Raw genomic sequence first — 144,179 nt, 5'->3', positions numbered from 1 at the left:
AATCTTTTCTAAAACTCATTTTTCATTTTCTTTCCCCAGATAACTAGATGCTTCACTCTGTCAACTCATTCAGGTGTTAACTCAAATATCACCTACTCCTTCCTTCTTCATCCTGTTGAAATCCCAAACTCCACCCAGAATTACCTATTTCTTTTCCTGGCTTTGTTTTTCTCCTTAACGTTTATCATTAGTAATGAAGAAGATTGTTATTTTATACTATGTGCATTGCCTCTCTGTTCCCAGCATCAGAACAGTGCTAGAAAAATATAGTAAGAATTTAATAAGTATTGCTTTAATTGAATTCAATTAAATTATCCTAACTCTGCTGATCCTTTTCCTTCTAACAATGATTTTATGAGCCATTACCACTAAAAATTAGCCTTTGAAATCATAAAAGACCACAGTTCACTTTAAGCAGAATTTACATCAGTTGATTTCCACAGGGACTTTGCTTCCCCCTGAGATGTTCTGCAATATGCCGACTAACAGCCTGACTTGTTTTCCACAGGAATAGTGTCTGTCTGGCAGCTTTGGCTGCAGCTCTGTCTATTCTGAAATTCCCTTCCTATGTTAAGTGTGAGGGCAAGAGAAAGAGACTTCTCTCATGAGGGATTTGAACTGAAAATGGGCTCCTCTTCTTATATAGGGCCTTACATTTCCCAATAAATTATTCCCTGGAAGCAATTCTGTATCATCAGTTTGACATGTTCTCTGCAAAATAGACCCAGACACAGAGATGTGTGAGCGGTAACTGTATGGGGCCATGTTTTGAGGGACAGTATTTGTGAGGGAATACATGAGGCAGGGTTGGGAAGAGAAGAGGGAGCAACTGGATGTAGAAGGAACAGAAGCTTCAGACAACCCAACAGGGAACCTGAGATGGGGAAGGCCCTTGAGAGAAGTCCTGAACCAAGGCACAGGGGCTGGCCACCTGTAGCCCCACATTAGCCATCATTGGACTCTGGCCACTCCACGGGAGGGCTCGTCAAATCTTGGGTGGCTCAATTCTCTTCAAACAAAGGCATTTCTGAGGGAAGTGCTCAGCTGCCAGTAACCGTCATGCAACACTCCCTGTTTCTAATGGCGTGAGTCTCCTGGGGCACACCCAACATCTACCACAAACTTCATATGCATTTATGGGAGTAACAAGAAAAGACAAGATAGAAGAAACAAGAGGTAAAAGAAAGAACAGGATTCCTTTCTTGGAGGTATATAGAAAAATAAGTATAAAATGGAGCAGATGAATCTAGGAGTTATAATTTTAAGATATAATAATATCTTATTAGTAATTGGTTAATATTTGTGTCTATTTTTTCTGTTGAAATAAGCAATTATTAGTATAGTATGTATTAAATAGTTAATAACAATTTTTTACAATCATTAATGAATACTTCTCTTGCAATTATCACTGTCTTATTATAATGGTCATACACATTCATAATGAAAACTTTAAATATATTTTAAAAGCATGTGAAGGGAAATAAGAACGCATAACCCCACTACCCAGATGATGCTTGTTACCATTCAATTATCATTCTTTCAGGATGCTAACTAGCAGTCTTTCTCTCATTTTCTACATGCACTCTTCATGTACATGTACACACACATACTACATTTACCCATGCTATTTTTGCCATAAGGTACATATTGTTTTATACCAACTGCATTTTATTTAATACATCATGAATATTTTAATAACTTCAGGTATTCTTATACTATTCTACTGGTTACACATTATTCTTTTACACAGATGCATCTTAATTTCTATATTTCACAAAGTTACCATAATTCATTTAAGTGATGAGCTCCTGCTTTTGATGTAGACAGATAACACTTTAAACTCTTTTATTTTTTCCTTAAGCCTTGGGCAGGTTTTTCTGAAACCCACTTACTGCAGAATATGTGACAACATACTTTACACGACACCTTTATAATTCTTCAGTATGTTCCTCAGCATGTAAGGAGGCTTTGAGGCAGAATGTATCTTTGAAGGTAATTAACACACTAAAATGTTGAAACACTAAAATATATGATTATTTGTATTGTTTAAATTTTGTTGAATCCAATTTTTCATTATTAAAGAAATTCAGCAATTGCTATCAAGTTCCCTAAGAGAGAATATGAACTGCTTTAATCTTCATTCATATAAGTGAGGCTTATTAGATATAAAGTTACTTTTGCTTTATTTAAATACTTCCTTTAATAAAAAATGCACAATTTCATTTAAATATTTAATTCTGGTAGCTTGTCTGCACCATGTATTGCTATTGAAGGTACATTAACAGTGGGTAATTAAAGAAATTGGTGATGCACTAGATAGAAATTTTTAACATTCTTTTACAGTAAACTCATTTTGTAGAGTAATCAGCTTTGTCACTGCAAATGAAAGGCACCACCTGGCACAATTAGTGTTATGCCTCTTATTTTTTTAGTACATCTCAGAACTGTAGTACAGTGTTATAATTTGCATTGTTATAGCTCAAACAAAATGCTAGAACTTGATTCAAAATATGTCTTCCATACCAGGGTCTGAGGTCATTTAATATATCACTTACCAGTTAGGTGCCATGAAATTTTTACAGACAGCACAGTGTTGGTAAAATTATGGCAAAAATTTATATATAAGTAGCTAAATCTTTTAGGAAAGAGTACCTGACTCATGTAATCTAGTGAAAATGAGAATGTCATATTAAAATGTAACATAATACAACTAATCATGTAAGTATATTAAACAATCTAAAAGTAAAATTGTAATAATAATATGCAGCCAGAGCATACAGATTACCTTTCCAACATGCTGTGGGAAAATGGAAAGAAACCTAAAAGGAATGGTCTGTTTAGCAGACTGGACCTTATTAACTTGAGAACAGTTCTTAGTAGGATGAATATAGCAGTGTAACCATTAAATTTAAGACAATGATGATGCCAATAAGGCAACTATCAAAACTACATGTAGTAGGTCTTCCCTGGTGGCACAGTGGTTGAGAGTCCGCCTGCTGATGCAGGGAACACTGGTTCATGCCCCGGTCCAGGAAGATTCCACATGCCGCGGAGCGGCTGGGCCCGTGAGCCATGGCCGCTGAGCCTGTGCATCGGAGCCTCTGCTCTGCAACGGGAGAGGCCACAACAGTGAGAGGCCTGTGTACCACACACACACACACAAAAAATATATATATATATATAGTAAATCTCTCAATTATGAGGTAGGTTACTAAGAGTATTTCATTCTCTGTCTTCCAAATTCCATTTAAAAATCACTATGGAACATATATATATATATAAATGAGAATAAAAATCACAAGCCCTGACATCTAAAGATAGAAATAGGAAACAAAAGATCGATAGATAGAGATAGAGATGTATGCTAAATTAGAAACACAACTCTTATATAGTGCCTTCAAAGTATGCAGATGGACCCCTCTCAGGAAAAGACTGGGAGGTGGGTGATTTTATCTGTTCCCTCTACACTGAGCCCTGGGTGGAGCCGGGAAAGCACTGAAATGAGAGTGCCTTTGCCTTCATTAACAACTGCTCCCTTGTTTGCTATAGCCTTGTAGGTTTCATGGACACAAAGCTCAGTGAAGGTGGGAGTTGGGAGTTCCTTCCCAGTTGTATGGGGCTGTGCTGGAAGACCTCAGTCTTTCCTACCCATTTTGAAGTTATTTTTTCATTCATCCATGGGAAGAGGGAGTTTGAGAGCTTCCTACGTTGCCATCTTGATCAAAACCTGAAAATTGTTTTGATTGGATGACAGGCATTGTAAATTTTAAATTGTTGGTTGCTGAATTTTGTTGTCTGACTTTTAATAATGTTGGACTTTGTTCTGACAGGCTGTTGAGTTGCATGGAAATCATGAAAATTCTTTTTTTTTAATTTTATTAAAGTATAGTTGACTTACAATATTGTGTTTAATTTCTGCTGTACAGCAAAGTGACTCAGTTATACATAGATATATTCTTTTTCCATTTTTTTTGCATTATGGTTTATCATAGGATATTCAGTATAATTCCCTGTGCTATATAGTAGGACTTGTTTACCCATTCTATATATAATAGTTTGCATCTGTTAATCCCAAACTCCCAATCCATCCTTCCCCCAACCCCCTCCCCCATGGCAACCACAAGTCTGTTCTCTATGTCTGTGAGTCTGTTTCGGTTTTATAGATAAGTTCATTTGTATCATATTTTAGATTCCATATATAAGTGATAGCATATGGTATTTGTGTTTCTCTTTCTGACTTACTTCGCATAATATGATAATCTCTATGTCCATCCATATTGCTGCAAATGGCATTATTTCATTCTTTTTAATGGCTGAGTAATATTCCAAAGTGTGTGTGTGTGTGTGTGTGTGTGTGTGTGTGTGTGTGTATGACAACTTCTTTATCCATTCATCTTTCGACAGACATTTAGGTTGTTTCCATGTCTTTGCTATTGTAAATAGTGCTGCTATGAACATAGGGGTGCATGTATCTTTTTGAATTATAGTTTTGTCTGGGTATATGCCCAGGAGTGTGATTGCTGGATCATATGGCACCTCTATTTTTAGTTTTTTGAGGAAACTCCACACTGTTTTCCATAGTGGCTGTACCAATTTACATTCCCACTAACAGTGTAAAAGGGTTCCCTTTTCTCCACACCCTCTCTAGCATTTATTATTTGTAGACTTTTTAATGATGGCCATTCTGACTGGAGTGAGGTGGTACCTTGTGGTAGTTTTGATTAGCATTTCTCTAGTAATTAGCAAAGATGAGCATCTTTTGCATGAAAGTTCTTTTGATCAGGGTAATTCTAGAGGAGGAATCAGCAAACTTCCTGTAAAGAATGAGACAGCATCTATTTTAAGCTTTGCAAGGCCTACGTTCTCTACCTCAGCTAAACAAATCTGTTGTTGTAACACAAAACCCTCCATAGATAAAATATAAATGAATGAGAATATCTGTGTTCCAATAAAACTTTATTTAATAAACCAGGCAGTGGGTCAGATTTGGTTCTTTGTTTGCTGAACCTTGGTCTAGAATAATCTATTCTGTAGGAGTAGTTCAGCCCAATTACTAAAGCATGGCCTTTCTTGTATCTCTACTAAATGGCTCATGTATTTAATAAGGTTTCTTCCTTTGGTTTCTGGGTTTTGGAAGGATCCATGGACCTCTTTAATGTATCGCAATTGTTTGGCTTATGAGTACCTGGCAATTATTCTTTCCTCTGGATTTTTTCTGTGTCTGCTCTCATGGAGTTTCACTGTACACCTGCAGATTGGTATTCAGCCTAAGACTCCAAGAGATCCTTCTGTAGATCTCCAGAGCTCTTTCTCTATGTAATTCCCTCTTTCTTCCTTTTCCGTTTGCCATTGCTGTTTTTGAGATTTCAAATATTCAATAAACTGCTTTTATTGTCACTTTCTTGAGAGAGATAGCTGTTGTGCAGTCATAAACCTGCCCTGGCAATGCAATTAGCGATGTAATATCTCCATTAAGCAAGCTCTGCTATCCAAGCAGACAGTATTTAAGGGCCTAGATGTAACCATAGAGAGAAGCTAACAATGTAATCACAATTAAATTTCTGAAATATACTTTTACCTAAATTTGAATATCCAAGTTTCATATGATAGCTCTATTAGTCAAGGTTTTCCAGAAAAGCAAAACCAATAAGGTATATATGTTCAGAGAGAGAGAGAGGTTGATTCACTATAAGGAATTGGCTCACACAGTTATGGAGGCTGGTGAGTCCAAAATCTGCAGGGTGGACCAGCAGGCTCAAGGCATGGGTGAGCCAGTGGTGCAGATGAAGTCCAAAGGTAGTCTGCTAAATATTCCCCCCCTGCTCTGGCAGGCTATTCTTTTTACTCTATTCAGGTCTTCAGCTAATTTGATGAGGTCCACCCAGGTTATAGAGGGCCATCTGATTTACCCAAAGTCTACTAATTTAAATGTTAATTTCATCCACAACACCTTCCAAGTTGACATATAAAAGTAGCCATCACAGTAACATTTATATTAATCCCTTAGGCCTATTAAAATTCTAACAAGATAGACAACTTACAATGAAAATTTTTGATAAGCTAACAAAGACATGCTCATTTTATAGGATGAAATGGAGAAGAGGTGTTGCGAGGAGGTAAAGGTGTGGATTAAAGAAAATGCATTAGAATGGGAAATACTCAAGAGGTTGTGATAAAGGAAAAAGTGGTATATTTGTTGTATTCTATTATTGAATGTCTATCAAGTACCTAATGTCCCAAAGCCTTACATGCCAGTGGCATAGAAGGAGAGCTGTGAAGACTTGTGAGAACTAATGACAGCAGATACTTCAAAGAGTCATATGTGAAAACCCTACAATTAATTTATGTGACAATTAATTAGCAGTTTTAATCACACAAGGGCTAAGAGATTTTTTAACCTTAGCCTTTGGTGTAAACATTCCTAAACAGAAAGCAATATTATACACAGCAATAGTTAAATAATTAAACTTTGTTGGAAGAGTTCCTTTTCTGCCTCCCAATCCATAGCAACTGGATTGATTTTTTTTTCTTTTTTGGCTTTTTTGAACCTCTCTTATCAGTCCTAAGGCAAGAACCGAAAAATGAATGTGTTCCTGAATGATTTGTAAGGAGTTTTCCCTGGCTACCTTACTTTCTTTCTTCTTCTCCCAGGATGCTTAGAATGTGTAAAATTCCTATGCTCCCTTGATTGTTATCCTCCACCCTCAAAGATACCTGCTCCATCCAGTGATTAGGAATATTTTAGTTCAACTCTGCAGTCACACTGGGTGAAATGGGGAATAAAGAACAGAATCTTTTGCCTTTCGTGTCAAACACAGCACTCTCCCAAGTACTCAAAGGTAATTGAGCCACCTGCATTATCACAAGGTTCTAAACAAAATAACACTCTCTCTTTAATCTATGAAAATATCATAAAATGGCTCCTAATTCATTTGTCATTTTATTTCTTCATTCTTCAGAATAACCTGTAAACTATTCTTATAGCTCTTATACAACATTTTATTTTGATGTTTGGAAACAATACAAAGACATATGGAAACATTAGAGTGAGTAGGTGATGCTAGGATAATATCAATTAGATCTGTTTTCATTAATCATTCATTCAAATGTGACTTTCAGGCTTTATAGATGAATCTATCTCACACAATATGAAAACATTTAGGTAAGTGTAGCTGAACATTACGTGCAACCATGTGATAATTCATGAACATTTATATGAATCTTTCATTGCTCATCCAAATAAATGCCACATTGAGCATTCAATATGTTTGAACGTGCAATCTCGCACAAAAAAATCCTCTTTCTTCAAACCATAATGTTACATATTACTTTACCATGGGGCTTTTAATATATTAGAGTGTGATTCTGCACATATCATCTTTGGGATTTTGTGCTATGAGCCATGGGATGCTCCTATACACCACTGCCTGGATCAGCGGACCTGAGCTTCATTATCCCACTGCAAAGAGAAAGTAGAGCAGAGGTGTTTGTCACTTACATGACTGTCTCTTATTTTGATTGTTTCACTTAGACAGTAAATCTCAGTGTCATTAAGGGTGATCTGAAAGTTAAATATTGTAAAGCATTTCTAAAATTAACAATGGGCTGCTTCCCACAGCAAGATGAACAAAATCCACTTAAAACTGTAGGTGGTGTTTGTTTTTTCTTCACTTCTTTTTATTTTCCTTTAAGCCTCCAAGAATTAATTAAATAGCCAGTTTTTCTAAAGCCTACAGAGATACTGAGCTTGCTGAACTTAGCCTTTGTAAGAAGTGTCAGACATAATCTTCCTTTTTACTATAAAATCCCGGGTTTCTTGAAAGGAATATATTGTCATTCTCAGAGAAATATAAAGTAACAAAACTCCGACATGTGTAACTTAAAATAGCTGTCACATGAATCAACATTAATGACAGTACAGAATAAACCTAAAGAAACCTGAATCAATACTCCCAGAAACTACAGTAAAAATAGGAAAGAATAAAGGTCCTAAAATTCTTAGGAATGAAAAATCAAGAAGGAGTGACCAACAAACACAATGTCATTCTCAATCACTTTCAATAGTAGATAATACGATGGACCACCCAAACTCCCCCTGCAAGACTGAGACACTCATTCCTCCACCTTTTGGGAATGCCAACAGCTGTGTCCCTCTCCAGAAATTTCCTTTAGCTCAAGTGAGCATCTAAGCTCAAGTCAGGTCCCATCCCAAAGTGGTGTCAAGCCAAGGCCACTCTAAAGGACCAACCCAACTCCAGTGCTTCCCATGAAACTATATGAGTTCATCCTTTGTAACTCACTGAAGTTCAGCTTTCCTCTTTGCCTAGTTCTAGTGCCTTTATATCTAAATATTGGTATTGAGGGTGCTGCCCCAAACACTTCCGACTTGCAAATCTCAAAGTCTGTTTTCCAAAGTTCTGACTTAAGACAATCAGTGTCAGCAGTGGTCTAAGTAAATAGTTCTTATATGAGATACTGAAGCCAGATGCCCTGCCAGCAAGCTGGCAAGGAGGACTCCATCACTGGTAGTAGGCCCAGCCCTACAATTATAGCAGTGCATTTGTTAAAACTCTCACCTGTGGTGAATTGGTTGGGTATGCTGGTGCAAATGAATGCATTGACAGGTGCAGTAGCTCAGGCTTTTGCATGGCTAAGGGAAGTATTAGAAGGAAATCACATCAGGTGTCTCTTACTGAATGACTTTGATGCATCAGAGAAGACCAATAAAAGGCTGTGGGTGATTAATCACCAATTGACGGTGAAGTGTAAAATTTAGAGGGCCTCCTTTGCAGCTTGCAAAGGGGCTCTTATCTCCTGCAGCTGGAGACAGGAAAATAACTGAGTATTCGGCCCGGGAATTAATTACAATAATAGCCTAGAGCCTTCCAGAGGAGGTTGAATTGTCAGTCTTTCCAGCAAAGACTGTGCCGGTGATGGATTCCTGTTTGGAAAGAGTGAGATACTGAGGCTTGAGCTGGGGACATTTGGGTTGAAGAACTCATTATATTAACTCCAGATCCCTTGAATCCTTTGGACTTGAAGAAGAGGCCTTCTCCTTCCTAATAAGGGCCTGCATGCCTCCATTGCTTGAAAATGATTGAGTGATCACTGCTGCACAAGACAACATGAACACCCTTCAGCACCTGGCTGTCGCTCCCCGTTTAGATTCCAAGCTGGGGAAGTGCTGGGCAGGCTAAAGGAGATAAGGACCTGTGATCCCTGTGGGCACCTCCCAGTAGGCTTCTAGTGGGTCTGCAGGAGCTAGTCAGTATGCACTGGATGGAGTTGGGACAATCTTATTGAGATTGCATCCTGATGATCCTGTACCAAGAATAGTAGAACATGAGTTGGGATAAGGATTCCTTAGTTTATTGATAAGGGAGAACTATCTTGTGATAAAGGGTTTGGCAGCTTGACAAGACCTCAGAAAATAGTGCTGATACACTATTAAGATGGTTCTTGGAAACTTGGAGAAAGTGATAGCCCATAATAAGTACAGTAGAAAAGCCAAAACTGCCATGGCAGACATGGAAAAAAGGAATTTTAAAAATTCACAAAAGTTGCCAAGCTACTGGGTATATTATTTAAGGCCAGAAAACCCACCAGTTAACCATGTTCTGAGGGAGAGCTTGGAATACACCTCAATTACAAAAGCAATAGTAATACACTGGTGAAAGAAACACCATCATCCTTGAGAAGCTCAAGGGCAGCTGTGGTCTATTAGTAGGGCTCGTGGAAATAAGTGCTGTTACAGAACCGTGTTTGCTGAAGGTAAGAATGATGATGGAATCTTGAAAACATAGAGGTCAAAGGTAGCATCTAACCATCAGAAGCAAAGCGGGCTGCCATAATGAGTAGCAAAACTGGTGTGGCTGCCACAGGCGCTGCCTATCTGAGAGTTACCTTTCAGACAATGTGAAATAATGCAAATAGTACTGGTATTAACCCCCAAAAAACATGTGATAAGACCAAGGTTTGGAACCCAGCAAGCAGAGAAAATGCAATCCGGAATGCAAGGTGGGACATTGGTGCAAGGTGTGGCCCAACCCCTAATAATCACACCAGTGGTGATCTGCAAAAATGGCCTTGCAGAAGAGAATACGTTTGCAGGTGTGATGATACACCTGTTGCGGGCAGGGAGGAATAAATGTGGAATTCATGTGACCCACTTGGACACTTCTGTTGCTCCTTTCCTCTAATGTAATTGGGAAGAGACACATGCAGCAACCCTGTTCTAGGAAGATCATGACCACCAAGGGGTTGGAGCCCTCATGAATGGAGGTTTGAGTCAAACCACTAGTTAAGCCATCAAGACCTTCAAAGGTGCCTGCTGAGGGTGAGAGGAGGGAGACCATGAGTACAGGATATGGCCCTGTGACCAACAGCAGTGACGGACTATATTTGTTCTACCAACCACTGTCTTCTAAGGGTCCCCTCAGAAAGAGAGGCCCATGGTAATCATAGAAGGACTGCCTCTTGAACATGTGTGGAGAAGTAAATCTTGGGCCAGGGTGGGGGGCTAGGTGGGGATGGGTAGAGGTGAGTGGTCATGAAAATGTCCCCTCACAGCTAAAAAAGAGTGGATACACAACACTGTAAAGCAACTATACTCCAATAAAAAAATGAGATAAAAATAAAAAAGAGTGGATATACGTATATGTATAACTGATTCACTTTGCTGTACACCTGAAACTAACACAACATTGTAAATCAGCTATACTCCAAAAAAAAAAAGAAAAAGAAAATGTCCTCCTCGTATATCCTGCTACAGAAAGCATAAATGGTAGAAGACCCCAGGTGCTACACTCTGAATTCACTGCCGCAATCCTGTCAGGACCCCACTTCCTATGGGCTGCTCCCAGCTAATGAGTGATTATGGCAGAAATACTAGTGTCTTCCAGTGGGCAACTTCGTCTTAAGGATTCTTCATATCCTTGACTGAAACTCTTATAGAATTTTTCTAAAGCCTGACATTTATTTTCCTGCACAGCTCGCCTTCCTTCCCTCTTTCTTCACAGAGATAAGACTTGCATAACAGTCTGATGGACCCCCTGCCTCCTCTGGCTGCCTCCTGGCATTCCTCACAGTCCCTTCCTCCCGTACATCTTTTGCATGTCTAATCCTGTCTTGGCGTCTGCTTCTCAGAGGAAATGAACTAACGCATATGTGATCCCTAAGAGAAGGGAAATGCTTAAGGTGAGCCTCATGTTCACACTACTTTCTGAATGCATGCCACTTTCTGAATTAAAATGCAGGAAATTAGAAGCCAAACAGAATACAGTTTGCTGTAACACAACACTGAAAACTCTCAAAACCAAGTCAGGAAAGAGTATGTACTGCGTTAAGTCCATCCCTATGGAGCTCAAGAACAAGGTAACTAATGTATGGTGAGATAAATAATGAAGAATCATTGCATTTGGTAGACGGAGATTGACTGGAGAGAGGAACAAAGTGCATTTCCAGGAAGATGGAAATGTTCTGTGCTTTGATCAGAGTGTTGGTTATTGCTTATAGACTTTACCAAACTCATCAAATTTTACCCTTTATAATAGTACATTTCACCGAATGTCAGTTATTATGATATATTGATAATGAAATAAAAATGATGCTTGCTAAAGTCCACAGTGGACCATGAGAGAGAATAGCTAACTCATTTTTATGCCTCTATGAACACCTCAATTCTCATAGCTAATTGCTTCTTTGTTTAATTAAGTCTTTCTGCCTTGATCAGATAATTATTTAGGTTCGTTGGTTTGATATTGAAGAGTTTTGAAGTCTATCTTCAAAAGATATAAACATTAATTTATGTTAATACGTTTATATTACTCTATAAATGTTATTAATTTACTAAGGCAATATAGTCAAGGGAAAATTTTCTCCAGGTTTAAAATTCAGCAATATGTGTATATCATGTTGGTTCTCTGGAATTACAGGATAGCTACATAGCTGTGAATACATAAATGTAACCTGACTATATGCGATAAGAATGCTAAATAATAAACATGCCAATCAGAAAGGGTCAAGATTAAACCAGAAATACTACAGAAAAGAAAATTGAAGGTAAAAGTTTTGGCAGCCCAAGCATAGTCCTATGGAAAGAGGGCTTTGGCCATCAACCTTCAAACACATTTAGCCCACTGGCAAAACCAGCCCTATGCTGAGATGAATAAAACAAGCTGTTAGCTTCTAGGCTTTAATAATGTGGGTCTGTTCTTTGACACACAGAGCATTTGTGTAGTGACGACAAAATTCATATATCAGGATCAGTAAATTTGGTGGCTAAGTGTTGGATCATGAAAAATTTACCATGAAAGAGTTGCCAGTTTGTAAGGGTTTTAGGATATGGACTAGCTAACCTTTCTTTTCTAACAGTATTATTCCCATTGCTTCACCTGCTTTTATTTTCTGTGATTTTTTACAGAAAAAAAATATTGTTGACATTTATTCTGTCTTTAAATCTCCTATCCCTTTGGACCCTGCAGACTTTGTCAGCTTGGATTTCTATCCATGACAGACACAACTCTATCTGCCCAATGTGGATTTATCTCCTGAGTATTCGTCTCTTAATGATTTATTATTATATCTTTTAATCTTGTGTGAGGTATTAGATTTCCCAGTGGTAGATCTTATTTTTCTGCTGAATTTTCACTCTCTTCCTAGTACGGGATTTACCCTGCCTTATTATGGACACATGGCATGCAGGGCCCTACAGTACTGACTTATTGATTTGGGTCTTGGCTACAGTACAAGCTGTAGCTAAAGGAATGTGAGAGAACATAGCATACAGAAATATCTGAGAAGGAACTTTAGGAGGCATCAGGAATTCCTGCCAGCTGTCTTTCTGAATGTCCCAAATAAGGCCAGCTCCCTGAGGCTGGAATCTGGAATGAGAAGACATGTGGAGCAGAACCACAGAACCTGACCCAGGCCACTGACATCTATCATGAGCAAGAAATAAATATGTGTTGTTGTAAGTCACTGTGATTTTGGGGGGGGTCACTTGTTATTAATAAAGCTAACTAACAAAATTCATATGCTGGATTAGGATTATCAAAATGAAATACCGTAACAGCAAATGTGAATCCTTTTTAGATGATGTATCACATAAGAATGAAGAATATACTGTTTAAGCAAAAATATTAAAATGAATACAAATAAGAAAAAATCTTAAGTATGACAGCGTCTACCATCCAGAGTTACTAAAAAAAATGCTTTCTTTGTCTTTTGGTTATAATAATTTAAGGTTAAGTAACTTGTCTCTCATCACTTAATGATTACTTCAGAGCATTTGAGAGGGGGTCTCTCTTTCTCCAAGTCCTCACAAGTGAAGGCTGTTCTTCTTTGACATGTTATATAAATCATGGCCAGTAATAGGAAAGATATCCTTTTTGGTTCCGCATTACATATACAAAACATCTCTCCATCTCCTTTGACACATATGCCATCATTGGTATCCTCTTCTACCAACCCTCATGCTGTCATCTACAGAGCACCTACTCACTCCCAGTAATTAAAGGCCTGCTCAACTCATGCAATTTATACTTACTCCTGTTGTCATTCTTGGTGATTTTCAAATAATCGTGTAAATTATCCATCCAAAACTCTAGTCTTTCTCTGCATTTTTTCTCATGTCTAGCAAAATTTGGTTTTACTTCAATCTAGTCTCCCATTCCCATAGAAATTCTGTATCTTGCACTGCCATTAACTTATTTTCCCCTGAAATCCAAGTTGCAAGTACCTCACTCTTTGAGTACTACCTCCCACCTTTTCAGCTAACTTTCTCCTATAGCCCCTTAAAATTTTTTCATTGTATTGAAATTTCATCCCATTGGGTTGTAGACTTTATGCATCTGTGCCCTTCTGTTTTGACACCCTTTTTCCCATCTTAGATTTGGTAGCCCTTTCAACTCTTGTTAAATGCTGTCAACTCTCCCTCTGCCATCTTGTCTGGCAAAACCTCAACCCTGGTTGAACTCAAGTATATACATTCTGTGTCTGAAACCTGTATAACTCAACTCAACTGGAAATAGTCGTATAACCATACTCACAGGTCTCTGCTTAAATTCATGAGCTCAGGCCTCAAATAGAGAAGTAGCATTGCCTAAAAATAATACTACATGTCCTAAATAAGTTTGTTTTCACAGACTTTGGTATAAATATTTCAGAAATTTGTTTTCCTCAAATACCTTCTTATATGGTATCTTCTATTTCCCTTAATTTATTATGCATGATATAATGACTGCCATTGTATTCTTTATTTTCTAACATTTCTGCCTAGCCATTTTCTACTTCCTGGCCTTTTGACTTGCTATTCTCTTAGCCTATAATGCTCTTAAACCCAGTTCTGTGTATTGCTATATTCCTCTTATTCTGCAAGTCTCATGTCAAATGTCGTCTCCTCAGAGAGCCCTTGCCTGACCATCTTGTTCAAAGAACTCCTTTATTACCGTCTGTTACATTGCCCTGTTGACTCCTTCACACACTAATCACAGTATGTAATTATTCGATAAATATTTTGACTAGATTTCCAAAGATTCTACTCATCTCTTTAACCCCTTAACTGTAAGTTATGAGTAACTATCATGGGATTAGGTGGGTAGTTGAATACCAGTTGGAGTGGTAGTTTGACATGTCTTTTTGTGCTTGTTCTACCAGTTGTCATCAGAGAACTATAGAAGGCTAGTTTTAATGCTCTCTATACATGACTTCATCTTCAAAGGGATCTCAGCATCCATGGACAAGAATCATCAACTGCCCAAACATCTCTGCTCACCTCAACAGAGCTATGACAGATATCTCTAATACCAAAGACACACATTCAAAATCTTCATAGGTTCTAGGTGAGTCTCCACAGGAATTCCATACACCATAAATGTTATAGTCATAATCCACTCACTTCTGAGAATTCTCTGTAAATTTACTACTCCTCTGCCAAAAAGATGCTAAGTGGATAAATCCAATCTACTTCCTTCTTCCTATCTCCATCTAAGACATGTGGTCAAAAGGTAAATAGTTTTACATTTAGGTCACACAAGAGGGGTAAAATCCCCAGATATTTTTGATCTTCCCAGTAGAATTCTAAAACACATTTCTTTATTTTTCTAATGATAGGATCACAACTGTAACTAACATAAGCTATCACAGTTTGCATAAGCTGCCTATTTGTGAGCATGTGGTTAGCCACAATGCCTCCGGTATCCATAGCTATTTACATAAAGTTTTCTGGTGGAATGTAGGGAAATACTATAGTGCTAATGCAGAAGACAGATCATTTATTTATATTGTGAGGCACAGGTCATGCGTGAATTACACTCATTATTTTTCCTTTATTCCCACAGGTTTCCTCCAGTGAGTATCTTGATTCATTCTCCCAGAGCAACTTTCTCCTGCTGACAGGTTAGGCACTTCTAGACTTGGCATTCAAAATTTTAGTTAATAGGGGCTTTATTTAGTTACTTTACAAAAAAAGCTGAAATTATCTAAATTTCAATACATTAGACAGGTAAATCGCGAAGTGTATATCTTCTAATAGAATTACTTACTTGAAGGGCTGCAAACTCAAATACCTGCAGGGGCCAAGAAGCTAAAGTATAAATAAATTTTAAAATTCTGGAATAATCACAAATTACAGAGATGAAACAGCTGCTACTCAACTCCCCCTAATTGTTACCATCAGAGTAGATGAATCTGGTATTAACAAGTCTTCTTATATTTTTGAAAATAAATTTGAAGTACTGGCAACTAATTGTGTGTGTATGTGTGTGTGTGTGTGCATGTGTATGCATGTGTGTGTATTTTATTTCAATCCATTTTGCAGGAAAACAAAATGTCTTCTGCAGGCTATGTCGATCACCAGTTTACCAGTTAGTGATGACCTCAATATTATTTTTCTTTAAAATCTTCAAATGACAAACATTAAAAATCATTTAAAATGCTTCACAAAACTCAATTTACATAGGACTGTTCCACGTTATAACAGTATATGTATATCAAAGCAATATTTTCCAGAGATACTGTAACTATTGTAACTATAAAAAGTTACATAGATATAGATATCTAGAAAGAGATAGATTTACAGAAATAATTTTTAGCCATGAACAAGTTTTACTACTATTTCTCTTTTGCTTTTATTATGATGAATTGAAAATAATATAAAAGGAATGTAGGTTCCATTAAAGAAAACATTAAGTGGGTGATTAGATTGGGCAATTTAAGAAAATAAAGAGAGGAGAACAGAAACTGTTTAAATCAGATACAAGAGAGATTTTTATTGTTTTTTAAAATTTATTTTTGGCTGTGTTGGGTCTTCGTTGCTGTACACAGGCTTTCTCTAGTTGCGGCGAGCGGGGTTGACTCTTCATTGTGGCGCGTGGGCTTCTCATTGCAGTGGCTTCTCTTGTTGTGGAGCATGGGCTCTAGGCATGCGGGCTTCAGTAGTTGTGGCTCGTGGGCTCTAGAGCGCAGGCTCAGTAGTTGCGACGTGCCGGCTTAGTTGCTCCACGGCATGTGGGATCTTCCTGGACCAGGGCTTGAACCCGTGTCCCCTGCATCGGCAGTCGGATTCTTAACCACTGTGCCACCAGGGAAGCCCAAGAGAGACTTTTAGAAGGTACACAAAGATTGAAGAAATTACAAACCCCAAACAGTAAATTCCCTAGGTAGTGACACACACAATTGCCTATGAAGTGACCACTATTCAATAGCTGACCAGTTTGGAGTAATATTTAGCCTGATGGTTATTCTCTTCCTACGAGATAGTTTCTCCCATCACTGTTAAGCACAGAAAAACAGCAAAAGGAGAACACAAAAAAAATCAGTAGGTAATAAGGTAGGGTATCTAGGACTTGCCAAAACATGTATGGGATAGTGTGCCTGTTTATTTTAACGTTTCAGGGGTGTGTGCAGTAGGAAATAAAACACCAAGAACTAGGACTGTAGAACTGAAAGAGATAAGAGTTGATAAACAATTAAAATGTGGACTTGTGAGCAGCTGAAGTGCTTATTTCAGAATGAGGCATATTTAACTGGCAGGGGTTACAAGATGTCAGAGGACATTTCAAATGGATATTAAAAATTTTTTAATATTTGACTAACAGTATGTAAGAATTGTCTCTTCTAAGGACATTCATGTTTAAATAGAGATTAAGTATTAAATGCAAAGGATGATGTAAGTGACGTGGGTTAAATAACGGGGAAGAATTGAGAATGGCAATGATAGGATTTTTCCTGTTGTTCCAGAAATTATACTAGATTCATGATTATATCTTGTACCTAAAGTCAAAATCACCCTTCTGCTGTAAGCCTACGATATTTGGTTACTATGGATGAAAAACAGAGTAACAAAAGGACAATGAACATACATACAGAAAAATATGTGACGCTTTTATGAATATTTACATGGGCAAAATGAATTAATTCGGAATAAATTTTTAAAAACTAGATATTTTGTCCAGAAACAAATAAAGAGATTGAGTTGCCTGTTGGTGAACAGCTGAATTTTCGCATTAATATGCTTCTTGTTCTTCTTGATCATTGATTCATAGGTAAAAGGCTTTGTATGAATAATTCTCACTATATTGCTAGGTCATAAACAAGACCTTCAATCAGCTCATCTGTGATGGTTAATCTTATGTGCCAAGTTGATTAGGCCAGACACCCAGATATTTGATCAAACACCAGTCCAGATGTTGCTGTGAGGTGTTTTTTAGATGAGAGTAACATTTAAATCAATAAACTATGAGTAAAGCAAATTACCATCCATAACATGGGCCTTAGCCAGTAAGCTTAAGACCTTAAGGAAAAACAAACAAAGATTCCCCAAGAAAGAGGGATATCTACCCCCAGATGACCTCGGATGTGAGCTGCAACATCAACTCTTCCCTCTTCCCAAGTCTCCAGCCTGCTGGCTTATCCTGCAGAGTTAGAAATTGCCAGCCTCCACAATCGTGTGACTGATTCCTTAAAATAAATCTCTTTATATCTGTATATACACACATTCCATTGGTTCCTTTTCTCTCGAGATTCCTGACTACTACACCAACATTCCCATTATTAAAATATCATGGGTACTAGCAAGGAACATGTGGAATTTGAAATGGAAAAAAACCATTTATATCAGCATTCAAAAAATGAAACACTTTGGTATAAATCTAACTAAACATGTACAAGATGTACATGAGGAAAACTATCAAATTCTGATGAAAGGAATCACAGAAAAACTAAATAAATGAAGAAATGATCCAGGTTCATGGATAGGAAGACTCAATATTGTCAAGATGTCAATTCTTCCCAGCTTTTAACAGATCAACACAATTCAATCAAAATCACAGCAAGTTACTTTGAGGATATTGACAAACCGATTCTACAGTTTATATGGAAAGACAAAAAACCCAAAATAGCCAGCACAATATTGAAGAAGAACAAAGTTGGAGGAGTGACACTACCAGATTTCAAGACTTACTATAAAGCTATAATACTCAAGACAATGTGATACTGGTGAAAGAATAGACAGATAGATCGATGGAACAAATAAAGTACCCAGAAACAGACCCATACAAGTGTATTCAACTGACCTTTGATAAAGGAGTAAAGCAAAAAAATTAAGAAAAAATAGTCATTTCAACAAATGATGCTGAAACACTAGACATCCACATGCAAATATACCTTAGGTATGTTCTTCACAAAAATTAACTCAAAATAGATAATAGACCTAAATGTAATTTGGGAAACTACAAAACTCCTAGAAGATGACACACGAGAAAATCTAGATGACCTTGGATTTGTTGATGATTTTTTAGATAGAGCATCAAAGGCATGATCAGTGTGAGAAATAGTTGATAAGCTGGACTTAAACAAAATTTAAAACTTCTGCTCTGTGAAAGTCAAGAGAATGAACTGGAAGACAATATTGCAAAAGACATATATGATAAAGGATTGTTATCTAAAATATACAAGGAACTCTTAAACCCAGCAATTAAAAAATGAACAACCTAATTTAAAAATGAACAAACGATCTGGACATCTCACCAAAGACGATATACAGATGGCAAATAAACATATTGTATGTCATCGGAGAAATGCAAATTAAAACAACAGTGAGATACCACTAAATACTTGTTAGATGGACAAAATTCAAAACACCAAAAACACTAAATGCTGGTAAAGATGTGGAACAACACGAACTCTCATTCTTTGCTGATGAAATGAAAATAATACAGCCACCTGGAAATCACTTCAGGTTTCTTACAAAGCTAACCATAGCCTTACCATCAATCTTACCAGCAACAGCGCTCCTTGGTATTTACCCAAATGTTGAAAACATGCCCACACACAAACACAAAAGACTGTACGTTTATAGCAGCTTTATGATTGCCAAAACTTGGAAGCAACCAAGATGTCCTTCAGTAGGCATTTGGATAAATAAACTGTGGTACATGCAGATAATGGAATATTCAGTGTTAAAAAGAAATGAGCTTTCAAGCCATGAAAAAATACGGAGGAATCTTTAAAGCATATTACTAAGTAAAAGAAGCCAATATGAAAGGGCTACATACTTTATCATTCCAATTGTATGTCTTCTAGAAAAGGCAAACCTATAGGTACAGTAAAAAGATCAGTGGTTGCCTGGAACTGGCTGGGGAGGGGGGCATGAATAGCCAGAGCACAGAGGATTTTTAGGGCAGTGAAACTGCTCTGTATGATATTGTAATGGTGGATATTATACCATCATTATATTGGTGGATATCATTGTACATTTGTCAAAGCCCATAGAATATACAATTCCAAGAGTGAACTCTATTGTAAACTACGGACGGTGGGTGACAATGATGCCACTTTCACTGTACTTTCACTGACTTTGACAAACGTCAGCTCCATGTTAGGCCCATAGTCCTACCCATCCCCCTTTCCTCAGGGCTAAACTTTTGTCTACTCACAGGGAATGCACCCAAGCCAGATGAGCTCCCTGTCAACTTTTACTCTTGCCTTCACCTGACATGAAAGCTGAAAGAATGCCTTTTGCTGATGCAGTTGGTTAATGGTCGTGAGACCTTGAGGGGAAGGAAAAACCCCTGGTTCCAGTTCCAGTTCGTGTGGATGTGCTTCTCACTTGGTAGTCAGATTCTGTTTTTAGCTTTGGCCCCTTTCAATCCCCCTGTACCCCTTCTGGTGGTGCTGAATGCAGCTACAATTGTCTCTGGATCATCTGTGTGGGGGATCCTTCCTGCCTGTATGTAAATTACCCACAATAATCTTCGTAGTTGCACTTTATGGAGTTGCCTGCTTTGTTTTTTGGTCTCAAAGTTCCTTTTCAGTTTCGAGGATATTATTAGATATCTCCACCTCCCAACTGGGTAAGTGTGTAACTTGCTTCTCAATATCACTGTAAACCTAAAACTGCTCTAAAAAATATCCTATTAAAAAATGTCATGGGCTATTAAAAACCCCACTATGAGATTGCAAGTGTCTATTCATTTCTTTCCAGCTGAAGTTGAGGGCACAGCCAGCAATTAAAACATGATTTACATTAAGTTAAAGGATAAAGTAGCATTTTAAAACCATCTGCCATTACTTGCATTATTTATTCAAAGGGTACTACTGTGTAATTGCAGATTTGTGCTGAATAAAGACAAATGTGTTCTCTTTATTGAAGAACTTACAGTCCAAAGATAGCATGGAAATTTAGGAACAACTTTAATTTTTCAGGATCATCAAAACAGGCATTCTAATGGAGGGAGGTAAGTCCAAAGACACTGCTGTGGGTAAGACTTTTTACCCAACATATATATTTATAGTTCTTGTACCTAATAGCATATTGAACCAGACTGTCCTCAGTTTGGCCATAGTGTTGGTCTATACGTATTTTTAAACTTGGCAAATTGTTATGGATGCATATTTCATGAATCTAATAATATCAAATAAATGACATTAAATTACACTCTCAAAACTTAATTGTTCAACTCTATGACATAAATCACAGCAAGATCCTTTTTGACCCACCTTCTAGAGAAATGGAAATTAAAACAAAAATAAACAAATGGGTGGGACCTAATGAAACTTAAAAGCTTTTGTACAGCAAAGGAAACTATAAACAAGACGAAAAGACAACCCTCAGAATGGGAGAAAATCTTTGCAAATGAAGCAACTGACAACGGATTAATCTCCAAAATATACAAGCAGCTCATGCCGCTCAATATTAAAAAATCAAACAACCCAATCCAAAAATGGGCAGAAGAGCTAAATAGACATTTCTCCATAGAAGATATACAGATTGCCAACGAACACATGAAAGGATGCTCAACATCACTAATCAGAGAAATGCAAATGAAAACTACAATGAGATATCACCTCACACCAGTCAGAATGGCCATCATCAAAAAATCTAGAAACAATAAATGCTGGAGAGGGTGTGGAGAAAAGGGAACCCTCTTGCATTGTTGATGGGGATGTAAATTGATACAGCCACTATGGAGAACAGTATGGAGGTTCCTTAAAAAACAGAACTACCATATGACCCAGCAATCCCACTACTGGGCATATACCCTGAGAAAACCATAATTCAAAAAGAGTCATGTACCACAATGTTCACTGCAGCTCTATTTACAATAGCCAGGACATGGAAGCAACATAAGTGTCCATCAACAGATGAATGGATAAAGAAGATGTGGCACATATATACAATGGAATATTACTCAGCCATAAAAAGAAATGAAACTGAATCATTTGCAGTGAGGTGGATGGACCTCGAGACTGTCATACAGAGTGAAGGAAGTCAGAAAGAGAAAAACAAATACCGTATGCTAACTCATGTATATGAACTCTAAAAAAAAAAAAATGGTTCTGAAGAACCTAGGAGCAGGACAGGAATAAAAACACAGACGTAGAGAATGGACTTGAGGACACGGAGAGGGGGAATGGTAAGCTGGGACGAAGTGAGAGAGTGGCATGGACATATATACACTACCAAAGGTAAAATAGATAGCTAGTGGGAAGCAGCCGCATGGCACAGGGAGATCAGCTTGGTGCTTTGTGTCCACCTAGAGGGGTGGGATAGGGAGGGTGGGAGGGCGACGCAAGAGGGAGGAGAGATGGGGATAAATGTATATGTATAGCTGATTCGCTTTGTTATACAGCAGAAACTAACACACCATTGTAAAACAATTATATTCCAATAAAGATGTTAAAAAAAAACTTAATTGTTCAAATATGGGCAGGGGAATCTCTTGAGTTCCACTGAACCATTATCAGTCATTCAGAAGTGTTCACTTCTATGTATCAATAAAATGTGCTATGCTTAACAAATTCAGAAGCAGCAGCATTATACGACTGGAGAGTTCTTTTTTTTTTTTTCCCCTAGGCATTTAAATCTGCCATGTATTCCTATAACTAGTTCTTGGTTTGCTTTAGTTTTGCTGTTGGTGGATTTGTTTTGTTTCATTTGGGCCATGTGAACCGTTTCGCCAAACTTATAGCTTAATACATGAATTAAACCCACTTTGCTCTTGAAGATTTTCATGCTGCAACTTTCCCATTAGAGAAGACAATTTGACATTGTGTAGCTATAGATTATTATGATCACACTGAAGACTTATGTCCACTACTTTCCTTTCCCATTCCCTGTTCCAACAGTACTGATCTACCCCAAAGCTCCTGCATTTTATTCCTCTCTGTGTATATATACTCTTTCCTGTGCTTGCAGTGTTCTACCCTCCCTCTGCCTGGCTTACCCCTTAGCTTTGCAAACCCCAGTTTATGTGTGCCCTTTCCTAGGAAACTCACCTTCCTTGCTCCCCAAGACTTAAACACTCTATCTGCTTCCATCCAGTAGCTTACCCAGATACACGATATGTACTTCAAATGCTGCTGTTAGTTCATGGTGCCATATTGCAACTTATTTTTATTTATTTATTTTTCACAATCTGTCCCCCTCTGAGTGCGTGATCTTTCTGTCCGGTTAGATGCTGTATTTTATTCATCTCTATGTTCCCATGCCCACATGTATTTTCTGGCCCATAGTAATTGCTTAAGAAATGTTGGATGAATTTAATTAAGTGATACATATTACTCCATCAGCAGCAGCAGGTAATGTTTTATTTGAAATCCAGAATATATTTGTTTACTGCTTAAAAATCAAAAGTTAACCTAGAGAAGTTAGCATCCTAACCATGCATTGCCCACCCCCTCCGCACCCCAGTACCCTTTTCACTTAAATAAGAAGCTGTTTTATTCTTGCAGTTTCTGCTAATTGAGAAGGCAGTGTGATTGAGCTGCATTAATGCAAGTGGGATTTGCCTAGACATCAATAAACTCGAAACGCTCCCGGTAGGCCACTTGTAGTGTCAATAAATGTTCATAATTACTTGCTCCTTTGAGTATTTTAGACCCAACCTCCTATTCGCTCTGCTGTGAGCAGAGACCTGAGAGGTTCTTAACTTTCTACATCTTAGGGGAAGAATGTCAAACATTGCCAGGGCTCTCGGGTTTTCAAGCAAAGGTGTTGGCTGTTATCCTTGTTATTTTAAGCTGTCAAGGGACTGGAAATTGGAACAGCCACTCTTGCGCCCCTCCAGCAGAGGACTGGGGGTGAACCTCACCGTTTCTGGGTTTAGGAAGGTGTAAACCCCAGGGGCCAAGAGTGGATGACAGCTGGAGACACCGCTCAACCTGAAAGAACAAGAAAATGAATTGAGAGGCTCTGGGGGAAGGGGTGGAGGTGAAGAGCTTGGGACCTGCTCAAATAGATGGGGGAAATCCTGGCTTCCAGGCACTATGTCACCCGAGGAGTGGCTCCCGACCCACCTCCACCACCCCTCAGTAAAAGCCAAGCCAAGGCATGGTACAACCTGAGTTGCAAGCTTCTCCCTGGGTGAGGGCGGAGATTCAAGACTTGGAGAAGGTCTCTGAAAACTAGAACCTAGGACGGGAAAAGTGCCCCTGCCACACAGTACAATAGAAGTAAAAACAAAGAGTAAAGGGGAGGAGAGGGTGAAAATCAGGCTAAATGCACATTACTAAGACTTTCAGAGAAAAGCTGGCTCTTCCATTTTTTTCCTTCTTTTCTTCCTTCCTCTCTTCCTTCATTTCTTTTCTCCTTCCTTCCTTCGTGTGTGTGTGTGTGTGTGTGTGTGTGTGTGTGTGTGTTGTGTGTGTGTGTGTATAGGTGTACTTGCATTTGAAAAGGAGGTCCTACTTTTCTCAGAATCCTGTCTCTCAGCAGGGAAGTTCAAGTGGGATTGGAGTCTTGACTCCTGCGTGAGGAGTTTCCAAATGGCAATGAACGAGTCACATAAATATCCATGAAGTTCCTAATGACACCTCTGTCATCAGTTGTTTCCTGCAGAATCCTGAGTCGGGGTCGTCATCCACCACCCACGCTGAGTGGGCGATCGGCTGATCTGCTCGCGTGTGTATTTGTACTTTCCGGATTGAGCGGTGCACGGAATATAAACTCCTTCCCTATCCCTCCCCGCATTCACTCCACTTAAGAGGGCGTGCGTGTGTGTGTGTGCGTGCGCGCGCGCGCGTGTGTGTATATTTAGCAAAGACGCTTGGAAGAAAGTACCCCTCTTACTACCCACCACCAGCTCTATCCGATAGAGCAGGCGTCTCCGATCTGTCCCCAGCTGAGGTGTCCTCTCCACGCTGATACGGACTATCTCGGTGCTTCCTTGTCCACAGAGCTAACGCTTTGGTGTCCCGAGAGGGCGACCTGACTTCTTAGTGAGCTGCTCTCTTCCCACGGTGTGCGAGCACTGGTGCGTGCGTGTGTGTGTGCGTGTGTTTGTACACGACTGTGGGCTTGTGAGCTTCCTCTCTCTGCACAGTTCAGGCAAGGCCGGCGACGTTACTCTCCAAGCAGCCGCCAGCGACGAAAGGCAACAGCAGCCTCCGCCCCTGAGTCCCGTGATTGGCTGGTTTTGTTCATCATTTCCATGCTAGGAAAAGGGAAGGGCCAGTGACGCCCCCGAACCCGGCTGCAGAAGCGGCCGCCACCTCCAATGTACAAGGTGTCTCTTCGGAAAAAAATCTGAGCCCCAGGGAGGCGGCGAGGAGCGACCGGGTTAGGGCTGGCGGGAACCGCGAGAGAGTGCGCTGGGCAGCGCTCGAGGACCAGCGGGAGCTTGGCCGCAGAGGACCCTCGAGACCTGCTTCTGAGATCCCAGCTCCACGCTCTCCTCCCATTTTACAGATCCTCCCCCCCTCCCCGCGACTACATCTCCCCAAAACGGAGCCTTTATATGAAAAGAAGGTGAGGGAGCTGGGGCAACCAGGACTTTCCCGGGCACCCAAGATGCGCTCCATTAGGAAGAGGTGGACGATCTGCACGATAAGTCTGCTCCTGATCTTTTATAAAACAAAAGAAATAGCAAGAACTGAGGAGCACCAGGAGACGCAACTCATCGGGTAAATGCAAAGCTTCATTTTAGGATATGATAAAAAGTCAAGCCATAAATGAAATGTGAATATAGACGACAGAGTGAGGGTTGGGGTAGTATTTGTGTTGATGTCAGCTTGTGAGTGTTTAGTCTCGTGAATTAAATAACAAAGGCTGTTGTTGAGGTGTGTGTGATTCTCTACAGCGGGTTCTCAGTACGAGTTCAACTTGCCCTGTGCGGTGATAGTGACAGTTGTGTTGGTGCTGGGGCTCGCACGCCAAAGAAGTCACTGCAGAAGTGTCAACAAAGAATGGGTGCCCTTGTCCTTTTAGTCCCAGGGTAGAACTCAATCTAGATGTCTTTATTCACCATCTGGTTGCCCTTCCTTCTTTCTCTGCCCTATCACTCTAGGGAGGTACTAGAGAAAGCTGGCTTCCTGAAAGGCTGAAGTTAAAGCTCAGAAAGCAGGAAATGTGTCTCCTCTGTTTCTTTACAATTCTTTGTTGTCGGGTAGATCTGTGTATCATAATTTGATTAGAAACTCCAGGTCAAACAACTATACTTCCTTATTTGCTGTCCGTGGGTAAAACCCATGGGCGTCATGGTTACAGTTTTGGAAACTGGGTGCTGTAGCTTCACACAGACTATATTTCTGCTCTTTAGTTTGTCTAGATGAGTTCAGAATCTTCCTCCACCCCAGTAAGTTCTCTAAATATCACACTTCCTTCCTCCCTCCCCCCTGGCCTCTGTGTCTTTGAAGTTTACCCAGGAGGTGGTGGCAACTTTGTGTTGCTTACATAGCTTGGAAGCGTTTTCTGAGGATGTGAACCTGGTTGTCAACTCTGTTCAAAGTCCTGTTTCGGAAATCCTGCCTCATCCGGAGGCGTCTGCTATCGCTATCGGAAACTCCACACTGGCAGAGATGCCAGCCTGGTTTTTATTTTCCCTAAGATTTATGAAAACCAAGATAGAACCCTTGCCGTTGGGGCGGGTGGGGTCGGGGGTGGGCGGTGGACAGGACTGCTAAAACGTGTGCGCGCGTGCACACACACACAAACTTAATGCACTCCGTTACTTAATATTCCTGCTCCTCCCTAAGTAATGAGAATTTAAGTCAGCAAGACGCCGGCTTAAATTTACAGAAGAAATTGTTATTTTATAGAAAATTAACATAGAAGTACAGTCGAAAGCGACTGGAAGAGAATGAAAAAGCTAATGAGGGATGGGCTGGCTGATTGTTATTCATCAACAAATCTCTAAATGGTCTATGTTGGGGGGAAAAACGCCGAACTGTATGATGTTAACACAGGGAGTGGGTGGGTTGAAAATTCAGCCTAGCTCGATTGTCAGAAAAGAAGGACTCTGGGCGGGGGTGTGGGCACCCCCGGTAGAGACCTGTGCTTCCCAGGCAGACAAAGGGGTCTTCAGGAAGGTGGTGAACCGGCGCGTGGGGGAGAGGCGGAGGCTGGGGCGTGGGGGTCGAGGCTCTTTGTTCCCTTCCCGGCTGGTGGGCTCCGAAGATATGCCTGAGCCCAGACAAAGCGGCCAAGCCTCGCCAGGACTCTGAGGTTCGGGCCCTTGGCTGGCAACCCTGGAGAGCGAGAGTGGGAGGGACGAGGCAGGCGAGAGGAGGCGCCACACGCCACCCAGGCGTCCTCTCCGGGCCTCCCTTAGCCGCCGGCAGGAAGGAGGAGCGTATCCCGAGTACTCCGGGTCAAATAACCGACCTGGGATGCGCCTCATTTCCCGGGCGACGTTCCTCCCGTGGCCTTTCCTGGACGCCGCCGGCCGGTGGGCGCTGCCCAGGGCGCCGAGGAGGAGTAGGAGGCGGGCGCAGGCAGGGGCGCGGCGGTCGGGCCAGCTGGGGGTGAGGGGATTCTCTTGCACCTTTTTCGGGCTGAGCCTGCTTTCCCTGCTCCTTCGAGATTGCGCGGGGTGGGCGCGGGTTCATCAAACAGAAGAAGTGCGCGGCGGAGCAACTGCTGCTCTGCGAGAGCTGGCCGCGGGGGTGGAAGAATGAGTGAGGAGACGCGGAAGCCTTTACTGCAGGAATCAGGCCCCCTTTAAAAATAAAAATAATAATAATAACTGCTGCTCAGTCGGCAACCGGGCTCCTCCTTCCTAATTAAATCCCGCAATTACGGCCGTGCAGGCGAGACAGCGCGCGTCTCCCGGTGCCCCGCAGCGTCGAGGCGGCCGCCGCCAGCTCTTCCCTGAGCCCTTGGGGTTGGCGCTGCCGGGGGCAACGTGAGGACAGGTATTCCCCCTGAGCGCTGTTTCGCTTTTCCCTCACATGAAACGTTCAGAGGAAAAGCTTGTGATACCAGTTTATAATTTCGTTTCAACTCCAGAATAGTGCTTCTGGTGGAGGAGTTGACTCATCAAACGGCCTTCTTCTCCTTGACTCTCTTTCTACCCAAGCCACGTGGAGGGACTCGTTTTGAGATGAGTAAACTAGAGTGGCGGTTTGGCCTCAGAACCCAGGCCAGTCATCAGCAGTGAGGTAAACGGCAGTCCCTGACCTTTTGGGGGACACTGCGTGCCTTGCCAGTGGGCGGCGGATTCAATTCTTAGAACATCCTCCTAGATTCATATTTAGCTTCCCTGCTACCATTTTGCAATAGGCAGCAGTTTCTTTATCTATTCGACCTGCCTCTGTTTTAACACTGGAGGCCCCATCTAGAGTCAGTGTAACAAGGTTCTTGTATGCAGTATGGAGCAGTCATTCCACAGAGAAGGAAAAAGAACAGCAGCCCAGCTTTCCTACCAACCATCCACATTCTCGTTTCTCCAGAGGAATATTAGCAGCATATTTGTAATATGGAATTATTGGAGAATAGGTCAAGTAATAATTGGACATTTAAAACTGTTTCCTTCGAAGCTAACCTATCAATTGCCTGGTCTGTTGACTAGTGAAGTTTAACTGAAAGGGCATTAGGGGTATGAAGTGGTCTATTCTTAATTGATATTTTTTTCTTAATGGGAAAAATGGCACTTGTCTCACAACTGGCCTGTAATTTTACTGGCTCTGTGTGCTCTTTGGTATAATTAGAAATATGTTAACTTAAGGGTCCTACAGGTAAAAATATGTGGGTATACGCATTTAATGAAATAATGTATTTGAAAGTGTAACAAACTTTAATACCAAATAGACATTTGCTTTGATTATTATTCCTTAAAACTTGCTACATACTGTTTTCCTGGGTGACTTTAAATGACACTTTAACTTACTTTCCTTACTATCTACAGATTTCATTTTTAATTTGACTGTGTACTTTAGGTTGTCTCACTAGATGATCAGCAGTATTAGTTCTGAAACTTATGATAGAAGTGACAGTGGAGATAAGCATTCATACTTAGAGTATTATCACTGTTAGCAATGGTAGTTCCAGTTTGTTCTAGGGTGGAAACACACTCTTGTAACTCAGGAAACCAGAATCTGCATGTTACTTCATATGTTATATTTGGAATTCTACTAAAAGCCATAGGCTGTAAGTTAAGGTAGTACATCGCATCTTTATTTTTAGTTGTTTGGCACTTAGGGAATGAAAACACAGAATTGCCTGCTGTTTGTGTTCAGGCTTAATTTGATGCAAGTTCTTTTCATTTAAATGACTTAAATTTTTATATTAAAGAGAAAGTTTAACCTAAGGGAACACATTCATTCCAAAGCCAAGTCAAGAAGAGCTTACAGTGGGGTTCATTGCAGGGCTTTTGGGGACCTAATTTCATGAACGAAAATTAATCTTGTGCGTTATGTACTTCAGAATTAATAGAATAAATTGTAGTGATGCCTGGCAACTCATATTTCAAAGAAAAATATTTGTAAAGACTAGTAATATAACTGCTGATTAGCTTCTGTCACTGGTATCGCATAGATGACCATCTAACTGGGTTTTTCTTAGCTCGATATAAGCAGGGATACTTTATAATATATATTGCTTTATTTCTTTTATATGTTGTGTAATTATCCCTTTAGAAGTACGTGTTGAATCTTCCTGTATACAGCCCCATCAGAGAAATGTTTTCAGTGCAGCTGTTTAGCACTCGTCTCTGATCTGGGATGAGAAACTAGTAGGGGGTGGCAACATCCTTCATGCCTTGCATTCACAGGAAGGAAAAGCCTATTCCAGACGGAGTACTACCAAGGTCACAAGCAGAAAAACCCCTTGGGACTCATTTAACCTTATACAAAGAAATTTGCTCCAGAGCCTCAGGTTGCTGGCAGCCTGGCCTTCTCACACATGAATTCCATTGACTTCAAGAAGTGTGACTAGTTGTAAGCTATTTTCATTCAAAATTCTTTCCAGTGGTAAAAGTCTGAAATTTGACTTATCACCAGTTCAAAGAGCAGAGTAATGTGGTAGCATTTCATTAATATAAAACTGATTTAAACTTTTAAAGCACTTTTTTTTAAATCTTAGAGGTTCTGAAAAGCCTCCATACAATATCATAGCAATCATTCTGCCTTATAAAAATGTATCTTTATCTACCTGTCAGTAAAGCAATCTCCCACAGATATTTAAAATGCCAGCTTACTTCTTCTGTAAAAGTTTATTGGTGGTGAAAATAATTATTTTAATTGTAGCAATCTGTGGTTAGAAAAAGATGATATTGACAGGACAGTTAGTTATTAACAAGATGAAGATGGGGAAGGTCCCTACCCCTAGAAATGGTGAGAGTTTGTGTCCATACTCTTGAAGGCGTATCTCCAAAAGTGTGAAGGTTAACTCCGTATATCCACATTTTCATTCATATGTAATAGTTATTATCATTAGACGTGTAATATAAAAATTGACTCGGGGCTACTGAGTAGTAATTGCACCCTATGTTTCCTTGCATCCTAAATGACCTCTATAAAATGACTATGATTAGCCATGCATAGGCATGCAAGTGTATCATTTTCATCAGTAGGACAGTTTAAAATATTAATTTTTATAGAGTTCTAAATTTCACAGGGAGTAGTTGCATTTGATGCTTTGAGTTGCTTCAAATTGGAACTACATGTTTAAAAAAGAATGCAAACCAAAATACCAAACTATCAGCCTCCAATTACAGAATTCATCTAGCAGCTGTTGCACAGGCAATGTTTCCATTGATAGTAGGGGAGGATTGCCTACATAATAAACACAGATTTAGACTTTGTGACTGAGCAAATAGTCGTGTTACTTTTTTTTTTTTTTTTTTTTTAATTTTCGGTACGCGGGCCTCTCACTGTTGTGGCCTCTCCCGTTGCGGAGCACAGGCTCCGGACTCACAGGCTCAGTGGCCATGGCTCACGGGCCCAGCCGCTCCGCGGCATGTGGGATCTTCCCGGACCGGGACACGAACCCACGTCCCCTGCATCGGCAGGCGGACTCTCAACCACTGCGCCACCAGGGAAGCCCTAGTCATGTTACTTTTTAACTATGTTTTTGAGATTCTAAAAAATTGAGGTGACATGTAATGAAATACAGATATTGAAAGGGCTATGCCTAGAGAGGTGGCTTTTTTATTCTCTGAATCCGGGTTTACTTGTATAAAGTACCAAGGAATAGTCTACTGAACAATGAAGAGGTTCATCTATAAAGGTACTAATGGTATAAATGCGATCATAGGTGTCTGTCACCTACCACCAACACCCCTGCTAGTAGCATGCAGCATGATATACTTGCCTATTGCTATTAATTGGTGGGGATAGCATAGTTAATTATTTGATATAACAGAAAATACCAGTAATAATGGCTACTGAATGAGTTTTCCCCCCATTGCAATCTCTATCTCCCCACCACCAACTATCAGGGAAGCATCTCATTGTTGAGATGTTTTGAGACCAATGTAATTTTAGAATTAGCACTTCAATTGTGTTTTATAAATTACTTTCACGTGCAGAGCTCCACTTCTCACAAAGTCAAAGCATATTAGATAATGTTTTTGCAATTTTCAAGGTAAGGTAAAGTCACGGTGGCTTTACCACCGTGAAAGAGAATATTGTCAAAGGACATATGGGCTAGCAAGTGATAGAATCACAAACATGCCCAGATCACCTGACATTCAAAGACTTCTTACTCCAAAACAAAAGCTCTTTCCATTATGTCTGTATGTCTTCTGTGACAATCTTAGGAGTCACAGTTACCCAGATGCAGGAGAATTGGCCAAACATCCTGTCTCTATTGTTAAGCACAGCAGGGGAGGGAGGGGCTAAAGGGGAACAGAACTGCGATGAGAATTTTTTTCCTGAAATACTACAAAGGTCTTTTCTTTGGATAAAAATAGTTTTATTTCAAAAATAATAAGTAAAATAATAAGTGTAAATGATTCTCCTGATAAAGTCATATTCACCTAATCTTTATAATACCTTTCATCATGCTTACACCTCTTCTTCTAACAGGTAGAAAAAGTTGTATCTACAAGTTGTCACCAGTAATCTAAATCAAATTATGTATTATGCTGTTTATACAAAATGCTTCTTACTTTCACAAAGCTGCCATTGTGATTTGTTTCAGAGATGGTGAGCTGTGTTTGAGTCGATCACTTGTCAATAGTTCGGATAAAATCATTCGAAAGTCTGGCTCTTCAGTCTTCCAGCATTCTCTAGAAGGTTGGAAAATCAATTCCTCTTTGGTCCTAGAGATAAGGTGAGTTTCTTTAATAAGGCATAATAAATTTCATATCATGTTCTAGAATACATTGGGCTTGGCAAACTTATATTGAATGCTTGATTTATAGTTTAAGTATGAATACTTTAGTAAGAATGAACAGGCTGTTAATGTTTCTCACTGAAGGATGTGAAACTATAAAACTGAAATCATTATACAGCCAGAAATATAAGGATGAATATGTGAGTTTTTATTATACTGTCTTTATACTAATGAAATAAAATGTTCGACAGAATCCTAATGTTTAACACACTTTTCTTTATTACTCAGGATGGACGTATATTTTGAGAATTATCTTTAACTTCTCTAAAGTCTTCATACTGATCTTGTGTTTTCTCACACTGGATATAAGTAGAGCCTATTCAACTGCCATTTAGCCAACAATTATAAATAAATTTGACTTATTCTATGAAGGGGTATTTCTATGTGTGCTCCTATAATAAAAGTCTCAATAATTATACCCTAAATAGGTAACAATTAGCAAATAAGGCTTCTAGAGTACAGGTTTATTCTCTGTAAGATTCTGGTATTTTCGCTTAGATAAGCTCTTGAAATCAAACTCAGTGCCTACATATATCCATTATATCTTGTTTTCTTCAATTATAATTCTCTAATAAGAAAGTTAGGGCCAGACCTTCCTAATTATGGAGGAAGCAAGCAGATCATTTTCTCTATAGTTACGTTGCTCTATTGGTTGGTATGTTTAAATCAGCATTTCAGTAAATCAGAACTCTTTAAAAAAGTTCAAGAGAACAGCCGTCCTCTACATAATAAAATCATTGCATTTTTCTAGTATTGGCAAAATGCTAATTACTCCACGATTGGATACGAACACACAGATTTTGTAAGAGTAGGTTAGTGGTTACGAGGGTAAGCTGCTGATCTGCTGGGGTTTCTACCTCCTCACTTCTTGGATCACACGTATGTATAATGTAGATTATAAGCCCCTTTAAGGAAGAGTCTACTACCTTCATCTTTAGAGTATGCATCGCAATTCATAGAATGCATTGCAGCAAAGGCACTCACTACATGTTGAAATATAGTTGAAAGAATGTCTGGAAATTAAAAAGAAATGGGTGCCATGGAAATGCAGGAATGGTTAGACTACTTTGTTTTAAAGCTTTCAAAGTGACTGGAATGGAGACAGGAATCAAACCATGGCAATGTCAAGTGGTGTATGTTTGGCTGTTTTTAGTTTAGGGTGAACTTTGTGTATTTGTAGGCAGAGTGCAAGAACAGTGAGATGAGTAGCGTGTGATGTAGTGCAACTCTGACAGAGTTTATAAGTTGGTGTCTTCTGTGTAGAATATGTTCAGAAAGCAATATTTATTTCAACTGGATGAAAAGAAACTTAAAGCAGTACTAAAAATTAGCAGATTCCTTATAAAAGTACAGATTTTCATATACTCTTAAGAAATTTTAAAATGTGACAACTCTGGACCTGTGTTCCTCCTGAGAACTCTTTGGCCGAAGCCAACACTAACCACGAGCTCTCCAGTTTGACAGTTTTACACCTGGAGCTCCCTTTTCTCATGATACCTACCTAGTGTCTTCCTCACTAACTCATACTCCTATACCCACATTTGAATTTAGAAACCCTGTAAGGGAGGAGATAATTATGAGGAAAAAGCTACAGGATATGGAACTAGATGGGGCCATAAATACAGTGTGGTTGAGTTTAGCACAGAGTAAGGATTTATGTTTCTTAGAAGTAGATTGGAAAGAGAGAAATATGGGTGATTAAAAAAGAAAATATTTGATCTCTGAGGATGCCTAGAAAGAGAACCTTCAAGTTTGAATGATTTGGCAAGAAAGGTGTCAATTATGTAAGGCTCTGTAGATCAGGTAAAGGAAAGTAATGGAAGAAAGTAAAGTAAAGTAAGAAATTGTAACAGTTTAATATATCTAGCCATGCTAAATAATATATCAGATAAAGTCTAATAAATAAATTAAATACATAATTAACAATAGTTTAATCAATATATCTGGCCATGCCTTCCTAGTATGTATGAAAAAATGAATACTATAGATGTGCATGAGGCTATATCTATTGCTATTTTTAAGATATTCAAGCTAAGGGTATTTAACATAAATTGACCCAAGCAATTTATTCTTGCAGCTTTACAAATTAATGAGGGTTGCATTCATATCTTTGAGGGTGATTTATTTTCAATTATAACAGCTAATAATATGAATGAAATGTTAGTACTCTTCATATGGTTCTCCTTAACAGATAAGTAAACAATAAAACAGTGAGCAAATATTGAATAAGACATACAAAGTTGTCACTTCCTTACAAGGAAATAATAATTTGTAAAACCATTACTGTACAATGTACAAACAGTTCATAAAAATTATAATTGCCTATAGCTGTAGTGACTAGTAAGTATCAATCAATTTGACACCTATAATAAAAAATTTAGAATATAAAAATACCTGATTATTGGCTTAGCTTTCTTTCTAAGTCATACTTGAAACTAATCTTAAAGTATTTTGGTTATTTTCCTTTGTTTTTTCCCCACATCTATAGCATTTATGAAGAACCACATTATTTTGTGTCTATGAGTGGGTATGGGCATATTTTACAAGTGTTTTCAAAATTCTACTTTGAAGCTTTTGATTAAGATGTTACAACTAATCATTTTTGATCTTACATGATTGAACTCTGCTTACAAATCTTTCTCATTTAAAAAATCTCATTAAACTTAATAATGCACTTGTGATATTCCTAATAAATTATTTATCTATTTGCATTAAAATGTGAAACAGTCACTGAAGATAAATTGTTTTTCCCTATATTTGTAGACATGATTTTCTTTCTTATTACTGATTCTTCCAGCCCTATATGCACTCTGCCGCTTTCATAAGCACATCAAGAATTGATTCATATATATTCATCAAACAACTGTACCTCTGGGGAGTTGTCTGAGAGAGATGGTTTCATGTATTAGTTCATTGTACTTTGAAAATTCATCAAGATATAGGGAAGTTCATGAATTCCACAGCTAACTTCACAATTAAACTACTTAGCTTGGTTAAAGGCTTGATGTTATTGGTAGTAGTTCTTTATTATTGTAAGCTAAGAAATGATACACTTAAGATGTATCAGATGTTGTGAGTATATCTGTGAACATTGTACTGAGAAATTATCTAGTCATGTCCAACACTTGTGACTTGACTTTTTTCATCTTCGGGTTGTTTCTTTCTTTCCCCTTCATTTTTCATATGTTGGATAGAAACATAAAGAATTACATACAGTACCAGATATGGATGTATAGAAATGTATGAGCTCAGCTACTCATCAGGACCAGAATAAGCACATCATAATTAGTCAGCAAAAATATTTTCAACTCTTAGTGTCATCATATATTGAAGTTCTTAACCAGATAAGGTTTGCAGGTTGACTAAACATAATTGCAAATTTATATGTGCTTCACCTGTCAAAAAGAATTTGCTGTTGCATGCATTGATTTACTTTAGAAAAAGGTCCACATACAATTCAATAGCACACGTCGTGGGTCACACAGCTTGTTAGTCCCAGAGTCAAGCTTCAAAGCCAGGCCTGACTGTGGAGCCAGAGCTCTTATTATGAGATAAATCTTCTGGAAGACTATTGTTTAATACTAAAAATGAATACTATTAAAATGCATCTTTATGAAGTACAGAGAAGTTGACTTTTTTGCTCTAAAATAATATAAGATAGTATTCATCCAATATTACCAAATGCTGGGCCAAATATCAAATGTCTGTCTGAGGTGTAAACTAAAAAGTGCTTTCTTCAAGCTTTTTTGAGACAATTTTGCCTTTTCATTTGGTTGTGCTCAGGGTTTTTCTTTTAATACTAACTAGAATATTTTTCCTATAACAGCTAAGACCCTTAGCTCAGAAGCCCTAATAAGCTATAGGTTATGTTTTTTTCAGAGCTTCGAGGCATATTGCCTTGCAGAAATAATCTCTTGAGACAAAAAATTGTGTTCTGTCTGCTTTTTGTAGGCATAATGAAACACTTGGCATTTCTTAAACTTTTTTTTTTTCTTTTTAGTAAACTATGTCAGTAACAACTGAACTGATTCACTGATTTTTGTCTGGAGTCAAAAGTTTGCAAAAACTGATTCCTAATATATGTATCACTACCTAATTTGTTTCTCAACTTGAGATGCATTCCAGCTGTAAGATTTGCCTCACAATACTTGCTGATGGAGTCAACAATGTCATTTAGATTAAATTTTAGTTGCCACAGCACATGTGCTTGTTGTTGACAGGAAACCTACAGAGAAGAAAGAGTGGCACCTGGTGATAGGTTAGCTATATGTAACATTTCACAAGTGAAAACAATGTTTAGAAAATTAATTCCCCAGGACTCTGCAGCTGCTATTTCAAGTGGTGGGTGATGTTGAAAGGGAAGTTCTACTTGAAAATTCAGCTGAAAAGTTTCTGTATAGAATCTATTCCTGTCAGTTTCACAGTCTAAACCAGTCTTTCAGTTTAAGCCAGCATTGCCTAACAAAAAATATAATCTTTATGACTAATTTTTTAGTCTTACCAAAAGTGAAGCATATTTCCTGATTTCTATCAGTTATCTTTATCGTTAAAACAGTTGCTGAACTTAGGTGTTCGCTTTTCGAATAGGGTTTCAAAAGTTACATTATGCTTAACAGAATGACAGAGACCTGTAAGGAATCTTTTGTTGTTACTGTTCTTTTAAGTCACACACAAAAAACACAATCCTCTGCTTTAAAAATCTGGTAGTAACTCAACCACATATTACAAAAACTTATTCTGGTACAGCCTGCATATTAAACATCGGCTTTTGTTGATTCATGCTTCCTTAGAGCCCAGAAGTTAGAGTTTTCTTTCTATCTCTCTCATTCTAAAGTAATTTTGTTTAACTTGCTGTTTTCATTTATATCAAGTACCTTTTGAGCAAAGCGTATATATTCTCCTTGGTAGTACTTAACGTGTTGTTTCAGTTCAGCATAAGTACAAGAGTTTTTCAGGCTTCCAGTGATATTTAGTTAATTACATTTAAGCACTAGTTTTCTTCTTTGTTTTTTTTTTTAATAGATTTACAGTATGAACAACAGTTAGACTTAGCAAATCCATAGGAACTTTTACAGTCCATTAAATCTATAATCTAAAAATACCTACAGCCTACTAGGGAGAAAAAAAAAACTAACTTTACTGTTACCAGAAAATATTAAGCATTTTATCAATATATTCACTCATAGTAATTATTTTCAGTCTTTCTTGCATCCTACACCAGGAATCTTAGCTCAGATAGTTTTCCATGTATAGATTTAAGCCCTAAAATAGAAACAAAAGTTTGGTTCAATGCAGGATAAAGAACAAACTAGAGACATTCAAGGTCCCCCCACCCTTTTCAGTTTAAAAAAGCAAATTCAACACTAACAATTGTTCTGAGTTTTCTCTAAGAAACTTACATTTTTATATTTTGATTAGACTGGGTGAATTGGTATTTTGTATTCTGTCTTGGAAAATACTTTTACTATTTTTTACTGCTTCCATTTAAAAAGTAAACTGTTGAGCCTGTAAGACATCATTGGAGTAATACATACAGTAGTATCATCTGTACTTAATAATTATTTATCACATTAAGCATTATTTTCTTCCTGAACTCTTACAGTCCACTTTTTAAATATCAATTTTCCCTAAGAATGAATAAATTAAAGGTGTTCTCTTATACTCAGATTTAGAAGACATATGTTTGAAAATATTTTTGCTGCTAACTTTCTATAACACAGCAAAGGTTCTGTGATTGCAAAGTCCCTCTTGCTATCAGTTGACAAGCGTTTAAGTGTTAACTTTATGAGTAAGGGGATTTTCCGTTTTGGATTTCCAAGCTAAAGAGTCTTCTCTGAAATCTGGACCTCTATTCACTTCATGCTTGCAAACATGCCACTACTTGTGAGTGGCATCTTCAAATACTTACAGCAACCCCTTTAAATTATGTTCAAAGGAAAATAACACCATCTAGTTTGGCGATCTGACCACATCCGTGCAGTCTTCATTTTAGAGTCAAGCTTGTCATTTTCACAGGAAATGAAAAAAATTTTTTTGTTGAAATACAGGTGTCAGGCATTATTTAATTTTTTCACCAAACGAGTAAGTGGTAGTTAATTTGTACAAAAGTTGATTGCTGCTCTTGGTGCTAGCTGTTAACTTTTGTGAAGAATCACATGTGCTTAACATAATGAAAGAGTTCTCAATTTTCTGCAATTCATATGCTCTATGGCTGCTGATTTCACCAGCAATTCTCTTCTTATGTAGTCTGTACTTTGTTAAGATTATTATAATGCCTGATAATTTCTATTAATTTTAAAATTTCATTTGTAGGGCATTTATATAGATTTTGCTGTACAAATTTTACTCCTTGCAAACCTGAAATTCCAAACATTTGAGAAAAAAAATTGTTTTTTTTTTTCTTCTGCGGTGTGTGGGCCTCTCACTGTTGTGGCCTCTCTCATTGCGGAGCACAGGCTCCGGACATGCAGGCTCAGCGGCCATGGCTCACGGGCCCAGCTGCTTCATGGCATGTGGGATCTTCCCGGACTGGGGCACGAACCCGTGTCCCCTGAATCGGCAGGCGGACTCTCAACCACTGCACCACCAGGGAAGCCCGAGAAAAAAATTTTTTAAATGGTCTCTTTTTCAGAGAGTTGATGGGTGTATTCCTTGTGTATAAAATCTAGCCAAATAAAGTATTCAATCATCTGGTTTCCTAATTAGATCACACGTTAAAGTGGGACCTATTTAAAGCAAACCAAAATAAAGAAAACAAAAAGAAAGATGAGTTAGTTATTTTACATCCCTCCTTGCTAGTCATGCTTCTGGTTTATGAGTATGATTTGGGGAATTGCCCTTTTGATGGAGTGATAGGAAGAGATCATATTTTGTGCGTAATAATAAAATTTATAAATAGTGATGGAGCTTAAACAATAATAGCATTAGAGGAAAATGTCTATCTATCATGAATGTTATAATAATGACATTGTTTTGAGCATTCTGAAAATTCAAGCTTGCCGTTAAGAGCACTTCAGTAAGTATTATCCAACTTCCAACCGAGAAGACTGCTTTCTCAGATTACTTCTGGGTGGTATATGTTTGGTAGCATGAGGATCAAGCAATCCCAAACTTTTGTAAGCCAGATTCATAGATTTCTTTGTCAATATAATTCTCTCAAAAACTTACTAGGCTCCTGAGCTATTTCTTTGGAGTTTGTTCCTGGTATGAATAACCCCACCTAAAGATTGCTTCTGAACACAGTTCTTTAGCCTTCGGATTCTCCCCTAATTATTCTGACCTAACCCTCCTTTTCTACAGTTTATTGGCAGCTACTCTTAAAACGTTTGAATCTATAGACTTAGGGGAGAAGACAATATCCTTCTTGCTGCTGGCGTGGCTCTGATTTATAGTTGTATCTCTTGCTAATTGTATTATTGGAGTCATTTAGGAGGTCCCAGTTACTGGACTCTCACACAGTTTAGATTATAGGCCGTTGCCAGAGATATTCTCCTCCACTCAACTTTCAACTTGGGTATTTCATATCTGACTTTGCCTCTTAGTTCCTTGCTAAAATGGGTAACCAACATAAAACAACATACTAGCACCTTTTAACCAATTATCCAAGAGCAACAAGCTTATTACATATAGGGTATGACTCCTAAGTTATTGTAGACCACAGTTTTATAAGGTGCTATTCTGTATCATGCCAAGAGTCACCAGCTTTCCAGGCAGCCATATCTATTTTCTTATTTTCCATCATCTAACTTAATATGTGCATATATGTGTATGTAGTATCTCATATCTTTTATCAGATTCTTTATTAGTTATGGGATAGGCTAAGCTTCCATAAAAAAGGAGACTTTAAAATACAGTGAATCAAACAAATCAGAAGTTTATTTCTTTCTCCTATAGTGATGCACTTGATCCGCTCATATCCTGTTTAAGAAAACCAATTCATGTGACCACACCCAGCTTCACTTGGGTTTGGAAACTTGGAAATGTTCTAGCTGAGCATCAGTGTGGCCAAGTAAAACTTAGAAGATTCAAATAGGAAAAGAAAGAAGGGAAGAAAGAACACTGAGGAACAGTTAGCTATCTCTGCCCTTCAAGGTCCAATGTTCTATCTGTCCATCTTTTCCTCTAATATAGCCATCTTATTTCCTGGATCCTTGAGCTTGGAAGAAAACTTTCATATATATGTATATGTATATGTATATGTGTGTATATATATATATATATATATATATATACACACACATATACACATATATACACATATATATATAGTGCTGTAGTTTAACTTTACTTCAAATAATTATAATATACACATGATTTCGATAAATGTTAATAATTTTATTAGAAAATTCAATCCTTTTAATAGAGTTAACTAAATTATAATTCTAAACAATTTCAAGTTTTTCTATTCACCTTAACTAGACAACACTGAACAAAATAGATGATTATGGATAATTAAGGCTGGCAGAATACTGTCTAGCTAAGGAAAGTCAAGTCATGGCAATAGTATTTCATTTAATAAACTGTTCTATAAATTTTGATAGGGGGCCTTTTTCACTCCACAGATAGGTGTGTATACTATATATCTATTTACAAAATCATTGAAAAACTATGTACAAATGACGTTTTAAAAATATATTTTATTTCCTTTAGAATCTACTTAATTGGTTGGTTTAGTTACCACCTGAATATTAAAGTTTAGTGATTTACCAATTTATATCTTATCATATGTTACTTTGTAAATGATATTACCAGTCCTTGGACATGTTGTCATTAATGGAAAACTTTGCTTGTATCTCAAATATAGGAAGAACATTCTTCGTTTCCTAGATGCAGAACGAGATGTCTCAGTGGTCAAGAGCAGTTTTAAGCCTGGTGATGTCATACACTATGTGCTGGACAGACGCCGGACACTAAATATTTCTCAGGATCTGCATAGCCTCCTACCTGAAGTTTCACCAATGAAAAATCGAAGATTTAAGACCTGTGCAGTTGTTGGAAATTCTGGCATTCTACTAGATAGTGAATGTGGAAAAGAGATTGACAGTCACAATTTTGTAATAAGGTGAGCTTTCTTTTGTTCCTAAAGATTGTAATTTCTTCAAAGACCCTTTATTTAGGAGTAGAACACTGGCAGAAATGTTTAAATCTAATATTAATATTATGAATTATTGAAATCTCAAACAAATATTTATCTTTTATGTCTTTATTTGTGTAGTATCCAAATTTACACTTATCCTGGAATGTAAAATTAAAATTATTATATCATTGAAAGAAAAGATGATCTCATAGCAGTAAGATTCACACCAGCTTTCCTTTTTGGCCAAATGACAATTTTATTAAATATAATACACAGAAAAACTATTTTATTCACTAATAGAAATAATTATTTATTTCTATTAGTGAATGAATTAATTCACTTAATTAATTACATTCATAATCCTATTTCTATTCAATAAATTGTATTATTTTATTTATTCATAAAATTATGAACATTACTATACAATGATATAACAGATATAAGTTAATTTTAGTTTTTTAATGACAACTATTTAGCATAGTCTAAGAACATAATTTAACAAGTTTATATTTGATACCTTGGACCAAATTGCTTTCATCACTCTTTATACATGGTACTTGTGTATGGTAGTATATTTTAGTTTTTTAGTTTTCTCACAAAATTAAACATAGCTATTTGTTTTTCATTGATGGTCAGCAGATATTTGATGAGTCACGTGTTTAGTTCTAGCTTTTGATTAACTGAAAAAAAGACAACAGTAGACTTAAGGTTGTAATGACAACAGATATTAATTAGCACTTTTTAATTCTCAGTATATCTAAATAGAGTTTTTTGGCTAGTTTTAGTTCTTCAGAAATATTTGCTGAATAAATGAAATGTGTATTTTGAAATATGAAATACTGCAATATAAAGATAGATTGGAAAGTATGCTGATTTGCCATGTTGACAAATAACTTGAAGTCTTGAAGCTATGCTGGAATCCAGCCTTTGAAAGTATAGATCTTGAAAAAAATCTTTTTGAACTATAGTATTAAAAATAAATACAATTATATAAGTATTAATCATAAATAGGCAACAGTTTTTTATAAAAGAATAAATAACCATGAAAAATCATAAGAGAATACTCTCAGGGAATACAATTCATAACAATGAATATAACTACAAACATTTTGCCATACTATCGTTTCTCAGTTGGATGCAGGGTCAGAGATTGATTTGACATCAGTTGAGCCTTTAAAAACCTGAACTTTTAAATTGATTGAACTGAAAGAAAACCTTGTCAATATGTAGATATACCAAGAAAATTGTGTCCAAAGAGGAGACAAAAATATTTGACGAGGGAATGACAGTGGAAGTGGAAGTAATGAGCTTCAAACTTTGAAGTCTGTGTGAAGTATGGCTCTGAAGGAAGAGTAAGGCTTCTAGAATTTCTGAAGAGATTAAAATCAGGGGGCAGATTAAGTGAAGAGGAAAAGATTTTAGAGCACAGTAGAAATTGTTGCAAGGTGAAGAAGAGAATTTGTAAGGTTGATTAATCCTGGAGGGCTACAGGATCCGAATGTGACTGACTCCTTGTTCCTACACCCCTTTAAGCTTTAGCATTGGGATCTACATAACCCACTAGATTCAGCCTCACCTTTAACTCTGAAATTAAGACTGTAGTGTCAGCTAACACCTCAATCAGATCACATAATTATCTCCTCTCTTTTTTTGTGATGAGAACAGTTAAGATTTAGTATTCTAGCAACTTTAAAGTTGATAATACAGTATTGTTGGCTATAATCATTAGGCAGTGCATTAGATCTCCAGAAGTTATGTTTGTTGTAAGTCACTCACTGGTGTTTGAGCATAATCAAACTTCAAGAGGTTCTTTATACTTTTCTAAGCTATGATTATTTTAAAAACTTATTTAACAAGAGCACAATAGTGACCAATCCTGAGTCTATAATTGTTATGCTCTTACCAAGAAGTATAAAAAAATGAGGATAAGCATCTTAATGAAGGCATGAAAATTATTGCCATAATTGTTTTTTATTCTTTTCCTCCTATTTTTACTGCTTTCCAAAATTAGAAGTTGGAATGTTGTAGATTAAAGTATATGCTAGGGAAGTGTAGCCCATGATTGGGATTCTGATTTTCCAGGTAAACTTTGGCAGGAATACATTTTGCATTAGAAACAAATAATCCCTGGAGAAAAACCTTTTTCTTTTGTAATAATACCTAGTTTGGAAAGTCATCCCTTTGAGTCTCATGGACACAAGGGACTTCAATGACATATCACTACCAGACCTCCATCCTTCCTAAAATTCTAATCTTTCTCATGGCATCTGACTCATCATCTGTGTGCCAAATATCTTTTCCTTCCCCAAGAGTATATGACCTTTTGTTTCTGTACATGTGTCCATTCTACTCTAGAACATCAAAGAGGACTTTTGCATTAAACCTCAATCAAAGCCCTATTCCTTGAAATAGTTTGCCATCCATGTCAAACTGGTTAATATTGTTACAAATTTTAGTAACAATCTTTAAAAATCTTTCAAATTTCCCACCTTCCCAGAGCTCTATTGTGTGTATGCATATCAGCATAGGTATAGATAGTTTTGGTTGGTTGGTTGCATGTGTAACCTGTTGTTCCCAGTTTGTTTGTTTCCCATTTTTCTTGTTAGATAGTAAGTTTGTTATGAGAGAGATAACTGACACCTGATCTGCTTGCAGAGGGCACTGTTAATTCAGTGACCCCCTCAAGGATCAGATTCACCCAGGTATTATGTTCAAGTTGACCTCTAACTTTATAAAGCAAAGCATTATCTTTAGATAATATCTTCATTCAGCATTAGTTAGATTTTAAACTTTATTTTTTCTGAAAGTACTTTAAAGAAATAAAATGCTATCTTCTTTGTTTAATGATGTACAGAATGCATTATCATATGCACACAGGAATCTCTTGCTCCAAACAGTTGTGCTATTGAGGAGGAGGGCAAGGTGCAGATACATGGCATTATTGTCCTGTGAAGTGTAGTTCTGGAGAAAGTTATTTTTAATATCCCACAATATTTTTAAATAAGCCAGTGAAAAGTGCTCACGTTGTATATTTTTGCCCATGTAATGGTAACTATACATAAATGCAGACACACACACAATGTCATGCATTTCCTCTCCTAGAAGAGATATTCCCTCAGTGGCTGTTTGTATCATAAGTTAATCAATTAAATTAAATGCTGGGTTTTGTGGGATATCATACAAAATAGGAGCTTAAAGGAAAAAAATGAGGATAAGAAAATCAATTAAAGCCTTACTTTGATTCTCTAATTACTGATTAAATATTGAACTGATTTGTAAAATCTAGGTTTCATATGTACCTAAATAACAGAAAACTGGACATAAGAGAAATAACTTTATTTCTTAATAAAAATGCCTAAAATCATAATTCAAATAATAGTGTTATGTCCACTTGATCAGTGATTTTTATATGTGCAATCCTCAAGACAGTTAGTCTATTGTTCCTCAATCAGCGAGTGCCATGTTGTAAGGAAGAGGCCAGGATCGAGAAACATGGGTGGTCAGTCACTCACTCAGGTTGAAAATATCATGCTTTTCTTGACTTGCAATTCTGTCTGATAGGGAAAATTCATAAAGGATAGTAAAGTTCTTGTGATGTTAAAGATCTTGTCATACAGCTCCAGATAAGCAAAAATTTAGTTTAATCTGGCATTGATGTGTCAGTTATAAACCTTCTCTCACCTGGTAAGCATTAGAGACACTGTCCTATTGATATTAAATTCTATATTTTATATTTGGATGGCCTGACATATGCTAAATATTGGAAAGAGATGGAGTCAGTGCTGCAGAGGAAAACCGTCACCCAATATATGTTCCAGGGGTCCGAGGAGAGTTCATTGTAGGTGATATTGGATGAAGTTGTACACCTTGCTGTACTTTAGTTTTCTAATTTAGAAACTGAGATTATTGTATGAACTATTCCTTTCTTCCTTAGAGTGTTACAACTTACCTACTCACAGAAACCACAGAATTGTCTCTACGAAATCTCAGCCCTAAGTTTACCCCATGTATAATTACTTATCTAAAGGTTTGCTATAATATTTCAAGAATCTAGAGTTTTGAAGACATAATATGTCCTTTATATATCACTGTAGGTAAAGGAAAACAGGGTTAAAAAGCTCCCTTTGTGCAATCTGTTTAAAAGTATCTTTGACTCCTTTCTTGGGTCCTTTTTTTTTTTTTTTTTTTTTACTTGGTGTTAGGTGTAAAATTATTGTAACAGTGCATATCTTACATTAAAGAATACAACTATTTAGTGGAGAAAATTGTTTTGGATTTTGCAAAATGATATATAAAGTGCTTTTCAATTTTCCTGCCTTTATTTTTCACATTTTTTGGATATTTTAGTCCCATATATATTTACAAAAACGTACATTCTAATATCTGTATTGTCTATACTCAAGAATTTCATAAACTTAACAATTGTGGTTTTCTAATGAGAACCAAAAAAATCAGATATTTCCTAATTTTAATGCTGAAAGGTGGTGGAGAACAAATTCTCATTCCACCTTCCCTGCTCTTCTCTTCCCCCCCAGGTAAGAATGATGGGGCATTCTTTCCATTCTCTGGGCTGTCTGTGGATAGTAGGAAATGTCAGGCAGCCTGTCAGTACTGGTTTTCCATAGAAGAGGGATCTTGTCCAGCCTCATCTAAAGTAAACCTGGTCCCACAGTGTACTAGCTTTGATGTTATATAGAGAACCCTGGGGGAGGGGTTACTTAACAGTTGCAATTGGCAACTGATATTTTTTGACCATCAAATGCCACTCCTCACTGTGCTTAAACAGAGATACTAGAAATAATGAGTATGACTTGAATGATTCAGAAATGGTTAACTAAGAGCTGCAAAACACTTTGTTGTTGTTGTTCTGGCTGGCTGGAATTCCAAATTTAATTTTGTTTGTTTATTTCTCTCTTTCTACCTTCCTTTTCTGCATTCTTTCTTGTCCCCATCTTCTTCTAGCCTAGACAACTTTGCTCGTTTTTCCTTTGTTAATCAACATCTTCAGTTCCTGCAGTGCTTGACCAATTTCCTTCTAATTTCCTCTTGGTTCATAGTTTTTTTCTTAAAATATAGGAACAGCAATGAAAGATCACTTAAAATAGCCATTTAAATATATACATATTTATATAAGTAAATCCTTGCTATTCAGATTGTGGTTCTGAACTACCAGCATTAACATCACTTGGAAGCTTGTTAGAAATACAGAATGTCAGAACTTGCACCAGACCTGCTGAGTCAGAATGTGCATTTGATCACAGTGCCCAGGTGATTCTTATGTGCATTAAGGTTTTCAATGTTCTGGAATTCTCAATATGCCTAAACAGTATGGTCTAGGGAAGCTGGGACTCCCCACCATGTCTGATTTAGTTAGCCTGTATCTTTAGGACCTAGTACCAAATTTGATACATTAAGGTATGTGCTATTTATTTATTGAATGAAAGAATTAATGTAGGAATTGAGAAAATTTTGGTTTGTGTTCATGTATTCTTGCCTTAGACACTGAATACAACACTGGATTCCAAAATTAATATGTAAGAGGAGTCATATATAAGGTCATTTATGGTCATTTAAACCCTTAAAATTAAAAAGAAAATACAGAAATATGATGAGTAGTATAGTGAAATGTCCTAGATATTGGGAATCAGAAAAGCTGGGTTCCTGACAATTACTAGAATCACTATGTTGTACACCTGAAACTAATATAACATTGTAAATCAACTATACTTCAATAAAAAATAAAATGAAAAAAAAAATAAAGCCAGGAAATGTAGTATTGGACAAATACCTTAGGTTCTAAACATGATTATTTCCAACATCCAATGATATTAATAATAATAATAATAGGCCTATTATTTCAAAGTGATTTTCTAAGTATCAGTTGGGAAATATAAATAGTAAAGAAATGCATAAACTGTAAATCTAAACTAATGTCGACTGATATTAAAGCACACCTAGCTTGAGTCAAATGTTGTAGTTGAAAGTTAAATTTATTACCACTTTTTCTAATAGCCATGACCATTGGCTAGAAATGCAAATTCTCTTTGTCTTATATAAACAAGAAGTCAAACCTTCCTCAAATTTATCAAATATATCAAACGTGTATATATTTGACACTGAATAACATATTAGATAATATGAAATGTGAAGACACAGGAACACTATTCAGATAGGAGTGTCTATAAAATCTGAGTGTATAAAATTAGAAAGAATTGTAGTGAAGGGATATATTTCTTCAGGAAACCAAAGGAATAAGATAAAAATGTTTTACTTTATGATGATCTAGCTTCCTAAGAGAAGGGATGAGATGTTTCACAAAAGAAAAAGATGGAAGAATTTACTTACCTTGACTGATAGAATACATTTTTATAACTCAATGTTTGATTCTTCACTGGTGGATAATTTATGGCAAACTTTAAATCATCTTTTTTGACCTTCTATGAATGCTAACTCTTTTATAGAAAAATAGACTCTTCTCTGGGAGAGAAAAAATATGCCTACTTTTCTACATGTTCACAAAAATGGCCTTATTTTTTTCCCTTGCACTCTCACTGAGAATGTTTGTGCTTAAATAAAATGTTTTAACTGCAAACAACTAAGTTTCTGGTAGGGAGACTGGTGCAGGCATTAGAAAGATATTTTAAAATTCTTATTAATTAAAATAACCGCTTTATATTTTAGAAATACCAACATTGCTTATGTGATATTTGCTACATATATTTTCTACCTTATTTTTACTTAATGGTTTATTCATATTTTTAATCTGAAATTTTATAGTTTTAAAAAAACTGTTTATCTTTGTTATTTCTATTGATTTTAACCATCAAATTCATATTCTGGGTAGAAATGAGAATTTCTATTTTATTCTAATGATTTATGGTTTTTAAAATTTTACTGAAAACTAAATATGGAATTGTTATGGATTGTGATGTGAGGTAAGGCTCTAACTTTTTCTTCCTATCATGTCACTCCTTGGAAAAAAAAGATTTTATCTACAAGAGATACTTTTTTTTTAAATGGAAATGACAATGACTTGACAAACTATTTTAAAACGTTGTTTTAAAATGACTATCCCATTTTCTAATTTTATTCATTTGAATCCTCTTCCCTTTTTTCTTGATGAGTCTGGCTAAAAGTTTATCAACTTTGTTTATCTTTTTGAAGAACCAGCTTTTAGTTTCATTGATCTTTGCTATTGTTTTCTTTGTCTCTGTTTATTTCTGCACTGATTTTTATGATTTCTTTCCTTCTACTAACTTTAGGTTTTGTTTGTTCTTCTTTCTCTAGTTGTTTTAGGTGTAAGGTTAGGTTGTTTATTTGAGATATTTCTTGTTTCCTGAAGTAAGATTGTATTGTTATTAACTTCCCTCTCAGAACTGCTGTTGCTGCATCCCATAGGTTTTGGATTGTTGTGGTTTCATTTTCATTTGTCTCTAGGTATTTTCTGATTTCCTCCTTGATTTCTTCGGTGATCTGTTGGTTGTTTGGTAGCATATTGTTTAGTCTCCACATGTTTGTGGGTTTTTTTAGTTTTTTTCTTGTAGTTTATTTCTAATCTCATAGTGTTGTGGTCAGAAAAAATGCTTGATATGATTTCAATTTTCTTAAATTTACGTAGGCTTGCTTTGTTGCCCAGCATGTGGTCAGTCCTGGAGAATGTTCCATGTGCACTTGAGAAGAATGTGTATTCTGCTGCTTTTGGATGGAATGCTCTTTAAATCTCAATTAAGTCCATCTGATCTAATGTGTCATTTAAGGCCTATGTTTCCTTATTGATTTTCTGTCTGGATGGTCTGTCCATTGATGAAAGTGGGGTGTTAAATTCCCCCACTATTATTGTGTTACTGTCGATTTCACCTTTTATGGCTGTTAGTATTTGCCTCATATATTGAGATGCTCCTGTGTTGAGTGCATATATATTTACAATTGTTATATCTTCTTCTTTGACTGATCCTTTGATCATTATGTAGTGACCTTCTTTGTGTCTTATAACAGTCTTTATTTTTCAAATCTATTTTGTCTGATATGAGTATTGGTACTCCAGCTTTGTTTTGATTTCCATTTGCATGGAATACCTTCATCTGTCCCCTCACTTTCAGTCTGTATGTGTCCCTAGGTCTGAGGTGGGTCTCTTGTAGACAGCATGTATACAGGTCTTGTTTTTGTATTCATTCATCCAGTCTATGTCTTTTGGTTGGAGCTTTTAATCCATTTACATTTAAGGTTATTATCAGTATATGTGTTCCAATTGCCATTTTCTTAATTGTGTTGGGTTTCTTTTTGTATATCTTTTTTCTTCCCTTCCTCTTTTATTCTCTTCTCCTGTGGTTTGATGACCATCTTTAGTGTTGTGTTTGGGTGCTTTTTCTTTTTTGTGTGTGTATCTATTGTAGTTTTTGGGTTTGCTGTTCCTGTGAGGTTTTGATATAGCAGTCTATGTATGTACCAGGTTGTTCTAAGTTGCTAGTCTCTTTCCCACCTAGAGGAGTTCCTTTAGCATTTGTTTCAAAGCTGGTCTGGTGGTGCTGAATTCTCTTAGCTTTTGCTTGTCTGTAAAGCTTTTGATTTCTCCATCAAATCTGAATGAGAGCCTCGCTGGGTAGAGTATTCTTGGTTGTAGGTTCTTCCCTTTCATCACTTTAAATATATCATGCCACTCCCTTCTGGCTTGCAGAGTTTCTGCTGCAAAATCAGCTAATAATCTTATGGGAGTTCCCTTGTGTGTTATTTGTCATTTTTCCCTTGTTGCTTTTAGTATTTTTTCTTTGTTTTTAATTTTTGTCAGTTTGATTACTATGTCTCTTGGTGTGTTCCTCCTTGGGCTTCCTGCCTGGGACTCTGTGCACTTCCTGGACTTGGGTGACTGTTTTCTAAAGATGCAATATTATAAACAACTACAGTTTCTCATCTATCAATCTAACAAGGATATTTAACATTCTTAGTATTCAGCATAAAGTTATACTGATGTTGGCACTCCTTTGAAATGCTTTTAAAAATATAGATTGATACAGCTTTTCCAAAAATCAGGTTTATAATGTCCCCCAACCCTTAAAAATAGCAGATTCCTTTATTTACTATTTCCAGTTCTAGGAATCTACCCAAATGTGAACAATTGTTGAAGTATAAATGCATTTTATAACACACAGCAAGAAAGGATGAGTAAATCATTGTACATCTGGATGATTAGTCATTCAACACATGGAAAAGAGGAATCTCAGGCAAAGGGACCAGTAAGCACAAAGACAAATGCTTTCAATGGTCTTATGGTAAGGCAGTGTTTGGGACTACTCTACTATTAGGTTCATATTGAAGGACAATGTGGAAGGGGGAATGACAGGGTATGTTGGCCTTAAATAATGAAGGATCGTTTCTCCATGTTAAGGATTTACATGGTATCCTATAGTCCAAGAAAGATCCTTACAGTTTGTTGTTTTATTTGTTTGTTCTTGTTGGAGTTTTGTTGTTGTTCTTATTGTAAGCATAAGAGGAATGTAAAGGTATAGAAGCATGAGCAGATTTGCAGATGGAAGGACCATGGTAATAAATAAATCAAAGGTAAGAAAGAGAAAGAACACTCAATAAGGAAGATACTAGAGGAGGCAAATGTGATGAAATCCAAATCATAGGACAGAGTAAGATGATAAACTTCAGTGGTAAGGTTCATACTAATGTAAAATATGGTAGAAATCATCCTTTCCTGATATGAAAGGAGCATTAGCAAATGGGCAGTTGGTCATTCCATGGATTTTCAAAATATACCTTCAGTTTTGGGTTTAAAGCATTTGTTATTTGTCTACTATTAAACTCATCTGTAAGTGGACATCAGCCCAAAATATGTACTCCAAAGCCAAACACAATTGAACTTTTCAGACCTATTGTTTTCAGGTGATGCATAGCATAGCTTTGGTCTTCCTTATAATTTTTTCATTAATTCCTTCACTCTTTTATTCACCTATTTATCAGGAAGATACAAAAATGAAGATCAGTTCTTTACATCTGAGATGATTGTAGTCCTGTAAAGAAAACAAAGTAACGAACTGATAATGCACAAATTACTTTATTAGAGGTACTCACAGAACTAGGCACTGATAATGAGGCAGAGAGGATACATAAGCTGGATGGTCAAGGATGATTTCCTGAGAGAAGCAACACAAGTTAAATTATGATGAAAACTGAAGAAGTAAGGAAAGGAGAGAAAAGAGAGTGAGACCTAGTCCAAACTGGATCTATGATGCACCAAGGAACCTGGGTATAGGAATGAGTGGCTTTTCTGGGCCTGTGAGTAGTTTCAGTATGATGGAATAGAAGGTTGTGTGGGTCAAAAGAAGCAGAAGCAGGTAAGGCTGGAGAGGGAAGCTGACAGGTTATGCAGAGTCCATTGTATCTTGCTAAGGAGATTGGATTTAATTTTTCAAGTAGTCTGTGGAGCCACTCAGGAGAGGAATGTCATGATCACATTTAAATTTCAGGAAGATTTTTAGGTGATCAATTACAGGGGGACAAAGATGGGAATACTGAAAATAGTCTAAAGATGGAGATAATGAGGGGCAAAGTAGGATAGAGACAGTGGGGATAGACGGTGGAAGGCAATTTAAGAAAATCAAGGACTCTATGAATTATATAATACATGGAAAGGGCAAATGATAGTGAATATAAATATGCCACATTTTAAAGTGTAACATTTTTTGGATGACGGAAAATGAATCTTGAATAATCCAAATTGGTTCCCATTGTTTCCTCTGAAGAAGTTAGGCTTAGGGGTTCCTCTGTAGAAGTTAGGCTTAGGTTAACAAACCACATTTTTCCATAGAACAGAGAGTCTAAGTGACTTTCCTGAGTGTACACAGTAAGTTGAAGAAGGAAGCAACAACAGAAGTTTTTTCTCTCATACTCAAAGTCCAATACTTTATTTTCAAATGAAGATTGAAAACACTTATCTTTTTAAATTAGAAATAACAGTCAGTGCCGCACTAGAGTGTGAACTTTTTAGTTGTACGTTTATTCTGAAATGTGAAGACCAGTGAGAAATGGTCTTAATTAGTGTACATTTCAAATTTTCGTGACTTAGCATGAAAGACAGAAGAGGGAAGGTCATTTTAATGTCTGACATTTCCACAAACTACCAGCCATTCTTCAAAGTCTAGGCTAACAACAATTGAACAACAAATAAAATCACACACACACAAAAACTGGTAACTGTGTGAATGGTAACTATGTGTGGCAATGATTTCACAATATGTACATATATAAAATAATCATGTTGTACACCTTAAACATACATAATGTTATATGTCAATTATATCTCAATAAAGCTAGGGAAAAAACAGTAAAAACTTAAATAAACACCAAGCTGACTTTATAATGTTTAGCATTTTCTCCAGTCGTGGTCTGTGGACCATCCTGTGAGAATTCCTTTCTTTAATTAAGCACTTACTATGTGCCAAAAATATATGTCAAAATATTCTAGAGACAGATAATCAAGCAGGAGACTCATTTATCACTCATGTGATAAACGGGGCTTCCCTGGTGGCGCAGTGGTTGAGAGTCTGCCTGCCGATGCAGGGGCGGTCCGGGAAGATCCCACATGCCGCGGAGCCTGTACTTCCGGAGCCTGTGCTCCGCAATGGGAGAGGCCACAACAGTGAGAGGCCCGTGTACAACCCCCCCACCCAAAAAAATGTGATAAACCTTTAAGTCAGGTAAATCTAGTTTCAAGTTCCATCTTTTCCATCTAATTTATATTCAGTCTTAAATGATTTATTTACTTCTCTAAGCCCCCGTTTCTTTATATATAATATGAGGAAAATAGTCTCTATCTTCCCTTTTTTGTGAGTATAGAAGTAAATGAGATAATGTGTGTGAAACTGTCTAGAATAAATCCAAGTACAAATCAGTTATTCAATAAATGTAAATTTTTCTTCCTTTTGATGGTTTAAGATTAACGTATTGGTGGTATTGTATATTCATGGTAGTAAAATTATATCTGTGACCCAGGTACACAGAAGATGTAAATATTTGCACTAAAATGGTCATTGTTGCTAATCAGTATATATTCTCCCAAAGAGTGTAGTTGAAATAATACTCATGAGAGAATTCAGAAACTTGGATCCTCTTGCTGGTATTGCCACTAAATATAGCTGTGTGACTTTGAACAAGTAATATAAACCATTTTGAGCTTCAGTTTTCCTCATATGCCAAACCTAGCCATTGAACTAGATGGACTCATAAATACCTTTCTGGCTCTGAAACTCTATGACTCTATTTTCTTATGATTCAGTAGACAACTTTGGAATAGAGCCTGTCAACTTGCATTGTTGTGTGATTTTTTTTTCCCTTCTGGTTGCCATGTTCTATGAATAAATTTCCTTTTCATCAGTCAACTTGTGGAAATAGCATTCTCTACTTAATACTGTATCCTCTAATCTGGCTTTTTGTTTCCTTTGGTCCAGGAGTGTTGCCTTTCCTCCTGATGTATGCAAGCCAATGTTAAAACTTAAAATCGGGGGAAGGGTATCACTTCTTAGCCAAAGAAAAACAAGACTAAGTTTCTGTCTGTTTGTTTATTTTTAATTTTGGTTGAAATATAGTTGATTTACAATGTCGTGTTAGTTTCAGGTGTACAGCAAAGTGATTCAGATATATAGATATATATATATTCTTTTTTTTTACATTCTCTTCCACTCTAGGTTATTACAAGATATTGAGTATAGTTCCCTGTGCTATACAGTAGGTCCTTGTTGGTTATCTATTTTATATACAGTAGTGTGTATATGTTAATCCCAAACTCCTAATTTATCCCTCCCCCCCTTTCCCCTTTGGTAACCATAAGCTTGTTTTCTATGGAACAAGACTACATTTTAATGATTCATATGAATTATTGTAAGTGTGATGAAGTCAGGGCCTTGGGAAGTCACCATATGAACAAAATATATAAAGAAGAACCAGTGAATACAAGCATTATCAAAAGGGAGAGAAATTGTTTTATAGCAACATCATTTAGTATAGTTTTGGGGAAAGGACCTTGACATTTTTCTGGGAGATAAGATCTCCTACTTCCCATATCTATTTCACTGGCATCCACCAAAATTCTTGGAACCACAGCTTGACTTATGCCATTACTGGAAAATTTTATTTAACATATTAGAAGTCAGTATGGTACCAAATGTTAATAGTGATTATATTTTAGAGGGAGACGTACAAGTGTTCTATATTTGAAAAGTATTTTAACTTCTCTTTTTGTTAGTGTTTGTATATGAACACAAATACTGTTTTTAAATTGGAAATGAAAACAATTTTAATTTTGAAAATTATGTTAAAATTCTGGAGTATAGATGAGAAGAGTAATATATATGGGAGTTAGGAGATTTGGGGTCATGTTACAGCTCTAGCACTACCTGAGTGATATTAAGCATGAAATATGTTTTTCGTTTAAACAAACACATAAAAATGCAACTTATAGTTTTGTAGTCTAGTTCTGAGTATTCTATCATTAGTGTCAAGTGTAGTGTATGTGTGCATGGGCGGGGGGAGAGGGAGAAAATGAGTATGTATTTTGGACAATGAAAATCATTTGAACCTGTGGTATCGTGCAGTAAATTTTGGATTCATAGTGTTTTAGATACAAAGTTGGATTTAAATCCCAGCTCTGAGGATTTGTAAACTGAATTTTTTTTCCCTCATTTGTAGAATATGATTACTTATACTTAATTATATGGATGTTCTTTAAAGTTTGAATAACTTAGATATGTATAATATCTTGCATAAGGTAGTAACTGATAGTTCTTATTATGTTTAGTGAATTATATAAATGATCAGACTGAACAACATGGTCTTGAGTCAAAAGCATGTGATCCTATAAAGAATTGAGAGGGATTTTTCTATTGTGATTAAGAATTGTTTAGAAAAACAGTTCAAAATTAGGGTCCCATAATTATTTCTTAAGTACTGGTATCCTTTGGCATAAATGTATGGCTCCTAAATATGATGATTTTAAAAAATAAAAAACATTTATTTGAAGTTTAAAAATGGAAACAGTGGTTCCATTAATTTGTAGTCCATTAATTCAACAAGTATTCATTCAACAAACAATTATCAAGCAGCCACTAGATGGCAAGTTCTGAGGGGCTTCATTGGGTATTAAGGATATAAAGATAAATTACATGGTCTGTTCTGTTTGGAGTTTGTAGTCTGATGGAGGAGACAGACATGGAGGGAGGAATAACAAAATAGTACAGTGACAGTAATAAGAACTAAGAACAAAGCATTGCTGCCAGGGAGACAGAAGGAACTAATTATAAAAATGAGTGAAGCTAAGTTTTAAGGCAGTTCAGTTTGGGACAGGAAAATAATTCCCTTTCCAGGAATGTTATATTTGTATGGATATTCTTGCCCTTATTCTTGGCATATATCATTTTACCGAAGTATTGTGTGAATGGGGCTTTCATGCTTTTTAAGCTTCGATGACTGAGATCATTAACAATAATCCTACTTACCTTTTAAACATGTACATACATTCACATTAGTGAAACAGATTGTATTTCTTGTTGTAATTTAAATAATTCCAACGTAAAAGGATGACTTTTTTCAATTTTTGTGTATTTTAGTTAGCACACCTTCTGAGAGTTAAATATTTTAACAACTACAGTTAAAATGCAGTTTTCAGCTTAACACATATTTATTAGTACCTTTTGTGTTCCTTAATTCACCTCCCAAAACACACATTGTATCAACTTTCTAATGAAACATATTTAACATGTTTAACAGAACATACATGTTAAAAATAAAAATTGAAGTGTTTGTACAGGGAATCAGAAGATTTAGTGCAGAGCTCACAAACTGACAGCCTCAGGGCCCAAACCAGGTGGCAGATATGTTTTCTTTCGCATTTTTCGTCACAAGCCCATGAAAGCCTGTCCCCTTTAAATGGGGAAATAGCCCAGCAAAATTGCCCATTTTTCAGAGTTATGTTAACCTGTGGTCCAGGGGCCTGTGAATTTTCAGGACTTGATTTAAACGCTCAGCAGTGCTCCTAGAAGACTGAGAGATCAAATACCATTGTAAACAGGTTCTCAATTCACCTACACAGAGTAACCGTCATTATTATTATGGTTAGCTTGACTAATTGCATTAAAGATATCAACCCTATACAAGCAACTAAATGTAATCAAGTTCCATACATTGTAGAATAAAGATATAAGTAAATATTTTAGAACAGTGCAGCAGAAGCAATTAGTTCTGCCAAAGAAATCATGTGAAACATTGCAATGGATATTAACCTTTGAGTTTTAAGAAAAAGTAGGATTTTTTGAGGTTGGAGGCTAGAGTGTCTTAGGTAGTCATTTCAGGCAGAGGTATCATCATAAATAAAGGGACACAGACAGAAAAGTACATGGAGTAGTCTGATGCCATTGGGATCTAAGACAGGCAAACGTATAGAGAAAAAATTCTGGAAAGTAAGGGTAGGGGCAAATTATGAAAGCCCTTGGACTGATATCACTGAAGGTTTTTGGTTAGGATAGTATCGTGGTCAAATGTGCATATTAATAAGATGATACCATCCTTGAAACAGAGAATGATCAAGCTGGAGTCCTTGTGTTACAGAACTGGTTAGAGCAATGTTTTTCAGTACTGTTTAAAAAAATGCATAGCAAGAAATACAACTTATATCATGATATACTCCTGCTATTGCTTCCTCAGCTACAATTACTACACACACACGTAAATCTGAAATAAATTTCCATAAAATTATGTGCATGGAACACTGTCATTTTCTATTATAGACAGTTTTGTTCTTTTTCATTCTTTAAAAGTTGCAGATCAATTTATGATCCACCAATTGTTCCAGCTAACAGTCTGAAAAATAGTTAATTAGGAAATTATTCCAATGATAGTTCAAAAAAACATGGTGGTACCTAAGCTGAGAAAATATCAATAGAAATAGAGAAGAGAGAGTATATTCAGGAGGAATTTTCTGAGATGAATTTTTAGGGTTTTGTGATGAATCAGATATGGAAGATGAAAGAATTATGGAGATCAAGGGCTTTCCGCCAGTCAAAATGTTATTTTCTACTAAACAGAGTATGAGAAAGATCCACTTAAAATAAATATGATGTAATGAATGTGAAGTTGCCTTGGCCTGCCTTGTGATATTAGAAAATGAAACATTCATTTTTATCCACTCATGATATGATACTTTTCTGAATGCTTGATGGTATCAGAATACCTAACTCTTCTGAACATTATACCAACTGTCTTTCCAGGACCAAGTGTCAAGTAAATTATATATACTAAATTAGAAATCATTTTTCAATCTTGGATTATACTTTCCAAAAAATGAAAAGAAAAAAAAATTTATAATTTAGAGTGACAAATCAAAAATATTTTTGTTTTCTTAAACAAAGAAGTTAAATGTCAACGCACTGTTACTGTGACAGGTTTGCTGGTGTAATCACTAAAAGTTAGAAAACTCAAGTATGTTTCCCACAGCCACTGTGATGACCGCATTGTACTTAGTTTATTAACACCATGAATTGCAAAGAGAAAATGTTATAGTCCTTCTGCCTTGGTTTTCTGGCATGGGTAATTAAAGTATCAGCCATAATATTTCATGAATGCTGTTTCTTTCCTTTTAATGTACAACATAATTTTTAAGACCATAAATTCCATGCTAAATCAGTTCTCTTCCCTCTGTAAAACAGTACTAACTGCTCAGCAACCACTGATCAATGGAGTAGTCCAGTTCCCTGACTAGGACAAGAGTACTTGAAAATACATTCTAAGATCTTGCTTGGTTTCCCACCCCCATGTCTGAAATATCCCAATAATGAATTTTTACCCAAGACAATGAACAGGAAATTTCTCAACAGCTGCCAGAATTTTCTCTTCATACCCTCTTCAGAAAAGTTAAAATGATCCTTCATTTTTAATTACAAAGGAAGGATTTAGAGAGTATCCTTAATATTCCTTTATTTGAATTTTCCAGAAACTTAACATTTATAATAAATAAATATTAGTCTTGCTACTATATATATTCACTTTTGTGAAAAAGAAAACAATCACGTGCATGCAAGTTTATTTGATTTAAGCACAACATATCCATTCCTTGGCATACCTTTCCCTCTCCCCCCAAACAAACTAAGTTATTGAATAATATCTGTGCAGTTGTAGCAAATTTGCCCAATGACTCTATTTTGATTTTGACTGAAGTGTGGGAATGCCATAGTCTAACATATTTCTCTGGTATTTGGATCTTCGTTTTCTAGAATGAGTTTAATTTTTTTTTCATTCTGTGATTTCCGTAGAAATAATATGAAACTGTTCTTCTCACCCTTGCCAAATATGTAAACAAATCTGGGTTTGTGAAAAACGTCTCTCTTCTGTTTAATCACTTAGTTATTTTCATGATATGTGTCATTTTTGTATTTATTTCTATCAACTTGAGGATTTGTTTATTTTGTTTACTACATAATGATATACCACATATAAGTCATCTGTTAACCCTAAGCTTCATATTTCAAAAAGTCACATCAATTAGATATTCAGTCCTTTTACCAGCATTTTTTGAAAATTCTTTCCCTCAAGAGATCTGAAATATAAGTATTATTTTTATGTGTTAGATACCTATTGTTTAATAACTGCTCAGGATTTGGAGAATGTCATGGCTGAATGGCCTTGTATAATATGCTTAAGACCAAATGGTAAGGCATTCCTTCTCTTACAGGAAGGTTGGGGTGAAACATGAACATACAGACATTTTTCGCTGATTCTGAAAGAAATCAACGTATAAGTAGTTTTTCGCTGATTCTGAAAGAAATCAATGTATAAGTAGTGTCAATTAAAACTCCTGTCCTGGAGTCATTTTTAAATAGTTATGCTTTTATTTTATATGTGCCATGTCCTTGGACATATTTCCTAATCACCTTGACCTAGTTCCTTACCTCTAAGTGGAGATAATACTACTCCTTACCTCAAAGTATTGAAAAATTATTGGTTTCGGGTCTACTAGCCTCACCTCAAGAAAGTCAAAGAGGCTCATAGGTTGCATGTTTCAGCTTCCCCTAGAAGTTTTGAGAGGGTAACCACAAAGCCTAAAACAAAACCAGGTATTAGAGATTCTTTGTTCTCTTTCTTGGCTCTTCAAGCTCAAAAACAGGATGGGAGCAGATAGGAACCATATGCTTCCTCTGAGGGCAGAATGGAGAAGAGGTTATCTCTCATTTCATAGTCAGTTGACAAATGTGGTTCCATTGGCAACGATGGTTTGGGCTGAGGGATTTCAGTGTTAGTACAGATAAATACACAATGAGATTGGCCAACAAAAAAAGGATGTGTTTGGAAAATTGTGTGATGGGAACTTGTCTGAACATTAACTAATGGTGAGAAAGAATAGAGATAAGGCTGTAGTGCACTCAGTATTGTTCCCTTCTCATTTAATCTATGTTGTATGTGTAAAGAAGTAATTAACCACCTCCTATATCACAGTACATGCTGTCGTACCTCAGTATCTCAGATGACTAGTTCTATAGGTAGCACAAATGTGGGATACATAAACATGTAGCTAATTGAATGAGTATTATCTTATCGCTATTACTAATAATAATTGTCAAGATCATGTTTTGGCCAGGTTATATCATTGTAAATTAGCACAAATAGTAAGATAGCTGGAAAAAGAATTCTGAGTCCTGTGCAGTATTTGCGCAATGAACTCTCAAAGCATATCTGTTGAGCTATTGAAAGAGGGACCTCCTAGCTGCTTAGACTGTTGAGCCATGATTTAAGGGACATGCAGAGAATACTAACAAATCTAAGAGATATGTCTTGCTAGAGAACTGAGTGGTCTTGAGCTATTATACATGAAATAAACACATCTTTCCTTAAATAATTAAGTGAATTAAAATTTATTAAAAACATTTTATATGGCTGTGAAATAAATGAAAGTGCCTTCAGTTCTGCATAAAAGGAATGTTGAGAGGCAATCACATCTAGTTTGAGATCACAGAGGAAATTTCAGAGGTCTAGAGCAGGGGTCCCCAACCCCTGGGCCGTAGACCGCTACTGATCCGCGGCCTGTTAGGAACTGGGCCGCACAGCAGGAGGTGAGTGGCAGTTGAGCAAGCAAAGCTTCTTCTGCAGCTCCCTATCTCTCCCTATCGCTCCCCATCACTCTCATTACCGCCTGAACCATCCTCCCCCCCCACCCCATCTGTGGAAAAATTATCTTCTACGAAACCAGTCCCTAGTGTCAAAAAGGTTGGGAACCACTGGTCTAGAGTACAAGTGGAGCTAGCTGCCTTCCCAAGGATTTTTAATCAGTGATGGAAAATAAAAACAAACAAATTGAAAATCGGGCAGCTTAGAGTAAACAGGGAGTTTGGCCATCAGACCTAATTCTGTGTATATGTTTTCATGTTTTTGATATGTCAAAATAGTTGGTCAGTACAAAAATTTAATTTGGCTAAAGAAACAGAACTTGAGTGTATTAAATATTCTGGTGCCCTCAGTGGTTTTGACTCACAGATATCCATCATTTAAAAATTGGGAACTTCACTTTTATGAGATTAAGAATAACATGTGAAATAATGCTTCATAAATGCTTGCTACACATTCTGGATACTTCTGATGATTGTAATCCCTGAGAAGATTTTTTAAAAAGGAAAGTTAAGAATGTGTGATTGCAAATCTATTTATAATCTTGCTCAATCAGCAGTATTGCTACTAGTAACGCTGTGAAGTTCACAACAAGTCTACTGAATTGCTGGAGTGTAACACAGCTGGTTGGTTATTTTGGCTTCCTTAATGCTTGCCCTGATTATGTGACATTCAGCTAATTATATGACTAGATATCTAACTCAACTACAGAGAAATTAATTTGCTGGCCACATGTGGACATGATGTTAATCTTTCCTTCCAGTGAAAAATTAGCCATAGTCACTCCAAGGAAAATGAACAAGCAGGCTGTGGAGCCAGCATAGTTCATATTTTACAGTGTGTCCTTCTGTCATGCTATTTATTTCCTTTACCTCTGTTTCCATCCCTCACAAACTCTGGTTGGGCTGTGCTCAGGTCATAAAAACTTTATAGTAAAGCTCAGGTGGATTGATTACTCTTTGATCTCCTGGTGCTCTTTCAGTTTACATCACAGCCATTTAGCATTCTTTGACTACATCAAATATATTGGCTCCTCTCCTAGATCCAACCCTATTCTCCAGAAATATTGTTATTCTGTTCGTTTCCTTTTGCTTCCAAGGTGGAAAGTCCCTGTCTTTCAGCACCCAATTTTATTGATGACTATCTTATTAGCTCTTAAATGGCATATGGCCAGACAATCCTGTTTCAGAAACATGCTGAATCAGTCCTAAAAGAGTGGGTGTTAGCAAACATGGGTGTGGAGGGGCTTTTAAATATGTCATAAGAAAAAGTAATGAAAAGCATAAAGTAATTAAGTGATTTTTTTTCCTGAAAAGATAATTCAGTGGGATGTTATTTTGGCTTTCTTTAACAGGGTTGGCTCTGATTATTTTTATAATTATAGAGAAAATGAAGTATAGATATTTTTTCCTATGGTGGAAATCCTCTGAAAAGAATCACTGAGGAATTATTACAGCAAAAAGATCTGTCTGAAGCCATCTCCCCTGACAGGAACGTGTTAACTGTCATGTTAACAAGTGTTGTTTATTTTTTACCTGAGGAATGAGAAGTGTTTGTACCAATGTTGTTCAGAAAGCATTTCCTCACAGTATCCAAATTCATCTTATAATCAGCTTGCTTAGAATTTTAGACTATTTTTAAAGTTGGTGTGGAGCACATTTTAGGACTTCAAAAATTATCATATCCTCAGTCTTCCATGAGTTCCACTATAAGATGTTCAGTTTGCTTCTGTTCACATGTAGCTGTTGTTTCCCAGGGCAGTCCCATTCCTAATATTCTTACTGTGAGGTGAGTGAATAATAACTAATCTCCAGTAGTGCATGGATCATGGATAGAGACAAATAAATACTCTATCATATAATATAGTGGGTATAATTAAAGTTATATAACTTGAAATGATTGTTTCTAAATAATATGTGTTAACTTTTATTTGTTTTCTCTCAGTAGGTTATCCTAGATAACATAGACTTTGCTTAATTGTGTGAGATGAAAGATACTTGTTGCGTTAGATAAATGTTGTCAAGATCTAGGAAGTAATAAGATATATTAATTAAGAGAGATAAGGAAGGATATATAAACCTGTAATTTTAATAGCAGAGCACACACTTTACTTTCTAACTAAATTTAACTTGTTTGAGAATTTAATTAATGTGGCAAAATGCACAAGGAAGAGAAATGTGAGAAACTTTCATAATGCAGTCAAACCTGCAAAAATGCAGAAAGAGGAAATTAGTTTCTCTTCCCTTCCCTTGAAAGGCTGATATAAACAATGAAAAAGAAAAGAAAAAAATCTGTGTGTGTGAGTGTTTTCATGAATGTATAGATTCAATTGGTTTTTCTCCAAATTAGTAAAGTCTTGTTTGTTAAAAATCTAATTTTTCACTTATCAACTAATTAAAATGTGCCCTTTTTAGCAAGTTAAAATATCATAAAATTAAAAAGCTATTTTTTAAGTTACATCAAATCCAAAGGTCTATGTGACAGAATCAAAGAAGCATCACAAATTGGTTGAAGGCAAAATTCAAGGTGCTTTCCAAAGCTTTCTTGTAATACAGGAATGAAATCAGGTTACGAGAATAAAATCTGACCCAGGTACTTTCTGAGGCCCTGGAGCTTTGGTAGTGAGAACAGGGCAACAAATTCTGTCCCTTCTCCACAAACGCACATGGCCTCTTAGTAGGGAAAACAGGCATTTTGAGGAACAGAAAGATATTTGATCCTATAGTAGAGGCTTTTCTGCATTAGCTAACATCTCAAAAAGGCATATTAAATGTGATAACTCCATTTTTCTTCCTTTTCCTTCACATTTAGGCCTATAGAAGGCAATTACAAATATGTCTGTGGAAAACGTCATGAGTTATATTTTTCCCTTAACCTCAGGGTACAGAAAAGCCATCTCCACTTACTTATGTTCATAAGCTTGTCGAAATGACTTAAGCTTGACAAGTGGTGCAGATTGGAGTATCAGGTCAAATGTGGTTTACTTACTTATGGAACAGCATGTGGTTTAGACTGCCTACTACGTGGCAGAGCTCTTGTGAATTTACCATCATAAATTCACCTATTAGGAATTCATATCATGTGGTTTTATGAAGATAACAGCAATGAGTATTCTTCGACAGCAGAGTGAATTAATATAAATGACAATTTGAGCCCCATTACTAGGAATGCACATCTTTATTGAAGACAGCATTCCTGAATGTGTGTTGACTTACTGAAAATGTAATTTTACCAGGCAGATTATCTTTTTTTTTTCCACCTGGTGAAAAAAAAAATGCTCATTCCCCATTCTTCTCTTCATGCACACCATTTTAGGAGTGACGGTTTCATATTTACTTTTCATTTGTCCATTAATTTTTTCCTCTTCAGGTGTAATCTAGCCCCTGTGGTGGAGTTTGCTGCAGATGTGGGAACTAAATCAGATTTTATTACCATGAATCCATCAGTTGTACAAAGAGCATTTGGAGGCTTTCGGAATGAGAGTGACAGAGAAAAATTTGTGCATAGACTTTCCATGCTGAATGACAGTGTCCTTTGGATCCCTGCTTTCATGGTCAAAGGAGGAGAGAAGCACGTGGAGTGGGTTAATGCGTTAATCCTTAAGAATAAACTGAAAGTGCGAACTGCCTATCCATCACTGAGACTTATTCATGCTGTCAGAGGGTAAGTGTCTGGAAAGGACCAGTCTGTCCTTGGCACATGGTACACATAACTACACATTTTCCCTAGACAGGAAGGAGCCTCAGTAATTTCCCAATGGATATATGTTTCCATTGTTTTATAATGACTGCTCTGTTTACCAATTTGAATTTCGTTTATGTGCTGTATTATTTTAGCTCATTCTCTTTCTTGAAAAAGCAAATATTTGAACTTGGCACTTATTTATATCTGCTCATGAAGAAACTACTGATTTTTATATTTTGCTACGTTAAAGAGTAATAAGAATTCATAGTATAATTCTGAATTTGGGGTAAAAACTACCAACAGAAGTGCTAAATGGCTAGTGGGCAATCTTGTGGAAGCTTAAACGTTAGATGTATTTAAGGAGCAATTAAGTCCCATCTGTAGTTAAGAGGCCAACTAGTGGTAGAGAAGGCTGGCTGAGATATGCCTTAATGCTTCCCCCCAGAAGTCAAAGATGACATTTTTATGAATTAAGTCAACATTTCCCTTTTATTAATACAAGCTCAAAAGAAAGACCTAAGAAGCAGACTCTTGTTTAAAAGTGGTAAATGACCAAAAGGCTAAATTCAGTCATGCATACATATAAGTGTGTGAGATATGTAACACAAAGATAAGCAATACTGTATATTTATTAGATATCTACTTAATGTCAAATGCTGTAGATTCACAATGGAAGAGCTGATCACTGCTTTAAAGGAATGCATAGGCTTTATGGTAGAAACAGAGGCATGTATAGCTAGGTAAGGTATAAACAAATGGTAAGGGGGTATATTGTCCGAAGTGTAGAATTTGTTCCTCAGGTTAGCAAAGAAGTCCTAAAAATCTAAAATTTGAACTAAACCTTTAAAGCAGAAAATGATTTTAAAGAACTTTAAGCGATTCTCAGGGGGAAAAAGACAGGGAGAGAGAAAAGAAACCAGAAGGAAATGTATTGCCTCATTAGAGCAAACTGATGCAAGAAAATAATTAAATTCACTGTAGACTTGTGGAATAATGGAGTCCATTGTGGTGCATTGGAATACAAAGTTGGAAAAATAACTTGTGATCTGGTTGGGAAGATAATCATGAAGCACAATTAGATATGTGAATTTAAGAGAGTAAATCTTGTAACTACAGACTCTGTTGACAAGCAGAGATGCTAGAGATATGAAGGCCATTTAGGCTTTTGATTAATTTACTCATAAGATGATAAAGACATAGGGCAAAATCAGTGGACCTAAAAAGGATTGGGCAAGTTCAGGGGACCAAGTAAATACAATGGCTAGAACTCCTAAAAGGAAAAGCTGTCAAAACCCAGAGTTAAAAATAGTTTGCCTTATATACTGTCACTGGGACTGGACTAAAGTGTTTTCATTTTGTTTTGTTTTGTTATTGAGATATTTTCCTTCAAGGATTTACCATTTCCTTTTTAAACCTTGAGACAGTTTTTTGAATTATTATTCTGCACGCAACTAAATTGCATTCTTATAATTAGATCCTGGTTATTCAACATTCATTCTCTTGACATTTGGCATGAATTTCCAACAAAGTAACATAAAGTAATGCATTTGGAAGATAAGCAATTTTTTTAAGCAACAGAGTCCTGAAATTACAATTTGCGTCTGAAAAAAAAAAGATGCATTCTTGATAGAGAGCAGGTTCATAACATGTTGTTCTAAGAACACATCTTTTTAATTTTTTTAAGTTTTTATTGATTACAATGTACTGCAGATATTTTTCCCAGTCTGTGGTGTGCCTTTTCACTCTCGTAATGTTGTCTTTTGATGAACAAGAATTTAATTTTAACAAAATCTAATTTGTCTATAGTTTTGCTTCTTTTAAAAACTGTGGTAAAGTTTACACATAACATAATTTACCATCTCAACCATTTTTAAGTGTACAATTTAGTGCTTTTAAGTACATTCATATTGTTGTACAACTATCACTAACATCGATATCCAGAACTCTTTTCCTTTTGCAAAACCGAAACTCTATACTACCTGTTAAACAATTACTTCCCATTCCCTTCTCCCCCTAGTCGTTGGAAATCACGATTCTACTGTCTTTATGATTTTGACTACTCTAAGTACCTTATATAAGTGGAATCATATGGTATTAGCCTTTTTATGACTGGCTTATTTCACTTAGCATAATGTACATTGTTTCTTCTGGGTTTTTTTAAATTTAAATTTTATTTTGTTTGACATTAGTATAGCCACTCCTGTTCTTGTATTACCATCATTTTTTTTTTTTTGGTTTTGTGTATGTGTATGGTGAAACATTTGAATTTCTTTCTTTCTTTAAAAAAATTATATACTTTTTGAGATATTTATTGTCTAACAAATTGGTTTATTATTATGGTGAACCTAAAAAATAACATATCTGACATAGTGAAGTGTATTTTTTTATGTTTCTTTTTTCTTATCAGTGATCCATTTTATACACATCAGTGTATACATGTCAATCACAATCACCCAATTCATCACACCACCACCACCACCACCCCCACTGCTTTCCCCCCTTGGTGTCCATACGTTTGTTCTCTACATCTGTGTCTTAATTTCTCTCCTGCAAAACAGTTCATCTATACCATTTTTCTAGGTTCCATATATATGCGTTAATATACGATATTTATTTTTCTCTTTCTGACTTACTTCACTTTGTATGACACTCTCTAGATCCATCCACGTCTCTACAAATCACCCAATTTCGTTCCTTTTTATGGCTGAGTAATATTCCATTGTATATATGTACCATATCTTCTTTATCCATTCATCTGTCGATGGGCATTTAGGTTGCTTCCATGTCCTAGCTATTGTAAATAGTGCTGAAATGAACAATGGGGTGAATGTGTCTTTTTGAAGTATGGTTTTCTCTGGGTATAGCCCAGTAGTGGGATTGCTGCATCATATGGTAATTCTATTTTTAGTTCTTTAAGGAACCTCCATACTGTTTTCCATAGTGGTGGTATCAATTTACATTCCCACCAACAGTGCAAGAGTTCCCTTTTCTCCACATCCTCTCCAGCATTTGTTGTTTGTAGATTTTCTGATGATGCCCATTCTAACTGGTGTGAGGTGATACCTCACTGTAGTTTTGATTTGCGTTTCTCTAATAGTTAGTGATGTTGAGCAGCTTTTCATGTGCTTCTTGGCCATCTTTATGTCTTCTTTGGAGAAAAGTCTATTTAGGTCTTCTGCCCAGTTTTGGATTGGGATGTTTGTTTTTTTAATATTGAGCTGCATGAATGTTTATATATTTTGGAGAGTAATCCTTAATCTGATGATTCATTTGCAAATATTTTCACCCATTCTGAGGGTTGTCTTTTTGTCTTGTTTATGGTTTCCTTTGCTGTACAAAAGCTTTTAAGTTTCATTAGGTCCCATTTGTTTATTTTTATTTCCATTACTATAAGAGGTGGATCAAAAAATATCTTCCTGTGATTTATGTCAAAGAGTGTTCTTCCTATGTTTTCCTCTAAGAGCTTTATAGTGTCCGGTCTTACATTTAAGTCTCTAATCCATTTTGAGTTTATTTTTGTGTATGGTGTTAGGGAGTGTTCTAATTTCATTCTTTTACATGTAGCTGTCCAGTTTTCCCAGCACCACTTATTGAAGAGACTGTCTTTTCTCCATTGTATATCTTTCCCTCCTTTGTCATAGATTAGTTGACCATAGGTGCGTGACTTTTTCTCTGGGCTTTCTATCTTGTTCCATTGATCTATGTTTCTGTTTTTGTGCCGGTACAGTATTGTCTTGATTACTGTAGCTTTGTACTATAGTCTGAAGTCAGGGAGTCTGATTCCTCCAGCTCCGTTTTTTTCCCTCAAGACTGCTTTGGCTATTTGGGGTCTTTTGTGTCTCCATACAAATTGTAAGACTTTTTGTTCTAGTTCTGTAAAAACTTTGGTAAGTTGATAGGGATTGCATTGAATCTGTAGATTGCTTTAGGTAGCATAGTCATTTCCACAATATTGATTCTTCCAATCCAAGAACATGGTATATCTCTCCATCTGTTGGTATCATCTTCAATTTCTTTCATCAGCGTCTTATAGTTTTCTGCATACAGGTCTTTTGTCTCCCTAGGTAGGTTTATTCCTATGTATTTTATTCTTTTTGTTGCAGTGGTAAATGGGAGTGTTTCCTTAATTTCTCTTTCAGATTTTTCATCATTAGTGTATAGGAATGCAAGAGATTTCTGTGTATTAATTTTGTATCCTGCAACTTTATCAAATTCATTGATTAGCTCTAGTAGTTTTCTGGTGGCATCTTTAGGATTCTCTATGTATAGTATCATGTCATCTTCAAACAATGACAGTTTTACTTCTTCTTTTCAAATTTGTATTTCTTTTTCTTCTCTCATTGCCGTGGCCAGGACTTCCAAAACTATGTTGAATAATAGTGGTGAGACTGGACATTCTTGTCTTTTTCCTGATCTTAGAGGAAATGCTTTCAGTTTTTCACCGTTGAGAATGTTTGCTGTGGGTTTGTTGTATATGGCCTTTATCATGTTGAAGTAGGTTCCCTCTATGCCCACTTTCTGGAGACTTTTTATCATAAATGGGTGTTGAATTTTGTCAAAAGCTTTTTCTGCATCTATTGAGATGATCATATGGTTTTTCTTCTTCGATTTGTTAATATGGTGTATCACATTGGTTGATTTGCATATATTGAAGAATACTTGCATCCCTGGGATAAATTCCACTTGATTGTGGTGTATGATCCTTTTAATGTGTTGTTGGATTCTGTTTGCTAGTATTTTGTTGAGGATTTTAGCATCTGTATTCATCAGTGATATTGGTCTGTAATTTTCTTTTTTGGTAGTATCCTTGTCTGGTTTTGGTATCAGCGTGATGGTGGCATCATAGAATGAGTTTGGGAATTTTCCTTCCTCTGCAATTTTTTGGAAGAGTTTGAGAAGGATGGGTCTTCTTTAAATGTTTGATAGAATTCACCTGTGAAGCCATCTGGTCCTGGACTTTGGTTTGTTGGAACATTTTTAATCACAGTTTCAATTTCATTACTTGTGATTGGTCTGTTCATATTTTCTATTTCTTCCTGGTTCAGTCTTGAAAGGTTATACCTTTCTAAGAATTTGTCCATTTCTTCCAGGTTTTCCATTTTATTGGCATACAGTTGCTTGTAGTAGTCTCTTAGGATGCTTTCTACTTCTGCGGTGTCTGTTGTAACTTCTCCTTTTTCATTTCTAATTTTGTTGATTTGAGTCCTCTCCCTCTTTTTCTTGATGAGTCTGGCTAAAGGTTTATCAATTTTTTTTATCTTCTCAAAGAACCAGCTTTTACTTTTATTGATCTTTGCTATTGTTTTCTTTGTTTCTATTTCATTTATTTCTGCTCTGATCTTTATGATTTCTTTCCTTCTACTAACTTTGGGTTTTGTTTGTTCTTCTTTCTCTAGTTCCTTTAGGTGTAATGTTAGATTGTTTATTTGAGATTTTTCTTGTTTCTTGAGGTAGGCTGGTATAGCTATAAACTTCCCTCTTAGAACTGCTTTTGCTGCATCCCATAGGTTTTGAGTCATCATGTTTTCATTGTCATTCGTCTCTAGGTATTTTTGATTTCCTCTTTGATATCTTCAGTGATCTCTTGGTTATTTAGTAACATATTGTTTAGCCTCCATATATTTGTGTTTTTTACATTTTTTTCCCTGTACTTGATTTCTAATCTCATAGCGTTGTGGTCAGAAAAGATGCTTGATATGATTTCAATTTTCTTAAATTTACTGAGGCTTGATTTGTGACCCAAGATGTGATCTATCCTGGAGAATGTTCCTTGCGCACTTGAGAAGAAAGTGTAATCTGCTGTTTCTGGATGGAACGTCCTATAAATATCAGTTAAATCTATCTGGTCTGTTGTGTCATTTAAAGCTTGTGTTTCCTTGTTAATTTTCTGTTTGGATGATCTGTCCATTGGTGTAAGTGAGGTGTTAAAGTCCCCCACTATTATTTTGTTACTGTTGACTTCCTCTTTTAGAGCTGTTAGCAGTTGCCTTATGTATTGAGGTGCTCCTATGTTGGGTGCATATGTATTTATAATTGTTATGTCTTCTTCTTGGATTTTTCCCTTGATCATTATGTAGTGTCCTTCCTTGTCTCCTGTAACATTCTTTATTTTAAAGTCTATTTTATCTGATATGAGTACTGCTACTCCAGCTTTCTTTTGATTTCCATTTGCATGGAATATCTTTTTCCATCCACTCACTTTCAGTCTGTATGTGTCCCTAGCTCTGAATTGGGTGTCTTGTAGACAGCATATATATGGGTCTTGTTTTTGTATCCATTCAGGAAGCCTGTGTCTTATGGTTCAAGCATTTAATCCATTCACATTTAAGGTAATTATCGATAGGTATGTTCCTATTACCATTTTCTTAATTGTTTTGGGTTTGTTTTTGTAGGTCCTTTTCTTCTCTTGTGTTTCCCAGTTAGAAAAGTTCGTTTAACATTTGTTTGTAGAGCTGGTTTGGTGGTGCTGAATTCTCTTAGCTTTTGCTTGTCTGTAAAGCTTTTGATTTCTCCATTGAATCTGAGTGAGATCCTTGCTGGGTAGGGTAATCTTGTTTGTAGGTTCTTCCCTTTCATCACTTTAAATATGTCATGCCATTCCCTTCTGGCTTTTAGAGTTTCTGCTGAGAAATCATCTGTTAACCTTATGGGTGTTCCCTTGTATGTTATTTGTTATTTTTCCCTTGCTTCTTTCAATAATTTTTCTTTGTCTTTAATTTTTGCCAGTTTGATTATGCTGTGTCTTGGCGTGTTTCTCCTTGGATTTATCCTGTATGGCACTCTCTGCGCTTCCTGGACTTGGGTGGCTATTTCCTTTCCCATATTAGGGAAGTTTTCGACTATAATGTCTTCAAATATTTTTTCTGGTCCTTTCTCTCTCTCTTCTCCTTCTGGGACACCTATAATGTGAATGTTGTTGCGTTTAATGTTGTCCCAGAGGTCTCTTAGGCTGTATTCATTTCTTTTCATTCTTTTTTCTTTATTGTGTTCTGCAGCAGTGAATTCCACCATTCTGTCTTCCAGGTCACTTATCCGTTCTTCTGCCTCAGTTATTCTGCTATTGATTCCTTCTGGTGTAGTTGCCATTTCTGTTATTGTACTGTTCACCTCTGTTTGTTTGTTCTTTAATTCTTTTACATCTTTGTTAAACATTTCTTGCATCTTCTCGATCTTTGCCTCCATTCTTCTTCCAAGGTCATGGATCATCTTCACTATCATTATTGTGAATTTTTTTTTCTGGATGATTGCCTGTCTCCATTTCATTTAGTTGTTTTTCTGGGGTTTTATCTTGTTCCTTCATCTGGTACATAGCCCTCTGTCTTTTCATCTTGTCTATCTTCCTGTGAATGTGGTTTTTGTTCCACAGGCTGCAGGATTGTAGTTCTTCTTGCTTCTGCTGTCTGCCCTCTGGTGGATGAGGCTATGCAAGAGGCTTGTGGAAGTTTCCTGATGGGTGGTGGGTAGAGCTGGCTGTTGCTCTGGTGGGCAGAGCTCAGTAAAACTTTAATCTGCTTGTCTGCTCTGGATGGGGCTGGGTTCCCTTCCTGTTGGTTGTTTGGCCTGAGGCAATGCAACACTTGAGCCTACCCAGGGCTCTTTGTTGGGGCTAATGGCAGACTCTGGGAGGGCTCATGCCAATGAGTACTTCCCAGAACTCCTGCCAGTGTCCTTGTCCCTTGGTGAGCCACAGCTGCCCCCCGCCTCTGCAGGAGACCCTCCAACACTAGCAGGTAGGTCTGGCTCAGTCTCCTAGGGGGTCACTGCTCCTTCCCCTGGGTCCTGACACGCACACTACTTTGTGTGTGCCCTCCAAGAGTGGAGTTTCTGTTTCCCCCAGTCCTGCCGAAGCCCTGCAGTCAGATCCCACTAGCCTTCAAAGTCTGATTCTCTAGGAATTCCTCCTCCCATTTCCAGACCCCCAGTTTGGGAAGCCTGACGTGTAGCTCAGAACCTTCACTCCAGTGGGTGGACTTCTGTGGTGTAAGTGTTCTCCAGGTTGTGAGTCACCCATACAGCAGTTATGGGATTTGATTTTATTGTGATAGTGCCCCTCCTACTGTCTCATTGTGGCTTCTCCTTTGTCTTTGCATGTGAGGTTTCTTTTTTGGTGAATTCCAGTGTCTTCCTGTCGATGATTGTTCAGCAGCCAGTTGTGATTCCAGTGTTCTTGAAAGAGGGAGTGAGAGCATGTCCTTCTACTCTGCCATCTTGAACCAATCTGGAAACATTTGAATTTCTTTCTCATTTCCTTTGTGTGTATTGTAGAGCTGTTTTCTTTGTGGTTACCATGGGGATTTCATTTAAAATCCTAAAGTTATAACACTCTTATTTGAATTTACACCAGCTTAACTTTAATGACATACAAAATGTTCTTTCCCCACCCCTTTCCATTGTTGACATCACAAAATTATGTTTGTATATATAGTGTGTCCCAAAACATAAACTAATAATTTTTTTAATGCATTAGTGTCCTAAATTATGTAGAAAACAAGATTTGGAGTTACAAACCAAAGTTACAGTAATACTAGATTTTACACTAACGATTTTTTTAATGTATTAGTCTCCTAAATTATGTAGAAACAAATGAAAAAATAGTTATGAATCCTTGTTGCAGTAATACTAGCTTTTATAATTGCCCATGAATTTACCTTTAGTGAGATGTTTATTTTTCCACACATCTTCTTTTTTGATATGTTAAAAGTTGAGTATCATTGATTCATAGAAAAATAAAGAAGTCACTTTGTCCTATCTTACACACACACACACACACACTCACTCTAACACACACATACAAATATATATACACACATGTATACACACTCCAGTGATATTTTATTAAGGTTAAAATAAATATTTTGAAGTACTCCTTGACTATAGGAAACTAATAAGAAAATTTAAGATTACTGTGGATTAGTACTTTTTTAATAGACTATTTTTAGAACAGTTTTATGTTAACAGAAAAAATTGAGAAGATGGTGCAGAGATTTTCCATATACTCCCTGCCTCCACACATGCATAGTCTCCCACATTGTCACCATCTTCCACCAGAGACCTACATTTGTTACAATTAATGAACCTACACTGAAACATTATTATCACCCAAAGTCCATAATTTACACTACAGTTCACTTTTAGTTGTACATTCCATGTGTTTTGACAGATGTTAAATGACATGTATCCACCATTATAGTATCTTACAAAGTAGTTTCACTGCTCTAAAAATCCTCTGTGTTCAGACTCTTCATTCTTTTCTCTCATTAACCCATAGCAAGCATTGATCCTTTTACTGTCTCCATAGTTTTGCCTTCTCCCGAATGTCGTATTGTTGGAATCATACAGTATATAGCCTTTTCACATTGGTTTCTTTCACTTAGTAATATATGTTTAAGTTTCTTCCATGTCTTTTCATGGCTTGATTACTCATTCCTTTTTAGAGTTTAATAATATTCCATTGTTTGGATGTACCAGTTTGTTTATCCATTCACCTATTTCTTCCAAGTTTTGGCAATTATGAATAAAGCTGCTGAAAACATCAGTGTGCAGGTTTTTTGGGTGGACATAGTTTTCAACTCATTAGATTGCGGGACCTTATGATGAGTATGTTTAGTGTTGTAAGAAATTGATAAACTGTCTTCCAAAGTGGCTGTACCATTTTATACTCACACTAGTAATGATTGAGAGTTCCTGTTGCTCTGCATCCTCACTGGCACTTGGTGTTTTCACTGTCGTTTTGGTGATTTTGGTCATTCTAATAGGTATATAGTGATATTTAATTGTTTTAATTTGCATTTCTTTTATGACATATGATGTGGAACATCTTTTAATATGCTTATTTGCCATCTGTGTCTCTTCTTTAGTGAGGTATATGTTGAAGTCTTTGGCCCATTAATTTAGTCAAGTTGTTGGTTTTCTTACTGGAGAGTTTCTTGTATATTTTAGGTAACTGTCCTTTATCAGATATGTCTTTTGCAAATATTTTCTCCCATACCATTGCTTGTCTTTTCATTCTGTACACATTGTCTTAATGAAGTCCAGCTTATCAATTATTTCTTTCATTGATTGCACCTTTGGTATTGTATCTAAAAAGTCATCACCAAACCCAGAGATATCTAGATTGTCTTATATATTATCTTCTAAGTGTTTTATAGTTTTGCACTCTACATTTAGATCTGTGATCCATTTTGAGTTAATTTTTGTGAAAGGTGTAAAGTTCTTTGTCAAGATTCATTTTTTTAATGGGAATGGACAATAGTTCCAGCACCATTTGTTAAAAAGACTGCCTTTTCTGTATTACCATTACTTCTTTCTGAAACATCAATTGACTATATTTATGGGGGTCTATTTCTGGGCTCTTCATGTGTCATTTGATCTATTTGTCTATTCTTTGCCAGCACCATATTTTCCTGATTACTGTAGCTTTATAGTAAGTCTTGAAGTTGGGTAGTGTCAGTCCTCTGATTTTGTTCCTCCATCAATATTGTGTTGAGTATTCTGGGTCTTTGCATCTCTGCATAAATGTTGAAATTAGTACTTTTGTTCCTTAGATTCTGGTTTATATTTCTCCATTTACTACCAACAGCAAAACAATAAGAAGCATGGTTGAAATAGAGCATTTTCAGTAAATTAGAATCTAGATAAGATTATATATGATTAACAACCGTGAATTCATATTGCCCTTTTACATTTATTTTAAATATAGAAAGTGCAGAACCTTTTACTAATTAGTTCATCAATACTCTCTTATGTTTTGTCTTATTTACTTTTCTTCCATAAACATTATAAATATAAACTGTTTCACTATTTCCTAAACAGTTTATTCCAAAGAACAACAGGGCCAAACTTCTGACTACTGGTGAAGTTAATGGTATGCTTTCTTTTGATTACTATATTTTAGGTATTTTTGAGAAGACTTATTTTGAATTCTCCAGAAAGAACTTAACTTGCAACTTTCCTGCTTACACATCTACATCTTTTCCCTAAAGGTCAAGTGACTGAGTTCTAAACGGTGGCCCAGGGTATAAAAAGTAGCTCTAAATTTGCCTTTCACCTTTCAAATACGTTGGAAATTTGTACTCATGATGTATGTGAAAGGTAATATCATTTATGGAACTAGTGAAATTAACACATTAATACATGCAAATGTAGCATTTCAACATAATGTTTAAGCTACTAAAACTCAGAAAGAAAATAAGGAAGTGGGAACACTGATGAAACAAAGATGATTCACATGATATGAAAGCAAGAGCAAAATCCCCAAAGATCTATTCTTTAAGTATCTTTTTTACGTCTCTGAAACCCTGTGGTTAATACAGTTCAGGAAAATAGTTTAGAGAGTTTCATATCCTCTGTTGATTAGTAGAGTTTGTTGTCTCTCGTGACAGATCTTCGTGCAGTCCATGCGTTTTACAGTGCACGTAATCACAATGTTAAAATGCAAAGGTCCTTCCAAATACTGCAGTTACAAGTAGAAAGTTTAAGTGATTTGGAAAGCAAAAAAGTCCTTGAACACTAGGAGAATCCTTTAGTTTTCATATCGTCAAGCCTCATCATTTAAACTTTTTCCTCTCCGAAAATTTTGATGGCTTACCAACTTTAAGCATCCATTTAATTGTAGAGTTTTTCAAGCTCTGAAAATATAACCATCAATCACAAAACTCAATGATGTTTTTTAATGTATGGTCATTCTTCCCAAGCCATGTTAAGTGAAACAGGAAGGGAAGGTATTGCAAGATTCTAATTTTAAAACAATCTTACCAAATAATGAAAGAGTAGCCTAATGGGGACAAATTTTAAAAACTATAGTTACAAATTAAAGTGAATACATCAATGTATTACACTGGTTTAGGATTGCAAGCTTTTCATTCGTATTTATTCAGAAGCCCCACATGTCCAATATTAATATTATTATTTTGTAATTTTCTTGTGAAGAATGGAACAATTTTCCTAAGACTTTAAGAGTGAAGAGGAGATTTTGAAACATTAAAATGATTTGTTGAAACTTTAAAAATGTGTGACTACAAGATATAAAAATCAAGGTTTTTTCTTTATACATTGATAACAAAATTATCAACGTATAACCTAAAATCTGAAAAAAACATTTAACCCAATGATGTCATTTAATATGCAATTAAATTATTATATAAGATGTATTAAAATATATTTTTACAAAATATATAATGTTAGACAAAAAAATTATAGTTACTATAATTTGATTCATAATAGTCAAGTGCTGTTTTTTTATAATGGGATGATTATATTTTATTTTCTCATTTTTTTAACATGGTGTAAGAAAAATTAAACAGTGCACAAAGTAGATCATCAGTTCCACTACCAACTACTGTAGATAATTTCTTAAGAATTCTTCCAGGGGTCACCTTATCTTTGATACAGGAGGCAAGAATATACAGTGGAGAAAAGACAGCCTCTTCAATAACTGGTGCTGGGAAAGCTGGACAGCTACATGTAAAAGAATGAAATTAGAACACTCCCTAACACCATACACAAAAATAAACTCAAAATGGATTAAAGACCTAAATGTAAGGCCAGACACTATCAAACTCTTAGAGGAAATCATAGACAGAACACTCTATGACATAAATCACAGCAAGATCCTTTTTGACCCACCTCCTAGTGAAATGGAAATAAAAACAAAAATAAACAAATGGGACCTAATTATACTTAAAAGCTTTTGCACAGCAAAGGAAACCATAAACAATACCAAAAGACAGCCCTCAGAATGGGAGAAAATATTTCCAAATGAAGCAACGGACAAAGGTTTCATCTCAAAAATTTACAAGCAGCTCATGCAGCTCTATAACAAAAAAACAAACAACCCAATCCAAAAATGTGCAGAAGACCTAAATAGACATTTCTCCAAAGAAGATATTACAAATTGCCAACAAACACATGAAAGAATGCTCAACATCATTAATCATTAGAGAAATGCAAATCAAAACTACAATGAGATATCATCTCACACCAGTCAGAATGGCCATCATCAAAAAATCTAGAAACAATAAATGCTGGAGAGGGTGTGGAGAAAAGTGAACACTCTTGCACTGTTGGTGGGAATGTAAATTGATACAGCCACTATGGAGAACAGTATGGAGGTTCCTTAAAAAACTACACATAGAACTACCATACGATCCAGCAATCCCACTACTGGGCATATACCCTGAGAAAACCATAATTCAAAAAGAGTCATGTACCAAAATGTTCATTGCAGATCTATTTACAATAGCCAGGACATGGAAGCAACCTAAGTGTCCATCAACAGTTGAATGGATAAAGAAGATGTGGCACATATATACAATGGAATATTACTCAGCCATAAAAAGAAACGAAATTGAATTATTTGTAGTGAGGTGGATAGACCCAGAGTCTGTCATACAGAGTGAAGTAAGTCAGAAGGAGAAAAACAAATACTGTATGCTAACACATATATATGGAATCTAAGGGAAAAAAAATGTCATGAAGAACCTAGGGGTAAGACGGGAATAAAGACACAGACCTACTAGAGCATGGACTTGAGGATATGGGGAAGGGGAAGGGTAAGCTGTGACAAAGTGAGAGAGTGGCATGGACATATATACACTACCAAACGTAAGGTAGATAGCTAGTGGGAAGCAGCCGCATAGCACAGGGAGATCAGCTATGTGGTTTGTGACCACCTAGAGGGGTGGTATAGGCAGGGTGAAAGGGAGGAAGATGCAAGAGGGAAGAGATATGGGAACATATGTATATGTATAACTGATTCCCTTTGTTATAAAGGAGAAACTAACACACCATTATAAAGCAGTTATACTCCAATAAAGATGTTAAAAAAAAAGAATTCTTCCAGGAAATAGACAAATAAGCATTTTTAAAATTATATTTTATATGCATAAATATATTATATGTAAACTGTTCTAGATTAGAATCATGTGTACTCATCTGCATTTTTTTTGAAGTTTGTACTTTGGGGAGTTTGCTCTTGTAGTTCTCATCTCTATTCCCTTATATTATAATGCTCTTATCTCTACTCAGGTATCTATACTAGAGCTTAATTGATTTAAACTTTAGATTTCTTTATAATTAGTTCTGGAAAAAATATTCAAACAATTCTATTTGAAATCTTTGCCCCGTGGCAAATATTATGAACTATTATTAAAGTATTTAAACCAAAGATAAAATATCTCCCTTAATTATTTTATAAATTTTTATGATCCATTAGTTTTATTATTTTAATTTTACTGTGACAAAAATGATGTCTTTGCCCTATTTTGTCACCACATTCTAATTATTAATTTGTTTTAATATAAATATTCCTATAATAGGACCTATACTTATTAAAATGACAAGCTAATACTTTGTTTTAATCAGGATAAATACTTGGATTGAGAATTCACTGGTCATCATTGAGATTGATAAAAATACATAGTGTTCAGTGATGTCACCTCCTTCATAGTTAATAATTCTAGAGTTATTCAACAATTTTGTAAACAAACATCTTCACCAAAATGAATTTTAAGGAAAGGATAAATTCAATTCTTATAGATTTTTAAAATTTCTATATGAGTTCTACTTCTTTCTTCTTTATCTTTTAGTTTAGAATACATATGCTACCCTTGTATTTGACAAATCTTCCAAATTTTTTTTTATTAGAGGGATAATTTTACAACTACAAAAGAAATGTGCAAGTGTGAGATAAGTTGACTATATGACTGCTTTAAATTCCCCTGGAATTAAGAATTTCATTTGAAATGCTTGATATAACCCTCATGACTTACAGCAATGTTTCTCAAATTGGAGTTCACAGATGTATTTTGCCGGTTCTGAGAAAAAATATTCTTACTCCCTTTAAAACATGTTTTTACATTGATCCAAGCTGAGAACACTGGCTTACAGAATTTTTAAGAATGACTTAAAAGTTTGATCAAAGAAGGTCAGAACAAACCCTTCTTATTCTGACCATAGACAAGACTATTTACAATCTTGAGTCTCAGATTTGTAGCCTTTGAATTGTGGGTATTGACATAAATAATCATTTAGATCCCTTGGGCTTTGAGTTTCACTTGTTCTGTACTTTAGTTGTTCTTACTCACATGAATATTCAAAATGCCACAAACATTTGTACTTAATTTTCATAAACGTCCTCAGGAATATCTTCTCTATAACCTAAAGGAGGTTCATTTAACTTTTGATCATCACTAACTGAGGTAGCTTACTAAAATATTCCTGCTTTAAAGTCTGGAATTTAAATATTGTCTAGGAATTTGAATATTCTTCGCGTTCTTCAAGACCATAATTAAGCTAACGCACCCTCACTAAATGTTTCCTGTTTACAGTAAAAATACACACAGGCAAACACACACACATATACACACACAAATATGTATATGTGCATGTGTATATATATATGTATATAAGTAGGTATAGAAGAGATAAGTATATATCTTTGTTATGGGGCCATTCATTCTATTGAAGTTATTCTTTCTTTGGATTTCTACAATTATTAAGTTTTTAAAAAGCATAGATCTTTCTATAAATGCAAATTATGGAAAATTATTTCTGGAGAAGTGTTTATTTGTTGCATATATGAAAAGTAAAAGCGTACACATATGCTATATATTACTCACAAAATACAATATTTAATATACTATTCGGATCTTGCATATATTTACAAACTATATAATGTATAATACACAGTTATATAATACAGTATACTAGTGATATATGTATATATAACAACTTATTCCATGCAAGTTGCTCTGCTAGACCATGAGTGTATCAAACAATATTCAATAATACATTGTCTTTTTTTATAATGATGATACATTGTTGATTTATATTCAACATGTCCTCGCTTGGATTTTCAAAAATTTATTTGCCATGCTTAATATACAGCAAATCTCCCACTCTATATTTATGTTTTTGGCTATCTTGAATTTATTATTTCTAGTAATTTCATCTTGTATTGGGAGACTGAGTATTCTTTTATACTATTACTGTGTCTAAATAACTTGAATTTTTTCCTCTTATTCAACATATAAGATAATATTCTAATTAATCTGAATATTTCATGTCCAATGTACTCATTTCTTCATTTTTGTTATTAAATAAAATTATGTTGAGCAATGGGATATCCCTTAATGTAACCTCCTAAGTTTTCCAGGGTTTTACTGAATCACTGATGTTTTCTTTTATCATTCAGCCTGTAAACTAGCTGAGTATTTGATTCTCAATGTAATGATCAAGTTCATAATTCCTAGCTTGTAGATTTCAATGTAGGAACAAGCCTTACAGAAATTATATCCAGTGACATCTCTAGCTCACCTCCTATCTGTGTAGCTGTCAGTCTGTTGTAAAATATTTTATTGGTCAAGTATACTTTTCTATTAAAAGAAAAGAAGCACACATTAGTTTCTTTGTTACAGCGCACGATTTTCTATACGGTTCTTACAAATAAACAGGTTGTATTTTCATACATCTTCCAGCATCAACTTTTATTCCAGTTTTAAGACTAACACAAAAATACCGTATCTCAGACTTTAGTTTCTGAACTTATATTTCAGATGTGAAAATTTGCCACTTTTAAATGAGTATAGAGATAAAAGGCTGTATAAAATTAGGTTGATCCTCTGCAGGCTAAATTCATGTGAATGGCATGTACTTGCAGAAGAAGTTGAATCAGACCAGGCTTCCAGTAGAATCCCTGGTAAAAATATAAGCTGAAACAGACCATTAGTAGACTTCAGGAAATTTGAGTAAATTACCTCTGTTATTCAAGTGGATTATTTTAGAGTATTGAATCAACTCAAAGTTGCATAAGGAAAAGCAATTTTAAAAAACAACTTTGAAAATGGAGAGATTCACTCCAAATGCTTTCTGAAAATGGCTTACTTGTTTTAAATTTAGTCTTATTCCAAAAACATTTCCATATGGTTTCCATTTTGACTAATGAGCAACACAGCTGTAATACTTCTTTATAAAACGTGTGTCCTTCATTAATGCTTTTGAGTAGCTAGAAACTGCTTAATAGGTATTTTAAACCTCATGATATTTCCATGATGGAATATTTCTTCCCTCACTGGGGACTCTGATATCCACCCTTCTGCACTGCAATGTTTCTTGATATCTTAATCTAGTTACCCTTGAGTCATGGTATTATTTTCTAGCAGCTCCCATCATTCATATTTCATTGTGGAATATGAAAATACAAACGGCTTGCATCTGAGAAGTCATTCATAGGTGTATGGCCCAAACAGGACCCTGTGGGAAACAGACCTGCCAGGCTGCCCTTAGCCAACATGTTTCCCAATTCTTGGTTCTCTCTCATTGAGATGAAAAGCTTTTGCAAAGTATTTAGGGTGTCTTCTGAGGAGTGGGGAAGCCTTCATGGCACTCAGTGATATTGACATATCCTGGGGTTTCTCCTTGGTATGCTTTATTTTCTCTTCTCTACCTAGATCATTCCTACTTCTTCAGTTTAAAGGTTAGTTCCAGTTGGGCACAGTTCCTCACTCTCCTTCCTTTCTCTGAAATTAACCTGGGTATCCTTTCTCTGTATTCTCTTCACAAGGGATGTATGTTTCAAACAAACACACAAACAGAAGCACAGGCTCCGGACGCGCAGGCTCAGCGGCCATGGCTCACGGGCCCAGCCGCTCCGCGGCATGTGGGATATTCCCGGACCGGGGCACAAACCCGTGTCCCCTGCATCGGCAGGCGGACTCTCAACCACTGCGCCACCAGGGAAGCCCTGTTCCATAATTTAATAACTTAATGTTATTCAATTATTATCTTTCAAAATCTCTCTCTGTATATATATTTATTTATTATGATGCTTTCTAGAAGAAAATGGTTATTTCAAACATGTTAGCCGAGGAAAGAAATTTATTTTCATCATTTTTTAAAATTCATATACTGACATTTAGTATTCAGAACAAAGGTTTATACTGCTATATTTAAGAGCTGCAGGAAAAATTCATGAATTTACTTCATGGATTGTATTCATTACATGCTTTTTGTTCTTTTATTGCCTTTCTACTCTCAAGACCCAATCTTGTAATGAGTGGTAGGAAGTACATAAATAACTTTAGAAATTCCCTTGTTTCTCTGACCTTTAAGGAAAAAAGACTAACACTGATCAGTATGCAAAATGTCTTGAATTGAATTCAATATGAATATCTTGAATTAATCTGCATAAAGCTATTGTAATTTAAATTCAAGTGATCTGGAAGTGACCACATTCAGAGATTTCTTATATACATTAAAATAATTAGTTGTGAATTTAAAATAAAAGGCAAATATATAATAATAAATTTTTAAACAGTGCGTATGACTAGATACAGTCTAAGTTGGCTGAGGAATTGTTATTGAATCAGGTATCCCAAAAATCTTTTAAAATTTACAGTTTCTTAGCTCCTCAGAATAATTTAGATGTGGTTTAGCTTGAAGGAAATAGTTTAGGTTAAGTGTTTGCATTTGTTTGATCATAGTCAGCTAACTCTAGCTCCTCATATGGTTGATCACATGATCACAGCCTCAAGCTACAACTTCCAAATTATGCTATAGATCTTTGAAATGACACCAGGTAACAGTAATGTATACAAAGAGAATAAGGCAAGACTTGGGGCTTGACCACTAGAATTATCATGTGGGAAACAACTTATTGAGAGAGTCTTTTGCATATTTCAAAGGCCTGTGCGCCAGCACACCATGATTCCTATTGGCAAGAGATCAAGGAAAAGGCCATCTCTTTTTTTTCTCTCTTCTCAGCCTTACCCCCAAATCATGTAAAAATTTGGGTGAATAAGTAAGGATGTTGTACAAGAATAAGGACTTTTGACTATATTTTTAAAGTCCCTTGAACAATTCTTTCTGGTTTTGTGTTTATATACAAACAAAGAATTGGAAAGCACATAGGCCAGGGGCAGACTGGAAGTTCTGTTTCCTACGGATTCCAGTTGCAGCCAGATACCTGGGATTGACTTTTCAGAAATGACATTTACATTTTCACACCTCATGGATGAAATAAGTGAAGAAGAGTGCTCACAGAGACAAGAGAAAAATCAAAACCATAGAACCCTAGTAACAACCCATATTCAGTGGTAGGCAGGGAAATCACATGGCAGTGATCTGAGTCTGATACCTCTGCCAGCTTGTCCTCATCAATGCATATCCCAAGAAGCCAGGGCTGTTCTTTGTTCCCCACTAATATGCTGAATGGTGTTCCTTTTTATGTATTAATAAGTGAGTGTGCTCTCCCTTGAAGGTAGGGCATTCGTGGTTCAATATGGTTTTCTGACGACTGTATTTAAACACAATGTATATGTGTTGATAGATATGGGAAATATTGTGCAGTAGTTTATTTTGAAAACCAGTCAAATCACATTATATAAGTTGCAAATTCTTACACTTATTTTTTCAGATCAGTGTTCACTGTCACAATCCTTTCCTCCAAATGGTATTATACTGGGACTCCCACTTCATGGGCCTAAGTGAAGGTAAAATCCTAAAGTATTTTCTCCGTTCTTAAGGACGGATAGTTTTTATCATATCTTAAGAACTTTAGCCTTCTGATACACCATTGTTACGCCTTGTCCATAAATTAAGTTTCCGTCTATATGGTAGAATTTTTGTATATGCCATGAAAGATTCCTGATTCCTCAAAAGACTTTACTTCTGTACAATATGAGCAGATTTTTGTCTCAATGAGAAATAGCCACCTAAACTTCACATATTCAGGAGAGAGAGCAGCTTCGATAAGCAGTAAGGTACACATAACTGATAAGTAATTTTTACTTAATGGCAAATAGATTGTTGGGATTAAAAGAAAGTAATCGTAAAGACCCAATGAATATACATTGGGAGCAGCAGTACTGCTGATTTCTGTGCTAACGTTGCTCTTACCCTGTCTGTGCGTCTTTATCCAGCTGGATCATGAAGTTAGGTCTCTCAGATAAGGTCAGTACCAAAAAACTGTAGGTGACAAGTCACTGCTCTGTATTGGTTAAATGCCTGCTGTATTCTTGCTTTTACATGAGTTTTCAGAATAAGATCTCATTGCCACAGCAGTGGTATTATTTAGCTATATTCCCTGATTAATGTTCCTGGAGAGAATATCAGTCGAATGTTAGTGTATTAAGAACTCAGTTACAATCACTCAATCCTACCCTGCTTTAATTTTTATCCTCCAAACCGTCATCCAGTGGCCATGTTGGCAGTCAAATGAAATGTGTTGCAGAGAGATTGGGCTGGCAGTTGCTATCTTATCATTAATTCCTTACTAAAAAGAAACAGGTTTTATTTCAGGCAGTATACATTTTCATTGTCAACACCAAATTGTTTTCATAATGAAAGTATGGGTCATATTGCTTGTCCTAGTCTCTAATTACTCATTGAAAGCATGCTTTTGAAGAAAATATTGTCCTTTGATGTCAGTCTAGAGATAGCAAAATCAGTGGGAGAATTCATTTCTTCTTCTTTAAAAAATAAAATGTAATAAAGTAATAGTGCAATAAAGTAATTAGGAATTCTTGGATACTTAGCTTGTATAGATTCCACTGAATGAATTATATGGACTGAGTTTCCTTGGCCTTTGCAATAAGATCAGAGAAATTGGCCAGAATTAATAAAGCTGTAGCACCAAGCAACTGAGTTCAGATTTAGAGCTTCCTTGTTTCAGGTATCCAATGGTATTTGTGCCAGTCTCAGACTTGGATGAAATTAAATAGCTAAAACAATCATGTGACATCTGGATATTCTTACATGATCTAAAGTGCAAGGGATTCTGTACTACACTACTAATATTTTTTGATGATTTAGTCTAATAGAATTTAACTTCATTTTTTTCCCTTTGCTCCAATGGATCTTACTTAAAGTAAAATTATTACTTACAGCTAAAGTTATAATTTTGCATTTTATTCCATTGATCATCTTACTCTTCTCAAGAGAATTCTGCAAACTTTCTGCAGAAATTATTTTACAGCCATATATAAAATTTTTGCAATATGACAACCTGATCTTGCATTAAAATATCTGTTTCTCTGTAGTGCTTGGGAAAATGGTACCGTCATAAATAGCATCTATTTTAAAATAATAAAAATTAAAGGAACAGTGTTGGGGTGGAATATGGGCACTTTCCCAAAACTCTCATGTTTGTTTTTGCTCCTTGGTAGTCACCATTAACGAAAAAGGAATTGATACTTTGTGAATTCACAGTGTTGTAGTCATATAATCCGTCAGTAGGTCTCCGTTAATAAAAGTCACTTCTAGGCAGAATCAGTGCTGCTAAGCACATTTTGTAGTTTATTCAGCTGGCAAATATTGTCTTTCTTTTTTCCCTAGAACAGATGCCTACAACAGTATTGCTGTCAGTTTCCAAATTAGTAAGTTAATTATTTTATAGGAAATAATTAACACAGAATATGTTTCATACAAATATTTTAGTAATGCAGAAAGCATGGCATTCCTATCAGAGTGCACAAAAAAATGAAATACAAAGTTTTTCATTAAAAAGTTTATACTGAAGTGGAAAAATACTTTAAATTACTTAATTCCACATTTGGAAAATATGAATAGATGTGTTTCTGCATGTTTACCCCTTCAACACTTATAGATGCATCCTGTGCCAGGAGCTGGGCTAGGTCTGAAGCTTGCAGAGAAAGTAACAAAAGCATGGGCTTCCTCAAGTGATGGAATCCCCTCCTTCATAATCCAGAGATTCATTTAAGGAAGAGACAAAGTAATTTGGAAATGCTAGCCCAAGGGATTTGGCAAATGCCTAGAATATCTCCAGTGGGATATATGAGCTGAGCGGGATCACTGAGCAGAGATGCACAAAACAGTTTCCAAGCTGGATTAAAGCTTAGCTAGGCGTATAGACCAAGAACTCACAGTAGTGTCTGTTCTCTAATTGTATCATAGCTAAATACTGCATAATAGTCCTGGGTTTTTTTTTGTTTGTTTTTTTTTGTTTGTTTTTTTTTACGGTACGCAGGCCTCTCACTGTTGTGGCCTCTCCCGTTGCGGAGCACAGGCTCCAGACGTGCAGGCTCAGTGGCCATGGCTCACGGGCCCAGCCGCTCCGCGGCATGTGGGATCTTCCCAGACCAGGGCACAAACCCGTGTCCCCTGCATCGGCAGGCGGACTCTCAACCACTGCGCCACCAGGGAAGCCCAATAGTCCTCTTTTGAAAGAACTAAACAGAATGACTTCGATACCTTATGGCTTGATTTTTAATAAAAGACTATACATCAGAATCCCAATTTACAAAAAGCTTCAAGATCTGAACAGTGATTCCACATGCTAAAATTTATTCTAGAAAGGGATGGAAGGTGATAAAAGGAAACAGGTATACAACTATTAAAATGAGTAACCTGTTTAGAAATAATTCAAGGTAACAGAACAAAATTTTATTCAGATGGATTTATGAATCTCTCTTCTTTGTCCACCATGATATATGGTGGGTTTGACATTTCCCTTGTTCTGGTTTTCTCATTTTACTTGGTGTGCACAGGAACTAAGTCCTTGGATTTTTCACAGCGTGTGAGACACTGAATATGAAGAGGAGGCATACTGGGACTGCAAATAGATTAGGTGGATGGCAGGGATGTACTGGAGAATAGAAGAGGAAGAAACAATTACAAAAGAAAAAGAAAAAAAAAGGTGACACACCACTATTTTCATTCACTTTATTCTTTTGGATCTATATAATAGGAAAACTTTGGAGACTGGCTTTCTTATATCCTTAAGAAACCTGGGGACAGGAAAGTCACAAGAGCAAGCATAGGCTTTCTGGGAAGGAGACTGAAAGGCAGACCAGACTATTCAAATGTGATGCTGCCCTGACTGGCCAGGAGATGATGGAGGCATGCAGTTTCCTCTCCAGCAGTTAGTGTGCTAGGAAATGACTGCATTGCTCAAGCCTTGTGACTCACGATGAAATGACCTGCTTGGGGAATTTGGCATCCTCACTCAGTGTTCTGGACCTTTTAACACTTAGGTTTGATTGGGGACTTTCTAAACAAGCTGATGGTTTATGATATTAGGGAACATTTTCATAGCTTGTTCTTCATTTCATTGTAGTAATACATTGAAAACAAGTTTTGTAGTTTCTTTGAAAATCCCCCATCTTTAACCCTAAAGGAACCTCTAAAATCACCATGTATTTATGTATGTTCATCAAGCAAGTATATCCTTTGCTTTGGATTTCTTTAAAAATAGCACTATATTCCTCCCTAAAATAAGTAGAAAATATTTGAAAATGTTAAAAAAGGTGCAAGGAAGTTCATAACTGCTTAGAAAATTTTAACCCATTTAAAAAGCATTGAAGATTGTCATTTCACAATCAGAAAATTTTGCTGTGTCTCACTGATAAAACCATATATAATATAAAGTTCGGGATCAGGAATAGTTAAAAAAAGATTTGAGGTGTAGTGAAAATATTTAAAGGATATAATTTTTAAAATATATAAATATGTTATGCATAGCTAATTAATATATCTTGAAGGGACTGTAGTGATCCCTTGACATAATCGAGCTAAACCCCTTATTTTACAAAGCAGGCTATTGAGAGCCAGTCTGATCTAAGGCTAGACATGCAGATAGTAGCAGAGCCAGAACTGCTGATGCCAGCAGCTCACTTTCCACACATATCTTTATAGAAAAGTGTAGCTTTATATTAGTATGATAATATTTGTTCCATTTTATCATTCCTTTTGGATGTATGATTTTTCAATATAATAAAACCTATTAATTTATGTAGCCTTGTACTCTTTACCAAAATGATATTCAGAAAGTGAATTCATTCCTGTTTATATGTTATCACAGATCTTGAGCTGTTTCTGGCCTGTGTTTCCTGGCAGGAGATAAAAGAAAATTATTTTTCATAGACAAGAAGAGGAAACAACCAAATAAACTGTGTCTAGCTAAGGATTTATACCCCAAACTTCAGGCACAAGTTTTAAAGTAATTCTAAAATAGAATTCCAATTTTTTTTCCAACTCCAAAAGAGATAACACAAATCTTATAGGAGGGTTCTGAAGCATTTCATTAAATTTAAGTTCATTTATCTGCTCAGGCTTTCAGCTGACATCTGCAGAGCAAAATCAAGATCTCTTCTAGGAAATTGATTGATGGTGTGCCATATTATTTGTAAAACTCAAACCATCTAAATTTGAAATATTTTATTTTAAGTGAAATTTGAAATACCATAAGGAACTTTAAAATTATTTGTCCAGAGAACCAGTGAAATTTGTATTATAACTAAATATCAATTCTTGCACATTCTAAGTTGGTGAAAGGCTATAGGAATAAAAAATAATCTGTTTTAAGAACTAGCTTTGTCAACATAGTTTAAACAGTTTTGCTGGGAAGCTTAATGTGGATGACATTGTTTCACAATTTGCTGAAATTACCTAGTGACAATTATGTTTTCTATCGTACACGTTTATTAGTCCATACAAAGCAAATGTTCATGAAGATATACCTGAGAAAAGTCCCAGAGAATATATTCTAACTAGCTACAATGTTGATGACTTAGACTTGAATCTCTGGACTCAAGTCTTTATTTTAAGTATTTATTTTTAATTCAGATTAAACTAATTGCATTCTTATAGGTAAATAAGCAAACAACTTGTTATACTGTTTTATCTTAGTATTTAATTTAACAGGTTTTTTTCTCTAGTGCTCCCTGTAGTATTCCCAACATAATCAGGTACTAATGTTTGGACTGGAATGAGAAAAGTATAATTTAGATATTATTTCTGGTCAAGACAGATTCTTTTAAATATATTGTTTTCGGCGTCTATTTGGCACTCATCTCTTTGTTAGTGGTATAAGTAATATAATGTTGGTTTTCATTAAAATACCTGATTTCTTTCATTTCTCTTGTAGAAACACCCTATTGTTGTTTCTGTTCCTCTTCCTGTTTATGGAATAGGGATATCAAACTGATGACTGACCAGTCCACTGACTTGTTTAACAACACAGATATTTAAAAATGAAATTTTTCGCTAATATTTCAGAGCCATGAGCTTTCAAATAAAATTTTCTATTTCTGTTGATTCTTTAAATATCAGAAGATCTGGCAATACTGGACCTTCATTTCTTCAAGATAACTGTGAGCCAGAGCTGAGTTGTCCTGTCTTCTGTGTCTAGGCGTTGTTGAAGACATCCAGTCTTCACCAGACACACACCCCTTTGTTTCTTCCATCCTGACAATTACCCTAATTAACTTATCTTGGTTCTCTGCTTTGTCCAGCTCTTAACCATTAGTTTCATTGTTCTACTCATGGGGAGGAGAATGAGATATAAACATATATGGCAATTGATTCAGACAGTCTTAGAACTGGAGAAAACTGCGTATTATCTAATCAAAGGTCTCACTAAAAATAATGACATTAATGCATATTTGGGCAGGTTAAGTGACTTACTGAGACTGTACATACAGTAGCTTAGTCTCAAACATCCATCTTTTGATACCAAATGTCATGTTCTTTTCACTATCTTAAGAAACTGGTTGTGGAATAGTTGCAGAAAATTACTCAGCATTTCACCAGTAGAGGTTCTTTTCAGGCAGTGTGTGCTAATAAATGTTTAATAATCAGCTCTCTAGGAAAACAGACAAACCTGGATTATAGCATTTGCTGATTTCCATAGTGTAAACACTCCCACCATGTCCAATTTCAGCCTACTTATGAGACGTCAACCAGCTCATAAAATTCAAGAAAATTTAACAATGGCTCTTGTGAATCATTAAGAGCCACCTCCAGCAAACCAGAATACATGTATGATTCAAGGAGAATCTTGTGTATATTACAGAGAAATTCAGGCCACTAGCAATACATGCTTATTAAACAAAATCCTTTCTGTCACACTGGCAACTCTATCAGGAATGTCTATCTCACTTACTAGAATATTTTCTTTTTATTGTATCTGTCATCATTGTTTAGATCAGCTAATGAAAATGCACTGACAACACTGATATATATATAAAAGAAAAATCAATCACTTTTATATAATTCATCTCTTTAGTTTATTATTCTAATCAAATATAAGCATGCATAGTGGATCACTTATATGATAATTTCTAAAGTGGAGTCTCTGAATGTTATTGACTAAAGAAAAAGTACTCAACTTCTTTTCCCTGCTATTGAGTTTGGCCTGGCTAAATGCTTTGAATGGCATTCAATTTATGATGTTTCTCAGAAATGAATATGTACTCTAAACTTATTATTTACCTACATATTGTTCTTTTTTCTAAAATGTAGGAACTCCTAATCTTATTAATGATAGTTATGACACGGCAAAATTCTTATGTTCTAATTTCTCTATTATAAAAGCTTGAAAGCATTTTGACAAGAGTTAAAATTTTCCATTTTATCCTAGAAACTTGGTAGCTTTGACATTGATTCTCACAGGTAAGAAATATGTTTACTTACATAATTGGAAAATTTTGATTTCTTAATGACATAACCTAAAAACAAAAATAACATGTAAAAATGACAATAACCTATCTGAGAAAGTAAAATTTTATTGTCATTTCCTTTAGTCATAACTAAAAATATAGGGAAAAAAATAGTTTTTGGTAAAAATGTTATAAAGAAAACAGAGATAAGTTTTAATACTTGATAACACATGATTAAAATACTATAACAAATTTATATATTTACACATTTGTATATATGTGTGTGTTAATGTGCATCCAATTCTATATTAGGTACTAGATATTCCAGAACTCTAATGGAGTTTTCTATTGAACTAATTGAATTAATTGTTATTACAGATTAAGATTCATTTCTAAATAGAACGAAAGTATGTGTGCAAAGTAGCAGTTCAGATTTATAGGAAAAATATTTCATTTACTGTACGTTTTACTATAACTCCTAGTTATTTATTTCCGAGATGTTTTAGGTTAAGAAACTGAAATATTGTTTCCTCCTTATTCCATAAGAAAGCATCTCAGCAAAGAGAATTAGAACCAAACCTTTTACAGAAATACTTGAGATCATACAGAATTCATCATTACTCTGTTTTTTAGCAGTTTTAACCTTATAATTGAGGAGGATGACTTTTGTCAAGAAAACTGATTTTATAGAGCTGTACAGACAAAATAGTATCATGGACATTGCACCTAAAACCTCTTAAATTCATTCCATGGTTGAATGTCGTTCCATTGTAACCATTGCATCTACAATATTTCACCACTGGTGCTGGGAGATGGCTTGTCCAATGCCACAGAACCAGTAAGTGTTATAGACAGCAAATCTGTGCCATTCGTTTCCATTAATTGTCTTACCTGATTGAGAGAAGCAATAAGAAACAGCAAATATAGTATTTGATTTAGGAAAAACAAGAAAAATAAGTTTTGGATTTGAACAATTAAATCCTAGTGAAAGGTTCCTGCTGCTTACAGGACCTGTGAACACCATTTATTTTATTTTGTCTGTGAGAATACTGGCAAAATGGAAGAACATGTGTGTGCGTGCACATGTGTGTATGTATATGTGTGTGTTGTGCTGGGAGAATCACTTGGCACAGTTGTTGAACTCTATCTTCTGTTATTTATAGTTTTTCACCTATCACATAAAGGAAATCATCTCTTTTTCCCAGTGGTTTGGAGAAGGTTAGGACTTTGAGTTTGGGGTGAGCAGTGAAAAAAAAAAAAGAACATAAAAGTAAAATTTCCTATGTTTTAATATTTTAGAATTATCCTCAAGACAGAATTTGGGTATAGAAATGGGTGCATAAGACTAAGATATAAATTGGCTTATGATTTTGTTTTATGTGTTCTCCCCAAATTTGAAGAAAATATGGAAAATAAAGCTGCAGGAATCTATCTACTACATATCTACCTGTCTATCATATATCTATGTATCTAGCTATGTATCTACCTATCCATCATATATCTGTCCTATCTTTTTTCTTTCTTTCTTTGTAAACCAATTCAGCATTGACTCCCGAAGTACCTCTGACACTTACGATGACTCGGATTTTACAAGTGAAAGTAGAGCTAATAATCAGAATGGCCTCTTATTTCCCTCAGGTATAATGAGTATGCGTGTGTGTGTGTGTGTGTGTGTGTGTGTGTGTGTGTGTGTGTTTTAGCACTAACGAGAAAATTCCCTAAACTTCCATTAGAGCTCCTGTGAGTAAAGTCAATAGTGATAATAACTGACATAGGAGTGTTTTTGACCTGGGAATTGGAAAGTTGGTCTCCAAAGTATTCCACTTTAATGTCAGCACAGAACAGTAGCAATTTTCTCTGATGGATTTTATTCTTTCCCAAGTATCAGTGTTATTTCTGCCAAATCTAAGTAGAAACAGAATCCAGAGATGATAAAATACTTTCTAGAAATGTTTTTTCTAATCATGCACAATTCAAGTTGATTGTTTAAATTATTTTTTATTCCTAAAATTATTTGTCCCCTTCAGAGATTGAGAATGATAACTTTGACAAGTTAAGTTAACTTGGGATTTAACAAGTTAAGAAGTCAACTTGGGATTTAACATTTGCCATAGAAAAGTGAAAGTTGTTTAATTTCAGGTTATACTTAATAAGGAGTACAATCGATTTAACTGAGAAAAGCGTGTTAACCTTTTTTTCTACTTTAGATTTTAGAAGTATTTCTACTCCTCTGCAATATTTATTAGTTAATCAACATGCCCAATAACTAATCTCAGAATAATGGCCATGAAAATTAAAACATGGAGTATTGGACCCTCAGTCACATTTTACTTTTTAGTAATTTATTTTTTAAATTTCAAATTGAATTCATGTAACTAAAAACATCCAACTAAAAATGGCATGGCCAAATTAATAGCATTACTAAGATTCAGCTCAACATAATTTTTAGGGCACAGACTGGAGGGAGATCATTTATTATTTCCCAGTTCCACAGCTTACCAACTCTTACTTTGGACCAGTTCTTCATGCTCATTATGCTTTAGGTTTCTGATCTGTAAAATGGGCTTATTAAGAATATCTACTTCATAGGGTAGCTGAGAGGATCATTTGAGTTATATGTAAAGCATAGAGATTAGTGCCTGACACATTATAAGTGCTCAACAAGGCTTAGCTCTAATTAATGCATCACTGAAAAACAGGTTCAATAAATTACCCTTTGGGTAATTAAGAAAAGCTTATTTCTTTTTTTATTGAATTATAGTTGACTTACAATATTGTGTTAATTTCTGCTTACAGCAAAGTGATTCAGTTATACATATATATACATTCTTTTTCTATATTCTTTTCCATCATGGAAAAGAATATCCTATGGTTTATCATAGGATACTGAATATAGTTCTCTGTACTATACAGTAGGACCTTGTTGTTTATCCATTTTATATATGATAGCTTACATCTGCTGACCCCAACCTCCCCCTCCATCCCTCTCCTAGCCCCCTCCCACTTGGCAACCACAAGTCTGCTCTCTATTTCCATGAGTCTCTTTCTGTATTGTAGATAGGTTCATTTGTGTCATATTTTAGACTCCACATATAAGGGATACATATGATATTTGTTTTTCTCTTTCTGACTTACTTCACTCTGTATGACAGTCTCTAGATCCATCCATGTCTCAACAAATGACCCAATTTCATTCCTTTTTATGGCTGAGTAATATTCCATTGTATATATGTACCACATCTTCTTTATCCATTCATCTGTTGATGGACATTTAGGTTGTTTCCACGTCTTAGCTATTGTAGATAGTAATACTGTGAAGACAGGGGTGCATGTACCCCTTTCGGATTAGAGTTTTGTCTGGATACATACCCAGGAGTGGGATTGCTGGATCATATGGTAGTTCTATTTTTCATTTTCTGAGGAACCTCCATACTGCTTTCCACAGTTGCTGTACCAATTTACATTACCACCAACAGCATAAGAGTGTTCCTTTTTCTCCACATCCTTTCCAACATTTGTTATTTATGGAGTTTTTAATGATGGCCATTCTGACTGGTGTGAGGTGGTACCTCATTGTACTTTTGATTTGCATTTCTCTAATAATTAGCGATGTTGAGTATCTTTTCATGTGCCTATTGGCTATCTGTATTTCTTCTTTGGAGAAATGTCTATTTAGGTCTTCTGTCCAGTTTTCAGTTGGGTTGGGTGTGTGTGTGTGTGTGTGTGTGTGTGTGTGTGTGTGTGTGGTTGAGTTGTATGAGCTGTTTATATACGTATTTTGGAAATTAAGGCCTTGTTGGTCGCATCGTTCGCAAATGTTTTCTCCCATTCTGTAGGTTGTCTTTTTGCTTTGTTTATGCTTTCCTTTGCTGTACAGAAAAGCTTATTTCTCTCTTCAGATATTCCCCCTCTCTCCTGGCAACCTCCCCTTCTTTCTGTTGGTTTATTTAAATTAAGAGCACGTGCTTCTAATAAAATATATTGACATAGATAAAACCTTTGGCTAAAAAAAATCCAATAGGAGACCAGTAATTACATCTTACACCTTACCCTGTTGTCAGAATGTACTGTACTCCAGATGTCTGAGTTTATCTTCCTCTTCACTTCTATAGCTCCATCAGTTTGGTTTGAAGTTAACTGATGTTTATCTTTCCATTCTGGTGAATATTAATAATGGATAAATATGTCTACAGCATACTAAAAGGGGAAATATGTCTATTCTAAACCTGGCAGGTGAAACAGCTCTGCATTAGTTGTTGATAAATCTCTATTGTCTTTTACTACGTTATTTCTGAAATACTATTTGGCAACCACGGCATCCATAATGTCTTTTTCCATTGTAAACTTTATCTTAAACGTTTCACATGAGTGACAAGTAAAACTTCTGGTGCAAAATTTGCTAAGACTGAATATGAAATATATTTCAACTACCAATAATTTCAATACTGCATGAAGCAAATTGTCATGTGTTTACCTGCTGTAACATACATGTTCTGATTTCAGCTGGCCACATTTATTGGGACTGAAAGACATTTTCTTTTTTTAAAAATTTTTTTTAATTTATTTATTTATTTATTTATTTATTTTTTACGCGGGCCTCTCACTGTTGCGGCCTCTCCCATTGCGGAGCACAGGCTCCAGACGCGCAGGCTCAGCGGCCATGGCTCACGGGCCCAGCCGCTCCGCGGCATGTGGGATCTTCCCGGACCGGGGCACGAACCCGTGTCCCCTGCATCGGCAGGCGGACTCTCAACCACTGCGCCACCAGGGAAGCCCGACTTTTTCTTTTAATTAATGTTTTTCCCATGTATTTTCCTATTTCTTCAACCACATAATCTGGTTATGTTTGGGGAAAATGGCAACATCTTTCAAAATAAATAGAATATCTAACATTGGCTGTCAGAATATCTAACATTTCCATAAACAATTGAATAACTCCCCACACAATAATCTCTGGAGCGCTTTCTAATACCAAGGACCAATTCTCTAATTCTCTGGACGCCAACTGTGTGTCCAACAATTCAATTCAATTTTGACAAAATCTACCCAGAGTTAGCATCAGATCCCTCAAGTTGAACGACCCAGTTCCACACACCTCCCCACTACAGACACCAATTACAAGTCTCTGGTCTTGTGTATTTCTGACAGACTGGCAGTAAATCAAGGGTTCCCACAACCCCTTCCTTGGGCTTGATAATTTGCTAGGACACATATATAACTCAGGAAAGCACTTTACTTACTAGTAATGATTTACTATGAGGGATGTAACTCAGGAACTGCCAAATAGAAGAGATACATATGGCAAGGTATGGAGTGGGGAGTGGGAAAACTGGGATGACTGGGAGCTTTCAGCACTTTGGACTGTATACCAGCCAGGGAGCTCTCTGAATAGCCTTGTTCAGGACCTTTTATACCCCAGTGCAGCCCCACTCCCCTTTCTAGAGGTCAGGGGTGGGCAGAAATTTTTCACCCTCTAATGAATTGGACTTTCTAATCACCAGCACTAGTCCTGAGGTATCTAGGGGCCTCACCTTAAGTCACCTCATTAGTACAAACTTAGTACTAATGTTAGTAATCTTTATTTAGAACAAAAGACACTCCTATCACTCAGGAAATTCCAAGGTTTAGCAGCTCTGTGCCAGGAACTGGGGGACAAAGACCAAATATAGTTCTTATTGTAACACATAATCTAAGAGAGAAATGTCACTTTGTATAGTTAATGAAATGACCACTTGCTAATAGATCTAAACCTATGGGTCTCTTAGAATTTGTGATGAGAACTTTGTGTACAAATTGAAAAGACCAAGTTAGTATCTTTAGTATCCCTTTTGGGATGCAAAAGTGCTATATAGCTATAAGTGTAAGAATATAAATTGAAAGACTTCTTCCCATTTTTCTTTGTTTTATGGCTTTGAAAAATTAATTCAAGAAAGATAGGTCAATTTCATTAAGCGTGACAACTTGAGAAGGAGAAAATAAATTTTTAAGCATTCAGAAATTCAAAACCATCAAATTAAAGTAAGTCACAATAATTCCTTCCAGCAAATATGTTTTAATGTCCCCATTAGATACCAAATTACAGGCGTTGTCAAAAGTAAAGACGTTTCTTTTTTATGTGAGATAGACAACCATGAGGTTACTGTGTTTAATATCCAAGTGAAGTTTTAAGAAATGCTAAATCCTAAGCTATTCTACTCTTTCTTTTCTTTTTTTTTTTTTGCGGTACATGGGCCTCTCACTGTCGTGGCCCCTCCCGTTGCGGAGCACAGGCTCCGGACGCGCAGGCTCAGCGGCCATGGCTCACGGGCCCTGCCGCTCCACGGCATGTGGGATCTTCCCAGACCGGGTCACGAACCCATGTCCCCTGCATCGGCAGGCGGACTCTCAACCACTGCGCCACCAGGGAAGCCCTATTCTACTCTTTCTAATCCCCACAAATTAACAGTTGCTCCTTTTGTCACTGTAGGATTTCATGTTTTATTTCTACTTATTATTCTTTCCTTTTTCGACTTCTCTAATTTTATTGAAAATAGACCTCAATATTATATTCACATATACATTTTGTATATGTTTATATATTTAGATTGCATTTTATACTAATATCCCTTATTATTATATTAGTACTCACTTGACTAAGATGATTTCCTAAACTTCAATTTTCTTTACTAATTTCACCCATTCATTCAACTTTTATTGAACATATGCTATGTGCCAGGTACTTTGCAGGTCTGGGGTTCCAACTTGGACTAAAGACACGTTTCTCACCTTCATTTGGATGATTATATTAGTAGCAGGAAATTACAGGACAGTATAACAAATGCTATGATGGGGGAGGCAAAGATGCTGTGGGAGGATCTCTTCTAAAAGAAATGAGAATGGGAGCTCGGTTAAAAGAAAAAGACCTGCTGGAGAAATGGGTGTTTTAGTTAATGTAAGGAATGGGGGAAAGTGGTACAGGCAGAGAAAATGACATGTGTAAAGACAGATGCCTTTTTGCAATCATTTCATTGTATGATATTATAACACTCATGTAACACTATGTACCAGTCACTATTACAAGTGATTTTCACACTTTGTAAACAACCCACTAAGCTAGTTCTGTGGTTTCTTTCATTTTCCACATAAGGAAACTGAGGAAGTAAGTAACTTGACCAAGTTTACACAACTAGTAAAAGGCAGAGCCAGAATCCAAGCCATGCAGCTTGATTTCATAATCTGTACTCTCTAGTGCCTTTTACACTAGAAATGCATTAAAATAAAAATTTAATTTAGTATGCTAGGTATTCACTTTGGAGTCTAATAAAACCAGTAAGATTATTTTAGAGACCACTCACCAGGGCTATAGTAATATGAATCATCAAGAAGCCCGTGTGTCATTTATCATGAATCAGAAGTCCATAATAGACTAGGAATTCACTTCACTTCAACGAAGATCTACTGCCTTCCTCCAAATGCAAGTTCCCTGTTAGGACCCAGGGATATAAAGATCAATTCGTTTGATCTCTGCCCTCCAGGGGGTTCTCAATTTTGCTGGGTAAGGTGAGATATTAACCAAAAACAGTATATAAAACTTACAACAAATAAAACCAAATAGACGCCTGGGTAATATGAGGGCAGAGAATTTGCCTTATTCACCTTTGAATTTATCACACAGTGTCTAGCACCTGATTAAATACAGAATGAATGCATGAATATACAATGTGTTGTAAAGGGAAGAATTACTTTCATCAATGTAAATCATGAGCCATTTTATTAAAAGGGGGCATTTTGGGCCCTGAAATGTGGATTGGATTTCCCTATTTGAAGATGGTAGATTAGCAAGGTAAAAGAAAATTGCTTGACACAGAGAGGAGATGAACAAAATTATTAGAGTAGAAATAACTGAGTAAGAACAGTGAGAGAATAATTGAGTAAGAGAGTGAGACAGTTTACTAAAGAGTTTGACTAGTGTAAGATTCTAGAAAGCTTTGAAACGTGTAACAAGGAACTTTATTCTTTTGAAAGTAGAGAATCAGGAGAGGTTTGTGAGCAGGAAGTGATAAGATCAGAGCTGTATTTTCATAAAATTAGTCTTGTATTGGGTAACAAGGGCCTATAAGATTATTTTAAAGGCTGATTTGTTAAACTGTGTGCAAATTACTGATGGTCTAAAGCAGGCCAATAAAAACAAGAAGAGAAGGGAACAGAAAGATGTGGAAGTTAGCTAAGGGTATATTATATTTTAGAACGCTGTGATACGTTTTAGTGCACTAACCTACATTAACTGAAAAGGGCGAGTCACACTGACAATAAGAACAATTTCCTTCACTTCACTGATGGGAATAGCAAATCTTTCTTCTTATTATTATAGTTGCTGTGGTCCAAAGCATATTTGAAAATGAGACATCTGTGTTACTGAAATGTCTTTAGTAATGAAACATCTGTGATACAGAAATATCCTCAATATTTTTTAAGAATTGGGAAGGCTTCCCTCAGACATATGTCCCAGATATACAGTAGCACATTTTAGGTCTAATTGCAAAAACTGTGGTATGCCTACAGAGCCTCGAAAGGAAAAACTAGTCCATGTGGATTAAGTTAAAAAAAAAATGATAAAACCTAAAGCATGGACTGATTTGTATCTGAGCTCTTACTTCAAGAATGAATGAACACAACATATTTAACTTATCTAGATATGAAGTCTCTGTTATTGATAATTGGTATCTATTTAGACCAATATGAATAGTGTTGTATTTAAACAAAACTAGTTTCTGTTTAGAACTCAGAGGTAAATGCTAAGTGTTTTCAAGAATCAGTGTTTTAGACCAAATTATGGTACTAGATTCTGAGAGTATACTCCAATATTTTTCACCTGCATATACAGATTCCTATTGTGTCTCAACTCCTAAGTCACCCATCTATCCCCCCTGCAAAAAAAAAAATGTAGAAAAGTTAGATCGAGTCAGATGAGAATTTTAAAACTAAAATGATTTTTTGGGGTGGTCCCCTCAGAAATAATCACATCTGACCCATCTAGGAGCACTCTAGCTAATAACTGGACTCCAACTCCAGTGGAAGGTTAAGTAGTAGAGCAGAAGTAGTGGAGACTGAAGGAAAAAAGAATACGATGAAGCAGGATGCAGATTGGAAAATACGCTGGAGAAGAGTTGTGTGTCTCTGCACAGGAGGAAGGACGACAGCAATAAGAATAACTCCATTTACTGAACATTTATTCTTTCATTTAATCCTCCTAATAGGTGAATTTTATAAGTCTCTCTCTTTTTTTTTTTTAAGTCTCTTTTTAAGATAAGAGCATGTCCTGCTCTGCACTTGCTCCCCAGCAGAGTACCTGGCGGATAGTAGACCTTCAAAGTTAAGTGGTTGCTGAAGGACTGGAGCATAAATGCAAAAAAGAGAAATATTTCTAAAAGTAATTTATAACATATAAATATATTTATGTAATGTAGCTAATGATCCACTGGTAAAACCAGGAACTTCAGTTTCAACTCATATCGTTAAAGGGAGTTGTCAGTGGACACTCAAAGTCAGTCCTATATGTATTTACAGTAAGATTTATTTTGAGAAACTATGGGTCTAAATTTTAAGAACTGATGTGTTGGTCATACTATATTTTCAGCAATTTGTTCTTGAAACACTACTTATAGTTACAACCTAAGCAAATGTAATAAAAAATAATACATAGATTTGAAGTCACATGCAAGTATGGTTATGTAAATACATATGACTATGTACTTAATCCTCTAGAAATCATTTGTCTGTATCTCTTTTAAAAATTAATTTTAGTTGTATTTGCACACCTATACTTTTTGCATGTCTATACACATGCGCACACACACGTACACACACGTAGACAAATATAACGCAATCATTCTAAAGGATATCTTTGTCTAAATAACACAACAGTGATTCTCCATATCACTCTTGATGAAGTGTCCTTGACTGCTTGCCTAAACTCACAAACATTATTACAATATATTACCACCCAGAGATATTACAAGACATAAAATAGGTCTCTTAAGACTTTTTTTTTTTTTTGCAGTACGCAGGCCTCTCACTGTTGTGGCCTCTCCTACTGCGGAGCACAGGCTCCAGACGCGCAGGCTCAGCGGCCATGGCTCACGGGCCCAGCCGCACAGGCCCAGCCGCTCCGTGGCATGTGGGATCTTCCCAAACCGGGGCACAAAGCTGTGTCCCCTGCATTGGCAGGCGGACTCTCAACCACTGTGCCACCAGGGAAGCCCCGAGGTCTCTTAAGACTTTGAAGGGGTTTCTTGGATTCAGAAGAATAAAGTCTTTGTTTTGTATAGATATCTGCTGCATATTCCCAGTTTCTAACTTAAAAATGGATTGAGCTTTAAAAAGTTGCTTTCTTATTTTTATTATTTTCAACAATAAATAGTATAGTACTATGTGCCAGGCACTGTTTGTGCTACTTTACAAACTTTAACTTATTTAGTCTCTATAACAAACCTATAAGGTAAATATTACTGATGATGGAGTGATGATGATGGAGTAAGACACAACAAAGTTAAACATCTTGTACAAGCTCATACAGTAAGTTCTAGCAATGGGCATTGAACCCCATCAGTCTGGCTCCAGTGTGCCTGTAACTACTGCACAGTGATACATCTTGCTAAACTCTGCTGCCTTTCACTTGTTTGTCCCTTGGAACAAGTCTTATCCAACATTTTAAAAATTTTTATAAAGAGCTAAACTCTTAGACTGAGCTACACGTGCCCCTTATCTTTAATGTTTCACATTCATGGCCAAAGATTGCAAAAATATCACTGTTGTACTCAATAGTACAGCATAAATAATAAACAGATAAGATTTTGTATCTCTTTATCCTATTTAATTGTACTTTAGAAAAATCAGTTTTGCTTAACAGAGACTGTTGCTAGGTGGAAACGTTGTGGTAATTCTAAAAGATGTTCAAGCATTTTAGAGGTTAAGAACACAGGTGATTCATTATGTCCATTTTCTGTTTAACTTATATGACTTTCCCTATTGTAGATCTATCACTGTCAGTAGCCTTTGTTTTTCAACCTTTTCGTTATTACTCTAAAGTACAATTAAGGCAAAGAAAAACTTCAAGTAAATGAAAAGATTTATCAAAGCATTTAGGCAGCAGCTGGGAGGAGTAAAGGAAAAGGGATCAAACAGGACATACGTATCTATGTTTGAAAAAAGATTAAGGTTTAATTTCTAATCCAGGAGAAGAAAAAAGACAGGAGAGGGCATCGAGCCTAAAGGTGATTGCTTTGAAGGGGAGAGAGAGACAGTGCTGGGCCAGAGCCATTGGTTCACAAGCTCCCATCCCTTGCTCAGTTAGGGAGTGCTATTAACCAAAGGCCTTAACCTCTGTTGACTTGAATTGACACCTGCAGACTAAGGATCTTCCACACCCCATGCAAATTGCTGATCCTCCTCTATTAGAATGCTGGAAACTTTTACCTAGATTTTCCACAGGCGAACTGCAGGTGTAATCGTGAAACATGGCCCTAGATGTCTCTGGAGTCCCGCCAGTGAGAAAATCTAGGGCACAGTCTAGGCTTTTGGCCTGAAAGGAGTCTTTTTGCAAAGATGTGCTTAGAAATCTGAAATTCAACCTATGTTCCCATCTAACAGAAAAATGTTTGACTCCATTACAAGCTGCTTTCAGAAAGGTTTTCAAAGAGGTGCTGCTTTCTGAGGTTTCAGGGAGTGAAAAGTGGAGCTCCAAGTGTGCAAAAGGAGTAGCAGAGATTTGCTCTCTCATGTGCTCTGGGCGAATGCCCTGAAAAGCTGCCTGTCTGGCACAACAGGGGTACTGAAAAGCTGAGGGAGATACTCCTTACTTCAGCACATATTAAATGTATCAGCTTATTGGGATTTTGCACCATGGTTGGTTTATGCAGGCCCCAGTTGGTAATGAACTCAAGGAGTGAACACTCACCCCCAGAAGGAAGCAAGGACTCACCTAGGACAGGTAATTCACCTTCCAGTGAATGGGAGTGGACTCATGTTCTGTTGTTATGATCACAGATTTGCTCTGGTTGGCAGGGTATCCCAGAATTAAATTAAGATTTTTTACTTCAGTTTATACATCTGTACAGACACAGATAAATGGATGTAGATATAGATTTCAGCTTGAAACTTGAACCACTTAACCAGTGTTTACCAACAGTGTGCATGGGGCTGATGCTGCATGTGGCATCAGGGAAAAGTGCTGCAAGGGGACGCGGGATATCTGTGATCTTAAAAGGCACTTAGCATGGTTCTTACAGAGCTGCAGAAATTGCTGCCGTGAGTGTCACTGCTATTTAGGGAGTGACAAAAGTACATCTTGAACTTATCAGAATGGCCTGTAGCCACACGTGCAGCTTGTCGCTGAAGCCAGGGAGGTCTGATTAAATACAGGGCCTACCCATTGTGAGAAAACTCTCTGGTATCCCAGCTGCCATTCAGAATGTGAAATCCAGGATATGACCTGTCAAGATGAGCCACTTCAGCATATAGTGGCAATGCAGCTGTCACTGAGATACATAAGTCTCCAGAGAAAAGCATTCAAACTGTTTCCATGGTGGAATGAATACAAATGCACAGCTCAGTCACATTTGAATGTGATTTTTTCCAACAGGATGGTCTACCCTAAATATTCAGATGACTGGAAGTGACCCCAGTACCTCTTCTCATCTTTGATTGCTGAGCATTTTCTGGAGGCAAACTTGTTCAGTATTTCTCTTGGTCTATATTTGAGGCGGGTAGGGAGTATTGGGAAGCCAGACAGATTTAAAATATGCCTTGTTGTCCTTCTCTTTCCTCAATGAAGATAAAATTGCTATGGATCCCCCAAGGTGTTTTAAAGAAATGTTTGAAGGAGAGATGGTTCCATAACCCAGATTTAAAAGAATTATTTCATGTTTATTCCTTGATACTGCACTTATTCTAGTCAACATTTTTATCTATTTATAACACTAAAACCAAAATGTATAATAGGGTTTGAAAACTTCTAACTTGTACCATTAATGTCAACAGAAGTTCAGAGAGTAAGATTTGTGATTATATAAGCATTTTCTTAATAGGAAATTAACATACATGGTCCCTCAGGTGTGTCCACATAGGTGGCAGTAAATCAACGTTAGAGCAAATTTCTTTTCTTTATTTCATTTTTAAAGCTTCTGAAAAGTAGGAAATAAAGTCAGGTACCAAATTCAACTATGAAACCTTGATAAAACTGGCTGAAACGAGTCTCATAGCAAAAATGCCAAAGTTTTATCCGGAATTATACAGATCTGTATTGTCAGCCAACTAACTTCATTCTAATAGCAAAAAGGAAAGGAAAGAAACATTTGATTCAACTAACACTACAGTTCAAAACACTGGTTATTCCAAACTATTTTTGATTTTAAGGCAATATTGTCAACTATGTATTCTGAATTTAATATACCTGTGAGATACTTGTGTGTACACATATTTGCATACCAAACTAGTGATAATTACATATATTTATGTATATATGTATATAGTTTATTTACATGTACATTTCTACATATTAATGTATTATATATGATTACATATGTAAATATAATGTGCAGCATATAACTATATATATTATATAGCCATACTTAATATTATACTTATAGAGAGATTCGCTTTATTAATTAGAATGAAATGTCCTATTTCCTAATCATAACCTATAGTAATTTGTTTCACTTGTTTATTTCAGAAACTCTTGCTTCCAATAACTCGTTATTTTATTTAACAAGTATGTCCATACTTACTATGTAAAATTGTTTAGTAGATAAATGTTTGTAGTTTGTGTGTATACAAATTCAGGGCTGAAAGCCATCACTAAACTATGAGGTAACCTTGAGACTTTCATACGTGTCATTTCTTCACTGCACTGTGATGGATTTTTTGTCCCCCAAATACCTGTCATATTCCCCAGAGGGCTTAGCCGTTATCACTGGCAGATTATGAATAATGTTTTAGGTTAAACAGATGTAAGCAGTTTGTAAGTTTTCCCCTTTCTGAACCAGCTTCGTTTTGATGAATCAGCTGGAAATTGAAACTTAATGTAGAACTTTAGTTTGAAAAGGAACAGTGTTTTCCCACATTGAAATATGTAGTCAACTCTTAAATGTGAGCAAGAGACAGTCAACAGGGAAACTGGCCAGTGTGTGACTGAAAACTGGAAGATCACCACTTAGCATTGCAGTGGAGTTCCAATTTCTTTAATCTGTAGAACCACATATAAAAAAATAGGTTTAAGTCATTCCAAACCAACCAAACTTCCATTGCATTTTGAAAAGAGCGTTTTTAACTAGTGTAAAAATTGCCTGTTTTTCTCTCTCATCAAAATACTCTTCAAAGAACTAGAGTTCTAGAAATACAGAAAGTGCTGACGAAATGTTAATAGAAAAGGAAATGAATTATTCTTCTGGCAAGGATTTGTTTATTCTGCCAAATTATATTTTAAGTAAACTATACAAATTAAAATTCTATTTTTGACCTTCATAGAGTCAACTTAAATTGAGCCTTACTGGCAATTCAGTTTCAGGGAAAGCTATCTACAGGCTATAAATTAGTTAAATACATTTTTGTTTTAAAAAATGATTTTAAAAATCTACCTAAGACAGATAGCTCTTAATTCGATAGCTCTAAAATGCACATTTATATGTACATTGATAATCTACTTGCAAACAATATAATAATCAGTTGCCAGGCCTAAAAAGCCCTTTTAATGTCTAGAATTCAGTCACTGACTTGTACTTCCGGAGCCTGTCTCTGACCTGATAGCTCTTTCCAAAAGAACAATCATAATGAGTATTTTTAGCTTTCTTTAAAGTCTGTGAGACTAAATTAATTAGAAATTGGTCTAGATTAGAGAATTGAAAATATTTAAACACTTAAGAATTTGGGAGCTTCACATGCTACAGACAGAATTTAATAACCAAAATGTGAACTATTAAAGACAGTCATCAATGCACTTTTTGTGTCTGTGCTTATTACTACATTTCAACATCACTGACTTAGAAAGCTTAATGCTAATATTATAAAATATTTTAGGTAGTATTTACAGACCATCCTCAAAGCATTTTTAAACTTTGTCACCTTTGAAAACCCCAAATTTCCGTGCCCTTTAATTATATTTGCAATTTCAAAATAAATTAAATAGTATGACTTAAACCCAATCAAAAAAACTATAGTATTTATTAATCTGCTTCTATTTCTACTTCACTCCAGAAATGTACCTGTTTCCCCTTCTTCAGTGAATAATCACTTGTTCTAATAAGCTGGGTAAGGATCTTATTTACCAAGTCTCTCATGTAGGCAGCCATTTTAAAGAACTCATTAGGTATGTTTTCTTACTTAATTGGGGAACTCTCCAGAATGGCCTACATTGGCTCCTTTCTTTCACTTAGGGTCTATAATTTAATGTTCCTCAGATACATCGCTCTGTCCCTGAGTTCCTGAGTTTGCTTTCATACACAATTGTTAGACCAAAGATAAAAAGGCTTGTTTTTATGCCTGTACAAAATGAGGGACCCTCTGGACAGCTCTTACAGAGTGCCCACGAATTTTAATGATTTGCAGCCTTTTGGGTATTTCATTTCATTTATCCTCTGTATTTGAAAGGATGAATAGTAAGATAGCAACTGAGATATTTCAGAGATGTTTTATTTGTTAAGCAAGACCATTAGAGATTCAGTGTGAGATTTCTCAATATTTTAAGCCTGATCACTCTTATTCCAAAATTTAAATGTAATTTATTCTCAAGTAGGGCATACTCCTTTTCCAAACCTGTATATTCCCCAGATTCATCTCTTGCTTTCTGCACTCTATGTGTGTTTCATGCATTATGGAAGTTTATAAATGAAATTCAAGTCAGCACACAAAACAATATTACGTGAATGTTCTAACACAAAGAAAAGCAGATGGTCAAGAATACTGTACACATGCTTTGTAAGCTAACTCCCACAGATTGCTTATCTTCAGATTTTTTTTCCCAAGTAGAATCAATCATCAGACAAGTGATTTAAGATGCATTATTATGGAAATATTCCTCTTGAAGAACAACAACAACAAAAAGCCATTTCAATTACATTTTCATTTTAAAGAGAGTTATGTTTCACCCTCTTGATAAGTTTATTGTTATGAAGTCTGAGCTAATTATCTCCATCAACTTATATTCTTCTTCAAAGAGCCTGGAAAGAAAGTTTTGTGACTCTCATTCCTGAATTTCTATTATATCAGTATGGCTAAAAGAAAACAAATCGTATGAAATAAATGTTTGTCTTAGGCAGTGCCTCTAAATTTATGTGAATTTTATGATTGCTATATTCAGTCGAATTGTATAGTTCATATTCTAGATGGAAACTTAATGCTCATTGCTCCTTGCCTCTTAAAATTTATCAGGTTTAAAAGAAGTAACTATTGGGTTTTTTGTTTGTTCATTTATTTTGTTTTGCTAGATGATTTTTAAGCCCTAGTTGCATAATGCAGGCAATAGTTCAACAAGTTCTTTAAACAAAGAAAGAACTAAACTAAACTGAACTCAGATTCACTAGTTGAGTGTGACATAGGTGTGTGCATAGGTAATGTGACTGATCTTACCTAATGAAATTGCATCAACATAATATATTAAAATTTATTTATATGTAAATTAATAGTTCACAGTGAACTCTTATTTGTATCTTATTCAATTCCTCCAGTATTCCCAGAAGGTAAGATGTTTTAGCCCAAATTTAGGATAGGAAACAGAAACAGAAATAACAAGGAGCAACCAGGTCTCACAAAGGAAATTCTAATTTGAGCAGAGCTCACTCTGATAGCTGACTCCATTCTGAGTCCTAGGATTTTCCATTGTACCAAAGCTGCTCAGTTGTACAACATAATAAGGCCAGTTTCATACTTGCTTCTGCATTTTTTCCCATTTCTTGTTTTGATAAATGCTATACTATTGAAGAAATGGTTCATACAACTGATGTATATAATAGATGACAGATAGATAGATAAATAGATGATAGATAGCCTAATTTTAAATTACTTGTTGTTTAGGTCCTGTAAGGTTATAATTCTCTATCCTTTAATTTTTGAGAGTTGTGAATAATTTATAACATTAAAGGAAAATAACATGTTTGACTTAGGAGTTTATTTCCTTACCAGTGTGAGGTATAAATGTTTGGTATTACATTTTCTTTAATATAACAGCTTTACTGCTATGTAATTCACATACCATATAATGCACTCTCTAAAGTATACAATTAAATCAGTATTTTGACAGAGCTGGGCAACTATTATCACAATCAACATTGGAACATTGTCTTCACCCGAAAAGAAACCCCAGCATTAGCAGTCAATCCTTATTCCCCCCGAAACCCTCAACTCTAATTCTTGGCAACCACTCATCTACTTCCTGTCCCTATGGATTAGTCTATTCCAGATATTTCCTATCAATGGAATCACGTAATATTTGCTCTTATGTAACTGGCCTCTTTCACTTACCATAATGTATTCAAGTTCATTCTTGTAGCATGTATTAGTATTTCATTTTAATTGTCATGTAATATTCCATTGTATAGATATATCCACATTTTACTTATCCATTAATCAGTTGATGAAAATGTGGGTTGTTTTCACTTTTTGTCTATAATGAATAATGCTGCTATAAATATCTGTGTACAGGTTTTTGTATGATCGTATGCTTTCAGTTCTCTTGATAATTATGAAGGAGAAACAGAGCCAGACACTGGCTAAAAGTGGTAATGACAGATTTTAATCAGAAACTATTGCGGCAAGGGAAAAGAGACTTCAGTGTAGAACTGAGTTCAATTCTGAATACAGCAAAAAACAAGTAGAGATCTACAGCCAATGAGCAGAGTAAGGGATGGAAAATTCTAAGAGAAGACATGGGGGTGGGAGAGGTGATTCTTAACTGAACAGGCTTAACAAGATTCTGCTAAAGATAGGCCAAGAACTTGGACATCAAAGTTGGGGTATGGGAAATTTGATCAGATATCAATGGTGGTCAAATATAAAGAGTAGAGGGATTCTCATTAAACTAACTTGGCAGGATTTTTGCTGAAACTGGACTCAGAAAGGATGGACACAGAAGGCCAAAAAATAGAGGCCTAGTTGAGAGAAGGGCTCTGAGGAATCTAATTAAATTTTGGTTGAGGAGAGAATCATTTACCTAGGAGTGCAGTTGCTGGGTCATAGGATAACTCTATGTTTAACCTTTTGCGGAACTTGCAGACTGTTTTCCAAAGGGGCTACCCCATTTTACTCTCAGACACAGGCACCAGCAATGTATGAGGGTTCCAGTTGTTCACATCTTCAACAGCAATTATTATTTGTCTTTTTTATTATAACCATTCTAGTTGCTGCAAAAATTATCTCACATTTCCATAATGGATAGTGAGGTTTGATGTTTACTGTCTTTTCAGGTGCACGTTGGCCATTTGTATGTCTTCTTTGGAAAAATGTCTATCCCTTTGCCCATTTTTTAAACTGAGTTTTTATCTTTTTATGATTGAATCATAGAAGTTATTTATATATTTTAGATGCAAGTCTCTCATCAGATATATGACTTACAAATATTTTCTCCCATTCTGTGGGGTTTTTTTTAACTTTCATGGCTTCATTTGAAGCACAAAAATTTTTAATTTTGATTAAAAATTAAATTTTGAAGTCCAATTTATTTCTTTTGTCGCTTGAGTTTTGCTTGAGCTTTTTGTATCATACCTAACAAGGCCTTGCCTAAGGTCATGGCATTTTACTCCTGTATCTCTTCTAAGAGTTTTAGAGATTTAGGTCTATGATCCATTTTGAGTTGTTTTTTTCTGTTTTTGTATGTGGTGTGATGGAGGGATCCAACTTCACTTTTTCAACATTGCATTTTCGCTGAATATTATGACAAACATCATAATAGGGGCAAGTCTTAGGCAAAATACAATTTTGTTGCACAATAGCCTGATTTTGTAGTACTATTTTCACTTCCATACTTTTCCATTGCAAAGAATAGTGTTTACATAATATAATTGCCTTTACAGCTGGGTTTCTGATTGTTTTATTTCCTCAGAAGAGCACTATTTTTTTAAATATCTACTAATGGTCTTCCATTCAGCAATTATTTAATAAATGTGATTTATAAATTGATTCTGCCTCAAATATGTTGAAGGGATCAGCATTAAGTGAGACTGAAAAAAAGAAAAGGGAGGAAAATTCGCATTGATTCCATTAGATTGGATTTTCATCAACTGCACATTGACGACTGGAGGGAAAAAAAGCCCAAATATTTATTAATATTTGACATAATGAAAAATGTTATTTACCACCCATTGGCCTTCAAGGTTTTAAAGATAAAAATTTTAAATTACCCCCTAATTAACCTTGTGGAACAGAATTACAGCAATAATATTTCTAGTGACAGGTAGCTTTAATATATGATACAGATCCCAATGCCTGCATCCGTGGCATTGTCTTGGCAATATTCCTTAATGGGGCTTTTCTCTCAGCTGGAAGCCCCTTTCTCGACTTATATGCTCATAGAAAGCCCTTACTGAGTGATAAATTCATGGCAAGGACAAGACAGTTTTCTAAATGGGCAGTCTCTTCAGCATCACACACTTTATGACAAGAATAAAAATAGAGAATAATCTATATTTGACTAACCTCCCCAAATGTTGTTTTGATAATTGCTGAGAAAGCTTAAAATAACTACTTTGAACTTGTTTATGATTGTTTTGATTCTGTTTCTTCACTGGGCTTTGAGGAGAACTCTGATCTTTGGCTGATGTTTAGTTTGTACACTTTGCTAGCAAGCATTTTTCATTATTGAGTGGATTATAGATCACATTATTAGTGAATGGATTATAGATCACATTTGCTGGTCCTTACTCCTCTTGAAATAGATTTTAGCACAACTCCTGTCTGGAAGGTTAATGTAACCTGACTTATTGATGTAAACTGGGCATATCCATTTGTAAATAGTCCAGATGAAGCTAAAATAAGATCATCAGGCCATTAGAAGGATCATTTACATTTTGTTATTATAGTAAAATGGACTTCTATTGAGAAACTGCCCTTATGTTGGCTGGGGAGTGTGGAAGTATAATCTCTAAGTGCCTCCTTAGAATAAATGTTTATGTAAAGGGAAAAATTACATAGATAAAATACTGCTAATATTTTCATCTGCCAATATCTAAGCCATTCTTGATAAGCTTTATGATTACCTACTCTACTTGCTCTTAATTCCTCTTTCTTTTCTTGTAAGACTCCATGTCTTATGATAAATGATTTCACTGCTTCCTTTTAATTTTAATAGGAAAAATGTAAGGTTTCCATATTTTTTTATTTTCAAAAAGTAACCCAATCTCATAAAAAGGATCGTTCACAAAGCTCTTTAGCATTAACCTCATTTAATTCCTTCATCATGCTTCAAAAGACCCATACCCCTTCTATGTTGCCAATATCTGGAAATCGCTACTTCCTCATTCTGGCAGTTTAGATTATACATTTCAGTTGTCTTTCAGAATTCAATTGGGTTAAAAGAGAAACTCATTAAAGCCTGTGGCATTATGTCTATTTTTTTGCCATAGCCTTCATGTGCCAGTTCAAGTTTGTAAGCATTATCTTCAAGAAGTCCCCAAAGGGGCTTCCCTGGTGGTGCAGTGGTTGAGAGTCCGCCTGCCGATGCAGGGGACACGGCTTCGTGCCCCGGTCTGGGAAGATCCCACATGCTGCGGGGCAGCTGGGCCCGTGAGCCATGGCCGCTGAGCCTGCGCGTCTGGAGCCTGTGCTCCACAACAGGAGAGGCCACAAGAGTGAGAGGCCCGCGTACCGCATAAAAAAAAAAAAAAAAAAAAAAAAAAAAAAGAAGGGTGAATTCAGAGTTAAGGTCAAAGCCTGATTCCTATAGTAGATATCAAGTAACGTGAATAGGTACCAAATAGAATGTAGAGAATTTTAGGCCTAAAGTAGTATCTCTGTTCCTTTTCCCATGCCGTGAGTCCTCTATGCCTCTGATAAATTAGGCTTATGAAGGTGGATAAAACATTTTCTGTATGTAGACTACGAAGGGCTTCAGCAGAAAGAATTTTCTGTCTTCTTTTTGTCACCTACTTCATACAGAGCTCTGCATATAAAGGACACACAGAAAAAAATATTGATAGATTTGACCTTTTGGGGTTACAATTTCCTGCTTTCATTTTAATGACACTTCAAAATACTTTAAGAAGTCTTATTCAAATCTGCATGGAAATCCCTACCCTTTGATTCAATATCATTGCCTTTGGCATTTGCAATGTGGTTAAGTTACATGTTGAAACTACAAAATCATCTTCTGACTTCACTTTTGAGAGTGTTCATGGGAAAAGTGGGTCCTTTATACTGGTCAGCTCTTATTTACCTTTGAAGAAAACAAAGAAAACCGAGAAAGCTCTGTGCATAAAACACATCATTATTGACACTAGACTGTTAGTCACCAAACACCATACAGATGTTTATTTTTCCCCATGTGAACTCTGTGTTGCAAATAGTCCTGAGGACTTGCTATTCCTAGCTGAATGCTCTGTAGAAGCTAAGGAATCCAATTCTTTTTAAGTTAAAACTGAAATCATCATAACCAGATAGATGTGGGCTTAAATACTGGTCCCATCATCTACAAATTCCATGACCTTAATCTGTTTATTTAACCTCCCTAGGCCTTGGTGTCCTCATCTGTGAAATAACATCTATTCAGAGGTTTGTGGTGAGGATTAAATGAAAAAAACTACATACGTAGAGTTCTTAACACTACCATTTAATAAATTGCTTATGTTTTTACTCCTGGGTTTACTCCTAGCTTGCCAAATCACATTAAATATGCTACTCTGTCCTTTTGTTTCCTCACACAAGAATTGGATGTAAGATCTATCACTTTTTGCTTCTCTGGAATAATAGAATAACTCATGGTGGACTGAATTATTCTCAGTGAATACAGTGCTGGAAGTTCTTTTTTTTTTAAAAGAAATTATCTCCAACCCTAGTTTTGTGACAAGATAAGCCATCTCATAATCTTAAAAGGTGTCATGAATGTTACCACAACAGTTTTTTTAAAAAAGTAAGTTTTATGCAATTTAAAAAATTTTTTTAATTTTAAAATTTAAAAATGAAGTCATGTTATGTAGTATACCGCAGACTGGGAATACAATGAAAGGACGATTTGAACAGTTGAAAATAAAACAGCAGAGATATTCCATCATTCCAGGGATGATTGCTTTTAAGTTTTACACTTTATAACCTGTACACACATTCTCTTCCTAACAGTGAACCAACATATTGACAAATGTGGAAGACAAAATCCCAGAATATAATACTCATATATAATATTCAGATATTATAAAAGAATTAGTTTTGGGGGGTGGAGTGTAGAATTGGGAAGATGCAAACATCTTCTGCAAAGATGTATTATAGAAAGCTAATTCTTTTATAATATCTCAAATTTCTGTAGCTATTTTACAACCAGAAGCCATGTTATTTACCTTTAACAGACTCTTCCTCTGGAGCCAAGCACAAAGCTCGGTTGTGGGAAGATAAATACGGGAGGAGAAATAGAGAAGACTCCTGCGGAAGTAAGAATGCACAGGCACAATATGCTGTGTGCTCCATCTCCCATCCCAGAGAAGAGAATTTCTGGACTCATGAATGGAAACTTTGCATATAGTATAAATACTAAATTAAAACTCTTGGCACAGTGGGATTTCATACTCTGTATTCAAATTCTTCTAGACATTTTCATGGTTGATTTTAAGAAGAATAATAATGTTTTAAGAGGAAAAAATATTATATTACTTCTAAACGTTTTGGCTTCTCTGTTTAAACATAAATACAAATTAATATTCCTTGTTTGCCAATGTGTTGAGTATGAGCTGTCATCAGTATATTAATCACTACTTTTGAATATAACATTTTTTGCTTTTATTTCTAAAACATGGGTTTCTTGAAATCATTTATTTTGGCTCATAAGGTGATTATTTAATTTATTATGAGATAAAATTGAACATATTGCAGGCTTTAAAAAGCACCTATTACGTATGTTAAGCAAAATTTTAGAAATGGAGACCTGTTGGAAATAAAAAGGTGTTTATTTGGGGTTTGTTAGGATTGTGGCCCAGGAGACATATATTCAAGAAGCACTTGAATTGTGTTCCACAGGACTATACAATAGGGGAGGCTTATAAAGGCAAAAAACACAAGGTTGCAGTTAGTTACATGAGTTGTTTATCAGTAATTATAATTGGAGCTGGGAAGAAATATGGGTGTTTGTTAAGTAAAGAGATTGGTTGGAATCCGAAATGGTTGCATCGTTACAGGGAGGGACCTTGAGACCGTAAGGCTGCAGCTGGCAGGTGTTGTTCTGAATACGGCTGGTGGTGTGCTTGGGCCTGGTACAGTTCAAAGACAGTTCAGGTTTTCAGTGGTGCAGTGTCTGAAACCAGATCCTCAATAGCCTCCCAGCTCCATTTTGTACGCCTGCCTGTGATTACCCATTATAATATCAACTTGTCACCAAGTACCTTTGCTTTGCAGTATATTAAAAACTAAAAGAAGGTAAAGGGAACAGAATGGGGAGGAGGAAACGGAGCAGTAGCAAGAGAGTTTCACACAGCTTCAGGGAGCGTGCAGTTTCGTGGAGAGATTTGAAACAGCAATAGAATCTTATAGATAGAGGAAGCCCCAAAGCCATACAGTCAGACGGTTCTGTTTCTCCCCTAAGGAAACAGACCACTGAAGTGAAACGACATGACCACAATTGTCCAACCAATATGTAGTTATAGACGGTGCCAGGAGAAAAGTAGGATGTGTGAGTGGGATTGAAGAATGGGTTGTGTGGGGTATGTTGAAGTTCAACTACTGTTAGTATGTGTCAAGCTTTATGATATGTTCTTACATACTTACAATCTCTTTTACTTTATCATAACAATCTTGTATGTTAAATATTATTAACCAAGTTCCAAGGAAGTGAAGTAGTTTTCCCAATGACTCATGAGCATTATATTACAGATTCACATCCACATCTTGTAACCATATATATGGCCTTCTATACCTCACCGATTTGGTGAGTAAAGGCATTCCAAGTTGAGTTTGTTTGCAGTAAGAAATGGGACTGATATGCTGGAGGAAGAGTAGATAAGACTCCTTGTTGGGAAGCTGTGAGACCTAGGGAGAGTATTGCATCTATAAAAAGAAATGTTCAAAAGCTTATATAGCAAATCCAGGGTGAGTTTGTTTCATACAACAAGACAATTAGAGTATTAAAGCAGAAAGGAAGGGAGGGAGAGAGGGAATTAATAATATCTGAAGTAAAACTGAGCCTAGCTGATGAAAAATATTCTGTGTATGTCTATGAATGATTGTAATATATATTAAGATCCAAAACAGCTAGAAAAACAAAAGGATGCAGCACATTGTGGCAGTAATTATCTCTATGTGGTTGGATTTTAGGTAACAGTTTTCTTCCTCATTCATTTCCTTTTGCTTCAAATCTTCTACAGGGAGCCTGCATGGATTTTATGATTTTAAAACATCGATTTCTATAAAAAGAAATACATACAATGGAAACTAGATTATTTGCTAAATTGAAAACATTGCTAAATTTTAAAATGTAACAGATATGAACTTGAAATAAAAATTAGAACAGCTTGTACTGACTTAGAGTTAAGTGGACACTCTCAGATACTTTAAAATTGTACTGTATTCCTAGGGAAATACTGAATCTTGATAGTTTAGGTTAGCCTAAACAATTTCAAGCATGACATTAAAGTTATATAAGCACATAGTAAACTCTTACTGATGGCATTTGGATTAGCTCCTTATGGTTTTTATGGGGGGTTTTTTGGGTTTTTTTTGTTTTTTTTTTAACATCTTTATAGGAGTATAATTGCTTTACAATGGTGTGTTAGTTTCTCCTTTATAACAAAGTGAATCAGTTATACATATACATATGTTCCCATATCTCTACCCTCTTGCATCTCCCTCCCTCCCACCCTCCTTATCCCACCCCTCTAGGTGGTCACAAAGCACCGAGCTGATCTCCCTGTGCTATGCAGCTGCTTCCCACTAGCTATCTATTTTACGTTTTGTAGTGTATATATGTCCAGGCCACTCTCTCACTTTGTCACACTTTACCCTTCCCCCTCCCCATATCCTCAAGTCCATTCTCTAGTAGGTCTGTGTCTTTATTACTGTCTTGCCCCTAGGTTCTTCATAAACATTTTTTTTTCTTAGATTCCATATATATGTGTTAGCATATGGTATTTGTTTTTCTCTTTCTGACTTACTTCACTCTGTATGACAGAATCTAGGTCCATCCACCTCACCTCAAATAACTCAATTTTGTTTCCTTTTATGGCTGAGTAATATTCCATTGTATATACGTGCCACATCTTCTTTATCCATTCATCCAATGATGGACATTTACGTTGTTTCCATCTCTGGGCTATTGTAAATAGAGCTGCAATGAACATTTTGGTACATGACTCCTTTTGAATTATGGTTTTCTCAGGGTATATGCCCAGTAGTGGGATTGCTGGGTCATATGGTAGTTCTATTTGTAGTTTTTTAAGGAACCTTCGTACTTTTCTCCATAGAGGCTGTATCAATTTACATTCCCACCAACAGTGCAAGAGAGTTCCCTTTTCTCCACACCCTCTCCAGCATTTGTTGTTTGTAGATTTTTTGAGGATGGCCATTCTGACTGGTTTGAGATGATATCTCATTGTAGTTTTGATTTGCATTTCTCTAATGATTAATGATGTTGAGCATCCTTTCATGTGTTTGTTGGCAATCTGCATATCTTCTTTGGAGAAATGTCTATGTAGGTCTTCTGCCCATTTTTGGATTGGGTTGTTTGTTTTTTTGTTTTTGAGCTGCATGAGATGCTTGTAAATTTTTGAGATTAATCCTTTGTCAGTTGCTTCATTTGCAAAGATTTTCTCCCATTCTGAGGGTTGTCTTTTCGTCTTGTTTATGGTTTCCTTGGCTGTGCAAAAGCTTTGAAGTTTCATTAGGTCCCATTTGTTTATTTTTGTTTTTATTTCCATTTCTCTAGGAGGTGGGTCAAAAAGGATCTTGCTGTGATTTATGTCATAGAGTGTTCTGCCTATGATTTCCTCTAAGAGTTTGATAGTGTCTGACCTTACATTTAGGTCTTTAATCCATTTTGAGTTTATTTTGGTAGATGGTGTTAGGAAGGGTTCTAATTTCATTCTTTTACATGTAGCTGTCCAGTTTTCCCAGAAGCACTTATTGAAGGGGCAGTCTTTTCTCTACTGTATATTCTTGCCTCCTTTATCAAAGATAAGGTGACCATATGTGAGTGGGTTTATCTCTGGGATTTCTAGCCTGTTCCATTGATCTATATTTCTGTTTTTGTGCCAGTACCATACTGTCTTGATTACTGTAGCTTTGTAGTATAGTCTGAAGTCAGGGAGCCTGATTCCTCCAACTCCATTTTTCGTTCTCAAGATTGCTTTGGCTATTCGGGGTCTTTTGTGTTTCCATACAAATTGTGAAATTTTTTGTTCTAGTTCTGTGAAAAATGCCAGTGGTAGTTTGATAGGGATTGCATTGAATCTGTATATTGTTTTGGGTAGTAGAGTCATTTTCACAATGTTGATTCTTCCAGTTGAAGAACATGGTATATCTCTCCATCTATTTGTATCATCTTTAATTTCTTTCATCAGTGTCTTATAATTTTCTGCATACAGGTCTTTTGTCTCCTTAGGTAAGTTTATTCCTAGATATTTTATTATTTTTGTTGCAGTGGTAAATGGGAGTGTTTTCTTGATTTCACTTTCAGATTTTTCATCATTAGCCTATAGGAATGCTAGGGATTTCTGTGCATTAATTTTGTATCCTGCTACTTTACCAAATTCATTGATTAGCTCTAGTAGTTTTCTGGTAGCATCTTTAGGATTCTCTATGTATAGTATCATGTCATCTGCAAACAGTGACAGCTTTACTTCTTTTCCAATTTGGATTCCTTTTATTTCTTTTTCTTCTCTGATAAATGTGGCTATAAATTCCAAAACTTTGTTGAAAAATAGTGGTGAGAGTAGGTAACCTTGTCTTGTTCCTGATCTTAGTGGAAATGGTTTCAGTTTTTCACCATTGAGGACAATGTTGGCTGTGAGTTTGTCATATGTGGCCTTTATTATGTTGAGGAAAGTTCCCTCTATGCCTACTTTCTGGAGGGTTTTTATCAAAAATGGGTGTTAAATTTTGTCAAAAGCTTTTTCTGCATCTATTGAGATGATCATATGGTTTTTCTCCTTCAATTTGTTAATATGGTGTATCACATTGATTGATTTGCATATATTGAAGAATCCTTGAATTCCTGGAATTAACCCCACTTGATCATGGTGTATGATCCTTTTAATGTGCTGTTCGATTCTGTTTGCTAGTATTTTGTTGAGGATTTTTGCATCTATGTTCATCAGTGATATTGGCCTCTAGTTTTCTTTCTTTGTGACATCTTTGTCTGGTTTTGGTATCAGGGTGATGGTGGCCTCATAGAATGAGTTTGGCAGTGTTCCTCCCTCTGCTATATTTTGGAAGAGTTTGAGAAGGATAGGTGTTATCTCTGCTCGAAATGTTTGATGGAATTTGCCTATGAATCTATCTGGTCTTGGGCATTTGTTTGTTGGAAGATTTTTAATCACAGTTTCAATTTCAGTGCTTGTGATTGGAGTGCTCATATTTTCTATTTCTTCCTGGTTCCGTCTGGGAAGGTTGTGCATTTCTAACTATTTGTCCATTTCTTCCAGGTTGTCCATTTTACTGGCATAGAGTTGCCTGTAGTAATCTCATGATCCTTTGTATTTCGGCAGTGTCAGTTGTTACTTCTCCTTTTTCATTTCTAATTCTGTTGATTTGAGTCTTCTCCCTTTTTTGCTTGATGAGTCTGTCTAATGGTTTATCAATTTTGTTTATCTTCTCAAAGAACCAGCTTTTAGTTTTATTGATCTTTGCTATCATTTCCTTCATTTCTTTTTCATTTATTTGTGATCTGATCTTTATGATTTCTTTCCTTCTGCTAACTTAGGGGGTTTTTTGTTCTTCTTTCTCTAATTGCTTTAGGTGTAAGGTTAAGTTGTTTATTTGAGATGTTTCTTGTTTCTTAACGTAGGATTGTATTGCTATAAACTTCCCTCTTAGAACTGCTTTTGCTGCATCCCAAAGGATTTGGGTTATCATGTTTTCATTGTCATTTGTTTCTAGGTATTTTTTGATTTCCTCTTTGATTTCTTTAGTGATCTCTTGGTTACTAAGTAGTGTATTGTTTAGCCTCCATGTGTTTGGGGTTTTACTGGTTTTTCCTGTAATTGATATCTAGTCTCATAGCATTGTGTTCAGAAAAGATACTTGATACGATTTCAATTTTCTTAAATTTACCAAGGCTTGATTTGTGACCCAAGATATGATCTATCCTGGAGAATGTTCCATGAGCACTTGAGAAAAATGTGTATTCTGTTGTTTTCGGATAGAATGTCCTATAAATATCAATTAAGTCCATCTTGTTTAAGGTATCATTTGAAGCTTGTGTTTCCTTATTTATTTTCATTTTGGATGATGTGTCCATTGATGAAAGTGGGGTGTTACAGTCCCCTACTATGATTGTGTTACCTTCGATTTCCCCGTTTATAGCTGTTAGTATTTGCCTTATGTATTGAGGTGCTCCTATGTTGGGTGCATAAGTATTTACAATTGTTATATCTTCTTCTTGGATTGATCCCTTGATCATTATGTAGTGTCCTAGTTTGTCTCTTGTAATAGTCTTTATTTTAAAGTCTATTTTGTTTGTTATGAGAATTGCTACTTCAGCTTTCTTTTGATTTCCATTTGCATGGGATAACTTTTTCCATCCCCTCACTTTCTGTTTGTGTGTGTCCCTAGGTCTGAATTGGTCTCTTGTGGACAGCATATATATGGGTCTCGTTTTTGTATACATTCAGACAGTCTATGGCTTTTGGTTGGAACATTTAATCCATTTACATTTAAGGTAATTATCGATATGTATGTTCCTATTCCCATTTTCTTAATTGTTTTGGGTTTGTTATTGTAGGTTTTTTCCTTCTCTTGTGTTTCATGCCTAGAGAAGTTCCTTTAGCATTTGTTTTAAATTGGTTTGTTGGTGCTGAATTTTCTTAGCTTTTGCTTGTCTGTAAAGGCTTTATTTTCTCTATCAAACCTGAATGAGATCCTTGCTGGGTAGAGTAATCTTGATTGTAGGTTCTTCTCCTTCATCACTTTAAATATGTCCTGCCACAGCCTTCTGGCTTGCAGAGTTTCTGCTGAAAGATCAGCTGTTAACCTTATGGGGATTCCCTTGTGTGTTACTTGTTGTTTTTCCCTTGCTGCTTTTAATATGTTTTCTTTGTATTTAATTTTTGACAGTTTGATTAATATGTGTCTTGACATGTTTCTCCTTGGATTTATCCTGTATGGGACTTTCTGTGCTTCATGGACTTGATTAACTATTTCCTTTTCCACATTAGGGAAGTTTTTGACTATAATCTCTTTAAATATTTTCTCAGTCCCTTTCTTTTTCTCTTCTTCTTCTGGGACCCCTATAATTTGAATGTTGGTGCATTTATTGTTGTCCCAGGGGTCTCTGAGACTGTCCTCAATTCTTTTCATTCTTTTTTCTTTATTCTTCTCTGCAGTAATTATTTCCACTATTTTATCTTCCAGGTCACTTATCCGTTCTTCTGCCTCAGTTATTCTGCTGTTGATCCCTTCTAGAGAATTTTTAATTTCATTTATTGTGTTGTTCATCACTGTTTGTTTGCTCTTTAGTTCTTCTAGGTCCTTGTTAAACATTTCTTGTATTTTCTCTATTCTACTTCCAAGATTTTGGGTCATCTTTACTATCATTATTCTGAATTCTTTTTCAGGTAGACTGCCTATTTCCTCTTCATTTATTTGGTCTGGTGGAGTTTTTCCTTGCTCCTTCAACTGCTGTGTGTTTTTCTGTCTTCTCATTTTGTTGGGACGATCCACGGCTGGTGGTGTGTTTTGGGGTGTCTGTGGCCTTATTATGATTTTAGTCAGCCTCTGTGCTAATGGGTGGGGTTGTGTTCCGGTCTTGCTAGTTGTTTGGCATAGGGTGTCCAGCACTGTAGCTTGCTGGTCGTTGAGTGAAGCTGGGTCTTGGCGTTGAGATGGAGATCTCTGGGAGATTTTCACCATTTGATATTACGTGGAGCTGGGAGATCTCTTGTGGACCAGTGTACTGAACTTGGCTCTCCCACCTCAGAGGCACAGCCCTGACGTTGGCTGGAGCACGAAGAGCCTTTCATCCACACGGCTCAGATTAAAAGGGAGAAAAAATACTGAGAAAGAAAGAAAGAAGATAAAATAAAATAAAGTAAAATAAAATAAAATAAAGTCATTAAAATAAAAAATAATTATGAAGAAAAAAATTTTTAAAGTTAAACAAAAAAACGGACAGACAGAACCCGAGGACAAATGGTAAAAGTAAAGCTATAAAGACAAAATCACACATAGTAGCATACACATATGCACTCACTAAAGAGAAAAAGGGGGAAAATATATATATATCTTTGCTCCCAAAGTCCACCTCCTCAGTTTGGGATGATTCGTTGTCTATCCAGGTATTACATGGATGCAGGGTACATCAAGTTGATTGTGGAGATTTAATTCTCTGCTCCCGAGGCTGCTGGGAGAAATTTCCGTTTCTCTTCTTTGTTCACACAGCTCCCGGGGTTCAGCTTTAGGTTTGGCCCTACCTCTGCATGTAGGTCACCTGAGGGCGTCAGTTCTTTGCTCAGACAGGATGGGATTAAAGGAGCAGATTCAGGGGCTCTGGCTCACTCAGGCCGGGGGGAGGGAGGGGTATGGATGTGGGGCGAGCCTGCGGCGGCAGAGGCCAACGTGACGTTGCACCAGCCTGAGGCACGCTGTGCTTTTTACCGGGGAAGTTGTCCCTGGGTCACGGGACTCTGGCAGTGGCAGGCTGCACAGTCTCCCAAGAGGGGAGGTGTGGATAGTGACCTGTGCTCGCACACAGGCTTCTTGGTGGTGGCAGCAGCAGCCTTAGCGTCTCATGCCCATCTCTGGGGTCTGCGCTGATAGCCGCGGCTCACGCCGTCTCTTGACCTCCTTTAAGCGGCACTCTTAGTCCCCTCTCCAAACGCACCAGGAAACAAAGAGGGAAGAAAAATTCTCTTGCCTCTTAGGCAGGTCCAGACTTTTTCCCGAACTCCCTCCCAGCTAGCTGTGGCACACTAACCCCCTTCAGGTTGTGTTCACGCAGCCAAACCCAGTCCTCTCCCTGGGATCCGACCGCAACCTGAGCCTCAGCTCCCAGCCCCCGCCCACCCGTCGGGTGAGCAGACAAGCCTCTCGGGCTGGTGAGTGCCGGTCTGAACCGATCCTCTGTGTGGGAAGCTCTCTGCTTTGCCCTTTGCACCCCTGTTGCTGTGCTCTCCTCCGCGGCTCTGAAGCTTCCCCCTTCCACCACCCGCAGTCTCCGCCCGCGAAGGGGCTTCCTAGTGTGTGGAAACCCTTCCTCCTTCACGGCTCCCTCCCACTGGTGCAGGTTCCATCCCTATCCTTTCGTCTCTGTTTATTCTTTTTTCTTTTGCCCTACCCAGGTACGTGGGGAGTTTCTTGCCTTTTGGGAGGTCTGAGGTCTTCTGCCAGCGTTCAGTAGGTGTTCTGTAGGAGTTGTTCCACGTGTAGATATATTTCTGATGTATCTGTGGGGAGGAAGGTGATCTCCATGTCTTACTCTTCCGCCATCTTGAAGCTCCTCTCTCCTTATGTTTTTTTAATTTCACAGAATGTTACTACTTATGACGGTAGTTCTTGACCTGCTTTAAGATTTTATTTCAATTTATCTGTTAAATATTGATGCCATTTGTTAAGGCCTATTTTCCTCTGATTTCTTTTTAGAAATCAATAAGAGCCATTTATTTTGCATTGTTTCTCCAAAAATGTCCTGACAAATGGGTAGTTTATTTTTCTTTGAAATTATTCAAACTGTTATAAGCCAAACATCACAAAGCTTATTTATAATGTGATCTTGTAATTACATATAATGTGACCTTGGAATACCATACAAATGATATAGCATTACGTTATATTCTTCTAGCTATTTTTTCCCCACTTTAGAAATAAGATAAATCAACATGACCTTCATACTGCCAAACTATTTCCAATAATTGACATTCCCTGATGGAAATAATCATTTTTTTGACTGAGTATGAATTTGCTTCACTCACTTTAAAAATTTATAAATAAATGCACTTTTTTAAACTAACCAACTGCCTCAGCTGGCATTTGTAACCACACACAAATCATGCTCACAAAACTTTCCTATAATAACCATTTCATGTTAAGAACACCTGCTTTCTCAGAGCTGAGAGAGCTTCAGGCTGTATCAAAGTTTCTTCAAAGCCTTCAGACTGTGGTTTTACTATTCTGCTTGCATGAAATCTATGTCTGTGATTTCTTCAAGATGCTAACAATATACGTGCTATGGCTTTTGCTCATACCTTTGGGTTATGAGAAAATTGTTAGATATTCTTCTCTAACAATTCCTTATGAATCCTCTTTACTGAGAATATGCTTTCTCAAAACACTTGTGATAACAAAAGGCTCATAATGCATTTCACATTGCTCACAACATTTAGCACATGGCCTTCACCCAACAAGAAAAATTAAAAATGTGAAAGGTCAAACCAGGTTCAAAGGAAGGGTGAGAAAGAAGGAAAAAAATAAACAGGAATAATAATGGTTAAGTATATTTTTCCCTTTTTTTGGATGTTTGTAGTGAGGTTTGAATATTTCTTTACCCAAATGAAATAAAACAAAATTTGGGTTTTTTCATATTCAGTAGTCTACATGTATTTGATACAGCCTGGAAATCTTCATAAATTATTTTTTTAAGAAAAAGGAAATAATATTATGTAAAATCTGAGGCAAGTATTTAAGCACAGCAATGACCAGAATTGAACAATCTTGCCCTCATATTTGGATCACCATGTATATATTTCCCTGAATAGGAGATAATAAAAATAAAAAGACCAAACAATTTATTGACTTTATTTATAACTGTACAACTTTGAATGTCAGAGAAAATCCACGCTCTTCCTTAACTTGTAGCTGATTCCACATAAGATAATGAATGTGCCAATAAGTATTGGCCACCTCCTTCCCTGCCAGAGGTAATGATTAAGTTGTGAGTGTGCATGTTTTTCAGGTGAAGAAAGTTTGGCAACAGTGGTGGATCAAACATTTTGGAGTATTTTATTGCCTTTTTTAATGAATAGTATAAAATACTTATCAGCATTGAAATATGTTTGCCTGTCTAACAAAATTTTAAATGGCATAAGTGGTGAACTATTTACAAATATTTGTTATTTGTGTTATGTTGTTCTGCAGGTTGAGGCAATATTCTTAATTAGCTTTAGTAAAATGTGACTTAGAAGTTGGAGTTGAATAAGTCAGTATAATACAGGCAAAGCATTTATTTGTTTGGATTTTTAATTGAAATATTAAAGATTTTGAAAACCTATAGGCATAGTTTCAAATCCTCTTTATCTAGGAAAATTACTTAATCACTGCCCAATTACTTTTTGCAGTCATATTTAACCCTTTCTGAGAAGATTCTACTCTGTAGGTTATATAAATGTTTTGTTCTAGTTCTTTTTGAATACAAGATTCCACAGTAATATTTACTCACATTCCAGGTCCCTTGGCTATTCATATGACCGCAAAATAAGCAAGAAAATAAAGGATAAGAAAGATAAAATAAATGCATTCAACTTTCTAAATTCTTAAGAAATATATTATTTCTTCAGCAGTCTTTTGAATGTCATTCATACAGTTACTTTTCAAATTTCATTTACTTTAATTATACAAAGTGTACTTGCTGTAGGGTATGTTGAACGTTTCTCTAAATTCTTCTCTTGTGTGTATGTTTTTTTCCCCAGTTACTGGCTGACAAACAAAGTTCCCATCAAAAGACCCAGCACAGGTCTGCTCATGTATACCCTAGCCACAAGATTCTGTGATGAAATTCACCTGTATGGATTCTGGCCATTCCCTAAGGATCTGAATGGAAAAGCTGTCAAATATCATTACTATGATGACTTAAAATACAGGTACTTTTCCAATGCAAGCCCTCATAGAATGCCATTAGAATTCAAAACATTAAATGTGCTACATAATAGAGGAGCTCTGAAACTGACAACAGGAAAGTGCATAAAGCAATAAAGCACATCTGAAACATACAGACAGACTGAATATGCACTTCTTTTCTTGAAGATGCTTCCTAAGATTTGAAAACAGGATCCAAAACGAGACTGGGTTTCAGCATCCACCACTTATCTGAAAGGTGATAAAGGACGTTCATGAGAAATGCACTACCAACTGATGAAATACCTGCAAAGTGCTCTGAAAATTAAGTATTTTGACTTCAAGGGTCCTAGTAAGTGCCACTTCCACTAAGAACACAGTTTGAATGTATAATCAGTAGTGTTTACAAGATCCAACAATGCACTCGTCATTAGTTAATGAAGCAAAAATGTTCATCACTGTTGGGCTGCCACTGCAACGCCAAGCACATGAGAAGAGGAACCCAGGAACACAACTCAGCCCTTGGGGAAACTGAACAGTCCTGTCAGCAGAAATCAAGATGGAAACAGTTTGAGCAGTGAAATCCATAAGATTAAATAACTCAAATAAATGCCTTCAGTCAGGATTCTGAGTCTGATCATGAACTTTATGTTTTTGTTTCTGTTCTGTTTGCCTTCTGGAATCTCTTTTGGTTTGGGTATTGGGGTGCTTCGAAAATCCTTCTGAGATAAAAATGAATGAGATGAATAACCTTCAAGTGATCATTTTTAACGTTCTTGTATTTTTAAAGGGTTATCACACAATGACTTTGTAAAAAAAGTTTTATTTTGCACAACTCTAAACCTCCAGATTTTTTCCCAACAGTGTAGAAGGTACCAGATAAACTGTATCACTCAGTAATTTTGAGCCATTCTAAAGGAAAGATAAACTCTGTCATTTGAGATGGTAAAATTAGCAGGAAAAAAATGTTCTTTTGGTACCAAAGATTATACTCATGTGTCTACACAACAAACCATTTTCCTTTCATGAAAATAACATATTAATATATTATTTACGCTACTAAAGCGAAAGTTGTCTCTAGGCATTTTAAATTTTCCAAATTCAAACTTTATTTTTATTTGAAGGAAGGTTCCACAGCTTTTACATTTCATAATGATTTTGTGGAAGCATTTTGCCCATTAGAATAAATGTTTGATAGGGCTGAAATGTGACTTTTCTTTGATATCCCCCTTGTTATTCAGATGGAAAGATTGGCATGCTCTCTAGATTATTGTTAAATTTTCTTAGAGCAGAAATAATATGATTAATAGAGTATTGTTTTCATCACGGAGATGATTAATTTTAAGAGGTTTAACAATGAAACTGTACATCAGTATTTTGCACTTCAGATTAATTAAATTGACCAATATTTTTTCTACAGTTAAATTTATTCACATTATCACATTAATGTGTTTTCAGAGAAACACATGAAATTCTTTATAAAGTGATTTTTAAACATTTTAACACATAATAGAATTGACCAATAGGCCAATTTCTGGTAATTACTATGCTGGTAGGTAATTCTGATGGTAAATTGTTTCTTTAGAAAGCAGAAATACTGCGTTCCCATTTCTACTTTTGACCTGAAACAACATAGATTACTTCTTGTTTCTTAGGGAAGGCAGTCTGAGAAAAGAAGAAATAGCATGAGGAGTATGTATGTTTTGTTTCTTAGGGAAGACCGTCTGAAAAAGAATGAATAGCATAAAGAATATATATATATATTTGTTATCAAGAAAAAGGATATTCACAGTAACTACAGTTCTCAATATATTAATAATATGTGGTATTCTTTTTAAAAATATGATAGAACCTTGAGATACAGAAGATTATATTTCCTGAGAATTTATGTGTCTCTAAGAAAACAGAATAGAACCCATAAAATAGAATCCATAAAGACACATAGCTAAAAATGGATAGAATATGATGTACTTTTATCATTGAACCTTTTACCTCTTGGAAGTTTTTAAAGTACTAGATAAATATTTTGAATGTAAGGTTGAAAAGTCTGATTTACCCAATGAATCAAAAGTAGGTAATTACTTAATTTGGACTATTTGCAGACAAGTTGTTTGAGTAGCCTTTAATTTGAATTCAATAAAAATTTTGAAGTCATGAGTAAATTCTTGTAGATAAAATACATGTCAGAACTCATTAAAAGTATGTCTTAAAAAGCAGCAGCAAGGTACCTTGCCATTTTTACTGCATTTTCAACAAATGTGTTTAAACAATTTTAAGGCCACAGCAAAAGCATCCCAGACATTCACTGTTCTGTGCATTGTTTATCTCATAGATGTACATAGAGTAGTGCCTTTTTAGCTTCACATTGCTTTGTTACCCTATGCTTTGTGTTCTCTAAATACAGTGCCCAGTTCTGAAAATGCTCAGCATATAAAAAGGGCTTCAGTATCGACTGAGACTATTTTTGTTCATCTCAGGGAACTTTCAATACTCAAGAATGAATTCAATTAAAGGCATTTAGTGTTCAAAGAAGACAAACTGTACAAGACCAATTCATTCCCTGTTGTATACCTTTCCATCTCCCCTTCCCCTTCGCGATCCACTGTGGCCTTCTTACGGGGATAGGGCAAGGAAATCACTGAAGGCTAACAGCAAGAATAAGAAAAAGAATTGAGATTTAACCGATCAGGGGGCAAAAGGGATAATGATGAAATCAAATTATAAATACATACTTGAAATATCTGGGGTTTTTTTTCTTTTGAGACTATCATACGTTCACTTCTTTAATATTTTATTTCCTTTTCACGATTTAAACCTGTACCTGGCAATGCTCAGGCAGCTGATTGTGAAATATTCCTGTCCTTTAGAGAACATGGTTGTTACTGTGCTGTTGACATGAAGAGGCCATGGAAACATTTTCATCATTATTACCCAGCCTGTTCTATACTTAAAATTAAGTTGCTGGAATAAAAATAATAAATCAGTAACAGACTTTTCTGGGCAAATCTAATGATTCAGCCCACAGGACTGATGAAATGACTGTGGAAGTTTTTCTGTCTGAAAGAAGGTGCTGGGCATTCAAATGTCTTTATGTATTGTATATCATACGAAATATATATCAGTTGCTAATGGGAATTTCTACATATATGCTTACAAAAACAATTTATTTAAATAATGCTATAGGTAGTGTACATACCAACTAGTTATTAAGCTAGTACACAGGAAAAGGGTGAACAAAGTAATTTATTTCTAATTGAGCCAGTTAGTCATAATGCACACAGTGTGGTATTTGGTTCATAAAAGAATTGTTTTCATGTGGTTATTGTTGGAGTATCTATAATTGTGGAAGGGGTGTAGGAAGAGTTATGTATAGTTAGTTGTTACCTCTACAAGTTTGAGAGTTTCCCCATCAGACATCAATATACCAACGTTTGACAGATTGAGCTAGAGAGGGTTATTGTTCCTATTTGATGGAAGAAAATCCAAATAAAGCCCACCTAGAAATAGATATTTTATTATATATGTGTTATAGATATATCTACATAGTACAAATAGACATGTGTGATGCATATATACAATGTTATATATGTGTGTCTGTGTGTATACACACTTAGTCTGTAACATACACACACTAGATTTGTGTTATGCTAATGTCTTCGGGGCCTGCACTGTGAAGCACTCTGGAGATAAGACCACTTCAGAATAAAGAAGTTCTTTTGAAACTTCAGTTGCTAACCTGCTTTAAAGGGATCTATTTATAACTGAATTCTACATTGTTCATACCTAGAGTTACAATAAGGGTCTAATGTATCCAAATCTTTAAAAAAAAAAATTAAAAAAATGTCTTCAAGCTGGCAATGTATTTGAATTGCAGTTTTCAGATTGTGGCTCCAGACTCTGTGTCTCCCCATTTAAGTAGCACTTTTTAATAAATACTGTTTCTTTGTGTAGGCAAAAGCACAAGTGTTTCAAATGTATATAGCAGGGGGAAAAAAAAGAGTTTACAGAGATAGTATTGCTGCACAGGATAATTGCTACTATTTCTTACATCATTTGTGGAATTGAAAGATGAGGTTTATTCTGTCAAGTTCATTCTGTTCAACACTGTTTTTCCTTTTGTTTATGTATAGCAATTGGGTGTTACTGTTTTATCATTTGTAAAACTGTAAAATAAATTAAACCCCCATTTTTTTTCAATTTTTCTCTTATCTCTTATATCTAAGACCTCTGTTCCACTTTACATGTCAACATATGGTAGTGTAAAGCTTTAACAAGCTTTAGCTAGTGCTTCTGTTTTCTCTCCCCCTCAGCCCCACCCATTGGCAATTTGGCAAATCATTTATTTAAAGTGTATACCTGGCAATATGAACAATATCAAAAGCCCATGAACATCAGGAGATCCTTGACAGTTTTCTGTGTAGTGCATTCTGTTTGTGGTTGAGGGAATGGAGTGTTACACAAGTTACAGTCATTTATATCCAATTTGTATTCCCACTGACTGTTGTCAGTGGGTCACTCCAGCTTCGTGGCTGAAGAAGCCAGTGGCTCCTTACACATTGCACATTCATATGGCTTCCCTGTGACTTGTGATGTTGACTGCTATTCCACTCACTTGGTGCTGTTTGCAGTTCACCTTCCAGGGGGTGATTCTGAAAACCTCATATTTAAATCTTCCATGGCTTTCTAGAACTGGCTAGTCTATGTTTTCAGACTGCACTATTTTCTCCAGAAATTATTAACTTTGTTTTCATGAGGTCACTTTTAACCTTTTGTAATTTTGAAACATTTGCTAGAGACCAACAATGAACCATTAACAATGGTTGATGAATATCAATCTTATTTGTATTTGCATAATTAACTTTTACTTTCAAAAATCTATATACAGTGGGGAATCCCTTTGTATTCTTGGGATATAATCAGACCTCATCGTGAGCCTGTGAGATGCGAGCTGTAATATCCCATTTTTATAGATGTGAGATTATGTGATTTGCTGAAGGTCACAAAGGTCAGAAGTGAGAAAACAAGGATTTGAATCCAAGTGGTCTGTCTGACTTCAGCGTCCACCTCCTTAATGATCAGATTTTTTTTTTTTTTTTTTTTTTTTTTTCTGTACGCGGGCCTCTCACTGTTGTGGCCTCTCCCCTTGCGGTGCACAGACTCCGGACGCGCAGGCTCAGCGGCCATGGCTCACGGGCCCAGTCACTCCGCGGCATGTGGGATCCTCCTGGACCGGGGCACGAACCCGTGTCCCCTGCATCGGCAGGCGGACTCTCAACCACTGCGCCACCAGGGAAGCCCGATGATCAGATTTTGATGCCAATACTTTTTAACTGGCAAGAAGTTTCCTGGGAAACTTAGTTTGCAAATAAGTCATTATTTATGGAGCACAGATTAAAAGTTGAGGTAAGTCTATAGGCAGGGTATATCATATAGACTTTGGGGCAGTCTAATAAGTGAAAAACAAATGATTATCTCTAATAACAAGAAGAACTATGCCTTTCAGGGCAGTGTCTCCTGGATGGTTCTGCATAAACACTGATAATTCTTGCTCCAAACTCTTCCTGTCTTTTTTTCATGCAAGCTGGATTACTGTTATGTTAGAATCTGACTTTATGTACCACAAAATTGATCATACTGCAGTCATTTTAGAGTCTAATTATGAGATTTCTCTACAAACATTTTAATTGAATCTGGGTGTTTCATCTCCATTAGCAATTTAGCATTAGATGATATTTACAGAAATATCTTAAGGTTGAAATTCTGCAGATGACTAAGTTCATCCATTTTATATTGATTTTTTTTTACTAGTTTCCTTCTTTTCCTGAGAATGGAAGTAACCTAATCTCCAAATTAAGGAGCAGTTTAAATGATTTCCCCTATATACTGGCTTCATCATGCATGAGTTCATGAAAGCAAAACAAACAAATAAATAAATACTCTCAGAAGACTATAAGTATTATTCAATCCATTCTTAAAAGATAGACTTCCGTCACTTAGGTACTTAATTTCTGGAATCTCAATCAATAAATTATGTGAAAGAATCTAATGCTAACATAAATATCTCTTTTAAAAATATTTTTGCTTCCAGATTGCTGATTTCTGACTCAGTCCCCAAAGTGGAATTTCTCAAGTGAACACAAGAGAACACTGGTCCAGGACAGGCTCCAAAAAATGTGCTCAGTGGATGACAACTCTGTATATCTCTTCCTTGGAGATTCAGAAAATACATTAACATAGAAAAAGATCAGAGAAATCTTGAGATAAAGAGAGATATTTCTATTGTTTAAAAAGTCATGGATAATTTTGTATATAACTTCCATTAAGTATGAAATTATGTTCTTCAGAACAGATTTTGGATAACACTTCTGAATACAGCAAACAACACAAAAGAAGAGAACAGATAAGAAGCTTCAGTTAGAAAGGTCGATGCTTACTTTATTCAGTGTTTTCTTTTCCCACAGGCCAAAATATTTTTTGAATAATATTTTCAAATAGGAAAATATTTTAAACATATATTTATTCTCTAAACTTTTTACATTAATTTTTACAGTAACAATTACTCTCTTTTCTAAAATAGTAATCATACCATGACTACATTCCTAAGAGCAGTCCCAAACCTAAACTTTATTGCTTATACTGGGCAATACACAAATTAGTTAGCTTTAAAACATTAATAACACAGGAAGGAAAAAACATGCTATGAGGTGATAATTTGCATTTTCCGGAACAACTCAGTGTATTATAGTAAGCTGTGTCTCTGCTGTCTGTCCAGCCCAGCTTCCTTCACTCCAGCCTCCATCACCACACAGATGGGCTGTCTATAAGCACATCTGCCAGTGCTGCCAAAATGTAAACACACTCAGCTGGTAGCAGATGTTTTCCAGGAAAGATCACTACCACCAGAGTTGTGCTGCTTTGGATTCTGTGTTCGTCCATCTCCATGATTTGGGCAGACGGTCATTGTGTTCAAATAGATCGTTTGTCTCTCAGGTAGAAAACAGTAACAGGGTAGATGCAGGCTCCAATGTGTAATATTTACCATGTACATATATGAAGAAATGTTTCTGAAGGCTCTCCTAATAAGTCAAGGATTTTCTTCTTTAAAATACGGGCTTTTATTTTAAGACTGTATTTGCTGAGTTCTCAAAGGTAAAACATAGGCTTAGTAAAAGAAAAGCACGAATACTTTCTGCTTTTCTACAGACATTGTAATTGTTAGTGTTCTTGTGAGCTGTTAGAATAATCATCTGTATTCATGGTTCACAGTCCTACTCTTTATCAATATACTGGGCATTCATTTATGGGGTAATTTTATTTAATTCTATAGACACTGATGGCATGTTTTCTTATGTGAGTTTATCAATTCTTTTAACATGTATGTGCAAATCTTGATGGCATGTAAAATCTAAAAATAATTTATCTTATAAAATGGTTACATTTATTCAACTTTTGTAAAGTAATACTACCTATTAGGCAGTATTATGAAACATGAGGAATACCTTTTCTAATGGTTATAAAATTTTAGATGAAAGAGAAAAACATGAAAATAAATAATCATATCCTTTAGTGGCAAGTGCTCTATTCCTAGAGTGCCCAGAGAGTTAGGGCAGTACAGAAGGGGCCAGGCAGAGAACACAGGCTACTTTGAAGGTGATTTGTAGTCAGGTGGTAAAAATCAAGACAAACAATACTCCATTAACACAGAAGACCCAGTGGGGTTTTTTTTGTTGTTTTTTCTTTTTTGTTTTTATAATCTAATGAGTAGGGTTTGAGAAACTATTATCCTAAAAAACTGAAATATTAAACAATCTCTGCTTATGGAATTTACACAATTTCCACCCCACTCCTGACCATACTTCCCCAGAATCATTGTTGAATTACAAGTTTTAATAAAGCTGAAATTCACCCTAAACCAAGCACTTGCTACAAAGACCAAGTAACCGCAGACCTATTGAAATTATCCACTATACAAAACCCTCCACTTCCAAATGTCTCTGTCTTAATATTTACTTTGTATTTCCAACTTGAAGGAATGCACATAAAAGAAAGCATCTTGTGCTTACTTCCAAGTAATGACTTTTTAAAGTGATTTATTTCTGTCACTTCAATACATGTTTCCAAATTACCATGACTTTTAAGTTTGATTTTGTGATGATTCCAGAATATGAAAATCCATATGCCCAAACTTTCCAAGACGTGGAATGGGAACCTTCTAATACTACTTCTCATTCAATGACCATGCCTTCTCTCTTCTCTGTGGGCTCCTTTTCTTATGTCCTTACCTAAAATGTGTTTCGATAAGATTTTTCTTGTCTTCTTCTATCATCACACCTCTAGAGATCTTATCAATTCCAATGCTTTGTAAAGTGGCAGATGTATGACCATGTGGAGATAATAAAATTAAGGAATCTATTCATAGAAAAATGTGCATATGTATGTCATATTCACAGTATAGGTTCCTTTTAAAACACAACTCAAAGGGGTTTTAATGTAAATACTCTATAGGGCAAATGCTTCCAGGAAACAGAAGTGTGGAACCAGGGTACCATAGACTGAATATATGTGTCCCTCCAAAATTCCTATGTTGAAACCCAATCCCCAATGTCATGGTATGTGGAGGGCCTCTGGGAGGTGATGAGGTCATGGGGGTGGAGTCCCCATGAATGAGATTAGTGTCCTAATAGAAGAGACCCAAGAGAGCTCCCTCACTTCCTACATCATGTGAGGACACAGCAAGAAGATGGCTGTTTTTGAACCAGGAAGCAGACCCTCAAACCACACACCAATCTGCTGGTGGTTTAATCTTGGACTTCCCAGTCTCCAGAACTGTGAGAAATAAATGTCTGTTGTTTATAAGCCACCTAGTCTATTATATTTTGTTATAGCATATTGAGTGGGCTAAGACATGGGGAAAGTGTAACAGTAAAGGAGAGAAAGCCTATATAAAGATATGTTTTCCAACTGACTGCTTCTGTGAATACTGAGTGTGCAATCCCACTTGGACTATCTGAGGAAATTTATGATAAGGATCTCAGGATTCAAGGGGTGTAAAAAGGAAGGAATTATCCATCAGATCCTACCTTCCATTGAGAGTTTCTTTATGAGTCATAAATTCCCTGAACTTCTGAGTTGCACATATGAATTCTAAGCTAGCTCCCACAGGTGTCCCAAAGCATATGCTAGAAAAGCACCCAAGGAGCACGCAAGGAGGACAATGAACACTTGACACGTCTGCACAATACAGTTTGCTGAATTAGTGATTAAAATGAGAGGTGAGGCAGAGAAGAAATGAGATACTACCCAAGGTGTTTGCTATAGTCCTTCCAGGGCACCATTTGCATGGGCTTGGGCCCTCCATTAATTCCAATCCATAACCAACTCTCCAAATTGTTAGTTGGCTGTAAACTTTACAGAAGAATTTATGTGTGAGGATTAGTTTGGCAGCTATAGTTCCATCATCTGTAAATCATTCCACGTCATAATTGGTATTCATCATCTCCTTTCCCAGAGCTCCCTCACTACAGCTAGTGTGGGTTTCTTACCCAACGTGTGACCCAAATCTTCAAGGAGTCTGAGCACTTAGTTGACTTGTCTGTGGCAGACCCTGATTGCTGCAATCATCCACCCAGATTTATTTCTGGGCCCCGAAGCACCAAGACACACCCAGTGAATCTTCCTGGTCCCAGATATACCCTCCCCCTTCTCCATCAAATAGCACCCACTCTAGCTCTTTGTCACGATCAGTGTCAATACCCTGCCAGCATCAGAACCTCTTTCCTTCCTATTGGTTCATTGGCACATGAGCAGCCCAATTTGATAAGGCAGTAATTCTAGCTTCCAGTTCATTGAGATCTTTACTGTGTCCCCTGGAAAAAACATTCCCACAGTAGAAATCAAGGCTTATAAGCTAAAAGAGTCTAAACTGTGAGTACATGAAACACGATTTTCAAATGGATTAACAAGGGTAATGGGAAGAGGAGCCAATGGTACCTTTATTAGTTGGTTACAAAACTGATGTTCTAGATATTAGGGACACAGCACCAAATATTGGACATTAGTTTAATGAATATTGCACATCTTAAAGAACAGCATACCAAACCTGCTCTGGCTCTGAGCTGACATTTTACTGAACAGATAGTTCCATTATCACATTAGTCTGGCACTTTGTGGTGATAAGGTGTGTAATGAGACAAGTAGATTCCATGGTAAGTCACCCGTTGCCTCACCTTTTTTTGCCATAAAATTGTCTTGTTCATCTGAGGAAATTTGCAGGAGCCCATCCCAATGAATTAGGTATTTTGTAAGAGCCTGGATGGTATGGTTGGCAGAAGTACTCTATGTAGGAAAGCAAATTCATATCCAAAATTGTGTCAGTTCTGGTGGGATTAAATCACTGCCTCCTCTAAGGTTGAAAGGGTCTAATTTCAACATGCTTCCAACATGCTTCAACATGCTTCCAAATTCAACTTGAGGGCCTGCACTGGTTACTGCCATTGACAGTTTATCTATCCAGCAGTGGCAATAGCTAATCAGCCATAGGGAGAGGGAACCCACATTGTTGGGTCCATGCACAGTTCCATCTCAGCCACCATGGACAATCTGTTCATCGGCCCATTGCACAAACATTGTGCTGGCTGAGAAATGAGCTTACTGACATCAGCAGGATGGGCCATCTTGTTCACTTAGCAGTTGAACATCTCTTCTGTGATAGAGGCTTTATGTCTCTATCATACATTAATATGAGATGCACAATAATCCACAAACTTTGTGCCTTCCCCAAATCCATCTGCATATAATACTCCAGCCTTGCTTTTTTTTCTGTCTTCCAATCTTTGTCTGTCTAGGTCCCAATTCAACAAAGTGAATACCCAAGGATACTACTCCAAACTCTGCTCACTGGAAGGATTTTCTCTCACCACTGTCCTGTAGGACCATACCTAGACTGGCTGAAGTGCAGCAGGTGTACATTTTCAGCTTACATCAAGCTATTAAGCTGACCCATCTGAGAACCAGACCAGAATTTTCCCTCTCTGTCACTTGGTCATAGGGAACTCCCTAAGAGCCCATAGATGTGAGTTGAGGGATAAACAACAGTTCATTAGAAGTAGTTGATATGGGACTTCCCTAGCCGTCCAGTGGTTAAGACTCCACCCTCCCACTTTAGGGGGCTCGAGTTCCATCACTGGTTGGTGAACTAAGATCCCATATGCCGGGTGGCAAGGCCAAAAAATAAATAAATAAAAATAAAGTAGTTGATATGGAATTCTGGGCCACCCAGTGAATTCAGATGGTATACTAACCCCAGTAACAGGTAAAGGGGAAATGGTCATTTTAAGGACAATGGGATTGAATGGCTATTGTTAAGCACCATAACTGATGCCCTAGAAAAACATAATAAAAAGCTACTACTAATTGACAGGTAACTGAAAAATAATACAAAAGATAAAGAAAGGGACTCCCTGGGAGATCACACAGATGCCTTCTTCTTTTGAAGTCAGAGAAAGCTGAGGACCTGGTCCAAAACTTAAATATCTGACTACCCCAGCTGCAAAGACGGTAAAACTCTCAACCAAGGAAGCTTGTTTTTATCAAAATCAGGGCCCTGGTTGGGAAAAACATCAGGGACACATAGGTTGATGTCTCCCAAAATATTGAACTCATAGATTTTCCTGAACCACTTTTAAAGTGTTCAATAGCAACATAGAGCTAATGACTATTGACTTGGCGAGCACAGCCCCCCACAGTCCTTCTTTGATAAATTGTGGGGGACTTTCACAGTCAATAATCGGGTTGTGTCTATTCAGGAAGGATCCCAAGGCTATAGACAAAAGGCCTGGCGTGGCCTGGCCTGGCTTTTGCACTTGCTGTGAAATCTCTGCTTTTCAAACTATCTGTTAACCAGAGAGAATAATCATACCCTTGTATAGTCAGACACCTAGATATGCTAAGATGTGATAATTAATAGAAAATAATTTTACTGGCGAGAAGAATTTGTGATGTACTGTGTACTGAGGGCACTAGATGTTAGAAATGTTGCAAAGGAACTAGTTTCTCATAACAAATAACCTTATTTGTTAATAGAAACCTTAACATATATATTAACGTATGTTCATAACAAAATAAAATATAGAACCCTTGATTTCCCATGATAATTTTACTGCATGTTTATATCACTAAATCATATATGGTTTATTGTGCATGGTTTTAATCTGAGTAAAAGTAGAATCATACTTTATCAATTTACCAATGGATTTTTCTCTAAGCGTGATAGGTATGGCCTATATTTATGTTGATGCATGTCGGCACTATTATGAGTTATTTTCACTACTATTTAGTGTTCTATTGTATGAATGTAAATTTTAAAAATCCTATCTGTTGGAATACTCCAATGAAAGAATAATTTTCATATGACATCCTCCCTCCATCTTTCCAGATGCAAAGCCGAAATTTCTCTGCCTGTGTCAAGATGTACTCCACATGCCCATCTGTAAGTCTCAAGTCAAAAGTTCGTTTAACTGCAGGTTGATCCTCCATCAACATTCCTCTTACCACAAACATTTAATTCCATTCACTCCAAGGAGAAGGGGTATCTCAAGGAGAAGATGCCCTCAGAGTGACTAGGAGCCTGACTGCATGAAATGATAGCTACTATAGATCTAAATGTGGTTTTCCATCACTCTTTCCTTCAGGAATTTGTATCTTTTTCTCTCTTTAATTGCATTCTTGACACTTAAACTTCATGGGCCAAACAGTATGTTCCAGCCATACTACATTTTTCAGCACCATCCTTTTTTTCTATTTCTACTCGTCTACTATTTTTATCTAGAACCCCCTTCCTGGCACCCACTACATATTCTCTGACTAGCATCTGTTTTTCGTTTGGGCCTCAGCTCAAACATCAAACTATATTTCCCATACCAACGCACTGTCCAAACTTTATTATTATTACTTATTGAAAGCTGTCAAAACTGTTGACAACTTGGGGACAGAGATTGTTTTGTATCAGCTCTCTATCAGTTCTGTGTGTTATGACTAGAGTGCCTCTCACAGTACCTGGCACATAGTAGGTCTGTGATACTTTTACTTGGGTGAATTATTTAATTACTGCGTTTCCTTGATTCCAAGCCACCCACATTTTAATATTCTAAATCTCTAAAGTCAGGGTGCTTTTTTAGCATTGGTAGTGTTTACAGATGAATTGTAAGATTTGTTTTGTTTATTTTGTTTTACTTTCACCTAAAATTACGGTTTTACAATTGAGGATGTATTTGATTCTACAAAAAGATGGCAATTAATGATGGAAATTCTTGAAGTTTGAAATTATTTTCTCACTGTAGTGTTTGATGAATAATAAATAGTAAGTACACTAATAATGTGAAAATGAGTTAATTATTAACCATCAATTAGTACTGACCAGATCCTTTCTGTTATCTTGGTATTCTCAAGAGAAGTTGATTAACTGTTTCTTTCATGCAGCATTAGCTTGTTATCATACCACCAATTGCTGCAACTCAAAATTTGATCAACTCAAGATCTCAAAATTTTTTGCTGGTAAGTGTTATATGTTAATATCACCAGGTTATCCACAAAGAAAATCTTTGTAGCTTCAGAGAGGAACATAAGTTAGCTATAGCCAGGCAAGAAGTACATTCTTTAGAGAACTTACCCTTAAAAATGTATAGCACCCTTACATATAGAATAAAAAATAGAAACACTACTATGTAGTAAAAGTTGTAAGAAAGCAAAATAAGTCTCCAAGATGAGTTAATATTTTTTTAATCAATCATCAAATCCTTTCAACAAAATTGTGTTCGCATGAGGCTGGTTGTTTTCATACTGAGTAATCTAGCATTGGCCACAACACTCAGGCCATAAACACTCTGTCCTTTCTGTCTGGACCAAAAATGTTTCACTATATTTTTAAATCTAAATTCTTTTATTTGCAATTTTGAGTAAGAAAAACACTAGAAACAACCTGCAGATGACCCAGAAGGCATATCATTTCATCTGAAGGGAAGGGGTTGTGGACTCCTTTTAAGGCAGAAGCTGCTTGTGCATATTGACTCTGCAACTGCGCCAGGACACAGGGGTCCCTGGTAGTGTCTCATTCTAAAGTCCGGCCCTCCAGGGCTCTGTGGGAGAGGATGCTGGTCTCCTTGCTCTGCATCTTCAAAGCTAAGCAAGTGCTCCCAACCCTTGGACTCCAGACTTTCCTGAAAAGTCAGATACCAGGTGTTCAACCTTGATTCCAGCTCTGGGAAGAAGGCCTGGACACATGGACATTAGCTCCTGCCTTCATCTCTACCCCACCCTTGTGATGAGCCTCCTGCCCCAAGGAACCTGGCCTGTCTTGGGATTTGCAGGATGATCCGAAGTATGAGAGATACATCTAGGTCATCTGGTTCCAATTTAGACCTAAGATACGTTGCATTAATCCCAGTGCCCAGCATCAAATGTTCATACTCCTATAGGTTTTGACAATATGGACAATTATGTGAAAAAATACAGTAAGACCCTCCTTCCTAAATCAGGGGACAAGCTGAAGTCATGGGGATTAGCCTTATTTTGAGCTCAGGTTCCAAAAGAGTAACTTTCAAATGAATCTTGAAGCTAAAATAAAATGTATATATCCAAGTAGTGGAAATTTTAGAGTGAAAGTACCAATCTCACTGAGACGCAGTCAGTCCTAAGAGTGGCCCTACGCAGTCTGCAGCACAGAACCTCTCACATACTACTATTCCTCTCCCTCACTTCACGCCAGTCACACTGGCCTCCTAACACCTATGCATGTTTCTGCCTCAGAGCCTTCGTACTACTTACTGTACCCTCTCCCTCGTGTTTCCTCTCCCCCCATGGCTCACTTCCTCTTCACCTTCTGTTCTTTTCCCAAATGTCACAGTCTCAGTGGACATTTCCTATTTACATTATGTTAATTTATACCCATCTCCCTTTCCCGCTTTATGTTTTTCCCCAACACTCATCACTATCTGATATCTATATGTTACTTCTTACTTATCGCCTACTTCCCTTTACTATAATGTTAGCTTTGAGACTTATCTTGCTTCTATTATTCACTTCTCTATTCATAGCATTAGACAGTGTCTAGCACGTGGTAGGTGTTCAAAAATATCTTTTTGAGAAAAAAAACATTTAAAAAATATTCGAAGGTTTAGGGTTACCATGAAGGTTACCACATTCAGGTCCATAATTTTGCTTGCTGAAAAGAGATTAAAGTGGGAAAACATCCTATGTCTAATTCCGTAAACCCATTATTTATGAATAAAACTAATAATTCTGTCAATTGGAATTCAGTGTAACATTGAGTATTGATTTTTAAAAGTACCTAAATCTATAGATTTTTAAAAAATTTATGTATTTACTTATTTATTTTTGGCTGCATTGGGTCTTCATTGCTGCGCACGGGCTTTCTCTAGTTGTGGTGGGGGGGGGCTACTCTTCGTTGTGGTGCACAGGCTTCTCATTGTGGTGGCTTCTCTTGTTGTGGAGCAGGGGCTCTAGGCATGCAGGCTTTAGTAGTTGTGTCACACGGGCTCAGTAGTTGTGGTGCACGGGCTTAGTTGCTCTGCAGCACGTGGGATCTTCCGGGACCAGGGCTCGAAACTGTGTCCCCTGCATTGGCAGGTGGCTAAATCTATAGATTTTACAATGTTGAGCTCACGTTTCACATTTTCATAAATTTCTCATACATTAAATTCAAGGTATCCTTCATTCACTTGTTCACCTTTTAAATAAAGGGTTATAAAATGCCTTCTCTGTGGCAAGCATTCTCAACAACTTCATAGTATTACAAGTCATTTTGGCCTGTGATGGGTGACTTTTTAAAACAAAACAGCAACAAACAATAAACATAGATTCACTGATCTTACAGAATTTGACTATGCAAACAAGACAAAATAAAATTTGTTTACCTTAGCAGTGCCTATTTTCTCTTCATTCATAATATCAGATATGCTCCTGTAAGAATGTCTAAGACATAAGGAGTCTTCTGACTTTTGAAAATAGGCCTCCTACTAAAGGATAGAACATAAGTGTGCTTCTCAGGTTGGGGGAGAGAGTGCTACATTTCTACATGGATAGACACCTGTGCACGCAGTGATGTTTTTGGCTGTGTTTCTCTAGTTTTAATTTTGTCATTCTGGATTTTAATTTTTCACTATGAAAAAACCTTCATATGTTTTCAACTAATATAGATAAAAGTAAACTATTTTAACCAGATCCAATTATGGACATAATTTTCATGGCACAATTGAATTTAAGTTACAGTGTGTCTTAGAATAGGGAAAAATAAAGTACAAAGAGGAAAGGAAAATTTATTTTTTCTAGAAACCTCCTTTTCTTCAGACAATGCTTAGTTTCAGGGAGGCTCCAGTAGGTTTTAGGGGAGGGGTGTTTACTAGTTTCAGGTGAGTAGAGAAGAGTTTAAATTTAATCAAGCTTGTTCAGCCATCCCTGGCTAGACGCTAAGTGATTCTGTGAATCATTAAAAAGAGAGAGCAGGAGTAGGGTAGGAGGTAGATTTTACTACAATAGGTAAGTCCCAGACAAGCACATCCACATGGAAGATATATATGTTTCACCAATTTACGAAAATCCTTATAATATTAAGCTGCAGAGAATTTCACTGAGGCTTTTATTCAGGGGTAATAGATTCAAAAGAACTTACCTGACTCAGTTCTTCAAGCTTGCTTTGCCATTTGCACATGGAATTCACTCATAGGAGGTAGTTGTATAGTAAAATGCATAAAATATAAAACCATCCGGTCAAATAGATAGATATGGGATTGTAATTACTACCAGTTAGATTGAGATGCTGCTCCAGTTCAGAGTCAAGAAATCAGTGTGATGCTATTAATGGTCAGGACAGTCAAGGAGGCTGTTCCCTTGCTCTCTGTGCATCCCCTGCTCGACCAGTGCCTGCTTTTCCTACACCCTACTCACCTGACTGACCATCCTCCATATTTGCCCCAGGCCCAGCTAGTGATCGCTCTTATCAAAGGGGCAGTGAGGGCTGTGCCCCTCTGCTGGTTTCCCTGGTAACCAATGAGCCCACCTGCCATCACTTTCCCCTATAACTGGTAATCTCCCATTCTCCCAGGAGCGAAGCCTGCAGCCATGTCCTGCCCGCCGTTTGCTGCACACAGTGGAGTGTCGCTCTAGGACCTTGCTTCAGATGTGTAAGCTCCCCCATCCATTAAACCACTGATGTCTCTGTCACTGACTTGGGGCTCTTTCTTGGGTCTTGAAGCTGGGCAAGTGCAGGCCTTGGAGGTGTCTGGGGTACAGCCCAGCGTGCTCTTTATGTTCTCCAGAACATACGATGCAATCGTGTTTTTCTATCATCTATTGCTCTTGGAAGGCAATTAGTTCCAGGAGCTATGCAGGTAGTAGGAAAAAATTAAGATGCCCCCACCTATTCCTAATTAAAATTAAGAGAATTCCTTGTCATGTTGAGTGTATTTAGGCATAAAATTACAATCATTGTGACATTAAATTCTCATTACTATTTCCCCAGTGTGCTCTTTTTACATATATCTGTTGAAATGCTGACTGCTAACAATCTTTCTTTAAATGCCATTCCCTTGTTTATTTTCTCTTCTTACCTCTGCTTCATGCGTCCCATCACCAACACTGCATCTCTTCTCTGTTATGAAGTTTGAAATTCAAGAAAGAACTAAAAACAAGAGAAGCCCACAGCCAAGACGAGAAAAAACTGGTAAAATCCCTCTCATACTAACCAGCTTTCTGAGAGCCCATTTCAAGCGTCAGGAGGCCGCAGTGACAGTGGAAGAGGCGTGTGCATTGCTGATGGGCAGTTAGTTACTCTAGAGCCGCTCTGTGCAGCCCCAGCAGGGGGAATATAGGAAAGGACCCAAAAGTATATAGACCGTCCAGCCTCCCACCTGCAGTTCAGGTGAGCGCTGATGCCTGTGAGTGCTGCACAAGACCTCCTGAGCAGCTGAGGCCAGCTTCCTGACAATGTCCTGAGAACTCGCTCCTTTCTGTTACACACAGTGTCCCTGAACTTTGCCGCCCTTTGCTCTCCGGAAAAGCTGACTTGTGCAACCTTGGACAATGGAGCCTAACAGGGGGCATGCTGGCCTCATTGTCTCTTTAAAAAAAATCCCTTCTGAAGGAAGTCAGTCCACAATATCACTATCACTCCCTCTAGGACCGTACTGCAAGGTCAGCACTGCAAATGAGTCCTGCAGTGGAGACAGGAGAAAAAGATAATAATATGTGACTTCAAACCTCCCAGCGATTTTCATTAAAAGATAAATCTACCTGAATCTATTTTGAGCCTGGGTTTTTATAACACAATAATAAAAGGGGCAGTGTGAAAAAGACTTCATTTCATCCACCACATTTTTCCTAGGGCTCCTTCTTAGTCTATAAATGCATCTGGCAAGTCTGAAGGCAATTGGAAAGTGTGTAGCATATGGTTGCTTTGCAGCCAGGTAAAATATGGCTCAATCAAGTTAGAAAATTCTGACTCTCCCAGAGAGAGTTTCTTTGTTCATTTCTGAGAAGACAGCGGAAGTCAACTTGTTCTCCATCTGAGTCTCTTCATGTGAAGTGACAACATGATCAAGGGCTGCATTGTGTGAAAACACAGTAAGTGGCAGAATGTCACCTACTATTTCAAAGCTATACTTCGGGGCACCCGAGAGTCTGAGAACAGGTGATTTGAGTGTGGAAACCTGCCTTCAATAAGTGATGTGTCTCTGATCACACTGCTTAGTGATCCTTTAGGGACAGACTTCTTGAAGGAGGTCTTCTGCTGCATAGAGTCAGGTCAGAAAAAAGAAAATCACATGGGAAGGCGTAATTCTGATGGAATAATAGGCCACACATTTCTTGGGTTGACATATAAAACCTGACAGCATTTAAATATTAATGTGTTTCTAACATTTTAAAGGACTTTAATATATAGGTAATATGAATTATGGTTAAAATGAATGTGCCATGAAGCATTGGATTCCAACTAAATAAATATTTGTTAGAATAATGATATCGATATCACTAAAATGTGGATAGCCTCAAAGACACTCTGGATAGGTCAATCACTAATGACAAACTGACAGCATAGGCACACTAACTGCTCCAGACATACTGGTTATTTATTTTTAACATAATAGCTACTCTTTAAGCATGGATTGTTTGACCATCGAGGATATGCTGAACTTCCCTGACAGATTCACAGCTCCAGATATAACAACTTCTTGGGACTAATTTATAGTCCCTACTTGAGCCTAGTACCCATTTGTTCTGTCCCGGGGGCAAAGGGTTAAGGAGGAAGAGCTTAGGTCATTCAGAATATCCAGCAGACCATGTCATACCCTCATATTTTCCCCAACTTTAACAGCTGCGGTTTTTATTGAACATTTGCGTCACTAACCCCACGCCTACCTTCTAGTAATCAGGTGAAAACTCTGTCTACTATACCACAAATATCAATATTTGTTTACATAATCTCTTCTGAACTCAGCCTGTGAATTACTACTTTGAACTTTATATAATATTTTAAAGGGTATATAAAAATTGGCTGCCCTTCTGGGTATTGTATAGGGGTATTTCTTTGAAAGAAAGTGTTTTTATCTTCCAAAACCTGAATTACATCATGGGCAACTATAATTTACTTTTATGAGATTCCAATAACTAGACTCATGAAGTC

The 144,179-nt window shown here is 36.3% G+C and overlaps 1 protein-coding gene across 1 annotated transcript; it reads left to right on the top strand.

The window, feature by feature from the left end:
• Positions 1-25,039: 25,039 nt before the first annotated feature.
• Positions 25,040-125,185, top strand: ST8SIA4 (ST8 alpha-N-acetyl-neuraminide alpha-2,8-sialyltransferase 4). The gene is made up of 5 exons (XM_082652077.1): positions 25,040-25,401; positions 31,859-31,990; positions 40,857-41,114; positions 63,645-63,938; positions 124,342-125,185. The coding sequence occupies exons 1-5, from the start codon at positions 25,289-25,291 to the stop codon at positions 124,622-124,624; spliced, it is 1,080 nt and encodes a 359-aa protein (XP_082508203.1). The 5' UTR covers positions 25,040-25,288; the 3' UTR covers positions 124,625-125,185.
• Positions 125,186-144,179: the final 18,994 nt, after the last annotated feature.

This window comes from Grampus griseus, assembly GCF_964374135.1.
Source record: "Grampus griseus genome assembly, chromosome: 3".
NCBI lineage: Eukaryota > Metazoa > Chordata > Mammalia > Artiodactyla > Delphinidae > Grampus > Grampus griseus.
Note: the sequence above shows the minus strand (reverse complement) of the source record. Positions and strands in the feature narration are given on the sequence as shown.

Excerpts from the sequence above, each read along its gene's own strand:
- ST8SIA4 (XM_082652077.1), top strand. The coding sequence starts at position 25,289 with ATGCGCTCCATTAGGAAGAGGTGGACGATCTGCACGATAAGTCTGCTC. Across the intron at positions 31,991-40,856 it reads TCTTTGGTCCTAGAGATAAG|GAAGAACATTCTTCGTTTCC; the intron begins GTGAGTTTCTTT and ends TCTCAAATATAG. Across the intron at positions 41,115-63,644 it reads AGTCACAATTTTGTAATAAG|GTGTAATCTAGCCCCTGTGG; the intron begins GTGAGCTTTCTT and ends TTTCCTCTTCAG.